The sequence below is a fragment of the Hibiscus syriacus genome, unplaced genomic scaffold (assembly GCF_006381635.1).
Source record: "Hibiscus syriacus cultivar Baekdansim isolate YM2019G1 unplaced genomic scaffold, ASM638163v2 tig00110988_pilon, whole genome shotgun sequence".
Taxonomy (NCBI): Eukaryota; Viridiplantae; Streptophyta; class Magnoliopsida; order Malvales; family Malvaceae; genus Hibiscus; species Hibiscus syriacus.
Window position 1 is genome coordinate 1,464,437 of NW_024062942.1, and position 123,790 is coordinate 1,588,226.

The following is a 123,790-nucleotide window of genomic DNA, read 5'->3' on the forward strand; positions in this document are numbered from 1 at the left end:
TGACGCTAGTGAGTTGAGTTTGGTTCCAGACCTAATCCTCCCCATCAAGTTCAAAGCTCCCGAATTTGATAGATATGACGGTACCACATGCCCTTCATCCCATATTACTATGTTTTGTCGTAGAATGGCAGGATATGTGAAAGATGAGAAATTGTTAATTCATTGCTTTCAAGATAGTTTGACAGGACCAGCTTTAAAATGGTATACTCAATTGACCAAAGCCAACATTAGATCCTGGAAAGATCTGGCTAAAGCATTCCTAGAACAGTACCGCCATGTAACAGACATGGTCCCTGATAGATGGACTCTCCAAAATTTGGAGAAAAAGAATAACGAAACATTCAGACAGTATGCCCAGAGATGGCGTGACACAGCAGCCCAAGTTCAACCACCTTTGTCAGAGAAAGAGGCCACAGTAATATTTGTTCATACATTGAAAGCTCCTTATTTAAATCATCTAATGGGGAATGCAACCAGAAATTTTGCAGATTTGGTCATTTCTGGAGAACTTATTGAAAATGTTTTGAAAAGTGGCAAAATTGAATCAAATGAGGGGTCTAGTTCCAAAATACCTATGTACCGGAAAAAAGAGAATGAAGTTAACAATGCTTCTTTGAAAAGTGTTACAATAACCCAGCCAAGGGTTAAGAAAGAGGAAACAAACACTAATCGAGCAGAGTCCAGAGGATCTCGAAAGGAAAATGAAAGGTTGTCTTTTACACCTTTACCAGTACCATATGTTGAGATCTATGATTCATTGTTAAAAGCAGATGTCATACGGCCCTATCCTTTGGTTCCTATGCAACCACCATTCCCTCCTTGGTATGATGTAAAGGCACATTGTGTTTACCATGAAGGAATTACGGGTCATTCTATTGAAAACTGTTTGGCATTCAAAAGGGTGGTTCAAAATTTGATCAACACTGGAAAGTTGGAATTCAATTCACCATCTACATCAAATCATCCATTGCCAAATCATGGAGATAAAAACGTGAATGCAATTCAGGAAGAGAACAGAAAGAAAGCAAAAACTGACATTTCTGAAATTAAATCTCCTTTTGTTTGGATATTTCAACAACTCTCTTTAGCCGGTATAATTCCACAACAATTCAGGCCAAAGCATAATGAAGGCAAGAATTATTGTGAATATCATCAAGAGAAGGGGCACAAAATTCAAATATATCCTGAGTTTAGGGATTTGGTGCAAAAATTAATGAATAGCAGAGAGATAGAATTCTTTGAAGAAGAACCAAGGAAAAAAGAAGATTATGTTTGCTCATCAGAGGATTCTAAACCTAGTCAAAGAACAAATGATCCTGTGATCATTAATGTGAAATCATCTACGGTGATTCCTGTACCAATAAAGCCGAAGGTAGTTATCACCACTCCTCTACCATTTCCATACAAAGATACCCGCAGGGTACCTTGGAATTATACTACTAATGTTTCAATGGTAGGAGGATCTGTTTCTCTAGAAAAAACGGAAGAGAAAATACAGAGTCTGGGTACAACATCGACATCTGAAGCAGTGAGTGAAGTTGGTTTCTTTACAAGAAGTGGGAGATGTTACTCTCCCGAAACATCCAATGCTTCGGAACAAGTGAAAACAAAAGGAAAAACCATGGTAATACCCCAGAAGGTATTTGATGTTGAATCCCCTCCAGCATTCAATGAGCCTGTGACAGAAAAACAAGCTCAAGAATTTTTGAAATTCCTGAAACATAGTGAGTATAGTGTGGTTGAACAACTACACAAACAACAAGCGAGAATTTCTATTCTTGATCTATTGATGAATTCAGAAGCACATAGAAATGCTTTGATGAAAATGCTCAATCAAACATTTATACCTGAAGATATATCCCTCAATAAACTTGACAGAATTGTGGGACATATAGCCGCTGATAATTACATAACGTTCACGGATGATGAAATACCTGAAGGCGGAATGGGGTCAGTAAAAGCTTTGAATATCACAACACATTGTCATGGTCATGTGTTACCAGGAGTATTGATTGACAATGGATCCGCTCTCAACTTGATGCCTATAGTCATACTTCAAAGAATGCCTGTGGATCAATCACACATGAAGAGTTATCAGAATGTAGTGCGAGCCTTTGATGGTACTCAAAAAGAGGTGCTCGGGAAAATGGAAATACCGTTGTTAATTGGACCAGTCGTGTACAATATTGACTTTGTGGTGATGGACATCCACCCTACATATAATTGTTTATTAGGGAGGCCATGGATTCATTCAGCAGGAGCCATTCCTTCTTCATTGCATCAGAAATTGAAATTTGTTGTTGATGGACAACTAATATGTGTCGGAGCTGAAGAAGAAATCATTGCGTCTATAACAAGTGATGTTCCATATATTGAAACCAATGATGATGCTCTTAAATGCTCTTTCCGAGCTCTTGAATTTGTCAATGCAACCTTTATTGCAGAAGGAAGTAAAATTCCATATCCCAGATTATCTGATTGCACCAAGATGACGGTACGACAAACTTTAGGCATCGGAGCTAAAGCTGGGAAAGGTTTAGGAAAGAATCTTCAAGGGGTTTCAGTTCCTGTAAGTATAAAGATGAAGAAAGATCGTTTTGGGCTTGGATTTAAGCCCAATTTTCAGCAAAAGAATAATGAGATGAAAAGAAGATGTGAAGATAGAAAGGCAAGGTTGAAAGGGAAAGAAATCCTTTGGGAACACATGTTTTTCCCACAGTTGAAGACCACATTCAGATCAGGGGGAACAATTAATGTAGAACAACAGCTTGTTGAAGCCTTTAAAGAAGAAAAGTTGACGAAAGATCAAAACATAGTTGAAGAAGCTATGAATGGATTATTTATCAACATGATCATGAATGACAACAAGACTGGCAAATACTTGGATAGGATTCGTCCATGTTTTCCTGGAGAAACACTCAACAATTAGACCACTGAAGATCTTCCTATAGTTTTTAATATTAACGCAGAGTAATATTCAGAACTAATCTTTATGTTTAGCTCAAAAGTATGAAATTTTTTTGTTATCTTGTAAAGGAAATTAGGTTAAATATAAGAAATTTTCTTTAAAATTTTCAGATGGCAATCATTCTTTACATTTTCTTACATTTTTACATTTATTTATTTCATAAATTTACTATATTCTTTCGGAAATATGTCCGACTTAAATTTGCAGGTGTCACCATGTTAATAGCATGTTTATTCCTAAATTTAATCAAGAGATAAATTTAGAGCAACCCATATGTCTGGAAGAAATCAATGGGTGTGAGGATGAACTAGAATGTGCAGTTCCTACTGAATTATTAAGATTGGTAGAAAAAGAAGACAAACAAATTCTACCTCACAAAGAAGAGATTGAAACTGTGAATCTGGGAACAGATGAAGAAATAAAAGAGGTGAAAATTGGTACTACTCTGACCATCCAGATAAAACAAGAATTGATAAATCTCCTTCAAGAGTTCAAGGATATCTTCGCCTGGTCTTATCAAGATATGCCTGGTTTGAGCACAAATATAGTAATGCACAAACTTCCAATCAATCCAGAATATAAACCGGTCCAACAAAAGCTCAGTCGAATGAGGCCAGAAATGTTGTTGCAGATCAAAGAGGAAGTGATGAAACAGATCAATGCAGGCTTCCTACAGGCAGCTAAATACCCAGAATGGGTAGCCAACATTGTTCCCGTACCAAAGAAAAATGGGAAAGTTCGAATGTGTGTGGATTACAGAGATCTCAACAAAGCTAGTCCGAAAGATAGCTTTCTATTACCCCACATAGACACATTGGTAGACAATACTGCAGGACACGCATGGTTTTCATTCATGGATGGCTTTTCAGGATATAATCAGATAAAAATGAATCCTGAAGACATGGAAAAAACAACATTTGTAACCATGTGGGGCACATTCTGCTATAAAGTAATGCCATTTGGATTGAAAAATGCAGGGGCAACATATCAAAGAGCCATGGTAACTTTGTTTCATGACATGATGCACAAAGAGATTGAAGTATATGTAGACGACATGATTGCCAAATCCCGAACTGAAGAAGAACATATTCAAAATCTGAGAAAGCTTTTCCAGAGATTGAGGAAATATCAATTAAAGCTCAACCCCGCTAAATGCACTTTTGGGGTAACTTCCAGAAAACTTTTGGGATTTGTGGTCAGTAAAAAAGGAATCGAGATTGATCCAGATAAAGTAAAAGCAATTCAAGATCTTCCACCACCCAATACAAAAAATGAAGTTCGAGGCTTTTTGGGAAGATTAAATTATATATCTTGGTTCATCTCTCAATTAACTGACAAATGTGATCCAGTGTTCAAATTACTTCGAAAAAACAATCCTGAAGTCTGGAATGAAGAATGTCAAGAAACTTTGGATATTATTAAGAAATATTTATCCAATGCCCCAATTTTAGTATCACCAATACCTGATAGACCATTAATTCTCTACTTGACGGTCTTCAAAAATTCGATGGGATGTGTACTAGGACAGCATGATGAATCTGGAAGAAAAGAAAAAGCTATTTATTATCTGAGCAAGAAATTTACCGATTGTGAAATTCGATATCCACCAATACAAAAATTATGTTGTGCTTTGGTATGGGCTACTCGAAGACTCAGACAATATATGCTATACCATACTACTTGGTTGATATCAAAACTTGATCCTTTGAAATTCTTAATGGAATCACCAGCTTTGACAGGCAGAATGGCTAGATGGAAGATGTTATTATCTGAATTTGATATTGTATATGTCAACCAAAAAGCGATAAAAGGAAGTGTCATAGCTGATTTTCTGGCCAGTCCTGTATCAAATGATTATCAGCCTTTGAGTTTAAATTTTCCTGATGAAGATTTGTTGTGCATATCCATGAATGAAGAAGTCAGAACAAATGATGCATCTGCATCTTGGAAGCTTTACTTTGACGAAGCATCCAATGCTTTGGGACGAGGAATCGGGGCAGTGTTAATTTCTCCAGAAAATATTTATTATCCCTTTACAAGTAGACTGGAGTTCTTTTGCACCAATAACATGGCGGAATACGAAGCTTGTGTTATGGGATTGAAAGCAGCTATAGAAAGAAAAATCAAATGTCTCAAAATATATAGAGATTCATCGTTAGTGGTGTATCAATTGCGAGGAGAATGGGAAACAAGAGATCCTAAATTGTTGGAATACCGAAATTTTACCCTCGAATTAGTGAAAGAATTTGAGAAAGTTACCTTCAATTATCTCCCTCGAGAAGAAAATCAAATGGCAGATGCTTTGGCTACATTAGCTGCTATGTTTCAGGCAACTAAGAAAGTTGATATGATGCCAATCAAAATGAAAGTATACGAAATTCCTGCATATTGTTATAGTGTGGAAGAAGAGGTAGATGGTAAACCATGGTATCATGATATTCTGCAATATATCAAAAATCAAAGTTATCCACAAAATGCATCTGAAATTGATAAAAGAACCTTGAGAAGAATGGCTGCTGGATATTTTCTTGATGGAGAGATTATGTATAGAAGAAGCAATGATAAAATGCTATTGAGATGTTTAAATACCAGCGAAGCTAGAAGCATCATTAAAGAAGTACACAGTGGAATATGTGGAACACATGCAAATGGTCTTTCCATGGCCAGAAAAATAATGAGATATGGATACTATTGGGCTACCATGCACACAGATTGCATTGATTATGCAAGAAAATGTCATAAATGCCAGATATATGCATACAAGATTCATGTACCCCCATCTCCTTTACATGTAATGACAGCACCCTGGCCATTTTCTATGTGGGGAATAGATGTCATTGGAGCAATCACACCAAAAGCATCGAATGGACATTGCTTCATCCTTGTGGCAATTGATTATTTTACCAAATGGGTTGAAGCTGCTTCATATGCCAATATTAAGAGGTCCACAGTCTGCAAATTCATAAAGAAAGAGATAGTTTGCCGGTATGGCCTACCAGAAAGGATCATTACAGATAATGCTCTGAACCTGAACAACAAAATGATGACCGAACTTTGTGCACAGTTTAAGATCAAACATGCAAACTTAGTGGCATATCGTCCAAAGATGAATGGGGCAGTTGAAGCAGCAAATAATAACATCAAGAGAATCATTACAAAGACCACTGAAACTTACAAAGATTGGCACGAGAAGTTACCTTTTGCTCTATACGCATACCGAACTACTGTTCGAACATCTACTGGGGCAACGCCTTTTTCTTTAGTCTATCATCTGAAGAAGGAAGAAGAAATTCATAATGAGAAGAATTTGTTCAACCTTTTGCTCAAATCCATCATTCGATGGATCAGTTTTTCCAGAGAAAGTTCATAATGAGAAGAACTCATCTGAAGAAGGAAGAAGAAATTCATAATGAGAAGAATTTGTTCAACCTTTTGCTCAAATCCATCATTCGATGGATCAGCTTTTCCAGAAAGAGTTCATAATGAGAAGAATTCATCTGAAGAAGGAAGAAGAAATTCATAATGAGAAGAATTTGTTTAACCTTTTGCTCAAATTCATCACTTGATGGATCAGCTTTTCCAGTTCGAGTTCATAATGAGAAGAATTTATCTGAAGAGGAAGAAGAAGTTCACAATGAGAAAAGCTTATTCAACCTTTGGAATGACTCTATCACAAAAGGAAATATGTCAACATCATCCCCAGCGGAAAGTTCATAATGAGAAGAACTCATCTGAAGAAAGAGAAGAATTTATTCAACATTGCTATTATAATCAAGTGAAGCCAAATGGATAAAAAAAATTATCTTTTCGTCTTTGCCCTATTCTTGTTAACACAAGAATGAGCAAAGAGGGGCAGCTGAAGATACTAAATTTTTTTACTCATTTTATTATTATTATTATTATTATAATTATTATTATTATTATAATTATTATTATTAAAAAATAATTACAAACAGGCCCAGATTGGACCGGCCCAATTACAAAAGACCCAACTGGCCCAAATCAGAAACCCTAAAACCCAATTAGGGTTTTTTATCCAGCTGCCGCCGCTTTGCCTCTCCACCGTTGGATCTAGCATTGATCCAACGGTCCAGATGGCGCCAGACGAAACCCTAGGGTTATGATACCCTAGGGACTACACCCGCTGCCGCCGCTCCACGTCGCTCCAGCAGCCGCTGCCACGCCCCAACCGAAGGCTCCAGAAGCTCCAACGCCAGCCGTCCACGTTATGGCTATGGGGTGAGTCACCACTGGGAGTCCGGTGACTCACAGAAGGGTATTCTTTTACCCGGTCTGATGGCCACACCGGTGATGGCTATAAAGCCATCACCCCATCTGCAGAGAGAAAAAAAAGAGAACACAGAGCCAGAGAGACAAAAACAGAGAGCAAAGATACAAAAACGAAGAACAAACAACCCACAACCAGTAGTAAACCAAAACAGAAACAAAAAGAAAGGAAAGAAGCTTACCGAGGAAGCCACCGGACCTTTCAAACGTCACCAAAACCTTCGGAAACCGAAGGTATTTCTTTAGATTTGCTCCGATCAAGAGATATTTAGGAGAAAAAAGCACTGGAACCGTCCTTAGGACGGTCCGATCTACATAATGATAAAAAAATAAAATTTTCCGGCCACCGGATGCGGTGGCCGGCGGTGAGGGTCACGGCGGCAGACGACTGCCGTCTGGTGACCGGTTTCCCTCCGATGAGGGAAGCTAGAGAGAGGAGAGAGCGTTTATTTCTCTATCAGTTAGAGAGAGAAATAAAAAAAAAAGAAATGAAATATGGCCCGAAGGGCCAGCTGAATTCGGCTTTAAATAGCCCTTCCCGAACGACGTCGTTTCGGGGAGGGCTATTCGTGTAATAAAATAATAGTTAAATCCTTTCCGCAGTCAGCCTAATTTGTAAATTTTACATTTTAGTCACTAAATCGAGTTTATAATCCTTTTAATTCAGATATTTAATTTTAATTTTATTTATTTTAGTCCTTTATATTAAAATAATATATTTAGGGTAAATAACAGATTTAGTCCGTTAATTTTAATAATTAATATTTTAATCTGAATAGTATGTTTTAATTTATTTTAATCTAATATCCGAATTTTATATAATTTTATTTTAGTCACTAAATTAATAAATAAAAAATAGCATGTTTAATTCCTATAATTTTGATTAATTATGAATTAGGTTTTTAATTTTAATTTTACTATAATTTAGTCACTAATTTTAAATGTTTTTATTTATTTTACTGCTTTTAAATATATCGTTCTAATTGTATTTTTATTGTTTTAATTTTACTTGTTTATATATTTAAATATTTTTATTATTATTATGTAGTCATAAATATATATAATAAATAATGATTTATATTTTTTCAATAAATTATTTTAATATTTATTTTTCAATATCGAAGAAAAAGGCAGTCTTAATACAACTGGATGTCCTATTCTGGTATTTTAAAATTAAATATTATAAAAAATTATTATTTAATTTTATTTAAATTAATATTTATTAATATCAAAGAAAAGAGCTGTCTTAAGGCACCTAGAAGTCCTTTTCCAATATTTTTAAATAAATAAATATTTTTTATATAATTTTGAAATAATAGGATTATAAATTAAATATATTTTGAATTTTTTTAAATTTAATAATAGAGATAATTTATAATTAAAAAGAACCAATTTTGGGCGTTGTAGGGGTGCTAATCCTTCCCTAAACGTAACCGACCATGAATCCCTTTTTTTTTATTAAAAAGAACGAATTTTTGGTTATAAACACAGATCAGTTCATTTTTTAATTGATGTTTTCTTAAAACTCTTTTAAAAAATAATTTTTAGGTATTCGATCTACCTGACCCAAAAGGCCGATGGCGACTCCCAAATTATTTTCAAAACCATTTATTCACATCAATTTTTCCGCCAAATAAATATTTCGTGCCCGGACGAAAACCGGTTACGACAGTACTTATTCGATGTAGAGCCAGAATTTGTAGATACGAAGCATTTTCATACTGCTACACTGAAAAGGGGCTATATTCATAATCTGCAAATTGAGAACAGATTTCCTCTTATCTTGTTTTCTCCACGCACTATACATGATATTTTTCCATTGACAAAGAAATGATGGCCTTCCTGGGATTCAAGAACAAAGTTGAACTGTTTACAAACATGTACAGGAAGTGCCAAATTGACAGAAAAGATCTGTAAGGCTCTTGAAGCTTATGACGATGAGCCACATTCGAGTGTCCAGAAGTATGTTCTTGATGAGTGCTGAAAATGGAATCTGGTATGGGTTGGAAGGAATAAAATTGTTCCACTTGAACCTGATGAGGTGGAAATGCTTCTAGGTTTCCCTAAAAACCATACACGAGGATCTGTTAGAGACATGTTCTCCGGTGATATCAATGTCCTGTCTTTTTTTTCTGGGATCAGTGATGCAGAGGTCGCCTTCTACTGTAAGAACTGAATGATGATCGGTTGGAGCAATTGATGAGTAGATTTTTCGAATTTGACCTTGTTGTATGTGGCATCCAGCGTAACAACCTTACTGGAAGAAATAAACATCATCAGGATGAATTAGAACGTTTTTGTTGGTGCATTTTCTTGCAATGACTGCTACGACAACTGTCTCTTCTGCTGCTCCAATATATCCCACTATTTTTGAATCATGGAACGGTTTAATTGACTGTAAAACTAGTCATCTTCAACTTTTGGAATCCTGTAACCAATGTTACCCTATATAAAACGCCTATAAGGGTAGATTCTGTTCCAATGTCTTATTCTGTGTTATAAGTCCTCAAATTCAAATTCAGCAATCTTCTGAATGACATAATGGATATCATCTTGACAAAGAAAATGATTGGCATAGAAGAAGTAGCAATGATGTATCAAGACTTGAGCCAGCATCATGGTATAACCAGATTGCAGGTAGTGACTTGTTCATGGCTCTATGATGTAATCTTCTAGAGAACATGAATTGATGGTTGGGGAAAATAATCTGTCTGGTGATGCTTATCACCCTCAGTATGAGATAAACGATAATCTTTCTTGATGAGCTGCTAATAATGTCATAGGAGAGTGTCACAAGTTCAATTCTCCAGACTTTCTGGCTTCTTGGACCACTTGCCTTCAAAAATGTGAAGTGCTTCATTATTCTGGCCTCGTTCATTCTTTTTCTACAACAGAGGTAGAATAAGCAACAATTACTTCAAGGATCTTCCTCATTTGAGACTGTCCTGTTTGAAAATGTTTTTTCTCATTTCTTTATTGAAGAATGACAGAATTTTGTAAAGTATTGTCCTTTACAGGTTCACAATAGAATCAAATCATAAGACATGAAATTAATAAATATCAAATAAATCAACTACTTTTTTTAACTCATTCAAAAATCATAGTCCTATGGCAAGTGTCAAAACTATTGACTGATTTAAGGTGTAGGTTGATTTTGGTAAAGTAGGTTCTTTCAAGTTGGTTCAGTATGTCGCTTCGGGCTTCCACTAACTTGAAGAAATGGTTGTTATTCTCATCTTGTAGAGATACTTATTGATTCCAGAATCTCAGGAACGTCTTTTGGGATGTGCGGTGCTTCATTTAAGAGCTTAAGATCATCTCTTATGTCGTTTGTTGCACCATTCAATATTCGAGCTGCCTTTTTAGGTTTTCAACTCGAATCCTCTTTTGGTTTCAAGATGTTATTTAAAAATTTACATCTTGAACCCCCTTTATCATTTTTCATATCATGCATTAAGGATTTTAAAAACTAATTTTTCCAAATAAAAATCAATCTTGAGAGGCGGAATGAATTCTGAAGATATTCTCTCTTAATTGGATGCCTTAAATCTTGTTTTGCTTGACTTGGATCTGCCTTGCTAGGGATTTTTCCATCATCTGGATCCCTCTAGACTGCCAAATTTTGGATTCATTTCCATTTTCTCATATCTCCAGCATTTCTTGTTCTTCTTGTTTGTACTTGATCAACCTTGTAACTTGAGGCTCAATAAGTCGCCCATCTTGATTCAATTTTCCTTTTTTTCATTTTTCTTTTCTTTTTCTTTTCTTTTTTCTTTTTCTTTCTTTTTTCTTTCTTTTTTTTCTTTCTTTTTTTCTTTCTTTTTCTTTTTCCTTCTTCTTTCTTTGCTGGATGAGTATAAGATTTCAATTTCTTTGAGCGTCTCTTTTTCCTTTTTTCCTTTTTCTCTTCTTCAAGTATAATATTTCTTGACAAAATCTGAGTTTATTTGGTTTCTCAGAACTTTCCCATCCGTTTTTCCCAAGATCAACGATTCTCGGGAAAAGGCCTTTTTTACAACATAGGTCCCTTCTCAATTAGACATTCATTTCCTACAGAAATCTTTATGTATAGGCAATATTATATCACACTCTCAGAACTCTCTCAGATATACTTTCTGTTCGTGACCTTTCATCATATATTTCTGATACATCTGTCCATGGCAAATAGCTTTCAATTGGTTCTCATCAATAAGGTTTAATTGATCAAATCGAAATTTGATACATTCAGTCTTCTCCAATTTTTCCTCCTTTAGGATACAAAATAATGGGATCTCAACTTCAATTGGTAATACTGCTTCCATCCCATAGACTAAACAATAAGGTGTTGTCCCAGTAGATGTTCGCACAGTAATTTAATATGCATATAAGGCAAAAGGTAGCTTCTCGTGCCAATCCTTGTAAGCTTCAGTGGTCTTTGTAATGATCCTCTTAAGGTTCTTATTTGCTCCTGCAAATGCCCCATTCATCTTTGGGCGATATGACACTGAGTTGGTGTGCTTGATCTGTGTGCTAAGTTCAGTCATCTCATACATAGAAGTCCTTGTAAAAAGAGATATCTCCAGGGGAATGAATATTCAAGATTAACTTTATTTACATGAAAAAATGTAATTAATGCATGATATATTTATTTCAATCAATCACTTTTTCCTTCTTCTTTGAGTATGCCCCAATCACTCGAAATCATCTTCAATAAGTTGATTCATGATGCCTCATATCGTCTCTTCTTGCAGTAAGATTCATGGATAATTGAAAGTTTGGTTCTTTTGAGGGGCTTTTTTTTATGATGGTTTTGTGTTTGGAAGGACAAATGTGTGGCTTATGGTGGAATGTAGTGTCATCAATCCACTCTACCCGAGAAGATAAACATCTAGAGTAGGTGTCTCAAAAACAGGTGGAGACACTTCTTCAGAGTCTTTGTAGTGTCAGGATTTGGTTTTGGTAAGGGTCGAGTAATTGGCGTTGAATGAGATATGGAAGATATAATTTTACCACTTGCCAAAGATCTATAACTTTTGAAAATTTAAAAGAATATTTAATCTACTTGATATTCAATAATCTAAAGATTAAAACTTGATTCTTTGCTCATAACCATAAAAGCAACACAAATTTATTTATTGCATAAAAGGCGGAGAAATGAACAAAAAACAAATTCAAACAAGATGCTGAAAATAGAAAGTACTACAGTGGTAGATAACACTTCCACTTGTTTATTTATCATGCCTCATTATTCCTATAAGATTAAGTGTGTATTTGATCCAGGGTTCTTTTTCTCATTTGTCCCCCATTTCTTTATCATTTATTGTGTCAAAACCCCTTTGTCAACAAGCATCTCAATTTCTTTTAACAATGGCCTACAATTTCCTGTAGAATGCCCTTTTACCCCCAAGTGGAAATTACAAACACTATCTTGATCATAGCTATGAGCAAAAGGGTTTGGTGCCACTTTAGTTGGTCTTGGTGTGATGTATTGACCTTTAACCAAATAAAGATACAAGTCTGAAATAGAGGTTTGAAACACCTCCAAAGTATTTCTTGATCGCATGACATTCTTTGGTCGATCCGAACAACTATTTACTCTTTTTCTTTCGCAGTTACGGGGACTCTGGATGCGATACTCATTCACATTACCAACTTTAGCTCTCTGATAAATCGGGCTCTTGGATGTGACTTTTGAGTTTTCTTCACTGATTACATTCTCAATTAAATCTCCACTTGTCACAAGATTCTTGAATTCCTTTGTCGGGTTTGCCTGCATTAACTCGAAGAAATGCGCTGGAAGGGAATCACGAAACATACGTGATATCTCTTCTTCTAACATGGGAGGTTGAACTTGTGCTGCCACTCCTCTCCATCTTAAGGCATATTCTTGAAATCTTTCATTGATTTTCTTCTTTACTCTTCGAAGATCCATACGTGTTAGAGTTAAGCCTTTAACATACCGATATTGTTCAAAAAATGCATCAGCTAGATCAACCCATCTCTTGATCTGTTCTTGGGTCAACTGATTGTACCATACTACTGCTGGGCCAACGAGGCTATTATGAAAAGAGTGAATTAACATATCATCAGAACTTAAATATCCTTCCATTTTTCTGCAAAACATTCTCAAATGGATTAAAGGACAACTGGTTCCATCATATTTTTCAAAATTTGGCATTTTGAAATCATGGGGAATAACCAAGTGTGGAACCAAGCTGAGCTCTCTTGCTTCTAATTCTTTGTGGGAGGCATCAACACTTTTCATATTTCTGATTGCTTCATCCATCTTCTTGAATCTTTCCTCATACTGTGAATAATGAACAAGGCTATTCTTTGGGTTCAATTGGGATACCCCAGAGGGTTTTACCATTTTCGACTCTTCAATCTGACAGCATGGTTGCTCTTTATCAATTATCTCTTCTTTATCAGATGCCACACACTGAATAATTTGATTTGATCCATCTGGTACTGAATCTGATGTTTCTTTCCTTATATCCTGAGGTAACCCTGTCAATTATTCTGGCCATTGATCTTATAGTCCCTCATAAGATTGCTCTATTGTTTTCATTATGATGGTAAAGTAATATGAATGAATGATCTTGGTTTTACTGTTACAAAACCTTTCATATATTATTAACATGTTTTTATAATTAATGTAAATAATAATACTAAAAAAAATGTAATGTAAATGCGGAAATGCATAAATGCAAAAATAAGAATGTAAACTATGTAATGCAAAGATGTAAAAAGTAAGAATACAAAATGGAAATGTACAGATACAAAATGTAAATGCATGTATGAAAAGGTGTTACTCAAGAGTGATCATCTTAGAACAGATTTCATTGAACACAAAAGTTTCGGTACATCAAGCAAAACTTTTACATGTAAGGACAGCTTTTACTCCTAACTTCTCTATTTCCCTTAAAAGCCAAACTAACTTCCACTTATGCTCAGGTGTGGAGTTCTCAATCTGCTTTAATTCTCTCGTGAAACCATCTAAGTCCACCAGCTTATGAGCCACATTGTTTGCTTGAGCAGCGGCTTCCTTCATGATATTGTCTTTTTCATTCATCTTTTGCATTAACTCTCGAAGTTGTAAACAATATTGTTCATTTTTTTCTCTTGTGAGAGAATCTTTATGTTCAAGAAGTTCTCGTACAAGATCTCCATAATCATCTACACATTTCTTCAATGTTTTGTTCTTGGCCATAGTGGCTTTTAATTCAGTATCGATCTCAAGCTGGTGAATCTGATATGATGCTTCCATGTTGGTCATAGCACTATTCAACCTTTGATTGTCGACTTGATATTTTCTCGATTCCATGACAGTTGTATTGAGTCTTTCTTCTGCAACTCATGAATTATGATAAAACTTCTTGGCTCGACCTTCATATATATATTACAGTTCTTTTTCAGTTTGGTGACCCCTGTTATCCACTCTTCTGGGGTGTTTCCTATGCCAGCATTTTGAAAGGCTTGACTGACCTTCTGGAAATCTTCCTGCATGGTTTCCATTTCTGTGCTCAATTTATCGTTTCCAATCTTTAAATGACGTATTTGAGCCTCGAACCTCGGCAAATCTTCTTCTCTCTGGGGGCCCCTACTGATACTCTTACCTTTGAAGACTTTTGGTATTAATCTAGCAGGACCTTCGGTTACCAAACTAGGTCGATCATTTACCATAAATTGTAAGTTTCCATGATCCAAAAGACTTTGGACTCGACGTTTGAAGGCAAGACAATTCTCGATGGTATGTCCTTGAGCTCCGGCATGATATTCACAATGAACGTTGATGTCATACCAATTTGGATACGGAGGTTGGAATGGTTTTATGTAATATGGAGCTACTTCTCGTGCTTCAAGTAACTTTTTATACAACTCTTTATATGATATAGGGATAGCATCAAAATGAGGATCACCTTTTGTCTTTGATTGAACCTGAGTTTTAGACGTCGGGAGCAGACCAAACTTCGATGATTTCTGATCACCTATTTCTTTGGTATCTCCAGACGATTTGTGAATACGAATGATGACTGTCTGTAATTTCTCAAGTTGGTTAAGATCCGAAGTCCCTTGCGTATCTGACATTGCAGGGTTAAGTTCATTGAGCTCTCTCTCTTTCTGTGCAGGAATCTCTTCTCTTTTGGCCAAAACAGATATTCTATCCATCATCTTGGATATCTGCTCTCTTATTTCTCGTATCTCCTTTTGCTCTTCAATGGGCATACGATCTTTGGGTGCATAGCTCTCCTCTATCTTCAGAGTTCCCTCAGGATATCTTTTCTTGGCCGCATCATATTTTGTTTGATCATAAAACTTTTTGTCCATTTACGATTTCTTTCCAATATGATGAACAGTATTTCAAGTAAACACCTTTTGGTTATGCCATGATCATGCAATGTAAACAAAAGAAATCAATATGAACAGATTAGAGCAATGTAACATGCATGAAAAAATAAGAAAAATATAATAGTTAGTACAAACTAATGGAAAAAAATCTATCTATCAAGGTATAAATCTTAACCTCATGCTTTCTAGTTCCATGCTTTGTTTGGAAAAATTAACCTAACCGCATGATTTCTAGTTTGCATGCATTTATTCAGGAAAAAGAAAAGGAAATAAAATAAATTAAAAGCTAGAGTTTATTTCTCCTTTGTGTATACCTACTGACAAAATTTCGGCATGGTTTCAGATCGAGAGAGTTTCTAGGGTTTATTATATGCAGGTTTTTAGTTCTAGGAGTAAAGGTACTCGAACTGTCCTTGTTGATGCCCCCTTGGGCTGTCAACCCTCAATCCTAATCCATTACAGACTTAAGCGGATCGAGTTCAATTCGAGGGGACACATTTCTCTATACTTGACACGGAGAATAAATTCTCACGAAGATATAGAGCATATAAACCCTGAAAGTTACTTGCTAGGTCTGACACGGAGAATAAATTCTCACGAAGACGTCGCTTTCACTCCCACTTAAAAGGGATAAGTCTCAGTTATATAGATTATGTTTATGCAATGCAAGTGTTGTGTGCGAGGAGAAATATTCAAACCTCTAAGAGACAAATAAAATAATTAATACTTGAATAAAATAAAAAAAATATTAATAAAATAATATAAAAATAATAAGTAATAAAAAATTTGAAAGAAAATAATTAAAAATTAAATATATGAATTTTTAATTTCCAACTGATAGAGACAATTTACAATTGATTTTAAAGTTTGACGGTCCCCAGTGGAGTCGCCAAGCTGTCGTAACCGGTTTTCGTCCGAGCACGAATTTTTTACTTGGCGGGAAAAGTGATGTGAATAAATGGTTTAAAATAATTTGGGAGTCGCCATCGGTCTTTTGGGTCAGGTAGGTCGAATACCTAAAAAATTATCTTTTAAAAGAGTTTTTAAGAAAACATCAGTTAAAAGATAAACTGATTTGCGTTTTAACCAAAAATTCATTCTTTTTAGAAATAAAAAGGGATTCGTGGTCGGTTACGTTTAGGGAAGGATTAGCACCCCTACAACGCCCAAAATTGGTACTTTTTAATTATAAATTGTCTCTATTATTAGAAATTTAAAAATTCAAAGATATATTTAATTTATAATCCTATTTAATTTAAAATTATAATTTTGAAAAAAAAATATATTAATTTATATATATTTTATAAATAAAATATTTATTTATTTAGAAATATCAGAAAATGACTTCTAAGTGCCTTAAGACAGCTATTTTCTTCAATATTAAAAAATAAATAAATAATTAAAACAATTAATATATAATTAAAAAAATAGGATATTTATTTATTTAAAAATATCAGAAAATGGACATCCAGTTGTTTTAAGACTGCCCTTTCTTAATATTGAAAAATAAATAAATATTAAAATATGATTATTAAAAGTAATTTATGAAATATAGGATTTTAACGAATAGGCAACTATTATTTATATATATATATATTTATTTATATAACTAATAAAAATAATAATAAAAAATAATAATAATAATAAAATAATATTACAAATAATGGTTAAAATAAAAAGAATTAAAAATATAGTATTTAAATATAAAATATTAAAAATTCATAGTCAAAAATGAAAATTAATGATTAAAATGTAAAATTATAAAACTAAAGTACTAATTCGAAATATATAAAAGATGGGCATTAAAAGTGTAATTTAACCATAATTCGTAATACGGGATTAAAATAATAATTACTAAACTATGAGGGACTAAATTTGATATTTATCCTAAATATATTATTTAATACTGGTAAGGACTAAAACATAATAAAATAAAATTTGAAGACTGAATTAGAACGTTCAGAAGTTAGTTTCAGTGACTAAAATGACTAATTACAAAACTCGGATGGCTACGGAAAGGGTTTGGCCATGCGCGAAATTACAGATATACCCTTCCCAAAATAGCGTCGTTTGGGAAAGGGTATAAATACCCGAAACCAGCTGGCCCTACAGGCCATTCTCTCATTTCATCCTTTCTCTTCTCTCTCAAAACTGAGATAGCCAGAGTTCTCTCTGGCTTCTCTCTAAAACGAGAGAAGCAGCACCGGACGGCAGCCGTCTGCCTCCGCCGTCCTCACCGCCGGCCACCGCATCCGGTGGCCGAGAAATTTTTTTTTTTTACCAAAACGTAGATCGGACCGTCCTAATGACGGTTCCGGTGATCGTTTTTCTTAAAAAGCTCCTGATCGGAGCAAATCTATGAAAATACCTTCGGGTTTTGGTTGTTTCTGGCGACGGTTGGGGTTCTCCGATGACAGAGTAAGTTTATTTCCTCTCTTCTTTCTTTTTTTTTGGTTGCTGGTTCGTCGTTGACTGGGATCGTTGGTAGTTTTTTTTTCTTCGTTTTTTCTTTCGTTTCTGTTTTTTTTATTGCTCTCTGTCTGTTTCCGATTCTTCCTCTCTGCCTTTTTTTATTTTGCAGGTGTGGTGCCGAGGCTTTCGTCGGATCGGTCCCTTAGGAAGCTTTCGATGAGTCACCATAACTATGGTGGTGACTCACCATAGGCAACAACGTGGACGATCAGAGTCGTGGCAGCAGAGCTTCTAGAGGCTTCGGCGACGAGGTGGCGTGGCACTGGAGTGTCGGCAGCTGGACGTTGGACCACCTGACAGAGGCGATGGCTGGCCTTCTGGAATCATCAGAGGCGGCTGGAGGGCTAGGGTTTGAAACCCTAGCATGAATGATACAAACCCTAAAGGGTTTGGATTGTCTGTTTGGGCCTGGATTGGTCTGGGCCTCCAAGATTTGTAAAACGGGCCTCCGGGTCTTGGGCTTATAATAATATATTTAATAATAATAATAATATAAATAAAACCGGGACAAAAATTTAGTATCTACAGGCCGACACACTAAATAAAACCCTCCAAAAGAGCGGTTATGAGTTACGACATTGTAAATACCCTGCCAAGCATAAGATGGACGGTCCTCCAGGCGAGCTTCTAAGATACGGCCATGCGGAAAGTACTTGGAAGATAACACACGAGCCGACAAAGTAGAAGGAAACCGGATACAACGCCACACTAGTTTACCAAGCAAGGCAAGGTTGAATTGATGAAGATCACCAAACCCAAGGCCCCTAACACGCTTTGGCTTACAAATAGTCTCCCACGCAACCATCGACCAGCCCCATTCAGTAGAACTGCCAGCCCACAGTAAAATCGAAGGATAGTCTCCATGTCAGAAATAATTCCCGTCGATAAAAGTAGCACCACGAGTAATACCTAGAGGAGCGGTTTTAAGATAATGAAATAACTCATGAGCAATAAATTATTTATTATATTAAATAATTTATATAACTTTCATTTATTATATTAAATAAATGAGTATGAATTGAATTTTTATGTTTATTTAATGAATGAAAAAGAGGTATGTTCTATTAGTTTATACTCACTAACAAGCTCATTTAAAAATTCGTTTATCGACTCATTTATAAAATTATTTATTTGATTATCTTTTTTACATTTTAAATAATGGTGAAAATAGAGATCAAATTGAACACAATGTGAGTTTTAAAGTTCAAACTGTGTAATCTAAGAATCTTAAGAACTAGTAGTGTAATTTCACCATTTTTCTTTGGCTTATAAATAGAAATGTAAAAAAGAAAGTGTTCATTCTTGGACACTAAACAAGTTGGTAAACGTTAAATGAACCGAACAAGAATAAATGAACCGAACAAGAATACATTAAAAAAAACACATACATTATACCAAAAATTTAAACAAAAAAAATAAACAAATGGATACGAACACAACTTTATTTATTCAAACTTAATTAATTTATACAATCACACTCCTATTTAAGCTTGCTTACAAGGCAGTTCTCTATCACTTCACAAAGTTCCAGTGTGGTCTCCATGTGCCCTTCTTATAGTTCATAACAAAAATACCATATATCTCTTTATCTGCTGCCAACCCTTTCCTTCTCATCTCTTCGAAAATTTCCCTAGCCTCACTGAATTTTTCCCTCTTGTTAAAACCTTTAATCAGAGCATTGTACGAACTAGCCGTAAGATCATATCCCTTATCCATAATTTCTCAGCGTAAGAACCATGCCTCTTTCATATTTCTAGCTTTACAATGCCCTTATATCAAAATGTTATAGGAGTTGGCATCTGGTATCACTCCTTGCGCATACATGCTTTTCCGCATTGCAGCTGCGGCACGCATATCCTTTCGTATGCAGTACTGCTTCATAAGATAACTATACGTCGTCGCGTTAGGCGTTATACCTTTCTCCAACATGCATTGTAGTAACTTCTCACCATCTTCCAGCAGTCCAGACAAGCAAAACCCGTTCATAAGCACACTGAACGTAATGGGCGTCAGTTGAATTCCTTTATCCAACATCTTCTTCAGAAGCTCATGTGACTTGGCCATTTCATCCGTCTTACAGTGTGCATCCATTAGAGTGGCGTATGTAATCACATCGGGATGAATTCCGCGGTCTCCATATCTTTCATCAGTTTAATAGCTTGTGGGATGTTTCCTGATTTACAAAGCCCGTTAACAAGTGAGTTGTAAGTAAAGATGTTTGGTTGAAAGACCCTGCCACACATTTCGTGAAGAAGCTCCTTTGCTATATCTACCTCCCCACATTTACAAAGGCTGTTGCCGTCGACAAGTGCAGTGTAAGTGACAATTCGGTATAAGCCCCATCTGCACCATCTGATTATGGAGGGCAAAGACCTCTTTCATTTCACCTGCCTTGCAATAACCATCAATAAGTGCTGTGTATGTAACTTCATCGGGTTCCAACCCTGTACCAAGCATTTCTTGAAAGAAAGTACAAGCTTCCGTCATCTTTCCAGCTCGACAAAACCAGCAGATTATAGATGTACAAGTTAATATCTCAGGGATAATTTTTCGACCATGAATCTTGTTTACCAACCTATTCGTGGAAGCAATATTCCCTAGCTTACGGGAACTGTCTATGAGAGTTGTGTATACCACATTATCAGGGAGTATTCCCTGGTTCAACATCTCTCTCAAAACCTTCTCTGCTTCAACTACCTTACCGGTCTTGCACAGTAGATAAATTATGCTGCTATAGGTATAAGGGTTAGACTTTAATGCTTTAGTTCGCATATCGTCAACGAGCCGTAACACCCTTTGCAGCTTCCCTGTATGACAATATCCATTAATTATGGTGCTATATGTTACAACATCAGGAATACAGACCTTCAACTCCATCTACAAGAGTAAACGATGGCCTTCTTTTATTTTTCCTAATCGACAGAGCAAATTAATGATAATGTTATACGACACCGTATTCCAACAAATGCTGACATCAGGAAGTTCAATGAAAACATTCGCTGCACTCCAAATGCCCATCGAGATGGTCTTTTAATTTAAAATTTTGTCAAAGAGTTTTTTCCCTTCATCAAGCAACCCGGCTTCAACAAGAACTTGAAAAGAAAAAAAACATCAAACACATTGGGATCTGAACCCCAGTCCTTGTAAGCGTAAATTAAACGCTCAAAGAAGTAATTGAATGACAAACGAATATCCAAATTAGGTTTTGACCAGAAGTCACGAATAAGTTGATGAACCATTTTCAAATCTTTTGAAGCTACAGCAATTTGGACACCAATGCAACGTCTTCGGGTGTCGGGTTTCTATGCAAGCATGACCACTCAAAGAAATCCAAAACAAGTCCATAATCATCCTTAATGTTCATCAAAACCCAAATCAAATGATCAGATCTAAATTTGGACTCATAAGACTTCAGAACACGGCAGACTGGCTCAGAGTGACAAGTAGGGTATTTGGCCAAAATATCTTTTGAGAATAAATGGACCAGTATTTAGGGAAAAAGTTTTGGGGGTGGCAATGAGATAAGCGCTGGAAACAACGGCTCAGAAAAGAGACAGCTAACCTGTTCATCTTTGCAGGGAAAACCCATCATGAGAACTTTTGAGGATCCTTGTTCAACAATACAGCAATTCCTCTCCATGCAGAAGATATAGAATGAAAGAACTTTCTCATCACACCATTGTACAAAGGACTTAAATTATCATGACAAAATCAGCAAATTATCATAGTCAGTAACTCAGTATGGTAGCAAATCAGTCAAACCACAGTTTCAACAATATTTTATCATCACTAAATGCTAAATGAGATCAAAAGCCCCAAAAAATTCATCACCAGGCAACACGTTAAATAAATTTCTACAAGTTCATCATTCTTCTCATTTCAGCTAAACTTTGGACATAAACCAAATGTTGATTTGGAGTCTAATTCAATAGTTAAACAATACATGAGTCGGTTTAACAACATGATTTGGGGAGAGGGGAGCTTCATGCATATCAATATATTGTCTAATTATTCAGAAAATAACTCGGAAAAAGTTAGTCTACCTCTCTGAATTGTGCAATCAATAAACAGATCTAATGATTTTGAAGTTAAAAAAAATGTACCCGAAATTCTCCTTTCAGCAAAGCATTTTAAATCCGCTACTCGAATGGGTTTTGAAATAAAGAGGGAAAATTTAATACTTAATCTATTTAGCTAATGATGCCAATTCAATCACCTCTAAAATGCCGTCACGCTGAATAAATATACCATCAGTTTTTGTTGTTCCTAAAGGGAAAGAATTTAAAACCACGTATTAATGAAAGAAGCTGATTCGAACAGCTTAAAGAATATATAACTTTTTCTACATCCATATGAACAATTCTCTCATAGGCAATTCATCGAACACCAGGAAAGCTAATTTTAAATTCTTTACCATGAACATTCAAACGCAAAGCAACAATTCCTATGGCTCTATCATCTCATCTGAATCCATAGAAAACCCCTATGAACGGATGGAACAACATTATGTTGCGGATTTCAGAGAACACTTCAATGAAGAAAACTTGATGGCAGAGAAAAGAAAAAAAAGAAAACCCATTAAAAGGAAAGGGTAAAAAGGTGATACCTTGAATTCGAACAAAATCATTAGCAACCTGCTTTCAATTGGTTCCGTTGTTCCAAAAGAGGCACAAAGATTTTGCTTCGCTTGCTTGGCCAGAGAACCAGAGACCAAATTGCAGCTGCAACTCGAAACAGAGCTTATCGTAGTCATTGGGCTTCCTTATGATTTTCTGTAGGTCTATTGGGCTTTTACATGCCAACAATTTAGAGTATTTTTTTCTTCATTGGGCCATGTATTCAGCACGCATACAGAGATTTAATGTTAAATTAAAAGTAGAGATGAACACTTTTGATGAACAATTTGGTCAAATTTACACATAAAACTTGGTTTTCATTATATGATTTGATCTACATAAAAATGATTTTTAATTTATAATATATATGACATAAAATCTATTTCCAACATTTTAAGTGTAAACTAATGTCAGAAATTATCTACTTTTCTATTAAAAAAATCATTTCCAACTTTAAATCTCAACTATCAATTTATATTCTGATCTTAAATTAATATAAAACTACAACGTTCTGTACTGCATAAGTAGATCACACCTTTTATATGTATATATATGTACCACCTTATAAATAGCAGCAGGATTCAAAACCACCTAACATTAACACTTATCGTTTACTCCCTATTCCCCAGCCTAATTACAAAGTCTGTGCTGTTCAAATATGCTCACCATGTTAATTTCTTTATCATCATTGGAAGGGAAATGAAAGAAATATAGACAAAATGGAGTAAGAATTGCTCCCCATATATACATAGATCTACCATGACCGCAAAATTTGTTCTCTCTCTTTACCTTACTCGAATTTGTAAGTGAAAACTATGTATATTAATTTCTTTATCCAATGGCTGTCATCTCATGTTGCAGCATTGGGGCTTTCCTTGCTTCTGTAATTTATCCCACATGCATATCATCTGTCTCGGAGATTGGTAATGAGCGGTGTAATAATCCTCTATGCATCCGAACTGGCAAAACTTCGCGCTGTGTTGATACTCCACCACTTTCGAACTGTTGAAATTTTCCACCCACATCCCCATGCTCACATCTTCCATCTTGAATAGCTGCAAAATGTGCTCGAATGTTTTACCAAATGGTGATTGATTCCAATATTTTTTAACAACCACACACACTGGACAAAGCACGGGTCAAGAGTAGAATGAATGAATGAATAAATAGAGATGACTTACTCGCAACTTGTGTTTCTCGAACTCATCTACAATAAACTGTGCAATGTCAGATGAGACTATGTACCCTGGACCATTAGCGTAGGGAGGATATTCTTCTTCTGGCCATTCCTTAAGAAAAAACAAAGGACAGCAGATGTCAAGAACTGATGATTTTATATCATTTTTGCGATTTCTTGTCCGCTCGGATGAATGCATAGGAAGTTCTTTAATAGACAGAAACCCTTTAAACAGTGAACCACAGGAAGGAAAGAGCATGTTTTGTGCTATCTACAACTTAATTTAATCCATCTTTAAAATCTAAACCAGTTTACATTGAACATAATAAAAAAAATTAGTTTATCATGCCACTAAAGTATTTAGTAATTTTAATGTTCATTACTCACTAATGTTCCATGTAGCATCAGTCAAAACTGACAAATAGACTTGTCAAAGCCAAACTAAAGAAGATATTGCATGATTCATCACAGAATACATATGTATCAAGAATTGATACAGGATGCCCCGTTATGTTATGAATTGATACGGGATGCTCTGTTATTTTATTAATTGATAGCAGTGTGGCAAAGTATATCAAAATACAAATAATGATTAAGATGCAGTGATGAAGGTAAGAAAGCAAATGTAAAAGAATAAGTTGTTCAAATCAAATTCCACTAAAATTTGCTAAGTTCAACAGGTTGCACACACCTCATACGTTACTGCCCATTTACCGTCTCGCAGGGGTCTGTGGTAGTAATTTATATTTCCTATATACAGGCTTTTATTTCCAAGCTTCTTTGCTTCCTTAATCACAGGGTTCACCCAGACAAATGTATCATCATCACACTTCATAATGTATTTTGCATCCACCGTTCGGACCTGTGAACAATAAGATACCATATAAAAGTAGATCTTTTAACAACTAAAGAACAATATTGAATTAATTATATATACACATATGAAAAAGTTTCAGCAAGGGGAAAAGTAAGCAACATCATATCATTCGATCACTCACTCACCCCATATTCACAGATGGCAACTGTTTTAAGTACAACTAAGTCATAGTTATCCATGTAAGGAACTATAACGATATCACCAAAATATTCAGCTTCCTTCTTCAGTTCCACATTTATATCCTTTCTTCCATTCTAAAAAGAAAAAGGGTATAAATATATTAGGCAAAGGAATTTTCCAAAGGAAATAACTTGTGCCTGCTTTATCTACCCTTACCAATGCTACGAAAAATCGAGCAACTACTCTGGAAGACTTTATTAACTTATGCTGCATCCAGGACTTCCTCACAGCCATCCTGTCAGCAAAATGATTGCCAGCAGAAAGAATCCCGATAAAAAGCTCTACATTTCCATCGGGTAGTGGAGGCGCCTTCCATTTACTCAACCTCTCAAGATGCTTTTGTGGAGCAAAACTTGGATGAGAAGTGGACAAGGAAGCAGCATATATGGAGTGAACATCAAGGTCACCCTTTAGAGATAGCCCAGTAGCATCCTCGAGCAAAAATCCCTGCATGTCATTGGGAATTTAAAGATGGGTTATATATTCATCATATCGATAAGACAACAACAAAGAGGATACTTACAGTCCGATATGGGAATGAGGTAACATGACGCCCATTGACATTGATATGATAACCCTCCAATCCAGCACTCAATGTGAGAACAAATAACTTTCCCTCCACAAAAGGGTAGGGCCAATCAAATGCGACCTTATTCTTTTGGCCTATCAATCTTTTCAACCACCATGTAGCCTTTGAGTCTTCCGAGCCATTGTCATCATCTCGAATCCATTTCTCGCACTTCACTTGTCCATCAACTATCACCCCAAAAAAGAGAAAAACAATCAGAATATATATAATGGCTCAAATAAGTAACTTGTAAACTACCCTCATTCTAGCAAGATCATAAAGCAACGCCATAACCAACTTCACTACAACTAACCACCAACAATTAAATACCAAATTCATAGAAATTTTTCAACCCATATTCTCCATTTACTTAGTCAGCATACAGCATTCAAACAAATGAACGAAAAATTAAGGTAACCTGTTTCCTCGTCAGCTCTAGACTTCCACCCTTCGCACCTCAAGGCAGATCCCCATTGCATTCGATAACAAGTATTGTGCTCGATCACCGGCTTCCCGCTCCAATCCCCCTTCAATCTCGGATTGAAATGAAGAATGCGAGGCGGATCCTCGCCGTCGACAGTCTTCAACCCTTGCAGTTCCATCATAAACTGCGTTACCATCACTGACTCATCCCCTTCTTTCAATATTGCAATTTTCGGGTCATCCTCTGCATGCGCCCAATGCGGCATCCCGACAACCGTAATGTGGGACCCTAATGTTAACCCGCAGGGGATGAGCAAGACCCGGCCCTGGTTCACGAACTCCGACCCCGATAAGGCGATTGATTCGGGGCATGATTCGGTTCGTTTTTTCATTTGATTTTTCCGGTCGGATTCTGAATCGGATTTATTTAGAGCCGATTGAAGGTCGTCCCAGAGTTTCTTGCCGACAACGAAGGCGTGTCGCGCGGTTTTGTGGAGCAACGAGAACTCGTCCTTAGAATCATTGCTGGCGAAAGAGCTTTCGTTGAAAAGAAGACCCGACACAGACTTGAACTCCGACATTCTCCGCGGAGGTGTCCGGATTCCGGCTTGGCGGACGAGTTTATGGTCATCGTCCGGTCGAGCAGGGGCCGATTTGTCGGTGAAGTCCACTTCCCTCTCGATAAACAAAGGTCTGGGCAATGTGTCAGTATAGAAGCCCGCCGAACCAGTTTTGAAAACCAGCGGGATTTCGAAGCTCATGAACAGAAGGCAGAGGAACAAAACCCCCATCAAGAACTGAACCAGCCTAAGTCGACTCAGCGACACTAACGAGTCAAATTTTGCTCTCTTCATCGTTTACTTGAAAAGAAAAGGCTTTGGTTTCAGTTTATGGAAATGGGTGGAGAGCTGAAACCCTAGATTTGATTGGCAGAGAAGAGAGCAAAGGATTTGGGTGTTTTTAGTTAAACGGAAAGCATTCAAAGAGCGCATTAGCTCTTCAAAAACGGAAACAAAGAGAGAGAAAGACTGGAAAAGGAATTTTTCGAGACAAAACCTTCAAATTTTTCGCCATACTTTTGTTTCCAAGTACCAACTTGCTGAATTTTTTAATATTTAAAACAAAATGATTTTTTTAATATTAGAAACAAAAGGTCTTTAATATTAAAATCTACAATTTATAAATACTTTTATTTAATCATTAATATTTAAGTTATTAATGGATTAGTTTAGATTAAAAATTACAAACATTTATATAGAGGAACGTTATTTTAATTTATTTATAAAATTAAAAGTTAACTTTTCAAAACGCATCGTTTAGGTGACACGGGAGATGATTCAATACCACGTTCTGAAAACAGTGGTCTACGGGTGCAGTGAACATGAAGTGATGCAACATTCAGCGGTCAGAAATAATAATCAAATAAATACCATAGAATTTTCTTTTAGTTGAATAAATTAATTATTGAAAGCTTCGTTTTAAAGAAAATAAAAGAAAAACGAATAATTTTTTTTATTGAGATCGGGATATCTTTTTATGTCGTACAAGAAATTAATTTTGGATCTTTAATTGATTTTATTAACGAGCATCTTCAAATATTGTATTACATTAATTAAATACTAAATAAAACTAAAAGCTATAATATATTTGATATAAAAAGAATCCATTTAATTAATTAAAATTACACTTCGGAGGACAAGTGATTGAAATTGAACGGGAGACCGTTGAGAGACATTTGGAATCGGTGTTCGTTAGGTGGAGTTTTTAATCGTTGGAAATGTCTTTTTCTCCTTTTCTTTTTGAAATTTAAATTTTCATCCAAATGCAAATTACACTGTACACAACAAGGTTATGAGTCTACTGTACAGTACTAATAATTTAGAATAATTTATTTTTATTCCAGATTTCACATTTAAATAATATTTATAAGAGTAACGCGAATTTAAGATATTTTAAAAAAATTATACCAATAAAAGTTAGATACCAAATTTGACATTTGAAACCGATATTAGTTTGAAACAATGCTTAACATTTTTTTTATTGATACGTATGATGACATTACATTCTACATTCAAAGTTTATACTCTATACATATGATGACATTACATCTCAATAATCAATGAGGCATAATAAAATAAAATATCGTTAATATATTAAAATTAATGAATGTATATATTATATTAAAAACATATTCATTTTATGTATTAGATTCGTTAGAAACGCATGTTATATCGATAACAAAATTAAGCGGTATATTAAAACAAACATATTTAAATATCAAATTGAATTAAAATACAGATACCACACGAGTAAAAATATAAAGGTTAAACGATACCAAATTAGGTAATGTCCACCGAGCAAGCTCGTGTGTCGCTCTATTCGCCTCACGTGGTACACAATTTACACAAAAATCAGCCTCCTGCTGCAAAAGTTCTCCAGCATGTCGTAGATGAAACCCACCATCGATAAGTCGGGGTTAGTTGTGGTCCAGTTGAGCAATGTTAGACTTGATTAAAAAATTATTTGATTTAATTAAATACTTAATAAATTTGATAATTTTTTAACTCATACTCGTTAAAAAAAATCATTGCTTAATTTGATTAGTTTTTTTTTACAAACTTAATTTGATTAATTGCTCATTATGTTTGTCAGAATTTTTACTTTAATTTTTATTTAAATATATGTAAAATCTAATAATACTACATATAACTTAATATAAACTTAAGACATCATATTTAATAAAAAAATCAAAATAATCGATAAAACAATTCTAATGTTTAACAATTCACAAATACAACAAAATAACGTATTACCACATTATTTAGAGAAAAAAAAAAGTTAACAATTCGTAATCAATCTTTAAAATAAGACAACAACATCTCCTCACTCTATTCTATGTTGCTTATAATAAGCAAATTATAAAATTTAGAGAATATTTTTCTCTGTTTTATCGATATAGTTATCATGTCAATAAAAAAGTTATAATATCTTATCATATCTATAAAAATTTGAGGATCAATTTAAAATATAAATCATAAATTGGGATGTGTCATACAATTAATTTTTATTTAAATAAAACATAATACTTTTTAAAGTTTAAAATCTTTTTTTTTTAGAACAATTCGGTAAAGAAAAAGATAATTTAGAGAATAATTGGGGATGCGAATGAGATTTTCTTGGAGGGTTCTGATTTTACGACTTATGATGCTAAGGTGAGTTGGAATCGGATTTGTACTCTTAGGAGCTGTTTGGTTCAAGGTATATTTTATTACTGAGGGAATGCAATCATCATTCCCTCGTTTGTTTGTCCAACATTCTCTGCTATCGTAATCTTTTATTACTAACAGTATATTTTTTGGGTATATTACTGGGAATGTGATTACCCCTTCCCTTAGGTATTGTTGGATTACCGGCATTTTAGACTAAAATGCCCTTAAAAAAATTTTCTTCAAAAATATCCTTCTTCTGTAGTTGAATAACAAAAATTCTACGAATGTTAAATTATAAATTTATCCTTAAACTATTTTAGATTTACAAAAAAAATCTATAATTAAAATTTTATATGAAGTTCAGAGGTTAAAATAAAAGTTTACCCTTTCATTAAATCTATTTATCTTTTCAATTTTGTAAAAAAGTTATATAAATTTTATGAATTTAAATTTTTTAAAGAAAATATATAAATTAATTATAGTAATATTATAGTATAATTCAACTTGTTAAAAAAAATAAATATTTAATAAGGACAATTTCGTAAAATATACATTCAATAATATTTTATTCCTTTAACCAAACACTGTAATCTTACATTCCTGCTAAATCAACCAAATACAAAATACAACATTCCAGTAATCTTATTCCTTGGTAATTTTTTATTCCCACTGATAATCTTACATTCCGTGAATCAAACGTATCCTTAACGCTAAAGGGGATTAGGTCTCTAGGATTTGGCTTGTTGGGATCGTGTGTGTCTCCTTCGGCTTCTTATGAAATTTTTGGCAAATGATGGGTCCTTTTGGGTGGCGTGGGTGAAGACTTATGTTCTTAAGGGGATCGACGTTTGGAGTTTTACTCCGAGCAGTTGGATGAGTTGAGGTTTAAAGAAAATTTTCTCACTTAAGAAGATGCATGACCATTATTCCACGCTAGGTGTTCAAGGCCTGTTCGAACGAGGTGGATTTGGCAAGAGATAAGGGTGAAGAATTATAAAGTTCTGTGTCAGAAATTAATTTAGTTCCCATTGCATATTCCTAGACATGTTGTGCCTTGGTTGGCTCTGCTCAATCGTCTAGCAAATAAGGACAGTGTACCTAGATAGGCCTAGTTCGAGGGTGCTTATATGCTTTGTGGGGAAGAAGAGGAAACCAGAAATCATTTCTTTTTTTATTGTCTTTTCTCGACTCGGGTTTGGAGAGCTGTTATGTTCTGAAGTGATGCGTATCGTGGGAGCACTAGCTTGGAGGGTGAGCTTCAATGGATGCTATCTCGTTGGAGGGGTAAATCTCTTTCTACCTTTTTGTTTAAAACATCTAATGAGTTTCGATCATATCCGATCGAGTCAGATTTTTTAAGGGGTTAAGTCGGGTCGAGTTGGGTTCAAGTGGGAGGGTAAAAAACTCCGACATTGATCCAACCTGAGGATAATAATGTAATTTTCTTAGAAATTTTATTATTGTTTTGATTAAATCATTAATTTATATTGGGTCAGGTTTGATTTATACTTTGAAAATCGAGTCAGAGTTGAGTGAAAGATATATATTTTTCTGATCGGGTTGTATGTAAGATGCAAAATTTTCGGCTTAAGTCAAGTTCAGGTAGAGAGTACATATTTTCGAGTCGGATCGGGTTAACAAAAACCTGTCCCTAACCCGATTCGTTTCCATCCCTATATATACTTTCTTTGGGAAGAAAGGAATAGAAGTTTTAGGGACTTATATAGGAATGAGGAGGAAATTTATGATTGTAATAAAAAAAAATTGTGCAGATAGAACTTATTAGGAGGAATACTGCAGGAAATGTATAGCTTGAGTTTTATAACTTATTTGTAGTGTTTTGTTGTTGGTTGTTGCGGTTTTGCTGTTTCTTTAGATGGTATATATACATTCTATCAGAAAAAAAATGATAAATATTTGATGTTATGATATTATATAACTTAAATGCCATCAATAATTTCGATCGTAAAACATAATGAGAAATGAATTTAGTTTTTTTATGATGAACTATGGAGAATGAATTTCTAAAAAAATAATGATGATATGTCATCAACGGCTGAGATTTGCCTGTGAATCCCAAACGAAATCCCGGACCATCAGATTAGAAGAGCTCAATGTGAAAATATAACAGCAAAAATAAATCTGAAACAAACACGCGAGAGTTTTACGTTGAAATCTTCATGGCAAAACATGCCCGACTCTGCCTCCCAATTTCAGAAATCTTCTTGTTCACTCTTTCGTTTAATTCAATTTAATTTTTCATGATCGCCTGGTTATATTAACGTTAACGTTTTCTGGGTTTTCCCTGGTAAAAATTTTGGATTCAGAAAAATAAAAATGAGCATCGGTAACCTAACAGAGCTGGAGAGTAACCTCACTCTCAGCGATCGCTTGAAGCTCTTCAAAGCTTCGCAGTTCAATCCCGATGCTTATCTCCAATCCAAATGTAACAACATGACGGAGAAGGTAAATTAATTTCAATTCTCTAATGATCATATGCATAGGCAAATAGTCAAATACACGTCAGTCATAATGATTTATGCGATCAAATGGGATTCCGAATTTTCCTTCCGTTCAATTTTTTAATCACAGGAGATAAAGCATGCGTGCATGAACTTGTTAGAGTTAAGGAAGGCGTCTGCAGAGGAAATGCGTAAAAGTGTGTACGCTAATTATACTGCCTTTATACGGTAAGTCTTTATTATACTCACTCAAGGATCTATACCGATGATGTATTTGTGTAAAATACTTAGTGTTCTGTATTTCTCGGTAGTCAACTTGTTTCTTGTTGCCAGTTAATCTTTTGAATGATTGAAAGAGAATCAACATAATATTGATCGGGGTTTGCGATAATTAGATGCTGGCATTGATTAAAGAAAGTATCAATTCTTGGTTTAGTACATGCCAACCTTAAGCAGGGCCGGTCCTGACATTTTAAGGGCCCTAGGCAAAATAAGAGATACGGGCCCTTAAAAAAATAACTTAAATTTCAAGAATAAATTTCGATAAATGTCAAACAAATTTTTTCATTAAAAATTATACGAGTAGATTCTATTACATTAACCAAAATTATTTTACCAAATATATAAAGAGACATCACAATTTTCACTCAATTTACTCCTATTATGTCTTCAATCATCTCTTATAATCGTTTCTCTCAATCGAAAATTGACGTCTCTCACCTACAAAACAACATACACAAATTCTCATAAGAAACGGTTTCTTCTAGCATTTTGAGATGCAAAGTCATTGATAATAACATCAACATCAATGTTTCCTATCATCTCCTTCTCAATAGCTAATGTTGCTAAACCATTCAATCTTTCTTGTGACATTGATGACCTCTAGTACGTTTTTATTAATTTAAGCTTTGAGAAACTTCTTTCGGCTGAAGCTACGGTCAAAGGCACAGTTAATAAAATCCTATAAGTAATTGAAGCATTCGGATAACAATCTGCAGAATTGACAAACTTAAGAATTTCAGTAGCGGATAACAATTCTGTCGGCAAAGTCATTTGTAAGACTTTTAATTCAGAGAAAAGATCATCTAAATCAACATCTGATGAATTGCCATGAGAAAAGGTAGAATGAAAATGAGCACAACATTCTTTCAACTCATTATCATCTAATGACTTTAACTTATTTGAATCATATAAAAATCCAAAAATACTTTCAAATGTCTTCAATTGCTCAAATCTATTCTTCGAAGAAGTAATTGTCATATCTACCACAACCAAAAAAATAATTGACTCTAAATGACTCTTCAGGCGATTCAACTTCGTTATTCTCATTATTCTCTCCAAAAAAATTCTTCCTAATCACACGACGTTTTGCGGGAAAGATAGGCTCCACATCCATTTCAAGTGCAAGACTTTTAGCTACATTCATACTAGTTGTAAAGCCTTCATCTCTATATTTTTCAAAGTAGGACATCACACCTTCTAGTTGCCTTATGGTAGTATCAATGCACATAGACTTAGATTGTAATTTCTTGCTTACCATATTAACAGAAAATAAAATGTCATACCAAATCACAACACCAAGCAAAAACTCAAAACTTGAGAGTGCATTCACCAAACTTTCAGCTTCACTTTTTGACTTTGCATCATTTTCACAAGATTCATATAATTCACACAAAGCCAATCTTATTTGGGGACATTGAAATCTAATAGCTTTGACACTTTTAATTCGACTCTCCCATCGAGTATTTGATAAATATTTCACAGTTAATCCAGGAACATTATCAAGTAAAATTTTCCATCTCTTTGTAGAACCCGAAAACAATGCATATATGCGTTGTACAACTCCAAAAAAAAGAAATAGCTTTAACACAAGAATGTGACATATCACCAAGAGTGAGATTTAAACTATGACAAGCACAAGGCATGTATAATGCTTTTGGATTAATTTCAAGAAATATTTTTTGAACACCTTGGTGCTTTCCTTTCATATTAGAACCGTTATCATAACCTTGTCCCCTCACATCATCAACATTAAGATCAAGAGACTTCAAAACATTTTGTAGTTCATTAAAGAGTCCTAATCCAGATGTATCATCCACTTTTAGAAACTCCAAAAAGAACTCCTCAATTTTAACTTTGTTATTTAATATATTAACACATCGAACTATGAGGGTCATTTGTTCTTGATGGCTCACATCAGGCGTACAATCAAGAATTATGGAAAAGTATTTAGCCTCTTTAATGATCTTAATGATAGAATTTTTCACACTTTGAGACAAAAGGGAAATGAACTCATTTTGAATTTTATGTCCAAGATAATGATAATGAATTTCACGATCCTGAATGCGTCTAACATGATCTTGCATAATCACATCAAACTCTGCAATCATTTCAATCAATCCTAGAAATTACCATTGTTATCTTGATATATTTTTTCATTGGATCCTCGAAATGCAAGATTATGTTTAGCAAGACATTTCACAACTGAGAATATTCTTTATAACACTTGTCTCCAACGCTCTTTCTCTTTCATAATCTTTTCTTGCAAATTTTTATCGATTGTTTGATTTTTATTCAATCTAACTCTCAATTCATTCCAAGTATTCATATTAGTCATATGTTCAACACTATTTTCATGTTGTTTAAGTCTTTGGCTAATATGTTTCCAATCACTTAAGCCATCATTTGCTAACAAACTTTCATTACTAATCGAGTTGAACAACTTGCAACAAAAACAATACATTTTGTCAACATTTTTAGAATAAACTAACCATTTTCTATCACTAGTCTCACCATTGCTCAACTTTCTAGAATAACATGCATATGAGAAATGTCTATAATATTTATCAACAAAAAATTCAAGATCCATTTCTCTTATGGGCCCTTTTTCAACTAATATATCCCTCGCATTATTGTCAAGATTCTCCCAATTTATAGAATCATATATATTCAAATGAGGAAGTGTTTCTTCACCAATGCCTAAATTTTCAACATTTTCATCAATTGGCACATCATTAAAGTCAATTGGATCATTCACATTTTCAGAATTTCCAGAATTTTCAATATGCAAATTTTCAGTTGATTGATTCAAAGTTTCATGAGAATCAACATTTTTAAACACAAATTTATCAAGAGCACCTTTTTGTGACTTTTTTAACTCCTCATCTCGCTTTCTTTTTTTTCTTTTTTCACTTCCAGACAAATTTTTTTTAGGCAACATCTCATCAAAGAGTCAAACACAAACCAATTCTAATAAATAAGTATAAGAAAAGAACAATTGCACCTGGATTCTTCAATTAGAATTGTAATAATTGCAGCCAAATTCCCAATTTGATAATTGACACTGTTGACATAAATATTAATAGTTATAACATGAACACCAAAATAAAAACATCAAAAAACATCAAGTAAACAGAGCCTTAACAAATTGTATCAATCATCCATTCATCCTTTTAAAACATTTAAGTTATAACAAAACTTTACTACACAGAAAAATCATAATTTAAAACCAGAAATATATGCCAAAACTTTACTAGACAAATCATAATTTATTTTTTTCCCCTTCATTCAAGAGAAATCAGAGAATACCAAACATTTTCTTTAATTTTTTGAAGCAACACACAAACCAGAGAATCAAGACAATACAAGAGTCTTTATTCATTCGTTTTTTATTTCGAATACAACAATAAAAACAAAAATTTATAAAGCAAAATAGAGTCAAAGAGAAAGGGGAAAGCGTTACTTGTGAGTCATCGGAGCTTCCCATCGAAGTCGGGTTCATCGGAGCTTCCCATCGGCCATCGAAGTCGGGTTCATCGGAGCAAACAGAAACCAAAATTCAGGTCTCGGTTTAAGGGCGTTTTGGCCTTATTTATGTGATTTTCAATTTTGATTTGGATTAAGGTAAATAGATCGGAGTGTTTAGGAAAGTTTTAGGCTTTGATGCTGAAGGTAAATAGAGTGGTGGCCGGTGAGATGTTGAAGGTTTTGGAGAAGGCGGATGTGAGTTGCAGAGAGAAATGGGGAGAGTAAAATGACTTTTAGGGCTTATTAAAGAAATGGGGCCACATTTTATAATTAAATGGTAAGAAAAATGGTACAATAACGTTCATGTCCGCCATAGTACTTATTAAATAAATGGGGGGCCTATTTTATAATTGAATTGTAAGAAATTGTACCGTTCATGTCTGTCATAGTGCTTATTAAATAAATGGGGCCCTATTTTATAATTGAATTGTAAGAAAAATTGTACAATCACGTGAATGCAATTGCCATCAACTTTTAGTGTTTATTAAAGAAATGGGGACCATGTTTTACAAATGCTTTAGAATATTTATATCCATTTCTTTTTACATATCTTCTAGGGTAAAAGATAAAAAAAATCTGAGTTTGTATCTTGTATCGACTTTTAAGAATGGGCCCCTCCAAAAATGGGCCCTAGGCGGTCGCCCCCACGTCTGGGCTCAGGGCCGGCCCTGACCTTAAGATTCTAAACTCTTGAAATTCTTTGCATTTGAAGTACATCCAAGGAGATTACAGTTCTTGAGGGGGAGCTCCTTTCGATGAGGAATCTTCTTTCTACTCAGGCAGCTTTAGTTCACGGTTTAGCCGAAGGTGTCTTCCTTGATTCCTTGACAGCCGGCACTGACGATTCGGAAGAGGATAACATATTTGCTGTTAAAAATACGAAACTTAATAAAACCGAGAAGTGGTTTGTTGAATATGAGGAGAACCTTGAAGTTCTATTGGCTGAAAAGAGAGTGGATGAAGCTATGGCCGCATTGGAGGAAGGGGAAAAAGTAGCAAAAGAATCTAATACTAAACAGAACTTGAGTCCAGATGCACTTCAAAGGTTGAAGACTGCCCTCACTTTGCTGAGACAAAAACTAGTTGATCAGCTCGCAGAGACTACTTGCCAACCTTTCACGAAAGGTGCCGAGCTCCGTTCGGCCGTTTTGTCGATTAAAAATCTCGGGGACGGTCCACATGCCCATACATTGCTGCTCAATACTCACCAGCAGAGGCTGCAGCGTGGTATGCAAAGTCTTCGTCCTACGAACAATTCTCATGGAGGATCAACTACTTCGGCTCTTTCACAGCTTGTATTTTCAACAATTGCGCAAGCATCTAGTGATTCCTTAGCGGTTTTCGGCGAGGAACCTGCATATTCATCTGAACTAGTAACATGGGCTGTCAAGCAAACCGACACATTCGCGCTTCTCTTAAAGAGACATGCTCTAGCTTCATCGGCAGCTGCTGGGGGTCTAAGAGTGGCCACTGAATGTGTTCAGATATGCCTTGGCCATTGCGCTTTGTTAGAAGCTCGTGGATTGGCCCTTTCCCCTATTTTAATGAGGCATTTTAAGCCGTGTGTCGACCTGGCATTCAGTGCCACCTTAAAAAGAATCGAACAGAGTACTGCTGCACTTGCTGCTGCAGATGATTGGGTGCTTTCTTATGCACCGGGTGATGCACGTCGGTTATCTTCTACTTTATCTTTTAGTAGTGCAAATATGCCACAGCCAAAGCTTTCAAGCAGTGCTCACAAATTGAATTCAATGGTTAAGGTAATTATTTCCGCTTCTATAGCGATTAATGTTATGTGATCAAACATAAGTAAAATGTACTTTTTATTCCTTGTTTTGCAAGTTTTAGAATCTTTGGTGTTCCTAATCTGCATTATGTCTGGTTCTAGGCATTTATGGAGGATGTTGGCCCCCTTGAGATTCTTCAATTGGATGGTCCAGCTTTGGAAGGAGTTTTACAAATATTCAATTCCTATGTTAATCTATTGATAAGTGCATTGCCTGGTTCGATGGAAAACGAAGAAACTTTAGATGGTTCCGGGAATAGAATTCTCAAGATGGCAGAGAGTGAAGCGCAACAATTGGCTTTGCTTGCCAATGCGTCATTGCTAGCGGATGAACTGCTTCCCCGGGCTGCATTGAAACTTTTGCCATTGATCCAGGCTAGCAGAGTGGATGCGACCCCTAGAAGCACTTCGGATAGGCAAGGCCGTGTTCCGGAACAAAGGGAATGGAAGCGGAAATTAAACCGCTCGGTTGAACGTTTGCGAGATAGCTTTTGTAGACAACACGCCCTCGATCTTATCTTCACTGTCGACGGGGACATGCGTCTCAACGCAGAGATATACATAAGTATGGATAGCCATACTGAGGAACCTGAATGGTTTCCATCACCAATTTTCCAGGTAATATCTTGATTTCCTAAGTCATGACATAAGCATCCAACATGAAAAAAGTAAGATATGACATCTATTGAATTCAAGCCGGACAAATGGGATACAAACAGTTACCTATTTGATACATAATTCTGGTGTTCATAATTATACTTCTTATCACTTACTAGGATAAACCTTTCTCCTCTACAATTTTACCTTGTTTTCAGGAACTGTTTGAAAAAATAACAAGGATGGCAAGTATAGCAGCTGATATGTTTGTGGGAAGGGAAAGGTTTGCTACACTTCTATTAATGAGACAAACAGAGACTGTGATCCTTTGGCTTTCCGATGACCAAACCTTTTGGGAAGAGATCGAGCAGGGGCCGACACCTTTGGGTCCCCTCGGTCTTCAACAGGTATACTCAATCGACTACAAATACATTAGGTTAGATGATTGAACATCATATAACTTTCGTTTTTGCTTCGATGCAGCTTTATCTGGACATGGAATTTGTAATGATCTTCGCTTCTGAAGGCCGGTATCTGTCACGAAATCTGCAACAAGTTATCAAAACCATAATCGAGAGAGCTATCGAGGCGCTGGCTGCAACCGGAATTGATCCATACAGGTACATTTCATATGACCAATATCATTATGGGAGCATTTTTAGTTTCGATACACTAGACTGACCCTTCTGAACGCAGCGTGTTGCCGGAGGATGACTGGTTTGCCGAAGTTGCTCAAATAGCAATAAAGATGTTAAGTGGTAAGGACAACTTTACTACTCAGGAGGGAGACGTAACAAGCCCTACGGCATCGGCGTCGGCAGCTTCGTTCTGAAGTAACTAAGTACCTTTTCTCTAAGCATGCCACCGTCACAAAAGCAACCATGCTTGCCATCCAATAAAATGCAGATTTTTAGACCATTGTGTTAACTTTCAACAACATATATCTTATGTAGGAATGCAGAGTTCTTCATAGATTGTTAACAGGCCTGATGAGCTTTTATTTCTTTTATTTTTTTATTTACCAAATGCTTTTTATTTCAGTCAATGGGTTTCATATTGTGTTTTATTTACCAAATTGTTACAACTGAATGAGAGCATCGACATGGGCTTAACAACAATTTCTGAAGCCTGTTGAACAAAAGGAAAAACAATTTCCGAAGCCTTTGGGTCCTAAAAATTAAAACTGAGGGCTTTAGAAATAAGGGCAGAGAGTTCTTGACTTCAGCCCAGTTGAACAAAAATATTTAAGCCCATGTTCATATTTTTAAAAAAAATTATCATAAACCAAAAAGAATTATTAATGATAATAGATAATTGAAAAAGTATATAATATGACATTATTTTAACTTTTTATTTTACTCAAATCTGAAGAATATTGGTAATTCCATACTTGAAAACACTTCTTCAAAAGTTAAAAGTATTATTTTTTAATTTTTACACTTGAAATAAAAAGTTATTTTAAAAAAATATTTTTTTATCGTAATTCATTATTTATGATATAAAAATAATCAACTCCAAAAAAAAAATTTAATCTAATAAAAATAAAGCACCTTGATAGAACAGTAGAGCAAACCGAACCTATTGGGAGTGGGCATATTACCAATTGGAGTAATTGAGCACGTGATTTAACAAACTACATTGAATGTTAAATGGGTAATAAAATTGTACTTGTCGAAAGGGTGTGGACATTGGCATAGGTTATGTATTTTTCACATGCCGATATTTACGTGCTGGCAAATCCTGTCCACATGGCTGAGAAAGAGATCTCCCTCGAAATGGGATCTTGGAACAAAGAATACGCCTTTACCAACACTGCTCCTTCGCAGGTTTGCTATATCTTTGTCAACTGATGTGACGTTAGAGATATTAATTAATCTGATTGAAATTTAAAAATATTTTTAATTTGTTTGGATTGGTAACAAATTAAGATTTAAAATTTAAAGTTTAAATGGTTGACGATTTATCTTTTATGATTTGGTAAAAGAAAAACTATTGATAGATGTTATAAGTGAGTTTGTCTATCAATGATGTTGTCTATGTACTTTAATTGATCAAAAAAATCTATTTTTAGGAAAAATAAACTTATCGAAGACTTTGATAAATGAAGGAATTTTCGAAAACCGTCCGAAAAGATAAAAATTTGATGGAACTAACTCTAACTTGAGTAGTGTTAGGAACCCAAAACGTGCCGAAATAAGTTTGCCCCACACTTTCCGTTTGATGCTAAGTGAATGATCTTTTCTAGTGGTTATGTATGCCTAACAAAGTTAAACACGGGAATGGCAAGGTTTGGCAAAAGCCGTTATCTAAGCTTGTTAGTTATATTTCGCCTTCCTATATACTTCGACAAATGAAAAAGGCCCACTCGGCACATTATTAATATCTTAGCTGTAATAGCAAATTATAAATTCATCGTGTGTTTTTGTATAATCGAGAATCAAAATATACTTGCATTGTATTTGTCAAATAAATACATTGTGGTATCTAAATAAATTAAATAATTTTTATGTTTCATTATTAAATTAATTATATATTTATGAATTCACCTAACTTGATTTTAAATTTAGTTGAACCCAGAATAATAAATGAATAGCATAGAGTCCAACAAATTTAGTTAGAAGATAAAGGGGGTGTTAAAATTGAAGTTGGTGGAAGAGAAACAAGTTTTAATGTGATTTATTTATTTATTTATTTTCTTGACAATTTAATGTGATTTAATACAGCTATGAAGGGGACCTCCAAACTCCACATCAATTCATCATCTCTTGCTTTATTTGTAGGACATTTATCTTGTGGTACAACTATTGCTCTTGGGCACGAGATGTTGCTAATTTTGGGACTAGATGTGCCATTCCCATTTGGTACATCCAAATCAATTACTATAGTTAAACAGTATTTAAGAGCTTTTAAATTTCAGAAATATTGAATATCTCATTGATTATTATTTAGAAATATTAAAATAAAATTTTAATTATAGTTGAGGATTAAATGAGATATTATTTATTAATTTAATGTGTTGTATCATTTCTTTAACATATCAGTGGTTAAAAGGATGGTTGTTATATTTAGAGATATCATATTTGAATATCAGCGACTGCTAAGTATTTAAGCGTTTGTTGTCAAATGATTAAGAGTTTTTATAACATATACTACCACTTATAATCATGCACATAAGATTAATAAATTTTTTATGCAATGCTCATTTTATAATAAAAATCAAAAGTTTAATGTCACCAACAACAAGTTGATTAGTGAGACAAAATTTTAGATTCCTTAAGTAATACTAGAGTTTTAAATACTGACGTTGTGAATTGAGTAAAATGGGTTGAAAGAATCACTCCCATAATGGGCATTTGCAATACCCAATTTAAATTAGTTAATTAATAGATTGTGTATCAATTATTAATCTAAAAGATACAATGTCTATTTTATAACTTTTGAAGGTTCCATTACCAAAACAATGATTTTATCATAATTTAATGATCATTTTGAACTTTGCACAAAATATTTTTCTTTTCGTGTTTTAAAGTGATATACAAGGGGCATAAACCAAACAACCTTGGTAATAAATAAATTATTGTTATTCGTTGAGGTCTAAAGTTTAAGCATCAGGAATACTAAGAGTATGACTATGTGAGCGTTCAATGTTAAATGATTAAGAGTTATATTAGAGTAGACATTATGTTGTATTTAGCTCAAATTAATAAAAAAAAGGTGATATAAAATGAGTAAATTACATTAGTTGATCATTCAACTATAAAAATATTTTATTTTAGTTATTGAAAATAAATGAATTACAAACAAGTCAATTCGATTTTTATTTTAATACCTCGTTGTTAATTTTTGTTAGTGATGTGTCTTCATATACTATTGACTCTTGTCATATTTTGATTTTTATCTTGATAAGATATTAAATTTAAACCTAAGTCCCCAACACTACTCTAAATTTTTACATTTATTAAATTGTTGACAATATAATATTTGAAGTAAAATTGAAACAAAAAGATTTTTGTATGACTAATTGTGTAGTTTACCCAGAAAATTAAAGTAACAGAATCAGTAGGTACTTACACAGCAATGGACAAGAAAATGAATACTAGGTTAGACAGTTAGGTCGTTAATCGTAATTTCGCAAAATTCTTGCATGTCTCATCAATCACCACAAACAAATATCCCATGAATATGATCCACTTTCCCACAAATTGACACTCAAATCCGATCATTTTTGCTTTTAAAATTTTAATCATTAATCATATCACCTTAATTTTCTACTAATCAAGTAACACCAGTATATTTATACCCTGGATTTTGTAATCCAATGGTGGATAAGTGAAACGAGAGAAGTGAGAAAGATAAGGGTTTTTTCTTCTTCTACAAACCATTAAAAAAAACCCAGTAAACCTCACTGGAAGTGACTCAGTTCGCAACTCCAGAGGAACTCTTTCAAAGCATCAAAGTCGAAAACAAGTAAACTTTGTCGCTAATAAAAAACCCCATCATCTGTTGCTAATAATTTGAAACAAAGTTTGCATTTTTGCTCCATTTTGGGTTTTTTATGTGAAGTTTGAGAGTGTTTTTTTGGTGATGGATCCACCGCCTATGATGAGTGATGGGGGATACAATCTAGCAGAGATCTGGCAGTATCCCGTTCCTGAATTTGGGATAAGGAAGGGCCAATTTGGGAATGTGTCGGGTCATTTCGTGGATCCTAATCGGGAGGTATCGGGTAATGATCCGTTGAGCTTAGAGCAGCGGCAGCAGAGAGGGGTTGGTTTGAGGAGGAGGCGTAATGGGGAAGATGAGTCAGCTAAGATTGTCTCCACTAGTAGAGGCAATGGCATGGTATTCATTTTCATTTCACTTTGTTTAATCAATTGATTTTCATTTTTTGTGATCCTCAATTCTACTAATTCACATATGCAAATGCTCTGTTATTGGCAATGTTGGCTTCATAATTTGGGCAGGATATTGATGATGGGAAGAAACTTAAAGAATCTGAATGTAGAGACGAGAATGGTGATTCTAAAGTTGAAGCAGAACCCAGTTCAGGCAAGCTAGTGGGACAGAAAGCTCAACAAGCTGAGCCACCTAAACAAGATTTCATCCATGTCCGAGCAAGAAGGGGACAAGCCACTGATAGTCACAGTTTAGCAGAAAAGGTAATTTGCTTTCATCATAGTCCTGAAATCATTTTGCAGTGTATAAAAACCGAGATTTCGTTACAAAAGACAATCCTTTATATTTCATTGATCTGGAATTGTTTGATTGGCAGGCTAGGAGAGAAAAGATTAGTGAAAGAATGAAAGTTCTTCAGCATCTGGTTCCTGGTTGCAATAAGGTATATACTGATGAAATTTCTAAACTGTTTCGTGCTATGAAATCTAATTTTGTGTATAAGGAAACCTATTGCCTGGTTTGCTTCTAATCCAAAAGCGTATCGAAATTTCTCTTCAGTTCCCCTGATTATGGCATGTTTAAGCCACTTGCTAAATAGTTTGTTGGATTCAGGTTATTGGCAAGGCTCTTGTTCTTGATGAGATAATTAATTACATCCAATCACTACAGCGTCAGGTTGAGGTGTGTATCCTTTTGCTTATCTATCACTGTATTTATTTTACATTTTCGCTCCAGTAATCCCGAACTTATATTCTGAAATGTTATTACTGGTGTTGCAGTTCTTGTCGATGAAGCTTGAAGCAGTTAATTCAAGAATGAACCATGCCATTGAAGTGTTTCCTCTCAAAGATGTTAGTATTTATTCTGTCGTTGACTATGTAGTTTTTATTTAATTAAACTTATGATCGAAAGTTTTATCACTTTCTTTTCTAGCTGCTAGCATCGACACATGCTTTCTACCTCCAAGTTTCATACATCTGAAGTTAAAGGTTCATAAGTCATGTTGAACTTGAACCATATTTGGCTTAGAATTCATGCCTGGTTGAAGAATAAGCCTTCTTGATAGTTGATGGCCAAAATAAGAAGAGCAGATCTATACCGTGTTAAACAACTAGTTTCTGTAGAAGTTTGTTGGTTGATCTGGTTTTCTATAATAATTGTGATTAGATTAGTTTTGGATTTAGATTTTCTGAAGATAACATGCTATAATGCTATTATTGTTACTCAAATCCGTTGCTTTGTGTTTGTGCTCTTAGCGTCTAGTTGTCGGCAGTTTAATATGTCGTCTTGAGTTCACACCTTACACGAAATTCTTGTTGCTATTTTCATTTGAATGAAATAGTTGTAGAAATCATTTCCTTTTTCCCCAGGCTTTGTATATGTTATAACAATTGATTCTGCATTTCAGTACGGGCAACAAACGTTTGACACTACTGCAATGGCATTTGGTTCGCAAGCAACAAGGGAATACAGTCGCGGTTCATCACCAGAGTGGTTGCATATCCGCGGTGGTTTCGATAGAACAACATAATCTTGAGAATTCCTCATCAATAGGCGATAAGAGCATTAATTTCAAATGATTCGTCCTTCAGTCATCATGCCCGAATAAGTATATTGCATCCTGGTAAACCAAAGAGAGTATATTTTCTTTCGCACAACATGAGGCATCGAGTCGCCATTGCCATCTAAAAGAATGCTAAAGTTAGTATCTGAACATCTTTGTTGTGTTTTGGAGAATGTGTTCTTTTACTCCATATATGAAATGTCAGGCTTTACGGCCTTCCCTGTACTAAATACCCGAACAGAATCTGCCAGAATCATTATTGTTGTTGTACAAGAAAGTTGCCTGTTCAGAACTACTGATGCTTACATGTTGAGTCAACTCTGTGTTTGTTAACAAATAAGATTGTAATAAATAAGTAAAGCCAGTTTACTGCTATCTGAAATTTTTTTGGCTTCGGCGCAATTTCTGCCGACGCTGCACCTTGGTCCGAGATTAAATGCATCTGCATATCTGATAACAGCGCCTCCTCCACCTGCTCGGCTGGTGTTTTTGTTCCTTGATTTGGACTTGAAGCACTTCTTTTATTTCATGGCTGCTGTCGTTTTGGCGAACAACTCCATCATTTTCTTCAAGAGAGCTGAAAAACTTGGCTAATCTCTGAGACAGTCTGCTGGCTCTCATTCAGTGATTCTTCATTGCCATCGTAATCATCGTCGTTCTTGTAAACTAAAAAAACCCCAGCCTTCTTCAGCTCTACGCCCTTCACATAGGGAGGGTTTTGAGCCGTCACTTTAATCTTAAAGCCATCATTCAACAATGAAACCAAGGGGCAATGAGCAGGATATCGACACAAGTGAACATGGTCTTGGTTCGTTTTCGGTACCCCAATCAAGTTCAGGACAGTGGTGTGTATTGCCCTGTCACCATCAAAGATCTGTGCTTGAACGTCCACCACAGCAGGTATACGATATCTTAGTTCATCTGGTACATGATGGTTAATGGAAACAACCACCATTAGTATCACCCCGGTGAGATCAAGGCTTTTGTGGCTCGAAAAAGTAATCGTATCTTGTGAAAGCGAATACGGAATTATACTTCCGGGCATGCTTAGATTTTTCAGATTCTTGAGATAAACCTTTGAGAGACTTTTCTTTGCTGCTGAAGCACATTTGCTGCAATTACTCATGTACAATGTCTTCAAGGATTTCAAGTACTCAAGGCCTGGAATATCCACCAACTTCACACAGTTTGTGAGGTTTAAATCTCTTAAGCCCTCTAAATTGGAGAGATCAGACAAATGCTCCAATGAAATACAGTTTGCAAGATTCAGATTCTCCAAACTCGAAGGAAGTGGAGGGAGGGACTCGAGCTTTTCGCAGTTGGGCAGCTGGAGATCTTTGAGAAGTGATAATCCGCTTAGGCACGATGGAAGTTTATGAAAATCGTTGCTTCCTAAAAACAGAACCTCTAAATTTGACAACTTCTCGAAATCATCCGGGATTTCACCACATATTCTCCAGGCCCAAGCGTCGAGTTCTTGTAGCGATGACAGATTCGTGAAAGATGACGGTAACGCTACTAATGGTGAATTTGGTTGCACTTGTGTACTGCGTTTCTCTCCTATTGTCAGTACCTGCAAGCTTGTGAGCATGCCAAAGCTTTCCGGTAATTCCTTCACCGCGGTTTCTTTCATGTATAAATGATGCAAAGACTTCAAATTTCCCATTGAGGATGGATGTTTATGAAGCTTTCTACATTGGTTCAATCTTAACGTAATAAGATTTTCCAACATCCCGAAAGACTTGGCATATTGGGAATAGAATATTTAAGTTTAATTTTTATTTTAATTTATAATAAAGATAAATTACGATATTATTCACTTAAAAAATTTCTTTTATGAAAATGAAGAATTTCAAATTTTGATATTTTTGATTTTGTGACTGGTAATTTGAATTTCACTTTTTCTATCGTGGTATATGTATTTTTATTCAATTTAATACTTGGATTTTATTTTTTTACTATGATAATTTTATTGTTTTTACTTAATACTTTGAATTTGACCTTATAATTAATAAAAACTAATTATTAGCCTATTAAAGTATAAAAAAATAACAGAGCACAAGGTTCTTAACCTTGAGGTCGTGGGATCGAGTCCCATGGAGGGCATTTCATAATTTGGAGGTCTTCTACAGAAGCTGCTCTCAACCTAGTGTTGCGGGCAGCCTACTATCTTACCTCCCCCTTACCTCATTACATATGGGAATAAGGAACATCCATTTTCTTTTTGTTTCGTTCGAATGCCCTTCTTTTTAATATCATCTGTCTGTGCCATTTGATGGATTTGATAATGTTTGGTGTGGCTAGAATCGAGGGGAATGATTTCCCCTAAACCCACATTCAAAGATCCATATTTTTTGGGATTTTGAATTTTTTAATATGGGTTTTAGTTGATTTTTCACGGTAGTCATATTGTTGATTTTTTTTGCTGTAGATGACAATAGTGGAGTGATTGGATCGACTTTTTGATAGTAACAGTGACTGATAGTAGCTTGTGACAATGGCGTTCTTTCTTAGCGGTGGCGATGCATGCTTGGTTAGGGTAAAACCCTAAAAATTTAAGGATATAGACTATTGGATCTATTTAGATCCAACGACAGGGATGGCAGGTAGTTGCTTAGAAAAGAATGATACCCTAATTGCTGCTTAGGCTAATCTGGTTTGAGCTTATAGTTGTAGACTTGGATTGCATATGGGTCTAATTTGTAATTTGGGCCAATCTTGTAACATATTAACAAAATAATATATATATATATATATATATATATATATATCTAACATGTGTTTAATATACTAATACTACCATAAAACCATAAATCAACTTCTAATTAAACGTAATTAACATTAACAATTATCAATTTTTAACAATTAAAATTGAGACGTATAATTTAATAAACAATAAAAACTCGAACAAAATGTAATGTTTACATATGCCCCTCTTTGTCCATTATCGGATGGCGAGAATTGAGCAAAGACCAAATAATCTATTTTGTTTGGCCTTGATGTTCTTTATGAATATGGAGTTCTTCATTTTGAGGTAAAGAATATGAAAACGACTTTGTTCCTTCTTGTTGAGGATGATAGATCGCATTTCGATGATCCAATCATGTATTTTAAGGACTTCAGTATAGCTGATAACATCGTTCCTTCATATTGAGGAAATATGGTCATGCTTGAATGACTGCATAGTTGAAGACAACGTGGCTCCTTCATGTTGAGGAAATCTAATTGCCTTTAGATAATTTGCCTTTGATGACGACATTACTCCTTCACGTTAAGGAGGTCTAGTCAGTAAACGACATGGTTCTTTCGTGTTGAGGATGTCTAGTCGTATTTTGATAATAGAGACAACACTTGTTCCTTCGCGTTGAGGAAGTCTAATTGTCCAGGGATAATTTGATTTTGTAAATGACACTGCTCCTATGTGCTGAGGAGATTTGATCACTTATGGGTGATTTGATCGATGTCAAATCTGATGATGACATTGCTGCTTTGTGTTGAGGAGATCTAGTCATAATTGAAAGATGATGGATCTACTACTGAGATGAATTTCCCGGATCCTGTAAAACAAGTAATATGATATGATTCTATACATATCATATGCATCATGTCCTAAAGATGATATAATGTGGTTTGATATGATGAATGTTGGATGCAGTTTTGTATGATTTAATTAGGGAACTATGACTTCACCGCTTTTGGTGAATGATCTTTAGTCATAGCAGATGGAGTTTCCCCTATTGTCTACTTTGATGGCCTTGGTCCCTATAATATTTAACCCTGGTGGCTAAGTCCCTGTACTACTTGGTGATAATGTCCATGTACTATTTAATGGTTAACTGCGGTAATCAATCTACTCACTGCTGCCTTTAATTCGCTTTATCTGATTTGATAGGAGAACCAAGTCCCTTGCAAAAAATCAACTTTTATTAAAATGATTTGAAGTCTAAACAAGTATATCCCCAATAAGAGTTTGCTTTAAAGGCAAGTTCATGTCCCAATTGTTTCCATTTTGATGAATTGATTGAAATCAGGTTGGTTCATGTCTTGATCTATCATAATGAACTACTAAGGGGTGGATTCATTTATATTTCCTGGAAAACACATACTTTGATATCCCTATACCCTAAACTTTCCTCAAAGCAAAGCATAATAATCCTTTTGTATAGAAAAATGTTATTAATCAATATTTTTATATGCATGAAACTTATGAACATAAGCGATAAAATATAATCAACTGGGGCAATCCTTTGAGTCACTTTTCATTCAAGGAGAAAGCAAACATTACAACAAAAACCAAATAATCATGATATCAAGTCTAGGAATCCTTTTATCTCTTTACCGGTAACCTCTTCCGTGGATTAACATGTGTCTATAGGATTCAGATCGTACTAGAGATGTTTGAGCATGAGAATCTCTCCCTTAATTGTGAGGCTTCTAAGGGAATCCACTATTCATTAGCCTAACCCTGAATATTTAAGCCATCTTTTACGAATTTTCAACTCGAATCCTCATTTGGTTTCAAGACGTCTATTTTTGAGTTTTCATCTTAAACCCCCATTTAATTCCTTATTTTTTTTATTTTTTCCATTTTTTTATATTTTCATATTCTTTTCTTTTTTTTCTCATTTTTTATTTTTTTTATTTTTTCAATTTCATTTCAATGTTTTCACTTCTTTTCTTTTCTTCATGTGTATTATCGCTTGACTGAATCATAATTCATAGGATTAGGTAACACATCTCCACCAATTTCAGTCAAAATCAGAGCTTCTCTAGAAAAGACCTTTTTCACGATTTAAGGGCCTTCCCAATTTGACATCCACTTCCGTCGAAAGTCATTTTGTATAAGGAGAATCATTTTCAACACCAAATCTCCCTCATGAAATTCGCGAGGTCTGACCTTCTTGTTATATGCTCGCATCATTATCTTTTGCTACATCTCGAAATGACAAATAACTCTAAACCTATTTTCCTCAATTAAGTTCAATTGATCGAGTCTATTCTGTATCCAATCTGCTTCCTCTAAATTAAGCTCCATTAGTACTCTTAATGAAGAGATTTCCACTTCGATTGGTAAAACTGCTTAAATCCTATAGACCAGTGAGAAAAGGTGTTGCCCTAGTCGATGTGTGAACAGAGGTACGATAAACTAGTAATGCAAAGGGTAACTTTTCATGCCATTCCTTATATGTCTCAGTAGTCTTTGTGACAATCTTTTTGATGTTCTTGTTTGTTGCCTCTATTTTCCTATTCATATTTGGGCGATAAGGAGTAGAGTTATGATATTTGATTTTGAACTTTATACATATTTCAACTATTTAGTCATTGTTCAAATTTAAAGCGTCATCTAAAATAATTCTTTCGGGCGTTCTATATCTGTAAATGATCTTTTTTTTTCAAGAATAGACAGACTACTCCCTTTGTGACACTGGCATAATATGTAGCTTCGACCCATTTTTGCAGTAATCGATGGCCACAAAGATGAAGCGATGCCCATTAGAAGCCTTTGGTGTGATTGATCCAATGACATCTATGCCTCACATTAAGAAAGGCCAAGGTGCAGTCATTACATGTAAATATGAAGGTGGCACATGAATTTTATCACCATAGATCTGACACTTACGACATTTACAGGCATAACTGATACAATCCCCTTTCATTGTAGACTAGTAATATCTTAATCTCATGATTTGTTTGGCAATTGTGAACACATTGGAATGTGTTCCACATATTAATTCATGGACTTCCTTGAGTATCTTCTTGGCCTAAGCTCTATCCAAGCATCTAAATAGTATTTGTTCTTTTTCTTTTTTTAGAGGACTTCCTCATCGAGTACATATCCCATAGCTAATATTCTCAAGGTTCTTTTATCTTTTTCAGTAGCTTCAGTCTGGTAAGCTCAGTATTTGACATATTGAAAGATATCATAATACCATGGGAGACCATATTCTTCATATTCCTTAATGTTACAATAATGAGCTGGAGCTTCTCTTATGCTAATTCAGATCGACATCATTCGAGCATGATCGTTAACTTTTAACATTGAAGCTAACGTAGCTAGGGCATCTATCATTTTATTTTCTTCACGTGGGAGATAAGTGAAAGTAATTACTTCAAATTCTTTTTTCAAATTCATGACCAGATTCTTGTATTGTAAAAATTTGGAATCTCTAGTCATACATTCTCTATAAAACTGATAAATAACTAAGTCCGAGTCCCTAAATACTTCTAGGATCTTAATTTTTCACTCAACTGCACCTTGAATTCCCATGATACATGCTTCGTACTCGGCCATGTTGTTTCTACATTCAAAAGCTAGCCGGCTAGTACAAGGATAATGATCTCATTCTAGTGAAACCAACATTGTCCCAATTCTATGCCTCACAACATTTGAGGCACCATCAAATTTCATTTTCCATACTTCAGCTCTTGGGGCCTATTCTTCTTTTACGTTGGAGATGCACAATAAGTCATTGTTAGGGAACTTAAATTTTATTGGTTCATAATCCTCCAATGATATACTTTCCAAGAAGTCTGCAATGTCACTATCTTTCACTTCCTTTTGGCTCACATAAACTATGTCGAATTTAGACAACAACATCTACCACCTGGCCATCATCTCAGTTAAAGCTGGGGATTCCATCATGTATTTTAACAGATCCACATTTGATACTAACCAAGTAGTGTGATATAACAAGTATTGTCCTAGTATTTTTGTAGTCCATACTAAGTCGCAACACAACTTCTCGATCGAGAAATATCGAGTATCGCAATTAATGAACTTCTTATTGAGATAATAAATGGCCTACTCTTTCTTTCCAGTTTTATCTTGTTGGGCTAGTACACATCCCATTAAATTTTCAAAGATCATTAGGTACATGATCAGTGACTTTGTTGGAATTGGGGGTACTAGAACTGGTTCTTTTGATAAGTAGTGATTGACTTTATAAAAACCTTTTTGACAACTATCATCCCAAATTCATGGGTTTTGCTTTCTCAATAAGAGAATATTGAATCACAGTTTTTTGTTAATTGAGAGATAAACTGGGTAATATAATTCAACCTTCCTAGGAATCCTCAAACTTATTTTGAATTTTTTGGTGGTGGTAGCTCTTGGATTGCTTTAACCTTGTCAAGATCTATCTCTATCTTTTTTCACTAACTACGAACCCTAACAATTTCCATGAAGTAACTTTAAAGGTACACTTGGCCGAGTTAAACTTTAATTGGTATATCCTTAACCTGAAAAATAACTTCATCAGAAAGTCAACATTCTCTTCTTTGGTTTGTGATTTGGCAATCATATCGTCCACATATACTTTTATTTCTTTGTGCATCATATCGTGGGACAAAGTGACCATGGTTCACTAATATGTTTCCCATGCGTTATGTTGAAAACATTTTGATGTTTCGATATAACAAATAAAGTATAAATGATTTTAAGATTTTATATCCAATTTTGAATATTCGATTAAATTATTCGAATATCAAAAATATATTACTCCAAGTTTTCAAATGTCAATTTTAATCCTTACTTAAGTGTAAAATTGTGTACGAGTCTTAAAATATTTTTGAAACAATTTTTACAAAATATTTCGAACCTTAATCGAGCCAAAAATGATTTTTACATAGGGATGTACCAATACACTCTTTGATGTATCGATACACACCAAACATCGAATGCATTTTGTGTACCGATACACAACCAATGCATCAATACACTCCTGGCTCAGGAAAACATCGAATGTAATTAGTGTACCGATACACCTCAAGTGTACTGATACACTAGGTTAACCAACGGTCAAAATATTTGAATTTTACACTAAGTGTACCAATACACCTTGAGAGTGTACCGATACACACACACTCCTAATTAATTTTTAAATGATAAATACACTATAACGACTATATTGACTTCACCAATGATCTCCAATGTTCAGAAGTGATTCAAGGTGTATTTAAACAAGCTGAGAAGCCATTGATCAAGAAAAAGAAACAACAATTAAGAAGAGAAGCTATAGAATCAAAAAGAAAGCATCAAACCTCATTGTTTGAGCATTTCAAGCTTATTTTCCATTCAATATTCATTTTGCTTTCAAGAACACTATTTGTGCTTAATTATATTATTCTTTAGTGTTTTTTTTTGTTCTAGAATTGTGCAAATATTCTACCTAGTGAGGTTTTTCTGCAAGTTTGCGAAATTTGTAATATTCTCTTTGGGAGAGAGTGTTCTCAAGAATTTGGGGTATAATTCTTGAGGGATTTGTAAGGTTACTCTTTGTCCTCAAAAGAAAGAACAAATTAGTGAATTTGTTGAAAAATCCTTAGTGTGGATAGCTAAGGTAGTGGAAGTAGACTTTAGTTGAGAAAGTCGAACCACTCTAAATCGCTGTGCAAATATTTTCTATTTTTTTGCAAAAGCTTCCACCAAAATTTTTAATTACCAATTCACCCTTATTGGCTATTTTGTCGATCGATTAACTCAACAATTGGTATCAGAGCCTTACTCATTTGAAGGTTTAATCACCTCTTGAGTCGATTCGGGAAGAGTTAAATAGATAAAAATGCCGTCTACTTTTGGTTCATTCTCCATAGAAGAATCCAGACCAATTGACGTACCTCCTTACTTCAATGGAACAAAGTATCGTCATTGGAAGAGGTTCATGATGATTTTTATCCAAGCACATGATATGGAAGCTTGGATGATAATCAAGAAAAGATATTCTTCTCCTACGAAGAAGGTAAAGAAGAGGAGTAATCAAGAACGGAAGAAAGCTCAACAAAACACAAAGGCTATGCACATGTTATGTTGTGCAATTGATCCATAAATTTTTAAAGGAGTTTCTTCTTGTTCAAACGCCAAGGAGCTGTGGGATAAGCTTGAGGAAATCTATAGAGACGAGAAATAAGAACAAATAACGGTGATGTCTCTATTAGCTCTAGAAGAGCCCAAGGTATCTTCAAACTCAAATAAATTAAATTTACGTTCTTTTAATGAGTTACAAGATACCTATGATGAATTATTTTTGGAGTTTGAGACCATGAACTCCAAATATAAAAAATTGATTTCTAAATTTATAGCTAACAATGATATTCTTTTGAAAGCTAAACTGGACTTAGAAAATCAAAATGAAATGTTGAAAAAAGAATTAGAGCTTTCAAAAATGAAATCTGAAAACTTTGAAAAAGAAATTTTCGAATTAAACAAACTTCTTCAAGAAGCTAAAATAGATTTTAAAAATCAAAATGAAATATTGAATAATGATTTAGAGCTTTCAAAAATGAAATTTGAAAGTATGAAAAAAGAAATTTCGATTTGAAAGTTAAGCTTGACCGCTTAACAAAAGAAAAATAGATTATTTTAAATAATTCATCTAGTTCAATAATGACAATATGCTCACATTGTCATTATCATGGTCATAAGGAACACACTTGTCCTTTAAAGAAAGAAAAACAATTTAAAATTAGACAAGTATGGGTTCCAAAAGGAACAAGGGGCATTGAAACTAACGTTCAAGTATCTAAAGCAATTTGGATACCAAAATCTACTTAAATGTCTCTTGTAGGTGTGTGGGAGCAATGGTGATGAAAGTGAAGATATTCAAAATGCTCTAGCCACACTTGAAAAAGGAATGGGTAACCTCTAAACTTAATATAATTATTTTATTTGGTTGCTCATTTAGTTTATACATGCATGAGGTTTTAAATCTTAAATAATTATGTTTATCTCATGTATGTTGAAAAATGCTTTATGATGAACAATCTAATTTTTTCAGTAATTTTTCATAAATCTAGTTCATCATAATAATTTTTAGTCAAAATTGTTTTTAAATGTAAATGATATCTCTTTAACAATTGATATCGATTTTTCAAATACTTTGGATTTACAAATTTTTGACCTTAATTTTTTTAATGTTTATGCATAGAATTTAAATTTTTTATATCAATTTTTAATGCATAACATTTTCAAAACTTTATGCATATGCACTTAATCTCAATAATCAACATTGCATACTGTTTTATATGTGAATGGGTTAAAGTATAATCTTTTGAATAATGAATTTGAGAAAAGGTACAATGTCTTATTTTAAATGGTTGCAAAATTGATTGACATTGCATCTATTTTTATTATGCTTGTTGGTCATAAAATAGAGACATATACATGGTGCATATAGATTCCATTAATATGACTAATTTATGCCTAGTTGCTAAGGATGAACATGATAGTTGGTTATGGCATAGGAGACTAGGACATACTAGCATGGGTATTTTACAAAGACTAATTCAAGGAGATTTAGTAAAAGGATTGCCAAAGCTAAAATTTGATAATGATAAAATATGTGATGCAAGTGCTAAAGGAAAACAAAAAAGAGCTTCCTTTAAATCCATTAATGATGTATCAACTAGTAAAGTATTACAATTGATCCATATAGATCTTTTTGGGCCAATTAGGACTGTTAACTTGGGTGGAAAACAATATTGTTTTGTATTGGTATATGAGTATTCTAGATATAATTGGGTTCTATTTTTAAGTACTAAAGCTGAAACATTAGAAAAATTCATCACATTTGCAAAAGTAATCCATAATGAAAAAAGTTAATCCATAACTAGTATTAGGAGTGATCATGGTACTGAATTTGAAAAATCTTGGATTTACTGATTTTTGTAATTCTAATGGTATTAGCCATAATTGTTCAACACCTAGAACCCCTCAACAAAATGGAGTTGTTGAGAGGAAAAATCAAACTTTAGAAGAAATGGTTAGAACCATGCTTTGTGAAAACAATTTGCCAAAATATTTTTGGCCTGAAGCCACAAATAACGCTTGTTATGTTATAAACCGAATAATGATTAGGCCAATTTTAAAGAAAACTCCATATGAACTTTTCAAAAATAAAAAGCCTAACATTAGTTATTTTCATCATTTTGGATGTAAATGTTTTGTTTTAAACAACTGTATAGAAAATCTTGGCAAATTTGATGCTAAAAGTGATTAAGGAATTTTTCTGGGTTATTCCTTAAATTCTAAAGCTTATCGAGTATTTAATAAAAGATCTTTAGTGGTAGAAGAGTCTATACATGTTGTTTTCGATGATAATCCCCTTCCGAGGAAGGATTCTTGTGTTGATGATGACGTAGGTATTGTAAAAACAAATGACGTTAGACATGACGTTGGAGAACCATCATCATCAAAAGAAGAATTGAAAGATTAGGAAACTCAAGATGTTCTCGAGAATCCAACCATTGAAGAAAGGGAAATCTCTTACCTAAGAGAATACAACTATGTCAAGGATGTTGAAATTATAGGTGATCCATCCAAAGGGGTAAAAACTCGATCTTCTCTTAGAAATATATGTAATTATATTGCATTTATCTCATGCATAGAGTCTAAGAATATTGAAGAAGCATTAAAATATGAAAATTGGATTATGGCTATGTAAGAAGAGTTGAATCAATTTGAGAGAAGTAAAGTATGGACATTAGTTGAAAGACCTAGTAATAAATCTACTGTAGGTACTAGATGAGTATTTAGGAATAAGCTTGATGAAAGTGATAATACAGTAAGGAATAAGGCTAGACTTGTTGTTCAATGCTATACTCAAGAATATGGCATAGACTACGATGAAATATACGCTCCCGTAGCTAGGATGGAAGCAATAAGAATATTATTAGCATTTGCATGTTTCAATGAATTTAAATTATATCAAATGGATGTTAAAAGTGCATTTTTAAATGGTTTTATAAAAGAAGAAGTGTACGTGGAACAACCTCCAGGTTTTGAAGATTCAAAATTTCCAGATCATTTTTTAAATTGACAAAAGCGCTTTATGGTTTAAAACAAACTCCTAGAGATTGGTATGAAATATTGTCAAATTTTTTAATCGAAAAAAGTTTTTTAAAAGTGAAGGTTGACACTACATTATTTTTAAAGCGAAAAGGTAAAGATTTATTTGTAGTTCAAATTTATGTTGATGATATAATATTTGGTTCTACTAATGATGCTCTTTGCCAAGAATTTTCTAAGCTAATGCAGAGTGAATTCGAGATGAGCATGATGGGGGAGCTCTCATTTTTATTGGGGCTCCAAATCAAGCAAAGAAAAGATGACATCTTCATCAATCAAGCAAAATACGTCAAGGATATGCTCAAAAAGTTTGGATTGGAAGATGGAAAACCCCAAGCCACTCTAATGAGCTTATCTACAAAGCTTGACAAAGATGAATGAGGTAAATGTGTGGATGTTAAATTATATAGGTCTATGATTGGCTCTTTATTTTATCTAACCGCAAGTAGATCAGACATTATGTTTAGTGTTTGCTTATGTGCTAGATTTCAATCATGCCCTAAGGAATCACACCTAAAAGCCATTAAGAGAATCTTTAGATACCTTAAGAACACTCATAGTTTAAGACTTTGGTACCCTAGAGACTCTAGCTTTAGCTTGCATGCATTCTCTGATGCGGATTATGGAGGATGCAAAATAGATAGGAAAAACACCTCCGGTATTTGCCAATTCCTAGGAAATATGTTGATTTCATGGTTTTCAAAGAAACAAAATTGTGTTGCATTATCTACCACTGAAGCAGAATACATTTCAGCCGGTAGTTGTTATGCACAAGTTTTTTGGATGAAACAACAACTTTTAGATTATGAAATTGAAGTTAGTACCATACCTATCAAGTGTTACAATACTAGTGCTATTTGTCTCACTAAAAATCTCATCCAACACTCTAGAACTAAGCACAATGAAATTAGACATCATTTCATTAGAGATCATGTCACTAAAGGAGATGTAGTTCTAGAATATGTTGATACTTGGCATCAATTAGCTAATATTTTTACAAAACCTTTAGATAAAGAGAGATTTTGGATACTTAGGAGAGAATTAGGTTTAACTAACGTACTTTGACTTGGTGTTTAAAATAATTTTAGCACTTTTAATTATAATTGAAAAATGCTTATAAAAATAATACTTTTGATTGCATTCTTTGCTATTAGTTAGGGGGAAATTACGATCTTTAGTAAAAATTAATTATACGTTCAAATAAAATTTAAGGATAGATTTGATTGATTGAACATTGTTAATTTTCGATATATGAGTTGCCAATACCACTAGAGCTAATAATTTAGCATTTTGAGTGTTTAAATACATATTTTAATATTTGTGTGCATAGTGCATCGATACCTATGTATCGATGCATCATCTCTATGTATCGATACACTATGATAGTGTACCGATGTATTCCTTGAATGTGTATCGATACACTCAAGTGTGTACCGATACACTCATCGGGTTTTAGGCTTAAAATCCCTAAAATTCATTCATTTTGTCAAAAACCCTAAAACATACTCATTGTCATCGTTCCTCTACAAATCACCCCACTCTCTCTTTTGCTTAAAATCAAAAAAATCTAGTCGGAATCCAACTGTTCTTCAACTTCTAAACCTGTTAGAATCATCAAATACGTGCAAACATCATCTAATCTCACTCAAATCCGAAAATCTTCAAGGTATTTTTCTAAAACTACTATTTTATTAATTTTGAACTTAGGACTAGTTTTAATTAGTTCTATCGGACATTACTCATATTATGTTTCTAAACTAGATTCTACAACTAATTTCGTCAAAAACACACAATTTTTATCAATTTTTTTAAATTCAAAATAATAATTTTTTTTTTTGATTTTAAAATTATTGTTTTTGATTTAATTATGTTGTTTTCATGAAAAATATACATAATATGATTTTTCAAACATCATTTGCAAAATAGTTATCAAATTTGCCAATTAGGATATTATTTAGAGAACCTTGATTATTGCAGACTCATATTAAGTTTTGGGATTGATTACATTGCATACATGTGTTTTATAATTGCAGGTAACCCTATCCATTCCGATTATGTCTAAACGCCCTAGGTTATCCTCTAGTCGGTCTTCAAACCAACCTAAAACCGACCTCCCATTCCACCTCCCAATCTAAATCCAAAACCCGAATGAACTGGAAATAACAATTCTAAATTCTTGTTTTAACCAGCCTGGTCGTAGACAAGATCTCTACCATAGGCATGTTAATTTATTCCAGTCATATAAAATCCGTGAAGAATGTATCCCCTCTATCCAAGCTATGGTCGATATAAATTCGAATATATTCATACTCTTAAATCTTGAAAATTTGATAAAGTCTTTCACCTCCAGCTCATCGTTTATCACCAACTAGTCCGCATTTTCTATTCCAATGCGGTGTGTGTCCAAAACGAGTCTCGTACTGAAACCGTAGGTATTCGGTCTTATCTCTTAGGCCAATTTGTTTACATTAACTCTGACACAATCGCTTCCACCTTTGGGTTAGATAACGAGGGTCTAGACAATGTAAGAGAGATTGTAGCTACTCCCTATAAAGCCAAAGCTAGTGCAAGTACACTTTTAACCTATCACGAGCGTTTTCTTCACTTAATCATCTCTTGGTGGTTTAGACCATCCGAAGGTAGATTTTCTACGCTTAGAGTACTAGATCTTTGGTGGATACAATGTATCCAAAAGAAAAAGAAAATAAATCTGCCACAAATCATCTTTGGTGAGCTAGTCGAAACCGTGAACAATGTCCTGTCTAAATATGTTGAAACCTTAGTTTACGGTTGTCTTCTTAGCAACCTGTTTATCAAATCCAACCTTAGGGTCTCACTTGATATAGGCATCCCGCTTAAGAACCAAATAAATTTCACATCCTTAAAGAAATCAGGATGGTTCGGGGATAAAGATCATTGGGTTCGATACAATGAGAAAACACCGGGAGCTAGCTCTTCATAAGCTCCTCCGGCACTGACAGATGATGATGATCCAGAGCTTCAAGAGCTTATGTGAGATATTGAAGATCACATACCCGATGATGAGCCGACACAACAAGAGAGTTAGATGCCTCCATACTTTCGATCTTTTATGAAGAATCTTGACATGAGGTTTGCATCAATCGAGTCCCATTTAACTGCTAATAACGAAGCGATGAATAATCGATTTGATGCTATGGACGAAAAGGTCAAAGTGCTAACACGTGATGTGGCCAATATATGGGCACATTTATCACCTCTTGCTCCACCGATAGATGATTAGACCTTCTTTCTTGTTTTATTTTCTTTGGTTGATTTAGACCTTAATTGTTAAAACATTTTGGATGTTTTTGGATTGATATGTTTTGGATGTTTCAATGTTTGATTTTAATATTTGGTTTGAACTTAAATGCTTATATATATATATATATTTGGTTTTGGTTTTTTGAATTTGGTTTGATTACTTTATGTTGGTTTTTTTAGATTTTGCATCATTTACATTTTAGTTGAATATGACCAATTTATCATTCCACATTGGTTATGAATATTGATTTTGGAACTAATGACTAATCTTTCTCTTGATTGTGATCTTAGCAGCTTAAGCTTTATCTAAATATCAATTGGCTAATTTTCTTATAAACTTGTTTAAAACGTTTTATAGGGTCTTTTTGATTTAATAAAAAGGGGGAGAATAAAGTAAGAGGGAGTAGTAATTTTCAAAATTGATTTCAAAAATGATTTTCAAAGAAAATCTTAAAATTACTTAAATGTTTTGTTATATCAAAAAGGGGGAGATTGTTGAAAACATTTTGATGTTTCGATATAACAAATAGAGTATAAATGGTTTTAAGATTTTATATCCAATTTTGAATATTCGATTAAATTATTCGAATATCAAAAATGTATTACTCCAAGTTTTTAAAATGTCAATTTTAATCCTTACTTAAGTGTAAAATTGTGTATGAGTCTTAAAATATTTTTGAAATAATTTTTACAAAGTATTCCGAACCTTAATCGAGCCAAAAATGATTTTTACATAAGGATGCACCGATACACTCTTTGATGTATCGATACACACCAAACATTGAATGCATTTTGTGTACCGATACACAACCAATGCATCGATACACTCCTGGCTCAGGAAAACATCGAATGTAATTAGTGTACCGATACACCTCAAGTGTACCGATACACTAGGTCAACCAACTGTCGAAATATTTGAATTTTACACTAAGTGTATCGATACACCTTGAGAGTGTACCGATACACACACGCTCCTAACTGATTTTTAAATGATAATTACACCATAACGACTCTATTGACTTCACCAATGATCCCCAACATTCATAAGTGATTCAAGGCGTATTTAAACAAGATGAGAAGCCATTGATCAAGAAAAAGAAACAACAATTAAGAAGAGAAGCTAGAGAATCAAAGAGAAAGCATCAAACCTCATTGTTTGAGCATTTCAAGCTTATTTTCCATTCAATATTCATTTTGCTTTCAAGAACACTATTTTTGCTAAATTGTATTATTCTTGATTGTTCTTTCTTTGTTCTAGAATTGTGCAAACATCCTACCTCGTGAGGTTTTTCTGTAAGTTAGCAAAATTTATAATATTCTCTTTGGGAGAGAGTGTTATTAAGAATTTGGGGTATAATTCTTGAGGGAGTTGTAAGGTTACTCTTTGTCCTCAAAAGAAAGAACAAATTAGTGAATTAGTTGGAAAATCCTTAGTGTGGATAGCTAAGGTAGTGGAAGTAGACTTTAGTTGTGAAAGTCGAACCACTCTAAATCGCTGTACAAATATTTTCTATTTTCTGCAAAAGCTTCCACCAAAATTTTTAATTGCCAATTCTCCCCCATCTTGGCTATTTCATCGATCGATTAACTCAACTCGTTCTTTAATCTGAATGACATCACCTTATAGCAAAATGTGCCCTACATTGTCATAAATTTTGTCTTCTTCATATCTTCGGGGTCTATCTTGATTTGATTTCACCCTAAAAAGCTATCCATAAAAGAGAAAAGAGCATGTTTAGTTGTGTTATCAATCAGGGTGTCAATATGAGGAAATGAGAAGTTATCTTTGGGACTTGCATGATTATGATCCCAATAGTCAACGCACATTCAGACCTTCCCATATTTCTTTAGAACATGCATAATGTTAGCTACACATTCTGGATATCTGGACACCTGTAAGAATCCAACATTAAATTGCTTTTTCACTTCTTCCTTTAGCTTTAACATGTCTGATCTTATTCTTCGAAGCTTCTACTGTATTGGCTTACATTCTTGCTTTATTGGTAGTTTATGTAGTACAATGTCTGTATCCAAACCTGACATATCCTGATACAACCAAGCAAACACATCTTTGAACTTATGTAACATGTTTATGAGGTATTGCCTTCTTTCTGCTAAGAGCGAGGTGTCAATCTTGACCCCTTTTTTATCTTCCTCCATCCCCCAGATTCACCGTATTAGTCATCTCTTAATGAGACAAAATCTATTTATTTTCTTGTTTAATCATTCTGATAAGTTCAGGGTTTTATTTACATTCTTCATCATCCTTATAACCCTCATATTCCTTTAGATACATATCATTTTCAAAATCAATATTTGGTTAAAAAATATCATTATTTGAGCACTTGTATCTAGAGACCTACGAATAAAAAAGAATGTGTTCGGGCTATGGAGAAGAATTCAATTATATTTATCAAAAGAATAGTTGTAATAATGTAATAAAGAAATAAATAAAATGTTTGATATAAAGAGAATGAGTGAAATGAATTACTTTGAAACGAGCTTGTAGAATATAGGGAGTAGTTCAACAGTATAGTTGTTCAAATCATATCCAGGAGGACAAGGATGAATCAAAGCTCGTGAACATTCAGCAGTTGATACATCTGTGATAACATTGATGCTCAAGTTTTTTATTTTTATCTCAACTTCTGCAACACATGGGTGCTCTAACGTATCAACCATGAAGCCCCTAGATGAGAAGGTCTGAGTGATGTACAGTATAACCATAGGCTCCCAAGCAATATCCTGACCACCTATCCTTGCCATTCTTCTTTCCCTAAGCTTTTTTGGCACCCCTAACCCTGTCCTGATAAATAGTTTTATACCTAATTCCAAAGCCATTTATCTTGGACACCGGAGCCGGACCCTCAATGATTCATTATAACCTTTTACTGAATCATTTTCCAACTCAAGCTCCATGAGCTATGGTTTCTTTCAACTGTATTATAGTGCTCTTTGGTAGTCTAGGGGAGGGCATATTCTTTTCCTCGAACAAAACAATTAGTATTAACAAACTTCAAAGATTGGAATAATGATTCAAGTGCATTCTCATTTACCTCCACATATGGTTCATCAGTGGTATAGACACTTTGATTTCTTTTTCAGCTTTGACGGTCACCAAAGTTCTTTTGGAAATGAATTGAAGCTTCTATTGTAATGAATAAGGAACTACACCAGTCATATGTATCCACGGTCTTCCTAGCAAACAGTTGTAGTTTGGATGAATGTCCATGACCACAAACTCTACATTAAATGTAGTTGGGCCAATACGGAGGGGAATTATAATTTTACCCGTAATGTTCCTTTTAATTCCATCAAATGCACGAATAGTGTTTCCACATACCTTCATGTGTGAAGTCTCCACGGGGAGTTTATTCATTGTTACCCATGACATGACATTCAAAGTTGATCCATTACCTATCAACACTCCAGAAAGAATAACCCCTTTACAATGAACAGTTATATGCAACACCTTGCATCTACCTTTCCCTTCCTCATGTATCTCTTCATCATAAAATAGATGAAGTTGTCAGCGTTGATGTGATTTACCAACTTATCAACGTGTTCTACTGGTATATCCTTTGGCACAAATGTCTTATTCAACCCTTTCAACAACGTGTTTCGATGTACCTCAGAATGCAGAAGAAAAGATAACTTCAAAATTCATGTCGGGGTCATTCGGAGCTGATCTACAATGTTGTATTCACTGTGCTTAAGAAATTTTAGGAATTCTCGAGCCTTCTCGGTGTGAACAAGCTCATTCACCCGAGATTTCGATACAGAAGACAATCCTTTATAATTCATTGATCTGGAATTGTTTGATTGACAGGCTAGGAGAGAAAAGATTAGTGAAAGAATGAAAGTTCTTCAGCATATGGTTCCTGGTTGCAATAAGGTATATACTGATGAAATTTCTGAACTGTTTCGTGCTACGAAATCTATTTTTTTGTGCATAAGGAAACCTATTGCCTGGTTTGCTTCTAATCCAAAAGCATATCGAAATTTCTCTTCAGTTCCCCTGATTATGGCATGTTTAAGCCACTTGCTAAATAGTTTGTTGGATTCAGGTTATTGGCAAGGCTCTTGTTCTTGATGAGATAATTAATTATATCCAATCACTACAGCGTCAGGTTGAGGTGTGTATCCTTTTGCTTATCTATCACTGTATTTATTTTACATTTTCGCTCCAGTAATCCTGAACTTATATTCTGAAACGTTATTACTGGTGTTGCAGTTCTTGTCGATGAAACTTGAAGCAGTTAATTCAAGAATGAACCATGCCATTGAAGTGTTTCCTCTCAAAGATGTTAGTATTTACTCTGTCGTTGACTATGTAGTTTTTATTTAATTAAACTTATGATCGAAAGTTTTATCACTTTCTTTTCTAGCTGCTAGCATCGACACATGCTTTCTACATCCAAGTTTCATACATCTGAAGTTAAAGGTTCATAAGTCATGTTGAACTTGAACCATATTTGGCTTAGAATTCGTGCCTGGTTGAAGAATAAGCCTTCTTGATAGTTGATAGCAAAAATAAGAAGAGCAGATCTATACCGTGTTAAACAACTAGTTTCTGTAGAAGCTTGTTGGTTGATCTGGTTTTCTATAATAATTGTGATTAGATTAGTTTTGGATTTAGATTTTCTGAAGATAACATGCTATAATGCTATTATTGTTAATCAAATCCGTTGCTTTGTGTTTGTGCTCTTAGCGTCTAGTTGTCGGTAGTTTAATATGTCGTCTTGAGTTCACACCTTACCTGAAATTCTTGTTGCTATTTACATTTGAATTAATTAGTTGTAGAAATCATTTCCTTTTTCCCCAGGCTTTGTATATGTTATAACAATTGATTCTGCATTTCAGTATGGACAACAAACGTTTGACACTACTGCAATGGCATTTGGTTCGAAAGCAACAAGGGAATACAGTCGCGGTTCATCACCAGAGTGGTTGCATATCCGCGGTGGTTTCGATAGAACAACATAATCTTGAGAATTCCTCATCAATAAGCGATAAGAGCATTAATTTCTAATGATTCGTCCTTCAGTCATCATGCCCGAAGAAGTATATTGCATCCTGGTAAACCAAAGAAACGGTATATTTTCTTTCGCACAACATGAGGCATCGAGTCGCCATTGCCGTCTAAAAGAATGCTAAAGTTAGTATCCGAACATCTTCGTTGTGTATTGGAGAATGTGTTCTTTTACTCCATATATGAAATGTCAGGCTTTACGGCCTTCCCTGTACTAAATCCCGAACAGAATCTTCCAGAATCATTATTGTTGTTGTACAAGAAAGTTGCCTGTTCAGAACTACTGATGCTTACATGTTGAGTCAACTCTGTGTTTGTTAACAAATAAGATTGTAATAAATAAGTAAAGCCAGTTTACTGCTATCTGAAAATTTTCTGGCTTCGGCGCAATTTCTGCAACGCTGCACCTTGGTCCGAGATTAAATGCATCCACATATCTGATGACAGTGCCTCCTCCATCTGCTCGGCTGGTGTTTTTGTTCCTTGATTTGGACTTGAAGCACTTCTTTTATTTCATGACTGCTGTTATTTTGGCGAACAACTCCATCATTTTCTTCAAGAGAGCTGAAAAACTTGGCTAATCTCTGAGACACAGTCTGCTGGCTCTCATTCAGTGATTCTTCATTGCCATCGTAATCGTCGTCGTTCTCGTAAACTAAAAAAATCCCAGCGTTCTTCAGCTCTACGCCCTTCACATAGGGAGGGTTTCGTGTAGTCACTTTAATCTTAAAGCCATCCTTCAACAATGAAACCAAGGGGCGATGAGCAGGATATCGACACAAGTGAACATGGTCTTGGTTCGTATTCGGTACCCCAATTAACTTCAGGACAGTGGTGTGTATTGCCCTGTCACCATCAAAGATCTGTGCTTGAACGTCCACAACAGCAGGTATACGATATCTTAGTTCATCTGGTACATGATGGTTAATGGAAACAACTACCATTAGTATCACCCCGGTGAGATCAAGGCTTTTGTGGCTCTAAAAAGTAACCGTATCTTGTGAAAGCCAATCCGGAATTATACTTCCGGGCATGCTTAGATTTTTCAGATTCTTGAGATAAACCTTTGAGAGACTTTTCTTTGCTGCTGAAGCACATTTGCTGCAATTACTCATGTGCAATGTCCTCAAGGATTTCAAGTACTCAAGGCCTCGAATATCCACCAACTTCACACAGTTTGTGAGGTCTAAATCTCTTAAGCCCTCTAAATTGGAGAGATCAGACAAATGCTCCAATGAAATACAGTTTGCAAGATTCAGATTCTCCAAACTCGAAGGAAGTGGAGGGAGGGACTCGAGCTTTTCGCAGTTGGGCAGCTGGAGATCTTTGAGAAGTGATAATCCGCTTAGGCGTGACGGAAGTTTATGAAAATCGTTGCTTCCTAAAAACAGAACCTATAAATTCGACAACTTCTCGAAATCATCCGGGATTTCACCACATATTCTCCAGGCCCAAGCGTCGAATTCTTGTAGCGATGACAGATTCATGAAAGATGACGGCAACGCTACTAATGGTGAATTCGGTTGCACTTGTGTACTGCGTTTCTCTCCTATTGCCAGTACCTGCAAGCTTGTGAGTAGGGGTGTAAACGAGCCGAGTCGAGCTCGAGTATTGCTGAGCTCGACTCGACTCGAAAACTCTGAAATGGAGCTTGACTCGACTCGAAAACTCACGAGTTTAAAATTTTCAAGCTCGACTCGAACTCGAAATCCTGAACTAAAGCTCGTGAGCAGCTCGAAAAGGCTCGAAATGAAAAAAAAATTCTTAAACTTAACTCGATTATAGCCTCAAACTCAAACTCAAACATAAACCTTAAATACATGAAATCTTACTGTATTTTTTAAAAAAAAATCAATACATAAATATTAATACAACAACAACAACAAAACCCTGATTCCCATATGCAATGGGATAAGGGGGAGGTAGGGTAGTAGGCTGACCCCAACGCCAGGTTGAGAGCAGCTTCCGTGGAAGACCTCCGGCAATTAGAAAATTAAAAATAAAGATAAGATGCAAATGCGTGTATAAATAAATAAATAAATACATAGATGAACAGTCTTCATATGCAGTCTTGATATGTGCGTATGTAATGGGGAGTAATCCCTGTAAATAATTCCCTGCAAATAATTCCCTACATAGAAATCTCTGCATATAGACTGAAAATGTAAGACCCCGCTAAATTTAAAAAGAGGAAACATGAATAGAAATGATACACAGAAGTCAATAATAGCAAGCTACGAGCAGGAATAAATTCAAATGAGTTAATTCTTAAACTAAGGCAACACTACTCCGATACCCTAGTTCTAAGCCTTCATACATTTCAATGATAGAAACATGTATAAAGTAGAAGTCATGGAAAGTACTACAAAGACATTAAAAAGAAGACAGAGATGTTACACCCTATGGCTGTGAACCGCGCTACTCAACTACCCTGGTCTTAAGTCTCCATACTTTTCTATCGGAGGTCATGTCCTTGGTAAGGGCTAATTCCTTCAAATCAGATCTCAAGCAGTCTTCCCACTTCCGTCTTGGTCGTCCTCTCCTTCTGACACTGTGGACTGTAATCGACTCTACCCTCCTGACCGCATCCAACGGTTGTCGCCTAAGGACATGCCCAAACTACCATAGTCTTCCCTCCCTCAATTTTTCAGATACAAGCACCACCCCTAAGTACATCCTAATAGCAGAGTTAGGTGTCATGTCCCACAGAGTCCTACCACATGTCCATCGAAGCATTCTCATTTCTGCGGCCTCCATTCTCCTTACGTGATCCTTCTTGATTGCCCAACATTCTGATCCATACAGCAGCGCTGGTCTTATTGCCATTCTATAAAATTTTCCCTTTAGTTTTAGAGGCACCTTCTTATCACACAAAACTCCAGTAGCAGCCCTCCACTTTAGCCATCCCGCCTTTATACGGTGTAACGTCTCATCTTGAAACAATCATTTGAGGGGATAATGTGTCCATTACTTCTACATCTTCGATTGAAGTTTGAACATACATAATTTGTCTTTTCAATATTGATCATTAGACCTTTTTCTTCCAAAGCAGTCTTCCAGGTAGCAAGTCTACTATTCAGCTCAGTTTTTGTTTTAGCAATTAGGACAATGTCGTCAGCGAAAAGCATACACCATGGAACACCGTCTGGTGTCGCACAATAGATGTCGTCCATAATCAAGGCGAAGATGTAAGGGCTAAGAGCCGACCCCTGGTGGAGTCCGATTTCCACCGGGAATGCCTTGGTGTCGCTAACTGTAGTCCTGACGGTAGTAGTAGATCTACAGTACATATCACGAATCACCCGGATATAAGCAGTTGGGATCCGTCTCGTTTCCAAGGTCTTCCAGATCGTATCGCGGGGAACGCTATCATACGCCTTCTCAAGGTCAATGAACGCCATGTGAAGATCACTATTTTTTCCCTATATTTCTCCATAAGTCGTCAAAGTAGATGAATCACCTCCGTAGTAGACCTGCCTGGCATAAAGCCAAATTGGTTTTCTGAAACCCTAGTAACCTGTCTCAACCTAGCCTCTATTACCCTTTCCCATAGCTTCATGGTATGACTGAGTAGTTTAATACCTCTGTAGTTGCCACAACGTTGGGGATCTCCTTTATTCTTATAGATTGGTATCACCGTAGACTCTCTCCACTCCTCTGGCATCTTGGCAGTCTCTAAAATAATATTAAAGATGTTGGTCAACCACTTAACTCCCTCTTCTCCTAGAGTCAACCACACAATGATAGGAATTTGATATGGACCGACAACTTTGTCCCTCCCCATCTTTCTAAGAGCCATTTTGACTTCCTCAAACTCAATCCTACTTGTAGGGCAGTCATTGGCCGTAGTATGATGGTCGACTGACCCATCAACGATATTATCTCTACAGGGAGAGGAACCATTATTAAACAAGCCAAAGAAGTAACTACCCCAAACCCTCTTAATATCATGATCTTTAACTAAAAGAAAACCATTATTGTCATTAATAAACCTAATGCTACCTAGATCCTTTTTCCTATTTTCCCTGTATTTTGCAAGCCTGAAGATGCCGTTTTGTCCTTCCTTGGTGTCTAATCTCTTGTACATTTTCTCGTATGCTTTATCCTTTGCTTTAGCCACTGTTTTCTTGGCTTCCCGATTTACGTCCTTGTATCTTTGTTTAGCTCTCGATCTTTCTTCGTCGTCATTGCATTGTAGAAACTCCTTGAAGCAAGTTTGTTTTCTCTTCACCTTAGTTTGGACTTCTTCGTTCCACCACCACGATTCTTTATGTTCATTGACCTTCCCTGTCGACACCCAAGAGTGTTTTTGCCCACATCTCTAATGGAATTTCCATATTTTTCCATAACATATCTGCATTATTTAATTTGTAGTTCCAAAACTTGTATTAGACAAAACCTTACTCCTAAAGTCATCAGCTGTCGCTCCATGTAAGTGCTTCCAAAGGATCCTAGGTTTATCAAGTTTATCCCTCCTATGAGTGCTCCGCCCGCGGCGTACGTGGAATACCAAAACCAACAATCTGTGTTGTGATGCACATGCCTCTTCAGGGAACACCTTACAGTCAATGCAAGACCATCAATCCCGATTTCGAACCAGAATGTAGTCGATTTGGGTACAATATCCCTTCTATGGAACGTAATCAAGTTCACATCTCTCTTTTTAAAGAAGGAGTTAGTGACCACATATCATGTGCAGTAGCAAATCAAGCAACGTACGCCCCTCCTCGTTCCCACTACCAAAACCGAAACCCCCATGAACACCGTCGTACCGTCGGTTGCACTACCTATATGGCCATTGAAGTCTCCCCCTATGAAAACTCTTTGGTCTTCTGGAATGCCTAAGTACATCATCTAATGATTCCAGAAGCAACGTTTTTCCCTATCCCCTAGGCCAACGTGTGGGGCGTACACTGAAAGGACATTCACCACTTTCGCTTCTATAATAACCTTAATCATCATGATCCTATCTCAGTATCTACAAACTTCAACTACATTTTCCTTGAGTCTAGAGGATACCAAGATACCCACCCCATTTCTAACGTTATCTACGCCTGAATACCACAACTTGTACCCATTACACTCTCTAGCGCGAGCCCCTTTCCACCTAGTCTCCTGAATACATGCAAAATCAATTTCCCTATTACTAAGTACGTCGGTCAGCTCCAGCAGCCTAGCATTTAATGTGCCTACATTCAACGAACAAACTCTAAGTCTAGTCTCATTGGCACCACTCTGTCGAGCCCTCCCCCTATACGCCCTATGGGATCTAAAAGAAGAACATGACCTCAAGTAATCATCTATAGCCGAAGCTATGAGGAACTATGAAAACGCTAGAGAATTGAGGGGTACTAAGAAGCCTAGTTAGTTACTTAATAGGATTTTAAGACAAATTAACACTATCTTACTTAAATATGTAAAAGTCAAGAAAACCCCCAAATTTTTTCAACGATCGAATTGTAGTTTTCAATCCAATGTTGAAACAATTACCATGAAGATTCAGAAAAATAATTTTATAATTGCACTAATAACAAACGTTTAATCAATAAAACGTTGAAACCCCAAAAAAACCCTTGTTAGAAAAGAAAAGTATGAAGCAGATTAAAGAACCAAAATAAAGTGGAAGTTGGGAACCTAAGGTAGATAGACAGCTCAAGCATATATAAACAATCAAACAGAGATCAAATGCAATTAAAAGCAATGGGAAAAGTAAGATCAGAAACACCAGATTCGTAGGGTGATATGAGAAATCAAAGCGGTCGAACCAAGAAAAAGACAGATGGATTTGATCCTCCCTTCGGTTATTTTTCCTTTCGCTTGAAATGGGGGAAAGCTCAGCTAAAACGCAGAAAAAGGAGAGGCCAAAAAAGGTTGGGTTCCGTAGAGTGCACCTTTAGAGAACTGCCTGCCTTGAGAAAAGATGGTTGAAATCTAGATCGATATAATGGGTCAGATGGAGATACCAAGGCTCACCAGGGGAAATTGGGGGAGCGGAGAGAGAATTTTCTTTAAAAATATACACACACACTATAAACTTCAAGAACAAACAGAAAACCACACAGATCTGCAAATGTTTCACCAAAACTTCAGCATAAAACGAGATAGAAACAAATAACACAAAATGAGAACATTCATTTCCCCCTGCTATTACAAACAAAAAAGTAAAAATCTCTTAAAAAATACGACAGATCAAATCAACAGACAAGAAACAGAATCTTAAAGAAAACAGGTAGAAAAGGCAACCTGTGATAAAGAATTACGGCGGATCGAGTTTTCGGTTAAGAGAGAAGAAGAGTGCTGAGCAGACGAGCACTTAAGCAGCGGAATTTTTTAAAATAAAATCTTAATATATTATATTTTCGAGCTGCTCACGAGCTTTTCGAGTCGAATATCGAGTAGCTCATTTCAGCTCGTTAAGAACTTGAGTCGAGCGAGTTTGAGTCGAGTCTATTCGATCAGAGTATTTATCGAGCCTTGATCGAGTTGATCTCGAATAACTCGCGATCTGTCTCGTCTCATTTACAGCCCTACTTGTGAGCATGCCAAAGGTTTCCGGTAATTCCTTTACCGCTGTTTCTTTCATGTATAAACGATGCAAAGACTTCAAATTTCCCATTGAGGATGGAAGTTTATGAAGCTTTCTACATTGGTTCAATCTTAACGTAATAAGATTTTCCAACATCCCGAAAGACTCCGGCAACACGGTAATACCAGCGTTGTATATGTTCATATATGTAAGAGCAAACAAGCTCCCGGTTGACTCTGGCAGATATTCAAGTGAAATGCAATTCCTTATCTCAATCTTCTCAAGTAATGTCAATTCGCCGGTATAACTTGGGAGACGTGTAATTGATGTGTCTGCGATATCAAGTTTCACAGCAGACGACAGCCCTCGAAATGAATCTGGCAACTTGCTAATATTCTTGCCTCCTACAAATAAGCTTTTCAGATATGATAAATTACCTATAGAATTTGGTAACTCAGTAATAGCACTGCCCTTTATGAGCAACTCTTTCAATAATTTGAGATTGCCGATGGTATCGGGAATCACGGTGAGAGATTCACAAGATATTAAACTCAGTCGTTCCAAGTTCTCCAAAGATCCAACAGAGTCGGGCAACTTCTCTAATGCAGAGTGATTGAGACGAAGTTCCTTGAGAGAAACGAGCATTCCTACGCATGTTGGCAACCGTTTGATCCGAATGCAACCATATAGGATCAGTTTTTCGAGCTTTTGGAGGCGGTAAATAGATTCAGGCAGCTTGTCTATGCCGGTGTGATCGACATAAAGTTCTTTGAGTGATCTCATGCTGCCGATGCCCTCCGGTAACTCCTTCAACTTGGAGCAATCGCTGAGGACGAGGGTTTGAAGATTTTTCATTCCTAAAACATCACTTGGAAATTCAAACAAGGTTTGAACAACGTGTCATATCCAAGTGATGTAATGACTTTAAACTACCAACTGATTTGTGAATCTTTGTCAGTGCCACACAGTTCTTGAGAACAATCTTTTCCAGCTTTCCATGTCTAGATAAATCGGGAAGAGACGCCAAATGTGCGCAATAGCTCAGATTCATGACCTTCAAGTTCTCAGCAACCTGAGACAAAGAAATATTCCATGACAAGGAAAAAAAACAGTTCATAAATTGCCACAAACTAGCTAGTTACAGGCAGCGGAAACCGGGGTAAGTAGCGTTAACCTTGTTAACATTCGAACTCCACAACTGTTTAATTTTGCCATCCGAGAGATCAACGACAGCTAGCTTTTGTGGACAAAAATCAGAAGGAAGAGTGTCCAGTGCACATCCGTGCCATTGAAGCCACTTGAGTTCACGAGGAAGGAATTTAAACTTCCCTTCCAAGTTTACATGATTGACTCGAAGCAATCTCAGATTAACCATGGATTCGAAAGACTTGGTACCGAAAATCACCTGTTTCCGGTCGTTATCAGCTTTCTTCATGTTCACCACAATACCCTGAATTCTTCTTGCTCCCTATTGTCAACAATGTCCACAAAATCAATGTTTCAAGCTCAGTAAATCAGGTCAAGTATTATACATGTATGTGAATATATATTTATATACCTTGTGATTTTTCAAGACAGTGACGATTTCGTCATGATCCCACAGTCTGCTACGCATTCCGGGATCGGAAAAGCTCTCATCTTGCACGATTTGTCGTCCCATGTCCCGAAGCTGATCATGCATCCAAATAGAATCGTCTTCATGGAACTTCCCTCAGCAGAACCCGAATCACTTTCCCTCCATCACTGCAATGGAAACTTGCAACATCTTAGATGAATGTTGAAGAAAAACCTTTTTAGAATTTGCATGAGTTACGTAATTATATCTTTATGGAACAAATGTAGTATACACCATTATTAAAAACCTACGATTGAATCCTATATTTTTTCATCCTATTATTTTTTTTAGGGTAAGTTACACTAAAGGTCACTCATGCATATAAAATTATTTGTTAGTCTGTAGTCTTTTATTGTTATAAAATATCATTCAACTTTTAAATATTTATAAAATGATCCCTTGTAATCCTAAAATAGTAATAAACTTTGATAAGTTTAAAGATCATTTAATAATAATTTAATAAATTTAAAGATATTTTATGATTATTTTAGAAGGTTCGAAAGAACACTAAAAATAAAATCATATTTAAAAAATTTAATAATATCTAATATACTTTATCTCAATTCAAGGATGGACCTAAGCGGGTAGGTGGGGTTGTCCCCCTAAAATTTTATAATTATCATATATTTTAGATTTTTTTTACATGTATTTTCTATTGAAAATATATTTTCGCCTCCTAAATTATATAAATTCAAGTTCATTCCTTTTAAAATTTTATAAGTTTAAATTTACCCTCTAACATAAAATCTTACATCGGTCTAATTTCTAATAATTAATCATCAACGTTCAAATGCGTAGAACCATCCATAAACTGTAAAAGTCATGATTGAAAAGGCTAAACGAATTTCATATTATAAGACGGTTGATATTATTTTAGATGGTAAATTTATCAGGTTTACATACTATATTTACATACTATATTGGTCCCTATTAAAGTAGTCAATAATCAATAAAGTTACTTGGGTAATTTTTGGAAAAAGATAGGATTTAATTGCATTATGCATGCATGCATCTTGAGTCGCTTAATATGTTTTATTTTTAGAAGTTAATTTAATAGATATATCTTTTTAATTTTAGGAGCTTATTTGATTATCAATTTATAGGTAAAGAGTTTATGGTAACAACATTTTACTCATATATTTTATTGTTCTTTAATCGGCATGATTTAAGATTTAGAATTTGAGCAAAGTGGTGTAAATTTTGCTCGTTAATTTTATTTGTTGGAACATTGAACTTGATAAATCTGAATGAAAACCCCTAGCATCGTCTACTTAAATATTTGCAGATCTCATTGTATTAAGCATGTGAGACTTGAGGAAAGCAAGAAAAGAAGGAGATAAATAACCTTTTGTTTTTGACAACGAAACCAGCAAGGGAGCCAACGTTGGCCATGGCTTCCCTCCACTCGTTGGCCTTGTCTTTTCCGAATTTGTTCTCGTGGCAGAAGAAAGCCTCCACGAAAGGCCCTATCTGTTTCCGAACATGCGAAGGATCAACTTCATAGAATACCGGCAGAACCAGTCGCGGGATCAGGCTCCGCCTCCGCAACTCGCAGATCCGGGCCAATTCTTCCAGGCACCAATGGGAGGAAGCGTAATTTTTGGACAGAATAACGATGAAAGCGGCCGAGTCTTCGATGGCTTCCAGCAACCCCCGTTCGATCTCGTCTCCACGGTTCAATCCGACATCGTCTAGAAAGACGCGCACGCCTTTTCCGACGAGCGAACGATACAGGCTGGTCGTGATGCCGTCGCGCGTGTCTTCGCCTCTGAAGCTGAGGAAGACGTCCCATTGGCGCCTAAAAGACGACGGAGTTGAGGTTGAATCTGCAACGTCTATCGCCATTTTTTGTTTTGATTCTTTGCTTTTGAGTTTCCACCACCGACTGAATTAGTGGTTTTCGAACTTTATCTGCAGTAATTAGCTGAGGTAGAACAGTACGTTTTCATTTTCGTACTCAAGTTGTATGTGAGGGAAATTAGATTTATAAAATTATAAATAAAAAATGTTTAAATATTAAATATAAAACGTGTAGTTTTGTTAACCCATAATTAAAATTCATTATTGCATTTGGTCCGCATAAATTATTAGTTCAGCGACTTGAAAAAAGAAAAATCTCATTTTATTTTATGTATTCTTTCTCTCTTGGAAAATATCATACAATTAGTATATATATTTAAAATAATGAAATCTTTTATTTCAATTATTTTTTTTAAAATTTTAATTTATAATATTTTAGATATTATAATAATAAAATATAAATTAAATTAAATTTCAATTAAAAATTGATTTAAATAATTTTAAAAACCAATTGACTTAAACATGGTGGAAGGAATTGTATGTTGACTTAGCATATTGGGAATAGGATATTTAAGGTTAATTTTTATTTTAATTTATAATAAAGATAAATTACGTTATTATTAACTTAAAAAAGTTCTTTTATGAAAATGAAGAATTTCAAATTTTGATATTTTTGATTTTGTGACTGGTAATTTGAATTTCACTTTTTCTATCGTGGTATATGTATTTTTATTCAATTTAATACTTGGATTTTATTTTTTTAATATGATAATTTTATTGTTTTTACTTAATACTTTGAATTTGACCTTAGAATTAATAAAAACTAATTATTAGCCTATTAAAGTATAAAAAAATAACAGATATTTGAAAAAATAGTTGGTTTCTTTTTGTTTCGTTCGAATGTCCTCCTTTTTAATATCATCTGTCTGTGTCATTTGATGGATTTGATAATGTTTGGTGTGGCTAGAATTGAGGGGAATGATTTCCCCTAAACCCACATTCAAAGATCCATATTTTTTGGGATTTTTAATTTTTTAATATTGGTTTTAGTTGATTTTTCACGGTAGTGATATTGTTGATTTTTTTGCTGTAGATGACAATAGTGGAGTGATTGGATTTTGATAGTAACGGTGACCAATAGTAGCTTGTGGCAGTGGCGTTCTTTCTTAACGGCGGCGATGCATGCTTGGTTAGGGTAAAACCCTACAAATTTAAGGATTTAGACTGTTGAATCTATTTAGATCCAACGACAGGGATGGCAGGTAGTTGCTTAGAAAAGAATAAAACCCTAATTGTTGCTTAGGCTAATGTGATTTGAGCTTATAGTTGTAGACTTGGATTGCATTTGGGTCTAATTTGTAATTTGGGCCAATCTTGTAACATATTAACACAAAATATATATATATATATATATATATATATATATATATATATATTGTAACATCCTCAATATCGGGTTAGTGATCAAATTGTAAAGTTTCAGAATTTGGTGACTAGAGTAGAACCATAGATTAGTTCAATGATTTATTTGGAAATAAATAATAAAAGTTGTTAGTATTATTAGATGAATTGAAGGGAAAAAGGGTCATTTGAAAAGGAAGATTTTTATTTTCCTTATAAGATAAGGAAACCACGTGGGAAGAGAGAAAAGGTTCCAGAGTTCTCTTCTATTCTCTTCTTCATTCTTCATACGTGAAGGCTTGACTCAAAGGTGAATTTCTTTGTTTGTTGATTAATTATTGATTTTAAGGTTGGATTATGATCATTAGATGATAATTAAGCTTAAGGAAAGCTTAATTTGTTCTAAAACAACAAGATGAAAGATATAGAAGAGATTAAAGAAAATGAGTTTTTAGATGAATTTTTGGAAAAAAGTTAATAAGTGAAATTTGAGAAGGAATTTGACTTGTCATCACTAAGAATAAGAGATATATGAAGTTAGAAAGGATTAATAACAAAGTTGAAAGTTTAGCAAGATTCTTAAATTTTAAGAATCATGATGAGATATGGAAGATAAAGATGGTTTATATGAATATAAGTTGGTTTAAGTAATGGTAATTGAGTTTAATGACATGATAGGGGCTTAAAATATAATAATTGAGTGAAAAGTTGATGGTTTTCAGACTTAAAATGCAAATTCTGGGCAGGTGTATCGATGCACATTCAATGTGGATCGATGCACTCTTTAAAGAAGAAACATCGAATGCAATTAGTGCATCGATGCATAAGGAGTGCATCGATGCACCCCCTTAAAATGAAAACATCGAAGGTGATTTGTGTATCGATGCATGGGTAGTGCATCGATGCACATGTCAAAGAATGCATCGATGCACTGTAGAATGCATCGATGCACTTCAAGGGGAAATTGAAATAGACATTTCTTTTGGTCTAAGAAATGATAGATTAGAGTATATTAATGGAATACTGATATGTATCAATGTATGATTATGTAGATATCGAACATGAACAAGTTCCTGAACGATTATCAAGATAAGATTCGATTGAAAGAAAGAAAATCATAAAAGCGGTATTGACTAGTGAGGCCAGGTGAGTGCATATGATTATAGTATATGATTATATGGAAATTAGACTTGCGATAAGTCTATTTTCATGTTATGAATTTATGAATGCATGAAAATAAGTATAGTTGGTAGCCGTTAGTATGTGAATATGTATTGTTATGTTCTTTTCTATGTGATGATATGTAATGACAAGAGAAAGTGATATAAGCTATGCGGTATAGATATAAATGATTATATGAACATGTAATATAAGTGATGTGATGAGGATCTATGTTTTTATATGTCTATGAGAAGTATATGCTATGTGATGTATATATGAGCTACGTGATCCTATGAGAATATGAAAAGAGATATGTGAACATGTGAATTATATGAAAAGTGATATGAATTACATGAAAAGAAGCCATATGTCTACATGTATATGTGAAAGAAGCTATGAGCTTATATGAACATGTGTTATGAAAATGTATAGTGAAATGAGATAAGTGAAAATGCCCATGTTATGTGTATTGAGAGCTAGAGGTATAGTTGGCATGCCAAGAGTTGTGGGTCTACGTGGTCCTTCAGGACATAGTGGTCATTCGGGACATATGTGTTATATGTAGTCCTTTGGGACATCTACGTGGTCCTTCGGGAAAATTCTATGTGCCCCTAGTGGGAATTATACGAGTTGTGGTGATAGCATAGTGCACAACCTCAATAGACTCATATATCTACAGTTCTCACATATGTACATGGGCTAATAAGAGATGATATTGAATACAATGTATAGGATATGTATGTTTTGGGATATGAATTATATGACAGGATATATGTGTGTTAGTGATTATTGTATATGCTATAAGATATATGATATGAACATAGTAAATCATAGAAACAAGAGAATAGAAATATGAATGATAATAAAATGATAATGATAGGAATGAAGATAATTATATGCATGTATGGATTTGATGGATGAACATATATATGTTTGGGTATGCTATGATAGCAGTAATTGTTCATGCATGATTACAAGTTATAGTTTACATTATATATTTATTGCCTCACTAAGTCATAGACTTAGCGTGTAAGTGATTTACACGTAGGTTTCAAGAGGAGTGAAGAGCAATGTGGAACAAGACAGGTCAGTTCTCCTTACCGAATGTCAGATCAGAAAAGAGGTGAATAATATGTCTTTTTATATATAAAGTTCTAGTTGGAATGTATTCAAAATGATATATTGTATAAGCTCTGAATAGTCTTGTAAACGTTTGGAATAAGTTATATGTAGATGAATAAGTGAATTATGCATGCTCTGATCGGTTTTTCCAATAATGTAAATGTATTTGATGTAAGTTAGTCATTTATATGTTATAAAAGTTTTAAAATACTCTTTATTTTATACAAGTAAATGTTTTGAAAAGTCAATATGACACATCATACTCGTATTCGGGTCGGATACGGGTTGGGGGTGTTACATATATATATATATATATATATATATATTATCTAACATGTGTATAATATACTAATACTACCATAAAACCATAAATCAACTTCTAATTAAAGATAATTAACATTAACAATAATCAAATTTTAACAATTAAAATTGATACATATAATTTAATAAACAATAAAAACCCGAACAAAATGTAATGTTTACATCTGTCCCTTTTTGTCCATTATTGGATGACGAGAATCGAGCAAAGACCAAATAATCTATTTTGTCCGGCCTTGATGTTCTTTCTGAATATGGAGTTCTTTATTCTGAGGTAAAAAAATATGAAAACGACTTTGTTCCTTCTTGTTGAGGATGATGGATCGCATTTCGATGATCCAATCATGTATTTTAAGGACTTCAGTATAGCTGATAACATCATTCCTTCATATTGAGGAAATATGGTCATGCTTGAATGACTGTATATTTGAAGACAACGTGGCTCATTTGTGTTGAGGAAATCTAATTACCTTTAGATAAGTTGCCTTTGATGATGACATTGCTCCTTCGCGTTAAGGAGGTCTAGTCAGTAAACGACATGGTTCTTTTTTATTGAGGATGTCTAGTCGTATTTTGATAATAAAGACAACATTTGTTCCTTCACGTTGAGGAAGTCTAACTGTCCAGGGATAATTTGATTTTGTAAACAACACTGCTCCTATGTGCTGAGGAGATTTGATCACTTATGGGTGATTTGATCAATGTCAAATCTGATGATAACATTGCTCCTTTGTGTTGAGGAGATGTAGTCATAATTGAAAGATGATAGATCTATTACTGAGATGAATTTCCCGGATCCTGTAAAACAAGTAATATGATGATATGATTCTATACATGTCATATGCATCATGTCTTAAAGATGATATAATGTGGTTTGATATGATGAATGTTGGATGCAGTTTTGTATGATTTAATCAGGGAACTATGACTTCATGGTGGGTGTCGAATCCAACAAATAATAATACTTGCTTTTAGAAATATAAAATTGTAGTAGTGATAAGCAAGGTCGAATCCACAGGGATTGGGTAGACTTATTTTAATGAAAATTAAAGTAAATAAAAAGGGTTTTGAAATTGAGAAAAAGAAAAAGAAAAAACAATTATAATAAACTAAGAATTTAGAGAAATCAATATCAAGCAAATATCCAACTAACGGTATAATTTCATAATTGGTTCAGAGAATTGATCATATATGCAATGATAAAATCTTGTACTTTTGACTAAATTGGTTATGGTTATTGAGAAGCTCTAACAACCTATCTCTCCTTAGTTTCTTGATAATCAAGAGACGCTCTTTGATTATTTCCCTTGTTAATGAACAACCCTAGACAAGCTCTTAAGATTTAATCCACCAACAGCATTAGCCACTAGAGGGGCCATCAATTCTAGCCAACGAATACACAAGCTCGATTCATTTATACTAGGTTATATACCTTCATAACATAATCATAATCAACTATGTTACTTTACAACTAATATTAGAACGTTTAAACAATTACGGATTTAAAGTTCTATATGGCAATTTATCAACCTGATAATTGAACAACGGGCCCTTTGCACAATCAATCAAGACAATAATTCTTAATAAAACATAAGATATATAAATAGCAAATAAGTAAAAGAATAATGAAAACTATTTAGATCTCACAATCCTTGAGGAACCAAAACTTCAATTATCCTCCAGTTGGAACAAAAGTATTTAACCACTCATAATTGAAAGAACACCAAAAGAAAAACTTAAAGAAAACTTGATGTAAAACTAATTCCCTAGATCCCCTTTTATAAGGATTTTCCTACTCTAGATAAGGAAGTTTCCCTTGAAGAAAATCCCACAAAAATAAGAGTTTTAAATGCCCTCATCCTTTTCTAAAGATAAGTATAATTCAATAGAGTCTTCCAGCCGTCATTAAACTCTTTTCCCTTGTAAATTCGTAACCTTAATTTAGGGTTGTACGGACTGATAAGGCGCGCCCACGCCTTAACTGAAGACTTCTTCTGTGATAGCTCAAGATGAATAAGTCGTGCCCACGCCTTATACGAAAACCTCTTATGGTCTTGCCAACTTCTTGAATTCCGATTTCCCCCCTTAATTTGGGGATTTTGTGAAGATCATGCTAGTCATTAGATTTTGAACTTGTTTTATCCAAATCTTCAACCTAATCCACAAAATACGAAATATAATCAAAATCTATGATTTAAGCAATTTTAGTTAACCAAATATGAGGAAAATATCATAGAATATATGTCTAATATGGATCCTATCAAATTCCCCCACACTTAAACCAATGCTTGTCCTCAAGCATACAATAGTTCAAATTCATAACTCTTCTCAACATCAATCCTTCTTCTTCATTTGCTCATCATTCCATAATCAAAATTGTCGTGCTTTAAAAACTCAAATCTAGATACAAGTAAGGAACGAGCAATTCGTAGAAGAAATTCTCATAAACCAACACACATGAATAATCACTCCATCAATCTTTTCGAAATCAAAATAGAGTGGGATCTAATACCCTCACATTGGATTCACTCAATACGCTCGAAGTGTTTAGGGTGTCAATAAACTCTCAAGCCAAAACATATAAAATTTTTACCATAGGCTTGCTAACCTATTATATCCCCACCACTAATCAATGGATTGAATGCATAAAAACCTCAGGGTCTTAAACAGGGTGTAATGGGACTTAGGTGAGGTTTGGTAGGAAATGAATTTGAGTTGTTTTATTGAAGGAGTCATACAAACTTATCCACATGGAACTCAATCTCAAATGTTCTCTTCAAGTCACATAACATTTTTTTCTTTTCTTTTGCACAATCTCTTTTTCTTTATTTCCTTTGCACGATTTTTTTTTCTTTTTTTTTCTCTTTTCTTTTTGGTTTTTTTATGAATGAGATTGCAACTCGAATCACTGTATTCCAACATCTTCCGATCTTCTCAAGATAATTTGAATTCTCATGTGAAGAAGCTCATATAATCCTCTAATTCAAGGTTCAAAAGAGGGGAAATTAACAAAAAGGATTTGATATTTGCTTGTACAATGTTTAATTTCAAACAATAAGGCTCAGACTCAAAATTGGATTTCTAAGGATAATAATCAGGGTAGGCTCTTTATGAAAGCTAAAAGTGGTTTCACCTAAATGCCATTATCGTTCTTGATGCATCCAATTCTAAAATATGGTCTTCAACATGTATAGCAAAGCAAGTTCTAGAAAATTAACTATGTATGGAAATCACTTAATCAAGAAATAGAGCATGCTGAAAATGAGTGCTCATTGGCCCAAAAAATCTCAAAAGGGAAAACATGTATTAAATCCCATACATTTTTCATTCAATCAGTTATCAAGAGTAATCAACCAGTATGCAGCAAATAAGAATTCCACTACTCAAGCTAATCCCCTATTATGCTTCAACTTAATTCGATAATTCACAACAATCCAAATCATGTAAGAATAAACATCGAAAGAATATGGAATTTCGAAGAGTTAAATCACAAAAAGAACTAAAGCATACTTGTTTTTTTTTTAAAAAAATTGAAGCAAAATTATGTTCAAAGCAAAACCATGTATGAAATACTCTCCCCCACACTTAATTCATACATTGTCCTCAATGTATCAAAAGTAGATGCTAAAAAACCATAAAAGAATAAGAGTAGAAAACTCCCCTGAAAATATTGAGCATCAACCGCAATATATGTCACGAGCTGGGGGGTGAAGGTGATGTGGTCGACTAGGTTGATTCTCGGACTTAGGCGGAGACGTGGGTCGGGTGGAGCGGAGAGGACGATTGGTGGCACGCATTTTTTAAAGGAGTACAGAAAATAAAGAAAGGATAAGTCACATTTATAAAGTTTCTTTGAATCTTGTTTCCTGAACCAGAAGTGACATTGAGTTTAGACGTGGGCACATCTTATACCAAAACATCTTCTGGATAGTGAGAGACTTTAGGAATAATTATGCTTTTGTAAGGCGTGCCCACGGGTTACAAAAATTATCTCCTGACCTAAAGAGGAAAACAAGATTAATTGTACTCCGAAAAATCAAGGAAAAAAAAAACAAAAAGAGCGAAAATAGAAATTGAAAAAGGAAAAATTGGGTGGCCTCCCAAGAGCGCCTTTCTTTAATGTCTTTTGCTAGACGTCGTAGCTTCTTAATCATCCTAAGTTGGGTACTCCAAAAATGGTTTGACCAATAGTATGCATCAGAGAACCTTCATAAAAAGGTTTGAAACGATGATTATCAACCTTAAATATTTGACCCGTATCCAAACTTTGTATTTCATCGATAGAGAAATTTTTCCTCCACCCAATAGCTTCCTTGTACTCTCTAAGCATTCGAATCAACTTTTATTCTTCTAAGTGAGAGAGTTTGTTGGGAATGATTACCAGAATAGTTTCTTCTTCTCCTAAATATACATGCTTCAGATGATTTGGAAAAGGCTTCATTTCTAATTTTGGTCCCTGCACAAGAGAAGGAAGAAGCTTAGTGTGAGAAAGAGGTGACTCAATATAAGATACACCATACCTCATGGGTTTGAGTGATTCTAGTTCTTGGCTTGTATCTTGCAAATCAAGATCCAACACAAACTTTTTCATGATTCCCTGCAATCATTCAGAAGTGAAATTCATTTTAGGTGTATCTTTCAACTTGTCTTCTTTATTTTGATCAAAAGTTTCCTATGCTAAAGGGTCAATAACATCCATGAAAAAAACAAAGGACACATCACTAGGACATCTCATGGCATCATAAATATTGAATTTAATAATTTCACCATCAAATTCCATGGTAAGTGTACCATCATCTACATCAATTTTTGTCCTAGCTGTTTTCAAAAATGACCTTCTTAAAAAAATTGATGTTGAATTAGAAGAATTATCTTCTTGCATATCAAGCACATAAAAATTTGCAGGAAAAACCAATTCATTAACTTGCACCAGAACATCCTCTAAAACTCCCTTAGGATATACATTAGATCTATCAGCAAGTTGACGAATCACTCATGTTTCTTTCAAAGGACCAACATTCAGAGATGAGTAAACATAAAGAGGCATGATATTTATTGAGGCTCCTAGATCTAACATTTCTCTTTTAATCCTAACATTACCGAGTTTACAAGGGATAGTAAACATACATGGATCTTTGCACATGGGGGGTAGTTTTTCTGGAGGACAACTGAAACATTCTCCCCCATACTTACCTTTTCATTACCCTTGAGCTTTCTCTTCTTGGTGCACAATTCTTTAAGAACTTTAGCATATCGAGGTACTTGTTTAATTGCATCAAGTAAAGGAATATTTACCTCAATCTTGCAAAATGTCTCAAGAATTTCTTTTTCTTCTGCTTCTTTTCTAGACTTAGCGAATCTAGAGAGAAAAGGAGGATCTATGACAAATTCCTTTAGTTTTTTGCTTTTGAGTCCTTTAGGTTGGTCTTTCTGAGTCTGAGGACCAACAACTTCCTTTTCACTTCTCAATGTGATTGCACTAACATTTTTCTTTGGATTAACAATGGTTTGTGAATGTAGCTTACCTTGGGATTCTAATCGATTTCTGGAGGATGCCAATTGACTCATTTGATTCTCCAAATTTTGTATGCTTGTTCTTATCTCTTGCTGAAATTTTTGTGTATTAGTAGCAAGTGATTTGACAATTTCCTCTAGAGACATACCTAGCTTTGAAGAAGACTGCTCAAGTGGAAAACACTGAAATTGTGATGGTCTTGGTCCATAGATAAGGTTAGGATGATCCCTCCATCCTGGATTACAGGTATTTAAGTAAGGATCATATTTCCTTTGTGGAGGATCGGGAAACCTTCCAACTGCATTGGCGTACTCATGAGAATCATCTTGAAGTGTAGGGCACTTGTCAGTTGGGTGACCAATTGCAGCACATATCCCACAAGCTTTCACTTGCTGCATTTTTCCTATAACTAGTTGCTGAACAAGGGAGGTGAGATGTGATAAATGATGTTCAATGGAAGATGAACCTACCTCATTCACTCTTCTTGGAGATGTGTCTTGCCTAAAACCAAATTGTTGTGAATTGGCGACCATGATGGAGATCAATTCCCTAGCATCGTGAGGAGTCTTATTCATTATGGCACCTCCACTGGCTGAATCCATCATCTTCCTCTCCATGGGTAGTAGTCCTTCATAGAAATATTGGATGAGAAGTTGCTCAGAAATCCCATGTTGAGGGCAGCTTGCACACAATTATTTGAATCTTTCCCAATACTCATGAAGGGTCTCAACATCTTTTTGTTTTATTCCATATATCTCCCTTCGAATGCCAACGGCTCTTGAAGCATGGAAAAATTTATCAAGGAACATCATCACCATCTCGGTCCAAGTAGTTACAGAATCAGTGAGTAAATAGAAGAGCCAATCTTTAGCTCTATCGGTTAGCGAGAACGGAAAAACACGTAATTTGATATGCTCTTCAGTCACTCCTTGTGGTCTCATACTTGAACATACCACATGGAATTCCTTCAAATTGTTATGAGGGTCTTCATTATCAAGTCCATGGAAAGTAGGCAACAAGTGAATCAAACCAGATTTTAGTTCAAAAACTACCTCCAAAGCTGGGTAGTCAATACAGAGCGGTTGTTGATTCACATTTGGTGCAGCCAATTCTCTTAGAGTTCTTTATTTGTTGGCCATTGTTCATTCTTTTTCAGAATCGCTGGATGAATCAACCAAGTTGACTACAGATTTCGATTCAGGGGATGAAGAATAAGAAGCTTGTCTGTTACGCAAGTTAGTTTCTTTTCTTAACCTGCGAGCGGTCTTCTCGATCTCATGATCGTATTGGAGTTCACCTGCACGAGAAGAACAAGGCATCAAAATACGTCTAAATGACACCAATCCCCGGCAACGGTGCCAAAAATTTGGTGGGTATCAAATCCAACAAATAATAATACTTGCTTTTAGAAATATAAAATTGTAGTAGTGATAAGCAAGGTCGAATCCACAGGGATTGGGTAGACTTATTTTAATGAAAATTAAAGTAAATAAAAGAGGTTTTGAAATTGAGAAAAAGAAAAAGAAAAAGCAATTATAATAAACTAAGAATTTAGAGAAATCAATATCAAGAAAATATCCAACTAAAGGTATAATTTCAGAATTGGTTCAGAGAATTAATCATAGATGCAATGATAAAATCTTGTACTTTTCACTAAATTGGTTATGGTTATTGAGAAGCTCTAACAACCTGTCTCTCCTTAGTTTCTTGATAATCAAGAGAAGCTCTTTGATTATTTCCCTTGTTAATGAACAACCCTACACAAGCTCTTAAGATTTAATCCACCAACATCATTAACCACTAGAGGGACCACCAATTCCAACTAACGAATACACAAGCTCGATTCATTTAGACTGGGTTATCTACCTTCATAACATAATCATAATCAACATGTTACTTTACCACTAATATTAGAACGTTTAAACAATTACGGATTTAAAGTTCTAAATGGCAATTTATCAACCTGATAATTGAACAACGGGCCCTTTGCACAATCAATCAAGACAATAATTCTTAATAAAACAGAAGATATATAAATAGCAAAGAAGTAAAAGAACAATGAAAATTATTTAGATCTCACAATCCTTGAAGAACCAAAACTTCAATTATCCTCCAGTTGGAACAAAAGTATTTAGCCACTCATAATTGAAAGAACACCAAAAGAAAAACTTAAAGAAAGATTGATAAAAACTTAATGTAAAACTAATGCCCTAGCTCCCATTTTATAAGGATTTTCCTACTCTAGATAAGGAAGTTTCCCTTGAAGAAAATCCCACAAAAATAAGAGTTTTAAATGCCCTCATCCTTTTCTAAAGATAAGAATAATTCAAAAGAGTCTTCCAGCCGTCATTAAACTCTTTCCCTTGTAAATTTATAACCCTAATTTAGGGTTGTACGGACTGATAAGGCGCGCCCACACCTTAACTGAATACTTCTTCTGCGATAGCTCAGGATGAATAAGTCATGCCCACGCCTTATGCGAAAACCTCTTATGGTCTTGCCAACTTCTTGAATTCTAATTTTTCCTCCTTAATTTGGGGATTTTGTGAATATCATGCTAATCATTAGATTTTGAACTTGTTTTATCCAAATCTTTAACCTAATCCATAAAATACGAAATATAATCAAAATCCATGATTTAAGCAATTTTAGTTATTCAAATATGAGGAAAATATCATAGAATATATGTCTAATATGCATCCTATCACTTTACCGCTTTTGGTGAATGATCTTTAGTCATAGAAGATAGAGTTTCCCCTATTATCTTCTTTGATGGCCTTGGTCCCTATAATATTTAACCCTGGTAGCCAAGTCCCTGTACTACTTGGTGATGATGTCCATGTAATATTTAGTGGTTAACTGCGGTAATCAATTTACTCACTGCTGCCTTTTATTCGCTTTATCTGATTTGATAGGAGAACCAGGTCCCTTGTAAAAAATCAACTGTTATTAAAATGATTTGAAGTCTAAACAAGTATATCCCCAATTAGAATTTGCTTTAAAGACAAGTTCATGTCCTAATTATTTCCATTTTGATGAATTGATTGAAATCACTTTGGTTCATGTCTTGATCTATAATAATGGACTACTAAGGGGTGGATTCATAAAACACATGGTTTGATATCCATATACCCTAAACTTTCCTCAAAGCAAAGCATAATAATTTTTTTGTATAGAAAAAATGTTATTAATCAATATTTTTATATGCATGATACTTATGAAGATAAGAGATAAAATATAATCAATTGGGACAATCCTTTTGAGTCACTTTTCATTCAAGGAGAAGGCAAACATTACAACAAAAACCAAATACTCATGATATCAAGTATAGGAATCCTTCAATCTCTTTAACGGTAACCTCTTTCGAGGATTAACATGTGTCTATAGGATTCAGATCGTACTAGAGATGTTTGAGAATGAGAATATCTCCCTTAATTGTCAGGCTTCTACGGGAATCCACTGTTCATTAACCTGACCTTGAATATTTAAGCCATCTTTTATTAATTTTCAACTCGAATCCTCATTTGGTTTCAAGACGTGTATTTTTGAGTTTTCATCTTGAACCCCTATTTTATTCCTTTTTTTTTACTTTTTACTTTTTCCATTTTTCATCTTTTCATATTCTTTTCTTTTTTTCTTTTTCTTTTCTTTTCTTTTTTTTCTTTTTTCAATTTTATTTCATTGTTTTCACTTCTTTTCTTTTCTTCATGTGTAGTATCGCTTGATTGAATCAAAATTCACAGGATTAGGTAACTCATCTCCATCAATTTCAGTCAAAAATCATAGCTCCTCTAGAAAAGACCTTTTTCACGACATAAGGGTCTTCCCAATTTGACATCCACTTCTGTCGAAAGTCATTTTGTATAAGGATAATCTTTTTCAACACCAAATCTCCCTCATGAAATTCTCGAGGTCTAACCTTCTTGTTATATGCTCGCATCATTATCTTTTGATACATCTGGCAATGAAAAATAACTCTCAACCTATTTTCCTCAATTAAGTTCAATTGATCGAGCCTATTATGTATCCAATCTGCTTCCTCTAATTTCAGCTCCATTAGTACTCTTAATGAAGGGATTTCTACTTCGATTGGTAAAACTGCTTCCATCTTATAGACTAGTGAGAAAAGGTGTCGCCCTAGTCGATGTGTGAACAGAGGTACGATAAACTAGTAATGCAAAGGGTAACTTTTCATGCCAATCCTTATATGTCTCAGTAGTCTTTGTGACAATCTTTTTGATGTTCTTGTTTGTTGCCTCTATTTTCCTATTCATCTTTGGGCGATAAGGAGCAGAGTTATGATATTTGATTTTGAACTTTGTGTATATTTCTACTATTTAGTCAGTGTTCAAATTTAAAGCATTATCTAAAATAATTCTTTCGGGCGTTCTATATCTGTAAATGATCTTTTTTTCAAGAATCGACAGACTACTCCCTTTGTGACACTGGCATAGTATGCAGCTTCGACCTATTTGTGCAGTAATCAATGGCCACAAGGATGAAGTGATGCCCATTAGAAGCCTTTGGTGTGATTGATCCAATGACATCCATGCCTCACATTGTGTAAGGCCAAGGTGCAGTTATTACATGTAATATGAAGGAGGCACATGAATTTTATCACCATAGATCTGACACTTACAACATTTACAGGCATAGCTGATATAATCCCCTTTCATTGTAGACCAGTAATAGCTTAATCTCATGATTTTTTTGGCAATTGTGAACTCATTGGCATGTGTTCCACATATTCCTTCATGGACTTCCTTGAGTATCTTCTTGGACTAAGCTCTATCCAAGCATCTAAATAGTATTTCTTCTTTTCCTTTTTTTAGAGGACTTCCTCATCGAGTTCATATCTCACAACTAATCTTCTCAAGGTTCTTTTATCTTTTTCAGTAGCTTCAGCCGAGTAAGCTCGGTATTTGACATATTGAAAGGTGTCATAATACCATAGGAGACTATCTTCTTTATATTCCTCAATGTTATAATAATGAGCTGGATCTTCTCTTATGCTAATTCATATCGACATTATTCGAGCGTGATCGTTAACTTTTAACATTGAAGCAAACGTAGTTAGGGCATCTATCATTTTATTTTCTTCACGCGGGAGATAAGTGAAAGTAATTTCTTTAAATTATTTTATCAAATTCATGACCAGATTCTTGTATTCTAAAAATTTGGAATCTCTAGTCATACATTCTCTATAAAACTGATAAATAACTAAGACTGAGTCCCCAAATACTTCTAGGATCTTAATTTTTCACTCAACTGCTGCTTGAATTCCCATTATACATGTTTCATACTCGGCCATGTTGTTTGTACATTCAAAAGCTAACCGACTAGTAAAAGGATAATGATCTCATTCTAGTGAAACCAACATTGCCCCAATTCTATGCCTCACAACATTTGAGGCACCATCAAATTTCATTTTCCATACTTCAGCTATTGGGGCCTATTTTTATTTTACGTTGGAGATGCACAATAAGTCATCGTTAGGGAACTTAAATTTCACTGGTTTATAATCCTCAAATGCTTTACTTTCCAAGAAGTCTGTAATGTCACTATCTTTCACTTCCTTTTGGCTCACATAAACTATGTCGAATTTAGACAACAACATCTGCCACCTAGCCATCATCTCAGATAAAGTTGGGGATTCCATCATGTATTTCAACGAATCCACATTTGATATTAACCAAGTAGTGTGATATAATAAGTATTGTCATACTATTTTTGTAGTCCATACTAAAACTTCTCGATCGGGAAATATCGAGTCTCGTAGTTAATGAACTTCTTATTGAGATAATAAATGACCCACTCTTTTTTTCCAGTTTTATCTTGTTGGGCTAGTACACATTCCATTAAAATTTCAAAGACCATTAGGTACAGGATCAGTGGCTTTATTGGAATTGGGGGTACTAGAACTGGTTCTTTTGATAAGTAGTGCTTGACTTTATCAAAACCTTTTTGACAACTGTCATCCCAAATTCATGGGTTTTTCTTTCTCAATAAGCGAATATTGAATCACATCTTTTTTGTTAATTAAGAGATAAACTGGGAAATATAATTCAACCTTCCTAGGAATCCTCAAACTTATTTTGAATTTTTTGGTGGTGGCAACTCTTGATTTCTTTAACCTTGTCAAGATCTATCTCTATCCTTTTTCACTAACTACGAACCCTAACAATTTCCCTGAAGTAGCTTTAAAGGTACACTTGACCGAGTTAAACTTTAATTGGTATTTACTTAACCTGAAAAATAGCTTCATCAGAACGTCAAAATTCTCTTCTTTGGTTTGTGATTTGGCAATCATATCGTCCACATATACTTTTATTTCTTTGTGCGTCATATCGTGGAACAAAGTGACCATGGTTCACTGATATATTTCCCATGCGTTCTGTTGAAAACATTTTGATGTTTCGATATAACAAATAGAGTATAGATGATTTTAAGATTTTATATCCAATTTTGAATATTCGATTAAATTATTCGAATATCAAAAATATATTACTCTAAGTTTTCAAATGTCAATTTTAATCCTTACTTAAGTGTAACATTGTGTGTGGGTCTTAAAATATTTTTGAAACAATTTTTACAAAGTATTTCGAACCTTAATCGAGCCAAAAATAATTTTTACATAGGGATGTACCGATACACTCTTTGATGTATCGATACACACCAAACATCGAATGCATTTTATGTACCGATACACAACCAATGAATCGATACACTCCTGGCTCATGAAAACATCGAATGTAATTAGTGTACCGATACACCTCAAGTGTATCGATACACTAGGTCAACCAACGGTCGAAATATTTGAATTTTACACTAAGTGTACCGATACACCTTGAGAGTGTACCGATACACACACGCTCCTAACTGATTTTAAATGATAATTACACCATAACGACTCTATTGACTTCACCAATGATCCCCAACGTTCAAAAGTGATTTAAGGTGTATTTAAACAAGCTAGGAAGCCATTGATCAAGAAAAAGAAATAAAAATTAAGAAGAGAAGCTAGAGAATCAAAGAAAAAACATCAAACCTCATTGTTTGAGCATTTCAAGCTTATTTTCAATTAAATAATCATTTTGCTTTCAATAACACTATTTGTGCTCAATTGTATTACTCTTGAGTGTTCTTTCTTTGTTCTAGAATTGTGCAAACATCCTACCTTATGAGGTTTTTTGTAAGTTTACGAAATTTGTAATATTTTCTTTAGGAGAGAGTGTTATGAAGAATTTGGGGTATAATTCTTGAAGGAGTTGTAAGATTACTCTTTGTCCTCAAAATAAAGAATAAATTAGTGAATTTGTTTAAAAATCCTTAGTGTGGATAGCTAAGGTAGTGGAAGTAAAATTTAGTTGAGAAAATCGAACCACTCTAAATCGCTATGCAAATATTTTCTATTTTCTGCAAAAGCTTCCACCAAAATTTTTAATTGCCAATTCACCCCCTCTTGGCTATTTCGTCGATCGATTAACTCAACAATTGGTATTAGAACCTTACTCATTTGAAGGTTTAACCACCTCTTGAGTCGATTCAGGAAGAGTTAAATTGATAAAGATGGCGTCTACTTCCGGTTCATTCTCCATGGAAGAATCCAGACCAATTGACGTACCTCCTTACTTCAATGGAACAAATTATCGTCGTTGGAAGAGGTTCATGATGATTTTTATCCAAGCACATGATATGGAAGCTTGGATGATAATCAAGAAAGGATATTCTTCTCCTACGAAGAAGGCAAAGAAGTGGAGTGATCAAGAACGGAAGAAAGCTCAACAAAACACAAAGGCTATGCACATGTTATGTTGTGAAATTGATCCAAAACTTTTTAAAGGAGTTTCTTCTTGTTCAAAAGCCAAGGAGTTGAGGGATAAGCTTGAGGAAATCTATAGAGACGAGAAAGAAGAACAAATAACAGTGATGTCTCTATTAGCTCTAGAAGAGCCCAAGATATCTTCAAACTCAAATAAATTAAATTTACGTTCTTTTAATGAGTTACAAGATGCCTATGATGAATTATTTTTGGAGTTTGAGACCATGAACTCCAAATATAAGAAATTAATTTCTAAATTTATAGCTAAAAATGATCTTCTTTTGAAAGCTAAAATAGACTTAGAAAATCAAAATGAAATGTTGAAAAAGGAATTAGAGCTTTCAAAAATGACATATGAAAACTTTGAAAAAGAAATTTTTGAATTAAACAAACTTCTTCTAGAAACTAAAATAGATTTTGAAAATCAAAATGAAATATTGAAGAAGGATTTAGAGCTTTCAAAAATGAAATTTGAAAGTATGGAAAAAGAAAATTTCGATTTGAAAGGTATGCTTGACCGCTTAACAAATGAAAAAGAGATCATTTTAAATAATTCATCTATTTCAATAATGAAAATATGCTCACATTGTCATTATCATGATCATAAGGAACATACTTGTCATTTAAAGAAAGAAAAACAATTTAAAATTAGACAATTATGGGTTCCAAAAGGAACAAGGGGCATTGAAACTAACGTTCAAGGATCCAAAGCAATTTGGATACCAAAATCTACTTAAATGTCTCTTGTAGGTGTGTGAGAGCAATGATGATGAAAGTGAAGATATTCAAAATGCTCTAGCCACACTTGAAAAAGGAATGGGTAACCTTTAAAATTAATATTATTATTTTATTTGGTTCCTCATTTAGTTTATGCATGCATGAGGTTTTAAATCTTAAATAATTATGTTTTATCTCATGTATGGTGAAAAATGCTTTATGATGAACAATCTAAATTTTTCAATAATTTTTCATAACTCTAGTTCATCATAATAATTTTTGGTCAAAATTGTTTTTAAATGTAAATGATATATCTTTAACAATTGATATCAATTTTTCAAATACTTTGGATTTACAAATTTTTTACCTTAATTGTTTTTAATGTTTATGCATAGAATTTAAATTTTTTATATCAATTTTAATACATAACATTTTCAAAAATTTATGCATATGCACTTAATCTCAATAATCAACATTGCATAATGTTTTATATGTGAATGGGTTAAAAGCATAATCTTTTGAATAATAAATTTGAGAAAAGATACAATGTCTTATTTTAAATGGTTGCAAAATTGATTGACATTGCATCTATTTTGATTATGCTTGTTGGTCATAAATAGGGACATATACATGGTGCATGTAGATTCCATTAATATGACTAATTTATGCCTAGTTGCTAAGGATGAACATGATAGTTGGTTATGACATAGGAGACTAGGACATACTAGTATGAATGTTTTACAATGGCTAATTCAAGGAGATTTGTAAGAGGATTGCCAAAGATCAAATTTGTTAATGATAAAATATGTGATGCATGTGCTAAAGGAAAACATAAAAGAGTTTCCTTTAAATCCATTAATGATGTATCAACTAGTAGAGTATTACAATTGATCCATATAGATCTTTTTGGGCCAATTAGGACTATTAGCTTGGGTGGAAAACAATATTGTTTTGTATTGGTAGATGAGTATTCTAGATATAATTGGGTTCTATTTTTAAGTACTAAAGATGAAACATTAGAAAAATTCATCACGTTTTCAAAACTAATCCAAAATGAAAAAGGTTACTCCATAACTAGTATTAGGAGTGATCATGGTACTGAATTTGAAAAATCTTGTATTTACTAATTTTTGTAATTCTATTGGTATTAGCCTTAATTTTTCAACACCTAGAACCCCTCAACAAAATGGAGTTGTTGAGAGGAAAAATCGAACTTTAGAAGAAATGGTTAGAACCATGCTTTGTGAAAATAATTTGCCAAAATATTTTTGGCCTGAAACCATAAATACCGCTTGTTATGTTATAAACCGAGTAATGATTAGACCAATTTTAAAGAAAACTCCATATGAAATTTCAAAAATAAAAAGACTGACATTAGTTATTTTCATCCTTTTGGATGTAAATGTTTTGTTTTAAACAACGGTAAAGAAAATCTTGGCAAATTTGATGCTAAAAGTGATGAAGGAATTTTTCTGGGTTATTCCTTAAATTCTAAAGCTTATCGAGTATTTAATAAAAGAACTTTAGTGGTAGAAGAGTCTATACATGTTGTTTTCGATGATAACCCTCTTCCGAGGAAGGACGTTGGAGAACCATCGTCATCAAAAGAAGAATTGAAAGATGAGGAAACTCAAGATGTTCTCGAGAATCCAACCATTGAAGAAAGGGAAATCTCTTACCCAAGAGAATACAACTATGACAAGGATGGTGAAATTATAGGTGATCCACCCAAAGGGGTAACAACTCGATCTTCTCTTAGAAATATATGTAATTATGTTGTATATATCTCATGCATAGAGCCTAAGAATATTCAAGAAGTATTAAAAGATAAAAATTGGATTATGGCTATGCAAGAAGAGTTGAATCAATTTGAGAGAAGTAAAGTATGGACATTAGCTGAAAAGCCTAGTAATAAATCTATTGTAGGTACTAGATGAGTATTTAGAAATATGCTTGATGAAAGTGATAATATAGTAAGGAACAAGGCTACACTTGTTTCTCAAGGCTATACTCAAGAAGATGGCATAGACTACGATGAAACATACACTCCCATAGCTAGGATGAAAGCAATAAGAATGTTATTAGCATTTACATGTTTTATTGAATTTAAATTATATCAAATGGATGTTAAAAGTGCATTTTTAAATGGTTTTATAAAAGAAGAAGTGTACGTGGAACAACCTCCAGGTTTTGAAGATTCAAAATTTCCAGATCATGTTTTTAAATTGACAAAAGCGCTTTATGGTTTAAAACAAGCTCATAGAGCTTGGTATGAAAGATTGTCAAAATTTTTAATCGAAAAAGGTTTTTCAAAAGGGAAGGTTGACACTACATTGTTTTTAAAGTGAAAAGGTAAATATTTATTAGTAGTTCAAATTTATGTTAATGATATAATATTTGGTTCTACTAATGATGCTCTTTGCCAAGAATTTTCTAAGCTAATGCAGAGTGAATTTGAGATGAGAATGATGAGGGAGCTCTCATTTTTCTTGAGACTCCAAATCAAGAAAAGAAAAGATGACATATTCATAAATCAAGCAAAATACGTCAATGATATTCTCAAAAAGTTTGGATTAAAAGATGGAAAACCCCAAGCCACTCCAATGAGTTCATCTACAAAGCTTGACAAAGATGAAGGAGGTAAATGTGTGGATGTTAAATTATATAGGTCTATGATTGGCTATTTGCTTTATCTAACCGCAAGTAGATCGGACATTATGTTTAGTGTTTGCTTATGTGCTAGATTTCAATCATTCCCTAAGGAATCACACCTAAAAGCCATTAAGAGAATCTTTAGATACCTTAAGGACACTCATAGTTTAGGACTTTGGTATCCTAGAGACTCTAGCTTTAGCTTGCATGCCTTCTCTGATGCGGATTATGGAGGATGCAAAATAGATAGGAAAAGCACCTCCTGTACTTGCCAATTCCCATGAAATATGTTGATTTCATGGTTTTCAAATAAATAAAATTATATTGCATTATCTACCATTGAAGCGGAATACATTTCAACCGGTAGTTGTTGTGCACAAGTTTTATAGATGAAACAATAACTTTTAGATTATGAAATTGAAGTTAGTATCATACCTATCAAGTGTGACAATACTAGTGCTATTTGTCTCACTAAAAATCCCATCCAACACTCTAGAACTAAGCACATTGAAATTAGACATCATTTTATTAGAGATCATGTCATTAAAGGAGATGTAGTTCTAGAATATGTTGACACTTTGCATCAATTAGCTAATATTTTTACAAAATCTTTAGATAAAGAGAGATTTTGGACACTTATGAGAGAATTAGGTTTAACTAACCTACCTTGACTTGGTGTTTAAAATAATTTTAGCACTTTTAATTATAATTGAAAAATGCTTATAAAAATAACACTTTTGATTGCATTCTTTGCTATTAGTTAGGGGGATTTTATGATCTTTAGTGAAAATTAATTATATGTTCAAATAAAATTTAAGGATAGATTTGATTAATTGAACATTGTTAATTTTTGATATATGAGTTGCCAATACCACTAGAGCTAATTAATTTAGCATTTTGAGTGTTTAAATACATATTTTAATATTTGTGTGCACAATGCATCGATACCTATGTATCGATGAATCCTCACTACTTGAATGTGTATCGATACACTCAAGAGTGTACCAATACACTCGTCGGGTTTTAGGCTTAAAATCCCTAAAATTCATTCATTTTGTCAAAAACCCTAAAACATACTCATTATCATCGTTCCTCTCCAAATCACCCCTACTATCTCTTTTGCTTAAAATCAACAAAATCTAGTAGGAATCTAATTGTTCTTTAACTTCTAAACCTGTTGGAATCATCAAATACGTGCAAACATCATCTAATCTCACTCAAATCCTAAAATCTTCAAGGTATTTTTCTAAAGCTAATATTTTATTAACTTTGAACTTAAGATTAGTTTTAATTAGTTCTATGTTGAATTAGATATAGGGCATTACTCATATTATGTTTCTAAACTAGATTCTACAACTAATTTCGTCAAAAACACACAAATTTTGTCAATTTTTTTAAATTCAAAATAATAAAAAAAATGTTTTATTTTAAAATTATTGTTTTTGATTTAATTATGTTATTTTCATGAAAAATATACATAATATGATTTTTCAAACATCATTTGCAAAATAATTTTCAAATTTTGCCCAATAGGATATTATTTAGAGAACCTTGATTATTGCGGACTCATATTGAGTTTTAGGATTGATTATATGCATACATGTGTTTTATAATTGCAGGTAACCCTATCCATTCCGATTATGTCTAAACGCCCTAGGTCATTGTAACATCCCAATTACCCGGTAAATGACTAAATTGTAAGAATTTATAAATTTAGTTGGTGAATTAGAATCAAGTGATAAGTCTAGTGATTTATGGAGGAATTTTGTGTGTTGGGTATGATAGTAAATATGGAATTATAATAAGGGTAAAAGGGTCATTGAGTAAATAAAAGAATAAAATAATAATTGTGGGTATTATATTACCCATGTGAATGATTTGAAGAGATAAGTTTTCAGAGACTTATCTTCTTCATCTTCTTCTCTCAACGTGAGACACCCACCCAAGCTCAAAGTAAGAATTTGAACCTTGGTCGTTTCTTTGATTTTTAGTTTGAAAATGGAAGTGTGGATGTTATAGAAGCTAAAGGAAAGCTTATATGACATTAAAACAACAAGATAAATGTTTTAGAGATAGATTTGAGAAATGGGTTTTTAGATGAAATTTCGATATAGATGAGTTTTTGAGGTTTGAATAAGATTTTTGACTTGTCAAGAGGTTAATTAAAGGGTTAGGAGTGTTAGAATTGATTAATAACATGTTTGAAATTTGGGTATGATTATTGGTTTTAAGAATTTGAATGAAGTATTGGAATAATAAAGTGTTGAAATAATAGAAGTTAGTTAAAATGGTTGTAGTTAAGTTTGGTGGTATGAAAGAAACTTTGTATGAGAAAATTTAGTGAATAGTTGATGATTTTCAGGTTTGAACAATAAAATCTGGGTAAATTTTACAAATTATGCAAGGGGAACCGATACCCCCTGGGGGGAATCGATTCCCCCCTAAAGGAAAGTTGAAGTTTGGTTCATTAAATCTATTTAAGCTATTAGATGTTAATGATAAGGTTTAGGCTTTTGATAATTGTCTCGAAAATTATGTTTATGTAGATATCGAGCCTAAATGAGTTTCGAAACAAGTGACAAGTAAGAACAATCGAAGGATTAGAATCGTGTCAAATTAAGCAAGGCTAAGGTGAGTGTCTATTACAAGTAAGAACAATGGAATAAGACTTGTGAGAAGTCTAATTCCTTTGTTGATTTTTATAGTACAATAATTATGAACATGCATACATGATAATTATTATGATACATGCATAAGGTATATATGTTCATATGATTTGATAAATGATATATGTGAATAGATTCAAATGCACATGTGATATGATAAGTGATATGAGCTATGTGATCACAAGAGAAATGACACGAGCACATGAACATATGAAGCATAAGAATAATGCCCATAATATACAATATGAGAGCTATAGGTATAGTTGGCATGCCAAGAGTCAAGGGTTTCATAGGTCCTTCGGGACAATACAGTGGTCCTTCGGGACAAATTTCATATGGCACTCAGTGAGACTTATACGAGCTGTGGTGACAGTATAGTACACAACCTTAATGTACTAGAATACCTTGAGTTCTCAATAATGTACATGGGCAATACAAAGGTAAAGTGAAGTGAAACTTGCATAAGATAATAAATTTTATATATGCATGACATGATCATATATGTTGTAGTGTAATGGATACATGCAGATTATAATGTTACGATTGAACAGTAAGAGTGCATGTTTCATGAATTCATTGTTACATGTTTTATTATGCCTCACTAAGTCTATGACTTAGCGTGCAAGTGATTTACACGTAGGTACCAAGAACCAAGAATAGCAGAAATAGAAGTGGTAAGAACAGCAACACCGCTAGAAGATCAGATCAGAAGTAATTGATAAAGTATGTATTTTGATTGTGCATAATATGTTGGCATGTAAGAAATGTAATAACTTATTAGTACGAAAGCTCTGGTCGACTTTTCTAATGTTTTGAATGTATTTATGTAAATGTATAGTAATGAACGGTTAAATTTTTACGAGTTTTACGTACGTTTTGCGGAAGTACTGTAGCAGTACTGTAGCAGGGGAATCGGTTCCCTATTTGTAATCTGGAAAATTTAACATGTTGGGTACTGTAATCGGTTCTGTATTTATGTAAATACGTTTTTGCCTTAAAATTTTATTCCGAACATAATTTAATAATATATTATCGTATTTTCTTAAAATAAGTTAAATGTTTTATTATTTTGTAAGAAAAAGTGTTTTAAAAAGTCAATGTGACATCTCGAACTCGTATTCGGGTCGGGGTGTTACAGTCATCCTTTAGTCGGTCTTCAAACCAACCTCAAAATTGACCTCCCATTCTACCTCCCAATCCAAATATAAACCGAACGAACTGGAAATGACAATTCCAAATTCCTATTTTAACCAACCTAGCCGTAAACAAGAACTCTTTCACCTCCAGCCCATTGTTTATCACCAACTAGTCTATATTTTCTATTCCAATATGGTGTGTGTCCAAAACGAGTCTCGTACTGAAACCGTAGGTATTCAGTCTTATCTCTTAGGCCAATTTGTTTACATTGACTCCGACATAATCACTTCCACCTTTAGATTAGATAACGAGGATCTACATAATGAAAGAGATATTGTGGTTACTCCCTATAAAGCCAAAGCTAATGCAAGTACACTTTTAACCTATCACGAGTGTTTTCTTCACTTCATCATCTATTGGTGGTTTAGACCATCCGGAGGTAGATTTTCTATGCTTAGAGTACTAGATCTTTGGTGGATACATTGTATCCAAAAGAAAAAGAAAATAAATCTGCCACAAATCATCTTTTGTGAGCTAGTCGAAACTGTGAACAATGTCCTGTCTAAATATGTTGAAACCGTAGTTTACGGTTGTCTTCTTGGCAACCTGTTTATCAAATCCAACCTTAGGGTCTCGCTTGATATAGGCGTCCCGCTTAAGAACCAAATAAATTTCACATCCTTAAAGAAATCAAGATGGTCCGGGGATAAGGATCATTGGGTTCGATCCAATGAGAAAACACCGGGAGCTAGCTCTTCACAAGATCCTCCTGCACCGACAGATGATGATGGTCTAGAGCTTCAAGAGCTTATGCAAGATATTGACGATCACGTACCAGATGACGAGCCAACACAACAAGAGAGTCAGATGGCTCCATACTTTCGATCTTATATGGAGAATCTTGACATGAGGTTTGCATCCATCGAGTCCCATTTAACTGCTAACAACGAAGCGATGAATAATCGATTCGATGCTATGGACGAAAGGGTCAAAGCGCTAACAAGTGATGTGGCCAATTTATGGGCACATTTATCACCTCTTGCTCCACCGATGGACAATTAGACCTTCTTTCTTGCTTTATTTTCTTTGGTTGATTTAGAACTTAATTGTTAAAACATTTTGGATGTTTTTGGATTGATATGTTTTGGATGTTTGAATGTTTGATTTTAATATTTGGTTTGAACTTAAATGCTTATATATATATATATATATGGTTTTGGTTGTTTGAATTTGGTTTGATTACTTTATGTTGGTTTTATTAGATTTTGCATCATTTACATTTTAGTTGAATATGACCAATTTACCATTCCACATTGTTTATGAATATTGATTTTGGAACTAATGGCTAATCTTTCTCTTGATTGTGATCTTAGCAGCTTAAGCTTTATCCAAATATCAATTGGCTAATTTTCTTATAAACTTGTTTAAAACGTTTTATAGAGTCTTTTTGATTTAACAAAAAGGGGAGAATAAAGTAAGGGGGAGAATAAAGTAAGGGGGAGTAGTGATTTTCAAAATTGATTTCAAAAATTATTATCAAACAAAATCTTAGAACTACTTAAATGTTTTGTTATATCAAAAAGGGGGAGATTGTTGAAAACATTTTGATGTTTCGATATAAAAAATAGAGTATAAATGATTTTAAGATTTTATATCCAATTTTGAATATTTGATTAAATTACTCGAATATCAAAAATATATTACTCCAAGTTTTCAAATTTCAATTTTAATCCTTACTTAAGTGTAAAATTGTGTATGGGTCTTAAAATATTTTTGAAACAATTTTTACAAAGTATTTCGAACCTTAATCGAGCCAAAAATGATTTTTTACATATGGATGTACCGATACACTCTTTGATGTACCGATACACACCAAACATCGAATGCATTTTGTATACCGATACACAACCAATGCATCGATACAATCTTGGCTCAGGAAAACATCGAATGTAATTAGTGTACCGATACACCTCAAGTGTACCGATACACTAGGTTAACCAACGGTCGAAATATTTGAATTTTACATTAAGTGTACAGATACACCTTGAGAGTGTATCGATACATACATGCTCCTAACCGATTTTTAAATGATAATTACATCATAACGGCTCTATTGACTTCACCAATGATCCCCAACGTTCAGAAGTGATTCAAGGTGTATTTAAACAAGCTGAAAAGTCGTTGATCAATAAAAAAGAAACAATAATTAAGAAGAAAAGCTAGAGAATCAAACAGAAAGTATCGAACCTCATTGTTTGAGCATTTCAAGTTTATTTTCCATTCAATATTCATTTTTCTTTCAAGAACACTATTTGTGCTCAATTGTATTATTCTTGAGTGTTCTTTCTTTGTTCTAGAGTTGTGCAAACATCCTACCTTGTGAGGTTTTTCTGTAAGTTTGCGAAATTTGTAATCTTCTCTTTGGGAGAGAGTGTTATCAAGAATTTGGGGTATAATTCTTGAGGGAGTTGTAAGGTTACTCTTTGTCCTCAAAAGAAAGAACAAATTAGTGAATTTGTTGGAAAATCCTTAGTGTGGATAGCTAAGTCAGTGGAAGTAGACTTTAGTTGAGAAAGTCGAACCACTCTAAATCACTGTGCAAATATTTTCTACTTTCTGCAAAAGCTTCCACAAAAAATTTTAATTGCCAATTCACCCCCTCTTGGCTATTTCGTCGATCGATTAACTCAACACGTTCTTTAATCTGAATGGCATCACCTTATAGCAAAATGTGCCCTACATTGTCATAAATTTTGTCTTCTTCATATCTTCGAGGTCTATCTTGATTTGATTTTACCCTAAAAAGCTATCCATAAAAGAGAAAGGAGCATGCTTAGTTGTGTTATCAATCAGGGTGTCAATATGAGGAAGTGAGAAGTTATCTTTGGGACTTGTACTATTATGATCCCAAAGTCAACACACATTCAAACCTTCCCATATTTCTTTGGAACAAGCACAATGTTAGCTACACATTCAGGATATCTAGACACCTGCAAGAATCCAACATCAAATTGCTTTTTCACTTCTTCCTTTAGCTTTAACATGTCTGATCTCATTCTTCGAAGCTTCTACTGTATTGGCTTACATTCTTGCTTTATTGGTAGTTTATGTAGTACAATGTATGTATCCAAACCTGACATATCCTAATACAACCAAATAAACACATCTTTGAACTTATGTAACATGTTTATGAGGTCTTGCCTTCTTTCCGCTGAGAGCGAGGTGTCAATCTTGACCCCTTTTTTATCTTTATTTGTCCCCAGATTCACTGTATTAGTCATCTCTTAATGAGACAAAATCTATTTATTTTCTTGTTCAATCATTTTGACAAGTTCAGGGTTTTATTTACATTCTTCATCATCCTTATAACCCTCATATTCCTTTAGATACATATCATTTTCAAAATCAATATTTGGTTAAAAAATATCAATATTTGAGCACTTGTATCTAGAGACCTATGAATAAAAAAGAATGTGTTCGGGATATGGAGAAGAATTCAATTATATTTATCAAAAGAATAGTTGTAATAATGTAATAAAGAAATAAATAAAATGTTTGCTATGAAGAGAACGAGTGAAATGAATTACTTTGAAACGAGCTTGTAGAATATAGGGAGAAGTTCAACAGTATACCTGTTCAAATCATATCTAGGAGAACAAGGATGAATCAAAGCTCGTGAACATTCAGCAGTTGATACATCTGTGATAACATTGATGCTCAAGTTTTCTATTTTATCTCGACTTCCGCAATACATGGGTGCTCTAACGTATCAACCATGAAGCCCCTAGATGAGATGGTCTGAGTGATGTGTAGTATAACCATAGGCTCCCAAGTAATATCCTGACCACCTATCCTTTCCATTCTTCTTTCCCTAAGCTTTTTGTGCACCCCTAACCCTGTCCTAATAAATAGTTTTGTACCTAATTCCAAAGCCATTTATCTTGGACATCGGAATCAGACCCTCAATGATTCCTTGTAACCTTTTACCGAATCATTTTCCAACTCGAGATCCTCGAGCTATGGTTTCTTTCAGCTGTATTATAGTGCTATTTGGCAGTCTAGGGGAGGGCATATGCTTTTCCTCGAACAAAAAAATTAGTATTAACAAACTCTAAAAACTAGAATGTTGATTCAAGTGCATTCTCATTCACCTCCACATATGGTTCATCAGTGGTATAGACACTATGATTTCTTTTTCAGCTTTGACGGTCACCAAAGTTCTTTTGGAAATGAATTGAAGCTTCTGGTGTAATGAATAAGGAACTGCACCAACCATATGTATCCACGGTCTTCCTAGCAGACAGTTGTAGTTTGGATGAATGTCCATGACCACAAACTCTACATTAAATGTAGTTGGGACAATACGGAGGGGAATTACGATTTTACCCGTAATGTTCCTTTTAGTGCCATCAAATGCACGAATAGTGTTTCCACAGACCTTCATGTGTGAAGTCTCCACGGAGAGTTTATTCATTGTTACCCACGACATGACATTCAAAGTTGATCCATTATCTATCAACACTCCAAAAAGAATAACCCCTTTACAATGAACAATTATATGCAACACCTTGCATCTACCTTTCCCTTCCTCATGTATCTCTTCATCATAAAATAGATGAAGTTGTCAGCGTTGATGTTATTTACCTACTTATCAACGTGTTCTATTGGTATATCTTTTGGCACAAATGTCTTATTCAACCCTTTCAACAACGTATTTCGATGTACCTCAGAATGCAGAAGAAAAGATAACATCAAAATTCATGTCGGGGTCATTCGGAGCTGATCTACAATGTTGTATTCACAGTGCTTAATAAATTTTAGGAATTCTCGAGCCTCTCGGTGTGAACGGGTTCATTCACCCAAGATTTCGATACAAAAGACAATCCTTTATATTTCATTGATATGGAATTGTTTGATTGCAGGCTAGGAGAGAAAAGTTTAGTGAAAGAATGAAAGTTCTTCAGCATATGGTTCCTGGTTGCAATAAGGTATATACTGATGAAATTTCTGAACTGTTTCGTGCTACGAAATCTATTTTTTTGTGTATAAGGAAACCTATTGCCTGGTTTGCTTCTAATCCAAAAGCGTATCGAAATTTCTCTTCAGTTCCCCTGATTATGGCATGTTTAAGCCACTTGCTAAATAGTTTGTTGGATTCAGGTTATTGGCAAGGCTCTTGTTCTTGATGAGATAATTAATTACATCCAATCACTACAGCGTCAGGTTGAGGTGTGTATCCTTTTGCTTATCTTTAACTGTATTTATTTTACATTTTCGGTCCAGTAATCCTGAACTTATATTCTGAAACGTTATTACTGGTGTTGCAGTTCTTGTCGTTGAAACTTGAAGCAGTTAATTCAAGAATGAACCATGCCATTGAAGTGTTTCCTCTCAAAGATGTTAGTATTTATTCTGTCGTTGACTATGTAGTTTTTATTTAATTAAACTTATGATCGAAAGTTTTATCACTTTCTTTTCTAGCTGCTAGCATTGACACATGCTTTCTACATCCAAGTTTCATACATCTGAAGTTAAAGGTTCATAAGTCATGTTGAACTTGAACCGTATTTGGCTTAGAATTCGTGTCTGGTTGAAGAATAAGCCTTCTTGATAGTTGATAGCCAAAATAAGAAGAGCAGATCTATACCGTGTTAAACAACTAGTTTCTGTAGAAGCTTGTTGGTTGATCTGTTTTCTATAATAATTGTGATTAGATTAGTTTTGGATTTACATTTTCTAAAGATAACATGCTATAATGTTATTTTTGTTAAATCAAATCCGTTGCTTTGTGTTTGTCCTCTTAGTGTCTAGTTGTCGGTAGTTTAATATGTCGTCCTGAGTTCACACCTTACCTGAAATTCTTGTTGCTATTTTCATTTGAATGAAATAGTTGTAGAAATCATTTCCCTTTTCCCCAGGCTTTGTATATGTTATAACAATTGATTCTGCATTTCAGTATGGGCAACAAACGTTCGACACTACTGCAAAACGGCATTTGGTTGGCAAGCAACAAGGGATTACAGTCGAGGTTCATCACCAGAGTAGTTGCATATCCGCGGTGGTTTCGATATAACAACATAATCTTGAGAATTCATCAAATAAGCGATAAGAGCATTAATATCTAATGATTCGTCCTTCAGTCATCATGCCCGAAGAAGTATATTGCATCCTTGTAAACCAAAGTATATTTTCTTTCGCACAACATGAGGCATCGAGTCGCCATTGCCGTCCAAAAGAATGCTAAAGTCAGTATCCGAACATTTTCGTTGTGTTTTGAAGAATGTGTTCTTTTACTCTATATATGAAATGTCAGGCTTTACGGCCTTCCCTGTAATAAATACCCGAACAGAATCTGCTAGAATCATTGTTGTTGTTGTACAAGAAAGTTGCTTGTTCAGAACTACTGATGCTTACGTGTTGAGTCAACTCTGTGATTGTTAAGAAATAAGATAGTAATAAATAAGTAAAGCCAGTTTACTGCTAAATGAAAATTTTCTGGCTTCGGCGCAATTTTTGCTGACGCTGCACCTTGGTCCGAGATTAAATGCATCTGCATATCTGATGACAGCGCCTCCTCCACCTGCTCGGCTGGTGTTTTTGTTCCTTGATTTGGACTTGAAGCACTTCTTTTATTTCATGGCTGCTGTCGTCGTGGCGAACAACTCCATCATTTTCTTCAAGAGAGCTGAAAAACTTGGCTAATCTCTGAGACACAGTCTGCTGGCTCTCATTCAGTGATTCTTCATTGCCATCGTAATCATCGTCGTTCTCATAAACTAAAAAAATCCCAGCCTTCTTCAGGTCTACGCCCTTCACATAGGGAGGGTTTTGTGTCGTCACTTTAATCTTAAAGCCATCCTTCAACAATGAAACCAAGGGGAAATGAGCAGGATATCGACACAAGTGAACATGGTCTTGATTCGTATTCGGTACCCCAATTAAGTTCAGGCCAGTGGTGTGTATTACCCTTTCACCATCAAAGATCTGTGCTTGAACGTCCGCCACAGCAGGTATATGATATCTTAGTTCATCTGGTACATGATGGTTAATGGAAACAACTACCATTAGTATCACCCCGGTGAAATCAAGGCTTTTGTGACTCGAAAAAGTAATCATATCTTGTGAAAGCCAATCCGGAATTATACTTCCGGGCATGCTTAGATTTTTCAGATTCTTGAGATAAACCTTTGAGAGACTTTTCTTTGCTGCTGAAGCACATTTGCTGCAATTACTCATGTACAAACTCATGTACAATGTCCTCAAGGATTTCAAGTACTCAAGGCCTGGAATATCCACCAACTTCACACAGTTTGTGAGGTTTAAATCTCTTAAGCCCTCTAAATTGGAGAGATCAGACAAATGCTCCAATGAAATACAGTTTTCAAGATTCAGATTCTCCAAACTCGAAGGAAGTGGAGGGAGGGACTCGAGCTTTTCGCAGTTGGGAAGCTGGAGATCTTTGAGAAGTGATAATCCGCTTAGGCGAGACGGAAGTTTATGAAAATCGTTGCTTCCTAAAAACAGAACCTCTAAATTCGACAACTTCTCGAAATCATCAGGGATTTCACCACATATTCTCCAGGCCCGAGCGTCGAGTTCTTGTAGCGATGACAGATTCGTGAAAGATGACGGCAACGCTACTAATGGTGAATTCGGTTGCACTTGTGTACTGCGTTTCTCTCCAATTGTCAGTACCTGCAAGCTTGTGAGCATGCCAAAGCTTTCCGGTAATTCCTCACCGCGGTTTCTTTCATGTATAAATGATGCAAAGACTTCAAATTTCCCATTGAGGATGGAAGTTTATGAAGCTTTCTACATTGGTTCAATCTTAATGTAATAAGATTTTCCAACATCCCAAAAGACTCCGGCAACTCGGTAATACCGGCGTTGTATATGTTCATATATGTAAGAGCAAACAAGCTCCCGGTTGACTCTGGCAGATATTCAAGTAAAATGCAATTCCTTATCTCAATCTTCTCAAGTAATGTCAATTCGCCGGTATAACTTGGGAGACGAGTAATTGATGTGTCTGCGATATCAAGTTCCACAGCAGACGACAGCCCTCGAAATGAATCTGGCAACTTGCTAATACTTTTGCCTCCTACAAATAAGCTTTTCAGATATGATAAATTACCTATAGAATTTGGCAACTCATTAATTGCACTGCCCTTTATGAGCAACTCTTTCAATAATTTGAGATTGCCGACGGTATCGGGAATCACGGTGAGAGATTCACAAGATATTAAACTCAGTCGTTCCAAGTTCTCCAAAGATCCAACAGAGTCGGGCAACTTCTCTAATGCAGAGTGATCGAGACTAAGTTCCTTGAGAGAAACGAGCATTCCTACGCATGTTGGCAACCATTTGATCCGAATGCAACCATCTAGGATCAGTTTTTCGAGCTTTTCGAGGCGGTAAATAGATTCAGGCAGCTTGTCTATGCTGGTGTGATCAACATAAAGTTCTTTGAGCGATCTCATGCTGCCGATGCCCTCCAGTAACTCCTTCAACTTGGAGCAATCGCTGAGGACGAGGGTTTGAAGATTTTTCATTCCTAAAACATCACTTGGAAATTCAACAAGGTTTAAACAACGTGTCATATCCAAGTGATGTAATGACTTTAAACTACCAACTGATTTGTGAATGTTTGTCAGTGCCACACAGTTCTTGAGAACAATCTTTTCCAGTTTTCTATGTCTAGATAAATCGGGAAGAGATGCCAAATTTGCGCAATAGCTCAGATTCATGACCTTCAAGTTTTCAGCAACCTGAGACAAAGAAATATTCCATGACAAGGAAAAAACAGTTCGTAAATTGCCACAAACTAGCTAGTTACAGGCAGTGGAAACCGGGGTAAGTAGCGTTACCTCGTTAACATTCGAGCTCCACAACTGTTTAATTTTGCTATCCGAGAGATCAACGACAGCTAGCTTTTGGGGACAAAAATCAGAAGGAAGAGTTTCCAGTGCACATCCGTGCCATTGAAGCCACTTGAGTTCACGAGGAAGGAATTTAAACTTCCCTTCCAAGTTTACATGATTGACTCGAAGCAATCTCAGATTAACCATGGATTCGAAAGACTTGGTACCAAAAATCACCTGTTTCCGGTCGTTATCAGCTTTCTTCATGTTCACCACAATACCCTGAATTCTTCTTGTTCCCTATTGTCAACAATGTCCACAAAATCAATGTTTCAAGCTCAGTAAATCATGTCAAGTATTATACATGTATGTGAATATATAGTTATATACCTTATGATTTTTCAAGACCCTCACAATTTCGTCATGATCCCACAGTCTGCTACGCATTCCGGGATCGGAAAAGCTCTCATCTTGCACGATTTGTCGTCCCATGTCCCGAAGCTGATCATGCATCCAAATAGAATCGTCTTCATGGAACTTGATCAGAGATTTTTCTTCAAGAACTCTTAAGCCTATTTCTGCTTTGAAATCACATCCTCTCAATACGTCAACTACGTCTTCTTTCTTGGTTTCCAAACTGGCAAACAAGCACGCTACATCTAAGAATATGCATCGATTTTCTGTGTCGAGCGCATCGAAACTTATCTTCAGCACATCTTGAACCTCGTGTGGACGAATATCTCTCAACTTGTTCAATGCATCTTTCCATTCGGTTACCTTCCTTTTGTCGAACAAAAACGAACCGAACACTTCCAATGCCAATGGTAAGTTCCCTGTGAGAGACACGATTTCCTCGGACAATTTCAGAAACTCGGTTGTTGGTTGGTCTCTTCTAAGCGCATGATAGCTGAAAAGTTGTAGTGCCTGATCAAAATGCAGCTCCCTGACCTCGTAAATAAAATTCACGTAACGTTCATTCAAAATTCCTTTATTTCTTGTTGTGACAATGATTCGAATATTTTCATCTGTTCGCCATTTGAGTTCTGCACCCAATGCACTCAGTTGGTTTTCGTCGTCGACGTCGTCCAGGACAATTAGAACCCTTTTTCCATGAACATTCTTTCGGATTTTCGAGGCATTGACGTCGACATCGTTCGCAAAAAGATCAATATCAGCAGCGGAACCGAAGAGATCACCAACGAGTTTGTGTTGGAGGGACACTAAACCATCTTTTTGTTTTGAAAGTTCTCTAACATTCGAGATAAAACAGCGGTGCTCGAACTGTTCGAGTCCGAGTATTTTGTTAAAGACGGCCTTGGCAAGGGTCGTCTTGCCAATGCCGCCCATCCCATGAAGGCCGACAACTTTAATACCATGGGACTTTACATCTAAGAGATTTATGAGCCCCGTCACTCGCGCATCGAGTCCGACCGGGTAAGCGGCTACTTCCACCGGTGTATTGCTCAGATGTTTCAGAACTTCCCTCAGCAGAACCCGAATCACTTCCCCTCCATCACTGCAATGGAAACTTGCAACATCTTAGATGAATGTTGAAGAAAAACCTTTTGACAATTTAGAATTTGCACGTGTGACGTAGTTATATCTTTATGAAACAAATGTAGTATACACCATTATTAAAAACCTACGATTGAATCCAAGATTTTTTCATCCTATTATTTTTTTAGGGCAAGTTACACTAAAGGTCACTCATGAATATAAAATTATTTGATAGTCAGCAGTCTTTTATTGTTATAAAATATCATTCAACTTTTTACATATTTATAAAATGATCCCTTGTAATCCTAAAATAGTAATAAACTTTGATAAGTTTAAAGATCATTTAATAATAATTTAATAAATTTAAAGATATTTTATGATCATGTTAGAAGGTTCGAAAGAACACTAACAATAAAATCATATTTACAAAATTTACTAATATCTAATATACTTTATCTCAATTCAAGGATGGACTTAAGCGGGTAGGTGGGGTTGTCGCCCCCTAAAATTTTATAATTATCATATATTTTAGATTTTTTTCCATTTATTTTTTATTGAAAGTCTATTTTTGCCCCCTAAATTATATAAATTCAAGTTCATCCCTCTAAAATTTTATAAATTTAAATTTACCCCAACATAAAATCTTACATTGGTCTAATTTCTAATAATTAAGCATCAACGTTCAAATGCGTAGAACCATCCGTAAACTGTAAAAGTCATGATTGAAAAAGCTAAACGAATTTCATATTATAAGACGGTTGATATTATTTTAGATGGTAAATTTATCAGGTTTACATACTATATTTACATACCATATTGGTCCCTAATAAAGTAGTCAATAATCAATAAAGTTTATTGGGTGAATTATTATTTCAACTTACTATAAATTTGTTTAATTACAATTCTGTTGAATTGAGTAAAATTATCCAAATAATATGTTAAAAAGAAATCTTCATGCAAGATGTTAGAGAAATTCTTATTTTTATCTAAGATGTTTGTTATAGTATTCAGTAGAAATCGTTTGGATTATCTAACACCTTCTGAAGTCGTTTAAATCATCCGGTAATTTTTGGAGAAAGATAGGATTTCATTGTATTGTGCATGCATGCATCTTGAGTCGCTTAATATGTTTTATTTTTAGAAGTTAACTTAATAGAGATATCTTTTTAATTTTAGGAGCTAATTTGATCTTCAATTTATAAGTAAAGAGTTTATGATAACAGCATTTTACTCATATATTTTATTTTTCTTTAATCGGCATGATTTAATTATTAATTTGATTTTTAATAGATATTAATTTTATTGGTTAAGAGATTTATAGTTATCTCTTAAGATTTCAAATTTCAGCATAGTGGTGTAAATATTGGCCGTTAATTTTATTTGTTGGAACATTGAACTTCATAAATCTGAATGCGAACCCCTAGCATCGTCTACTTAAATATTTGCAGATCTAATTGTATTAAGCATGTGAGATTTGAGGAAAGCAAGTAAAGAAAGAGATAAATAACCTTTCGTTTTTGACAACGAAACCAGCAAGGGAGCCAACGTTGGCCATGGCTTCCCTCCACCCTTTGGCCTTGTCTTTTCCGAATCTGTTCTCGTGGCAGAAGAACGCCTCCACAAAAGGCCCTATCTGTTTCCGAACATGCGAAGGATCAACCTCATAGAATAACGGCAGAACCAGTCGCCGGATCAGGCTCCGCCTCCGCAAATCGCAGATCCTGGCCAATTCTTCCAGGCACCAATGGGAGGAAGCGTAATTTTTGGACAGAATAACGATGAAAGCGGCCGAGTCTTCGATGGCTTCCAGCAACCCCCGTGCGATCTCGTCTCCACGGTTCAATCCGACGTCGTCTACAAAGACGCGCACGCCTTTTCCGTCGAGCGAGCGATACAGGCAGGTCGTGATGCCGTCGCGCGTGTCTTCGCCTCTGAAGCTGAGGAAGACGTCCCATTGGCGCCTAAAAGACGACGGAGTTGAGGTTGAATCTGCACCTTCGTTCGCCATTTTTTGTTTTGATTCTTTGCTTTTGAGTTTCCACCGACTGAATTAGTGATTTTCGAACTTTATCTGCAGTAATTAGCTGAGAAAGAACAATATGTTTTACTTTTCGTACTCAAGCTGTATGTGACGGAAATTAGATTTATAAAATTATAAATAAAAAATGTTTAAATATTAAATATAAAACGTATAGTTTTGTTAACCCATAATTAAAATTCATTATTGCATTTGTTCCGCATAAATTATTAGTTCAGCGACTTGAATAAAGAAAAAAATCTCATTTTATTTTATGTATTCTTTCTCTCTTGGAAAAAATCATACAATTAGTATATATATTTAAAATTATGAAATCTTATATTTAAATTATTTAATTTTTTAAAAAATTTTAATTTATAATATTTTAGATATTATAATAATAGCAATATAAATTAAATTAATTTTCAATTAAAAATTGATTTAAATAATTTTAAAAACCAAAAAAACAATTGACTTAAAACATGGTGGTATGTATTAGGATATATCAAACTGTAATTAGTTAGTCTATAGTTAACTGTTTTAATTCGGTTAGTTAGTTAACCTTATAGTTGCTATAGTTGTATATAAACAAGCTATGTAATCTTCTTTGTATACAAGTAAAGAATACATTCTTTCATTTTTAGTTTTCTTGATCGTTATATGGTATCAGTAGTTTTTTTTTCTTTTCACGCTTCATCATGGCTGAATCATTGAATGACAATTTCGATAATGGGGCAAATCCCTATTATTTGCATCAATCTGACAATCCTAGTATGATATTAGTGAGCCAGCTACTTTCTAATGATAATTTTCATAGTTGGAAAAGATCGATGATGATTGCCTTATCTGCCAAGAACAAGCTTGGTTTCATTGATGGTTCCTTTCAAGCTCCTGACTCGTCCATGGTAAACCAGTTCAATGCTTGAACAAGAGCCAATAATTTGGTCAATTCTTGGCTTCTCAATTCAGTCTCCAAAGACATTACTGCAAGTTTGCTGCATCATACGACTGATACTGAAATGTGGAAAGACTTGGTTGATCGCTTCCAGCAGTCGAATGAACCATAATTGTTTCACTTAAATAAGCGATTGTGTGAGCTCGTGCAAGATAAGATGTCAGTAAGTAATTGCTATACTCAGTTAAAAATGTTTGGGATGAACTATTTTCAATTCGACAGTTATGTAGTTATCTCCAGTGTAATTGTCGAGGAGTACAACGTATGCTTGTTGAACAACAGCAAGAACAAGTCATTCAATGGGGTTGAATGAGTCTTATGCTCATATCAGGGGGCAGATTCTTTTAATGGATCCCCTTTCTCCCATTTCAAAGGTTTTTTCTTTGGTTGTTCAATAAGAGAATCAAAGAAATATGCAATCTCTTCATCCTATTTTTGAGCCTACCTTTGTTGTCAAGGCTCATTCTGGCAGTAACACTCACAAGAAAAAACCTTTGTGTAGTCATTGTAACATCCTTGGTCATACAAAGGACAAGTGTTATAAATTGATTGGTTATCCACCTGGTTATAATTCCAATAATTGGTTTTCTTCGAATTCTTCTCATGATAAAGGTTCTTAAGTAGTTAACAAAAAATATGTGGTTTTTCAGCAAGGTTCTTCTACTGTCACTGAAGCTTTTACTTCTGAGCAATATCAGCAATTGATTGCCATGCTCACTTCTCAGTTACAAACTGTATCGTCTTTGGATATTCCTACCACTTCAATTAATACTGCCATGCAAGGTAAGATTATGTCACACATAAATGGTTCAGGTGTTGGGATGTTTGATTACTGGATTTTAGATTCTGGGGCTTCAAGACATATATGTTATTCAATGACTCTCTTTGAATCATTATTTCCCATAACAAGTTGTTCAGTCACCTTACCTAATGGATCCATCATTCCAGTTAACTTTGCAGGCACAGTTCGGTTTTCTTCTGATCTTGTTTTACATGATGTGTTGTTTATTCTAGATTTTCGATTCAATTTGTTTTCAGTTAGTGCACTGTTGAAATTTTTTTATCTTAATGTGTTGTTTTGAAAAATGGGTTGCTCAATTCAGGACCTTCATCAAGTGATTGGGAAGGGTGAACCGGTTCAAGGACTTTACTTGCTACAGATGTCTTCATTCAAACCCAATATTTCATGTAATAGTGTTTCTAGTGCTTTGTCTAGTGATTTGCATAATAGATTGGGTCATCCCAGTCTTCATGTTATGCATCTTTTTAAGGATGTTTTGTCTTTGAAGAATGTAAAAATGCGAGATTCTTATCAAATTTTCCCATTGGCCAAGCAACAAAGATTATTATTTCCAATTTTTTGTTCTCATACCACATGATTGTTTGAATTAATTCACTATGATATATGGGAACCTTATAAGCACAAAACGTATTCTGGTCAGGCTTCATTTCTTACTTTGTTTGGTATTTGTTTAGATCTACCTGGGTTTATTTGTTGCAGCAAAAATTTGATGTCAGTACAATCATACCTGCTTTTATATCCATGATAAAGAAACACTTTAAGCTTAATATAAAATCTTTCAGGTTTGATAATGCTCCTGAATTAAAGTTTATTGAGTTTTTTTTGCTAGCTTTGGTATAATTCATCAGTTCTCATATGTGGAAACACCTCAATAAAACTCTGTAGTTGAAAGGAAACATCAACATTTATTGGTTGTTGCCTGTGCTTTGTATTTTCAATCAAAGGTGCCAATCAAGTTTTGGGGTGATTGTTTACTCGTTGCAACATACCTAATTAATATACTTTCATCACCTGTATTGAATAATAAATCTCCTTATGAAGTCTTATATGGTCATTTAACAAATTATAGTAGGCTATGAGCTTTTGGTTGTCTTTATTTTGTTTCCACGTTGAAGTCCCAACAAGATAAGTTCTCAACTCGAGCTCTGCCTGCTGTTCTTCTTGGATATACTCTAGGTGTGAAGGGGTATCGAGTATATGTGTTACAAAAGTCAGAAGATTATTGTTTCCTAAAACGTGGTTTTTCATGAAGGATTGTTTCCTTTTCAAAATATAAGTTTGTTTGACCATTATGTTGACATTTTCCAGGACTTTTGCTTACCAAGAGTTGTACATGACATGTTTGATGCTTCACATGTACATAAGATTTAACAGGATTCTCTTGGACCTACTGACTCGACTGATGGTGTTTCTCTTGGACCTACTGACTCGAATGATGATGCTTCTCCTGGACCTACCGACTCGAATAATGATGCTTCTCCTGGACCTACTGACTCGAATGATGATGCTTCTCTTCACATTGATCATGATTCAGTACCAGTTCGACGTTCTTCTCGCACCATTCAGAAACCATCCTATCTTCAGCAATATTATTGTAACAATGCCTCCTCCAAATGCTTATATACTATCAAAAATTTTGTCTCTTCTTTGAAACTTTCAACTTAGTATGAAGTTTTTGTTTCTAATATCTCAACTATTATTGAGTCATCCTTTTATCATCAAGCTGTCAAGTATCCAACATGGAGAAATGCTATGGATGATGAACTTCGAGCTATGGAGAATCTTGACACATGGACTATTGTTCCTTTACCTGATGGAAAGAATGATGTTGATTGCAAATGGGTTTATCGTGTGAAGTATAATGCTGATGGCTTGGTTGATCATTTTAAATCTCAGTTGGTTGCTAAGGGTTTTATACAAGTTGAGGGGACTGACTACATGGATACATTCTCACCTGTTGTAAAGATGACTTCATTTTGAGTCCTGCTTTCTCTTGCAGCAACACGTAAGAGGAATTTTTTATAATTGGATCTCAATAATGCCTTTCTAAATGACACATTAGATGAGGAGGTCTACATGAAATTACCTCCTGGATACAAGTCTGAGCTTAAAGGATCTAATATTGTATGCATGCTTTACAAGTCTATTTATGGTCTGAAAAAAGTGTCCAGGCAATAGTTTACTGCTTTTTCTAATGTTGTTCTTCAACTTGGTTTTCAACAGTCTCCATTTGAACACTCTTTATTCACAAGAGGGTGTGGAAATGGATTTATTACTCTTCTAGTATATGTAAATGACATTGTTTTAGCTGGGGAAAATCTACAAGTTCTTCATAAATTCAAAGTCTTTTACAAAAACACTTCAAATTAAATGAGTTGGAGCCTTTGTGTTATTTTCTTGGCTTTGAAATATCTAGGAATAGCTATGGTATTGTTATATCCCAAAGGAAATAAGCGTTGCAGTTGTTGGAGGATACAATTTACTTGGGTGCTAAACCAGTCGAATTACATATTTTAATTTCCTCGAAATTAAGTGCAAATGAAGGAGAGTTACTTTCTGATTCTCAGAAGTATCCACGGTTGATAGGTCGCTTGTTATACTTGACTAATACCAGGCCAGACATTGTTCATATTGTGTATTTGTTAAGCCAGTTTGTTTCATCCCCTCATCTGCCTCACATGAATGCCTTGAAGCATCTTTTGGCCTACATAAAAGGTTCTCCTGATCTTGGCTCATTTTTTCCAGTTCATTCTACTGATCAATTGAGTATATTTGTTTATTCAGATTATAGTTATGAATCAGTCAACTAACAAGAGCATGTTTCTTCAATTTTCACGACAGGTTTTTGTGCTTTCTTTGGAAATAACTTGGTGTCTTGAAAATTGAAGAAACAGGCTGTTGTTAGTCAATCTTCTTGCGAGGCTGAATATCGAGCTATGGTTATGGCTACTTGTGAATTGGTTTGGCTTGTTTCTTTGCTCTCTTCATTTCATGTGGTTATTGATTATGCAAGATTATACTGTGATAATCAGTCTGCAATTAATCTTGCAACTAATCAAGTATTCCATGAAAAGACAAAGCAATTTGAGGTTGATTATCATTTTGTAAGGGACAAGGTGAAGGCTGTTTTTTGAAGTTGTTTCATGTTCGTTCTATAACATCCTAAAAAGCGGGCTAATAATTAAAATTTAGTTTTTGAAACTTTGTGGTCAATTTTTTTAGGGGCTTAATTGGAATATCTTTGTATAAGATTGAATAGCAAAGAAGTAAGGATGAAAGGGTATAATGGTTATTTAATAATAAATGAATTAAATATCTCAATTTAGGGGTTAAATTATAAGTTTTTGAAACTTATAGTCAATTTTAGAAGTTGTAGGAAAGTCAGGGACCCAATCCTGAATTTACCTATTTTTCTTATATGTTGAAAAATAAATTCCTTCCCTCGTATGTAATCTGGTTTTCTCGAGAACTTACCCAAATTTCCCCCATAATTATCTTCCCCATCGACATTCCTTTGTCGCCCCGATTCTCCACCATCCGGCCACCGTTCATCGATCCAGAACCACCAATAGATTCACCATTTAACGGAGAAAAAAACTCGACCTCTATCCTGTTGTGAATCGGCACCGTTTGCCGTAAAACTCACCCGGAAGTTTCATAAGTTTTAACTCAATCACCGTTGGTTTTCAGTCGATTCCGGTCGATCCGGCCACCCGTTCATCACACCTCCTACGCCATCGGACTCACCATCACCGTACACTCAAAACTCGACCAAAATTGTCTCGCCGTTGTTGCTCCATTGTTGTCACTCGCTGACCACCGTCGGATAAGTTGGTACGTTTTAAAATTCTACAATCCATTATGTTTTGGTGAAAAATAACACTTGCACGAGACTCCCGAGGTATCGATCTAGACCGAGAGTGGGTGTCGCCTGCCAGCATGAAATGTGTTGAACCGGTCTGAACCGGCTAGACCAGTCTAGACCGAGTCGAATTGAGCCAAACCGAGCCGTTGATCGTTGACCGCCATTGACCATTGACCGCCGTTGAATGTTAACCGTTGACCGCCTGTTGGCTTTTTTGGGTGTAACTATCCTGATGTTTTTTGACGTCCTGAGTTCGTGTTTGAGATTTTTTATGCCAAATTCGTACTCCGTAAGCTATTTTTCACTGATCAATCACACGATTCAATCCGTTTTTCGCAATTAAACTTCGTTTCTGATGAAATTCTTGTTGTTATATATCTTAGGAATTATTGGAAGTTGGTTTCAAGTTCGAGAGTGATCGAATGGTGATTAATTGGTTGATTGATATGGCACGAAAACCGAGATATCGATCAAAAACAATAATCAGATGGGTCAACGAGATAAAATTGATGAAGTGAGAGATAAGAGTTATAAGTATTGTTTTGACTAGTGAGGCCCAAGTGAGTGTAGTTTATTTATTTAATTATTTTGATCGATGATGAAAGTCAACCTCACATTATTTATTTCAAATATACGAATTATGTTTTAACTATAGAATTATATCCATAATATTTTTAATAAGTTTTATGAATGATTTTGAGTATGAACTGCCTATGTCATATTTTACGAATGTGACTTAAATATATTTCTGATTCTGATATGATTTTTATCAAATGATTACGAAATGAACTAAAAAGTCCATTGTATATTATATGGAGATTCATAAGTACAATTGGCATGCCATGAAGTGGAGTGATTATATGTTCTAATTCTGATATACTGTGGTGTACTGGAGTATACACTAGTATATATATATTCTGATATGAATGCACTCCGTATGCATATTGTTATTTCTGATGCGATAACACTTTGTGTGCTTATCTGTTCTAACTCTGATGATTTGAGATATGTATTGCGCACACTCGTCTAACTCCTTATATTCTCTTAAAATATACTTTGGGCTATAAAAATGAAATACGTAAGTTTTAAAAAGTGTCTGATTATAAAAGAATATGGACTGGTTATTATGTTTGATATGATTTATTATGATTTTATAAAAATCATCAGATGATTCTTTTTAGGTTTCTGATAAAGTTCAACATGAGATATCCAATTTGAAATTCTAAAAGTTTGTTTATTTTATTTTAAAATAAATTTATATATAGTTTGATATTTTATTTATTTGTTCTCACCTTTAGTATTACTGCCTCACTAAGTTATACTTAGCGCGTGATGATTTTCATGCGTATGGTCTGATTTAGATACGGACGTTTTACGAGGAGCTTTCCAAACATCATGTGCAGATCATCTATAATACCAGTATCAATAATACATCATTGAAGATTCTTTTGGCTAGTAGTGGCATGTATAATTATGTCATTAATTTATATTTATCGTATTTATTTTAAATAATTTGTAATAGTAAACTAGAACTATTTTTGTTTATTTTACTTAGTTTAGTTTTATCAGTATCTAGGCATGAAAATACTATATTACATTATTATGTTTTTAAAAAATTCACAAAAAGACATAGTTTAAAAAAATTACTGATTAACAAATAAATTTACTTTCATGTGACAAAGAAATAAATTATAGTTGAAATATACTGTAAAATGGATTTTTAAAGTTAGAATAAGAGTGTGTTTCAAATGAAACATATTTTTAGGCAATTTAAGTTTAGTAAATGTTTTTAAGTTGACGTGACATTCTTTGACTCGTATATCGAGACATATACGGGTTAAGGGTATTATATTTATTAGTATCAGAGCTGCTGGTTTAGCTGATTCTCAGCCTAAACCGAGCCTATATGATGTCAGAAATATGTACATGCCACTAGGATGTCGAAATTACTGATTTGGTATGGTCTGATGATTTTATTTATGATGTTGCTCCTTACTACCGTAAGTTGGTGATTTAGTTTATATGTCGGGTTCGGAAGGCATAAGACGGGCCACTGAATAAGACGTTCTTGAGGGAACCGGAAGTGGAAGCAGTAATTAGGTAGAGTACGTACCTCAACGACAGGGAGCTCAGGTACATCAGAGAGTATCGACTCCAGATAAGGGAACATTTTTACAAGCTCTAAAGGCTATTTTGGCTTGATATTAGTCGGTAACAGTATTTCCCCTTCCTCTACCTCCACTTTTTCCTCTAAATTTGAGAATATTGGTTCTGAAATGATTAATTTTTTTTTGGAGTTACAGAATATGAAGGCGAAGCAAATGAAGGCCCATTAGTGGCAGATATGTGGTTAAATTATGTGAAAAATAATGTTGGATAGTCTTCACTGTTCTTATGATGAAAAATTGAATGGAGTAATTTCACTGTTACGAGGACAAGTTCGTATATGGTGGATGAACGTGACGACACATGTTCCTCTATATCAGATTACTTGGTGGTTTTTCCTAAAAGCATTTAAGAAGAAATATATTGATGAAAATGTATTTGTTTTGATTGTTCATGGTTCTACGAATTCCTATGTTAGTTCAGAATTAGTTAAAAATAAGAATATTATGTTAGAACCTATCAATAGTGATATGATAGCTATAAATCCACTAGGTTATAGTGCAAGAGTAACACATATTAGCAGAAATTGTCTGATAAAGTTTCAAGGGGTCGTATTCCCAACGAATCTTTTAGAGTTATCGTTTGACGAGTTTGAGATTATATTGGGCATGGATTAGTTATATCAGTATTATGGTTGAGTAAATTACCGTATAAAGCAATTATTTATAAAGGATGTTGAGGGTACTGAGATAATAGTAATTGAAGAAAAAGCAAGATCTTTGCCTAATGTGATATCAACAGTGACGACAAGAAAATGATGGAAAAAGGTTGCACAACTTTCTTATCAAATGTGATTGATACCCGGGCATCTGAAATTTGATTAGGGGATATTCCGACATTTTGAGAATTTTCAGAGGTATTTCCTAACAAATTACCCGGATTACCTCGTGATTGAGAAATGGAGTTTAAAATTGATGTTTTCCAGGTACTGTACCTATTTCAATGGCTCTAACGGAACTTAGAGAATTAAAGGTGTAACTACATGAGCTATTTGATTGAGGTTTTATTAGACCAAGTGTATCTCTGTGAGGTGCAGTAGTACTTTTTGTTAAAAAGAAAGATGGATCGATGCGATTAGGTATTGGTTATCGTAAACTGAATAAAGTGACAGTAAAGAACAAATACCCTCTTCCGAGGATCGATGACTTGTTTGATCAGCTTAAAGGTACTTTAGTATTTTCAAAAATTGATATTTGATCTTAGCATCATCAGCTAAAGATAAAGGAGGAAGATATCCCAAAAACGGTTTTCAGAACCTGATATGTCATTATGAGTTTGTTGTGATGCCGTTTGGATTGACCAATGCTCCAACAACATTTATGGATTTGATGAATCGGGTATTTCAGTCGTATTTGTATCAATTTATGGTTATGTTCATTGATGATATTTTGGTGTATTCTAAGACTAAGGAGAAGCATAACGCACATCTCCGTATCATACTATAGACGTTACGAGATAAAAAAAGTATATGCTAAATTGACAAAATGTGAATTTTGGCTATCAGAGGTCAATTTTCTGGGCCACGCGATTTCAGCATAATGAAGTAGAGTAGATCCCATGAAAGTGTAAACGATAGTGGAGTGGAAACCTCCGTAAAATGTTTCGGAAGTCTGAAGTTTCTTGGGGTTAGCTGGATATTATCGGAGATTTGTGAAGAATTTTCCAATAATTACATCTCCACTTACCAAGTTATTTCGAAAGGATGTACCATTTGTCTGGACTGAAAATGTCAAGAAAGTTTTGATATGCTTAAAAAATTATGACAGAGGCCCCAGTGTTAGTGCAATCAGAGTCAAGAAAAGATTATGTAATCTACAGTAATGCATCCCATAATGGTTTGGGATGTGTTTTAATGTAAGAAGGTAAAGTGATAGCCTATGCTTCAAGGCAGTTAAAGGCGCATGAACGGAATTATCCAACCTATGATTTGGAGTTAGCAGCTGTAATGTTTGCTCTGAAGATATGGTTCCACTACTTATATGGCGAGCGAAGCTATGTTTGTATAGATCATAAGAGTTTAAAATATTTGCTCACTTGGAAGGAATTAAATCTAAGGCAAAAAAGATGGATTGAGCTTCTCAAGAATTATGATGTCATTATTTATTACTATTCGGGAAAGGCTAATGTGATAGCTGGTGCACTTAGCTAAAAAAATCTTTGTTGATATGAAAGTGTTAGATGTACAATTATCAATGAAAAATGATGGTGTGGTAATTGCAGAATTGAGATTGAGACATGCCCTATTGGATCAAATTAGGGATCTATAGAATAAAGATAAAAAGTGTTTAGATAAAATGGAATAAGAGAAAAAAAGAGAAATAGAAGGTTTGAAATTAAGTTTGATAAATGTTTGTATTATCGAAATCAAATTTTCATACCAGATGATGAAGAAATGAAGAAAGATCTTCTTTCCGAAGCTCATTATAGTCATTTGACTATGTACCCATGAAGAAAAAACTATATCAAGATTTAAACAGTCAGCATTGGTTGGCAGGTATGAAAAAATCTATCATTGAGTTTATTTCTAAATGTCCATTCTGTCAGCAAGTAAAAGTAGAACACTAAGTACCTCCAGGGTTGTTGCAACATATCTCTATTCCTCAGTGGAAATGAGAACGAGTTACCATGGATTTCGTGACAGGTTTACCTTTTACACTCAACTAAAAAGATTCGATTTGGATGATTGTAGATAGATTGACATGACAACATTTTATTCCCGTTCGAGAAGATTACTCTATGGACAAGTATGCTGAGTTGATTCTGATTGAAAATGATGTATATAATTGGTTTGTTAAGGGCTTGTACCCTAAATTAAAAGAGTGTTATTGGTTTTGAATTTGTTATCATTTCAAGAAGTGGTTAATTATGCTAAAGCTCTAGAGAGAGTTTAGAATGAAAGGTTTGGAGAAAAAAAATCTCAGATGATTAAGAGAACTAGTGATTCATAGAGTTCATCACCATTAAAGAGAGATACAGATTCTGGTTTTTAACTTCAGACTAGGTATGAATTAGTTGCTTTTTCTACCAGAGAATCAAATCTGATGAAAGCCAAACAGACTCAATTAGTATGATCTGGTACTGGAAGATTAAATAAAGAGCTAAGAAGGTTTAATTGATAATAAGTCAGGGTTAAAGACAACCTTTGTGAACTGGATTAAAAGCTTTGTTAGAAATTATGTAAATTAAAGTAGAAAAAGTATTTTAAATGGATTAGGTGAGTATTTGAATCTGGTACCGAATCAAGGGGAAATAATGCAAGTATAAGAAATGATAAAGAATAAAGTTTTGTGCTAGTAGTATTGACTATCAAGGTTATAAAGATGTGATAAAACTTAGTAATCAAATATAAGTATAAGTGTTATAATTATATTTCTCATACTGATATGAGAAGAGTAATGAAGTATGAAGAAAAAGATATGACCTAAGTTATAAGGAGAGTTTGAGTTGTAGAGGAATAAAAGTTAAGGAAATTAAATGATGGAGTTTAAAGGTTTAAGTATGACAAGGGTTATGATGAGGTATAAAGTATAAGTTTGGTATATGTTTATGAAGAAATTGATTAAGTTAGCATCCTTTATCATAATGAGGTAAATATTTCTTGGATAAGTACGTAAGGTTATATGAAAAGATTGTTTGATTTTGTGAAGTATATGTCTTAATTATATCTTATGAAGATTTAAGGGTACCTCAAAGTTGTGGAAATCTTTGAACAAGGTCTCAGGAATTCAAATTAACTGTAGTATTGATATTTATGCATAGATAGATAGTGAGTTTAAACATATTATTCAAGCTTTAAAAAGGGTCATACAAGGGGGTGAGTGTAATAGAGTTTAAAAAATCGGAAGAAAAATATATGTCTAACTTAACTAAGTGTGACATGTATTTGTTTAAGGTTGTGTTTCTTATCCATGTAAATATAGTCAAAGAGAAAAAGGATTTATTTATATGTATAAAGGAAACTTGAGATATATTCGAATGATTGTATTCTCTCTGATCAAGTTGTTAAAGATAAACATGTTACTTTTGAGATGATAAAAAGAATATTGACATCAATTTCAAGATTGATATAAGTAAAATTTGGAAAGAAGTGTGTATTGTAATTCGGATGAAGATGATACAAGAATAAAGATTTGGTTTATGTTGTAAGTCATTAGAGATTGATGAAAGAAATCAACTGACTCATGATCTTGAGTGGCAAGGATTGAGATTATCGTATGGATAGAGCATTATTATTTCCATGATGAGCGACATTATATTTATACGAATTTATAAAGATTAAAAGTAGATGTAGAATAGAAGGAGTTAAAAGATAGAAATAGATGGAATTCTTTGCAGATTGAAGACAAGTTAAAGACTTAAAGCCGGATGAATGTTATCATGCCACAGAAAGAGTTATCATTAAGTTTGTTTAATGAGTGGTATGTCAGCAAGTAAAGAAAGGTATCAAAATAGCTTTAAGTGAAGTTTTGTGTAAAAGAAATGTTGGACACCATTAAGTTAGTTAAATTGAAATATTGAGATTTGTTATGGACATATTGTATTAAAAAAGTTGAAGAAAAGTGAAAACAAAAATTAAGAGAGCGGATAGTTAACAGAAGTTCTACACATATTTAAAGATAAAAGAAATGGAATTTCTAGGTAGGTGATAAAGTACTTCTTAACGTCTTGTTCCGAATAAGATTCTCTATATAGTATCACTCAGTCCTACATTCATTAGACTTTATTAGATCTTTAAAAGAGGTGGATCCATAGTATGACAGGGAAATGCAAATAAGATATGAGTAGACAATTTCCCATATCTT

At 34.4% G+C, this 123,790-nt stretch overlaps 4 protein-coding genes, 1 non-coding gene and 2 pseudogenes across 6 annotated transcripts; 3 read left to right on the forward strand and 4 right to left on the reverse strand.

The window, feature by feature from the left end:
- Positions 1–18,225: 18,225 nt before the first annotated feature.
- On the reverse strand, positions 18,226–22,808 carry LOC120149066 (annotated as a pseudogene).
- Positions 22,809–23,468: 660 nt separating this feature from the next.
- On the reverse strand, positions 23,469–26,944 carry LOC120148932 (hydroxyproline O-galactosyltransferase GALT4-like). Its single transcript, XM_039161895.1, has 7 exons — positions 25,892–26,944; positions 25,429–25,661; positions 25,062–25,352; positions 24,851–24,979; positions 24,540–24,710; positions 23,853–23,960; positions 23,469–23,726 (listed from the first exon to the last, which is right to left on the reverse strand). The coding sequence occupies exons 1-7, from the start codon at positions 26,748–26,750 to the stop codon at positions 23,517–23,519; spliced, it is 2,001 nt and encodes a 666-aa protein (XP_039017826.1). The 5' UTR covers positions 26,751–26,944; the 3' UTR covers positions 23,469–23,516.
- Positions 26,945–31,396: 4,452 nt separating this feature from the next.
- LOC120148944 (exocyst complex component EXO84A-like) lies at positions 31,397–38,592 on the forward strand. Its single transcript, XM_039161906.1, has 7 exons — positions 31,397–31,571; positions 31,698–31,795; positions 36,087–37,134; positions 37,263–37,778; positions 37,976–38,164; positions 38,241–38,377; positions 38,454–38,592. Exons 1-7 carry the CDS (start codon positions 31,443–31,445, stop codon positions 38,587–38,589), a joined length of 2,253 nt encoding a protein of 750 aa, XP_039017837.1. The 5' UTR covers positions 31,397–31,442; the 3' UTR covers positions 38,590–38,592.
- A 3,384-nt stretch (positions 38,593–41,976) lies between these two features.
- Positions 41,977–64,423, forward strand: LOC120149108 (transcription factor BHLH089-like). 2 transcript variants are annotated; one of them, XM_039162003.1, is made up of 6 exons: positions 41,977–42,599; positions 42,722–42,916; positions 43,030–43,095; positions 43,266–43,334; positions 43,433–43,504; positions 64,205–64,423. In XM_039162003.1, the coding sequence occupies exons 1-6, from the start codon at positions 42,342–42,344 to the stop codon at positions 64,325–64,327; spliced, it is 783 nt and encodes a 260-aa protein (XP_039017934.1). In that variant the 5' UTR covers positions 41,977–42,341; the 3' UTR covers positions 64,328–64,423. The 2 variants fall into 2 exon arrangements, with proteins under 2 accessions (XP_039017934.1, XP_039017932.1); XM_039162001.1 differs by lacking the exon at positions 64,205–64,423 and adding an exon at positions 44,062–44,592 and having other exon boundaries at positions 41,986–42,599.
- A 52-nt stretch (positions 64,424–64,475) lies between these two features.
- Positions 64,476–72,638, reverse strand: LOC120149067 (annotated as a pseudogene).
- An 11,856-nt stretch (positions 72,639–84,494) lies between these two features.
- LOC120149120 lies at positions 84,495–84,601 on the forward strand. The gene has a single exon (XR_005518432.1). It is a non-coding gene; the product is annotated as a small nucleolar RNA R71 (small nucleolar RNA).
- A 21,811-nt stretch (positions 84,602–106,412) lies between these two features.
- LOC120149107 (disease resistance protein RPV1-like) lies at positions 106,413–111,273 on the reverse strand. The gene is made up of 4 exons (XM_039162000.1): positions 110,692–111,273; positions 108,077–109,202; positions 107,693–107,986; positions 106,413–107,593 (listed from the first exon to the last, which is right to left on the reverse strand). The coding sequence occupies exons 1-4, from the start codon at positions 111,189–111,191 to the stop codon at positions 106,514–106,516; spliced, it is 3,000 nt and encodes a 999-aa protein (XP_039017931.1). The 5' UTR covers positions 111,192–111,273; the 3' UTR covers positions 106,413–106,513.
- Between the last annotated feature and the right edge of the window lie 12,517 nt (positions 111,274–123,790).

Bases quoted from the DNA above. Each gene is read 5' to 3' on its own strand.
- LOC120148932 (XM_039161895.1), bottom strand. From the start codon at position 26,750: ATGAAGAGAGCAAAATTTGACTCGTTAGTGTCGCTGAGTCGACTTAGG. The intron at 25,353-25,428 runs GTAAGTATCCTC...AATGACATGCAG, and splicing joins CCTCATTCCCATATCGGACT to GGATTTTTGCTCGAGGATGC. The intron at 24,711-24,850 runs GTGAGTGAGTGA...TATTGTTCACAG, and splicing joins TTGCCATCTGTGAATATGGG to GTCCGAACGGTGGATGCAAA.
- LOC120148944 (XM_039161906.1), top strand. From the start codon at position 31,443: ATGAGCATCGGTAACCTAACAGAGCTGGAGAGTAACCTCACTCTCAGC. The intron at 31,796-36,086 runs GTAAGTCTTTAT...TTGCATTTGAAG, and splicing joins AATTATACTGCCTTTATACG to TACATCCAAGGAGATTACAG. The intron at 37,779-37,975 runs GTAATATCTTGA...CCTTGTTTTCAG, and splicing joins TTCCATCACCAATTTTCCAG to GAACTGTTTGAAAAAATAAC.
- LOC120149108 (XM_039162003.1), top strand. From the start codon at position 42,342: ATGGATCCACCGCCTATGATGAGTGATGGGGGATACAATCTAGCAGAG. The intron at 42,600-42,721 runs GTATTCATTTTC...TAATTTGGGCAG, and splicing joins CTAGTAGAGGCAATGGCATG to GATATTGATGATGGGAAGAA. The intron at 42,917-43,029 runs GTAATTTGCTTT...TTTGATTGGCAG, and splicing joins GTCACAGTTTAGCAGAAAAG to GCTAGGAGAGAAAAGATTAG.
- LOC120149107 (XM_039162000.1), bottom strand. From the start codon at position 111,191: ATGGCGAACGAAGGTGCAGATTCAACCTCAACTCCGTCGTCTTTTAGG. The intron at 109,203-110,691 runs GTTATTTATCTC...TTTCCATTGCAG, and splicing joins TTCGTTGTCAAAAACGAAAG to TGATGGAGGGGAAGTGATTC. The intron at 107,594-107,692 runs GTAACGCTACTT...TCTTTGTCTCAG, and splicing joins GGAGCTCGAATGTTAACGAG to GTTGCTGAAAACTTGAAGGT.